Source organism: Heterocephalus glaber, unplaced genomic scaffold, assembly GCF_053883595.1.
Source record: "Heterocephalus glaber isolate CG9 unplaced genomic scaffold, H.glaber_assembly_v1.0 deba00001564, whole genome shotgun sequence".
NCBI lineage: Eukaryota > Metazoa > Chordata > Mammalia > Rodentia > Bathyergidae > Heterocephalus > Heterocephalus glaber.
Window position 1 is genome coordinate 18814407 of NW_028258351.1, and position 121896 is coordinate 18936302.

General features: G+C 47.6%; 9 protein-coding genes and 1 pseudogene across 38 annotated transcripts; 3 read left to right on the top strand and 7 right to left on the bottom strand.

The window, feature by feature from the left end:
• Positions 1-36191: 36191 nt before the first annotated feature.
• On the top strand, positions 36192-36902 carry LOC101725722 (rho-related GTP-binding protein RhoQ pseudogene; annotated as a pseudogene).
• A 74-nt stretch (positions 36903-36976) lies between these two features.
• Positions 36977-43773, bottom strand: LOC101707146 (asialoglycoprotein receptor 1). Of its 2 annotated transcripts, none has more exons than XM_004857362.4 (10): positions 43554-43773; positions 43250-43326; positions 42017-42133; positions 41779-41874; positions 41630-41701; positions 41353-41439; positions 41116-41267; positions 40933-41039; positions 40579-40783; positions 36977-37300 (listed from the first exon to the last, which is right to left on the bottom strand). In XM_004857362.4, exons 2-9 carry the CDS (start codon positions 43317-43319, stop codon positions 40609-40611), a joined length of 876 nt encoding a protein of 291 aa, XP_004857419.1. In that variant the 5' UTR covers positions 43320-43326; positions 43554-43773; the 3' UTR covers positions 36977-37300; positions 40579-40608. The 2 variants fall into 2 exon arrangements, with proteins under 2 accessions (XP_004857419.1, XP_004857420.1); XM_004857363.4 differs by having other exon boundaries at positions 43250-43361; positions 43554-43732.
• A 7486-nt stretch (positions 43774-51259) lies between these two features.
• On the bottom strand, positions 51260-77126 carry Dlg4 (discs large MAGUK scaffold protein 4). Of its 18 annotated transcripts, none has more exons than XM_087191715.1 (20): positions 77105-77126; positions 67969-68034; positions 64551-64604; positions 64352-64402; positions 64035-64159; positions 63776-63945; positions 63551-63687; positions 63261-63405; positions 57789-58084; positions 57505-57607; positions 57109-57223; positions 55393-55569; positions 55085-55121; positions 54973-55000; positions 54792-54839; positions 54609-54710; positions 54072-54244; positions 53040-53149; positions 52431-52522; positions 51260-52200 (listed from the first exon to the last, which is right to left on the bottom strand). In XM_087191715.1, the coding sequence occupies exons 4-20, from the start codon at positions 64379-64381 to the stop codon at positions 52094-52096; spliced, it is 1995 nt and encodes a 664-aa protein (XP_087047841.1). In that variant the 5' UTR covers positions 64382-64402; positions 64551-64604; positions 67969-68034; positions 77105-77126; the 3' UTR covers positions 51260-52093. The 18 variants fall into 18 exon arrangements, with proteins under 18 accessions (XP_087047841.1, XP_087047840.1, XP_087047845.1 ...); XM_087191714.1 differs by having other exon boundaries at positions 64352-64410; positions 64550-64604; XM_087191719.1 differs by lacking the exon at positions 77105-77126 and adding an exon at positions 75729-75940 and having other exon boundaries at positions 67870-68034.
• Positions 77127-78401: 1275 nt separating this feature from the next.
• Positions 78402-83805, top strand: Acadvl (acyl-CoA dehydrogenase very long chain). Of its 3 annotated transcripts, none has more exons than XM_013076822.3 (20): positions 78402-78587; positions 78662-78737; positions 79016-79081; positions 79165-79237; positions 79324-79388; positions 79482-79616; positions 80052-80196; positions 80441-80570; positions 80667-80792; positions 81150-81348; positions 81602-81706; positions 82162-82248; positions 82337-82399; positions 82486-82587; positions 82665-82762; positions 82867-82939; positions 83022-83094; positions 83173-83245; positions 83341-83416; positions 83491-83805. In XM_013076822.3, exons 1-20 carry the CDS (start codon positions 78526-78528, stop codon positions 83629-83631), a joined length of 1968 nt encoding a protein of 655 aa, XP_012932276.2. In that variant the 5' UTR covers positions 78402-78525; the 3' UTR covers positions 83632-83805. The 3 variants fall into 3 exon arrangements, with proteins under 3 accessions (XP_012932276.2, XP_087047855.1, XP_021094156.2); XM_087191729.1 differs by having other exon boundaries at positions 82162-82215; XM_021238497.2 differs by lacking the exon at positions 80667-80792.
• Positions 83806-83874: 69 nt separating this feature from the next.
• Dvl2 (dishevelled segment polarity protein 2) lies at positions 83875-91857 on the bottom strand. The gene is made up of 15 exons (XM_013076917.3): positions 91407-91857; positions 89048-89117; positions 88604-88749; positions 88379-88476; positions 88109-88244; positions 87900-87990; positions 87710-87779; positions 87467-87606; positions 87308-87384; positions 86528-86595; positions 86229-86357; positions 86003-86134; positions 85695-85874; positions 85046-85264; positions 83875-84904 (listed from the first exon to the last, which is right to left on the bottom strand). The coding sequence occupies exons 1-15, from the start codon at positions 91598-91600 to the stop codon at positions 84456-84458; spliced, it is 2199 nt and encodes a 732-aa protein (XP_012932371.1). The 5' UTR covers positions 91601-91857; the 3' UTR covers positions 83875-84455.
• A 740-nt stretch (positions 91858-92597) lies between these two features.
• On the bottom strand, positions 92598-96753 carry Phf23 (PHD finger protein 23). Of its 6 annotated transcripts, none has more exons than XM_004857378.4 (5): positions 96535-96753; positions 94990-95021; positions 94781-94873; positions 93257-94097; positions 92598-93162 (listed from the first exon to the last, which is right to left on the bottom strand). In XM_004857378.4, exons 1-5 carry the CDS (start codon positions 96566-96568, stop codon positions 92948-92950), a joined length of 1215 nt encoding a protein of 404 aa, XP_004857435.1. In that variant the 5' UTR covers positions 96569-96753; the 3' UTR covers positions 92598-92947. The 6 variants fall into 6 exon arrangements, with proteins under 6 accessions (XP_004857435.1, XP_087047859.1, XP_087047857.1 ...); XM_087191733.1 differs by having other exon boundaries at positions 94781-94896; positions 96535-96737; XM_087191731.1 differs by lacking the exon at positions 96535-96753 and adding an exon at positions 95793-95891.
• An 848-nt stretch (positions 96754-97601) lies between these two features.
• Gabarap (GABA type A receptor-associated protein) lies at positions 97602-100468 on the bottom strand. Its single transcript, XM_004857380.4, has 4 exons — positions 99726-100468; positions 98976-99054; positions 98712-98830; positions 97602-98096 (listed from the first exon to the last, which is right to left on the bottom strand). The coding sequence occupies exons 1-4, from the start codon at positions 99813-99815 to the stop codon at positions 98031-98033; spliced, it is 354 nt and encodes a 117-aa protein (XP_004857437.1). The 5' UTR covers positions 99816-100468; the 3' UTR covers positions 97602-98030.
• Positions 100469-100988: 520 nt separating this feature from the next.
• Ctdnep1 (CTD nuclear envelope phosphatase 1) lies at positions 100989-107687 on the bottom strand. Its single transcript, XM_004857381.3, has 8 exons — positions 107150-107687; positions 104061-104127; positions 103848-103966; positions 103569-103640; positions 103045-103161; positions 102793-102904; positions 101930-102014; positions 100989-101628 (listed from the first exon to the last, which is right to left on the bottom strand). The coding sequence occupies exons 1-8, from the start codon at positions 107249-107251 to the stop codon at positions 101568-101570; spliced, it is 735 nt and encodes a 244-aa protein (XP_004857438.1). The 5' UTR covers positions 107252-107687; the 3' UTR covers positions 100989-101567.
• A 220-nt stretch (positions 107688-107907) lies between these two features.
• On the top strand, positions 107908-113437 carry Elp5 (elongator acetyltransferase complex subunit 5). 5 transcript variants are annotated; one of them, XM_021238478.2, is made up of 9 exons: positions 107908-108492; positions 108630-108690; positions 108779-108859; positions 109627-109847; positions 111214-111395; positions 112038-112133; positions 112265-112365; positions 112463-112541; positions 113094-113437. In XM_021238478.2, exons 1-8 carry the CDS (start codon positions 108447-108449, stop codon positions 112509-112511), a joined length of 837 nt encoding a protein of 278 aa, XP_021094137.1. In that variant the 5' UTR covers positions 107908-108446; the 3' UTR covers positions 112512-112541; positions 113094-113437. The 5 variants fall into 5 exon arrangements, 4 of the variants coding, with proteins under 4 accessions (XP_021094137.1, XP_004857439.1, XP_087047861.1 ...); XM_004857382.4 differs by lacking the exon at positions 112463-112541; XR_205764.4 differs by lacking the exon at positions 112463-112541 and having other exon boundaries at positions 108100-108492; positions 112265-112441.
• A 149-nt stretch (positions 113438-113586) lies between these two features.
• Positions 113587-115901, bottom strand: Cldn7 (claudin 7). Its single transcript, XM_004857383.4, has 4 exons — positions 115311-115901; positions 114415-114579; positions 114239-114323; positions 113587-114143 (listed from the first exon to the last, which is right to left on the bottom strand). The coding sequence occupies exons 1-4, from the start codon at positions 115531-115533 to the stop codon at positions 113981-113983; spliced, it is 636 nt and encodes a 211-aa protein (XP_004857440.1). The 5' UTR covers positions 115534-115901; the 3' UTR covers positions 113587-113980.
• Positions 115902-121896: the final 5995 nt, after the last annotated feature.

The window sequence follows — 121896 nt, forward strand, 5'->3', positions numbered from 1 at the left end:
AGTACAAAACCTGAAAGAAGAAAAACAACATGACACTTGCACAAAAATAGGCTATCAATGGATTAGAATAAAACAAATCCATACAACTACAGTCATCTGTTTCCTTTTTTTTTTTTTTTTTTTTTTTGGTACCAGGGATCGAACTCAGGTCCTTGCTCTTGCAAGATAGGCGACGGAACCACTGAGCTAAATCCCTGGCTCTAGCAGTCATCAGATTCTTGATGGAGCCACAGTTATACATTAGAGAAAAACCAACCTCTTTACCCAATGGTGCTAGGAAAACTGGATGTCCATACATAGAAGATTGAAGCTAGATTCTTATCATTCATCCTGTCCAAAAACCAGTTCAAATTGAATCAAAGACCTAGGTATAAGACCTGAAACTGAAACTGCTAGAAGAAAACATAGGAGAAACACTTGAAGTCATAGGCACAGGCAAAGATTGTCTGAATAAGACTCCAATAACACAGGAAACAATATTGAGAATCAACAATAGAACTACAGCAAATTAAAAAGTTCCTGCATAGCAAGGGGAAACAATCAATAGAGTGAAGATACAGCCTGAAGAATGGGAGAAAATCTTTGCCACCTACTCTTCTGACAGAATTAATATCTAAAATATATAAAGAGCTCAAAAACTTAACATGAAAAAATCAAATAACCCAAGCAATAAACAGGCTAATGAATTGAACAGACACTTCTCAAAAGAAGTACAAGTGATCAATAAGTATATGAAAAAAATGCTCAACATCACTAGCCATTACAGAAATGCAAATCAAAACTACATTGAATGGGGGATGGGGATTTAGCTCAGTGGTTCCACCGCCTGCCTCGCAAGCGCAAGGACCCGAGTTCAATCCCGATACAAAAGAAAAAAAAACTACATTGAGCATGCCGGGGATTTAGCTCAGTGGTGCAGTTGCCTGCCTCATAAGCACAAGGTTTCAAGTTCAATCCCTGGTACCAAAAAAAAAAAAAGAAAACCTACATTGAGGTTCTATCCGACCCCAGTCAAAACAGCTATCATCAAGAACACACACACAACGCTGTGAGGATGCAGAGAAAAGAAACCTTTCTACACTACCAGGAGGAATGTAAATCAGTGCAGCCCTTTTGGAAATCAGAATGGAGATTATTCAAAAACCTAAAAAATAGAACTACAATATGACCCAGCTATCCCACCCTGAAGGAATAAAAGTTATATACCTGAAGGAATTAACATCAGCTTACTATAAGGATACTGCATATCCATGCTTATTGTGGCACAATTCACAATAGTCAAGATATGGAGCCAGCCTAGGTCCCCATCAACAAATGAATAGTTAAAGAAAATGTAGTGTATATGTACACAATGGGATATTATTCCACCATAAAAGACAAAATCATGTTATTTGCAGGAAAAAGATGAAACTGGAGATCATTATGTTAAGCAAAAAAAGCTAGACTCAGAAAGACAAGTATCACGTGTTTTCCCTATATGTGGAAACTAAGAAAAAAGAGATGGCATTAAAGTAAAAGGGAGACTATTATTAGACAAGAGGAAGAAAATAAGAAGAGGGAGGAGGACTGTAAGAGAGGGTAATAAGGGTATGAATATGATCAAAATTTGTTATATGCATTATTACCACACTGAGACTCAATATTTTATAAAATCAATAGATATTAATAAAATATATTGAAATATATATGATTTAATAAATTGACTAAATTTAATAAGAACAAGTAACAGTGAAGCAGCCTTTCTATACACAAATACCACCACATTCACCAAAAACTCACCTTGACATTGGGGTCCACATACCAAAGGCTTGAGTCCAAAACAAGCTGTTCAAGAGACTGTAGCACCCATATCCAAAAAAAAAAAAATCTTCCACACCCTGATTCAACTCTTGCCAAGCAAATGGACCAGAAAGAACATCGTCAGCTCCACCAGTGCCAGCCTGAGAGGCCAAGATGATGAGACCGTGAGCGAGCATCCATCCCAGGCCACCTGTTTCCCCACTCTCCCCTCCTCACCACTCCACTGATGCCCTGGTTTCTTCTTCTTCATAGTACTTATTGCCATTTAATAGAGTATGCATTTTATATATTTAGGACATTATCTTTTCATGAATACTTGATGTGTTAGCTTTCCATCACTATGACAAAATACCTGGAAAAACAACCTAAAGGAAGAAAGGTTTATTTTTACTTAGTTTCAGAGGTTTTAGTCCTGATAGAGCTGACTCTGTTGGTTTCAGGCTTGAAGGCAGAAACATCATGGTAGAAGGGCATGGAGGAGATAAGCTGCTCACCTTATATCAGCCAGGAAGCAAAAAAAGCATGAAAAAGCCCAACAGGAAGGGACTGAGGTCAAGACATACACTTCAAAGGCACACCCCAGCAGCCCACTTATGCCAGTTGGGTCCCATCTCCTAATATAGTAGTCCATTTAGGCATGAGATTAGCATATTCATGATCCAATTTCCTTTCCAGGCTCTATTTCTGAAATATTATTGCTCTGTGTATCAAGCCCTCAATACATGTCCCTTTGGGGCACACTCATATTTAAACCACAGCACTTGAACCAGGCATCATGAGAGCAGGACTTTGGCCTCATTCAGTCCTAAATCCTCAGCACCTAGAACAGGACCTGCATATGGTCTGTCCCAATAAACACAGGCTGCATAAAGGAAAGAATGGCCTTTGTTTCCCATTGTCTGATTATGTGTCTCTCTCCCTATACAGACTGAATGATCCTTGAGCTCAGGGACTACCTTACTTACCATTCAATCTCCATGCCCAGTACCATGTTCCAAAAGAAAAAACAAGGGTCCAAACTATATAAAAGTGAATCCCTTTTAGAAAGAAGGTATGGCCTCCAGAGTCAAGCAAAGGTGAAATTCTAGATCTGCTGTTAGGTACCCTTGAACAAGTTACTCAAGATCTTTAAACTTAGCCATGTGCAGTGGCACACACCTGCAATCCCAGCACTTGGGAGACTGAGACAGGAGGACTCAAGTTTGAAGCAACCCTGAGCTACATAGCAAGTATGAGGCCACTCTGGGACAGATCTGTCTTGAAGAGAGAGAGAGAGAAAGAGAGAGAGATCTGAACTCCAGTTTCTGTAGCTGGGAATGAGTATGATAGTATTTGACTCCATTCTGTCATTGCAGGAATTAGACAGATTGAAAGTATCTAATGCTGAGCCTTTACACAAAGTCCTTCTCAAGGTAGATGCTCAGTAAAAATCAATTCCTTCATTTCTTGCCTCCTCCAGTTGCTGCAGAGAAAGCTCTACTTCCCTTATCCAGGTTCAGGTCTGGATTTACTTCCCTGCAGAGTGATAGGATACAGCCCAGAGGAAAGTCTAAGCCTGGGGGATGGGAGCAGAAGAATGAGTTCTCCGGTGGGGATTTGAAGACTCCAACAATTTGGGGAACCTCAAGGACAGGAAGTGAAAGGAGATGTGGGCTTAGAGGGGTCCCTAAATAACAAAAACAAGGAAGCCAGGAGCATCAATAGGAATCAACAAGGGAGGAGACTCACCCTGAGGACAAGAGTCAAGATGATTCTGTTTCCCTCTGCTGGACCCAGCCAGAACCAGCTGATCCCAGGACCAGCTCCAGGTCAGCACCTCCATGAGCCCTAACTCCATCCCTACTGTCTGCCTAATCTTAGGTCAGTTCCAGCAAAGTGAAGAACTGGGGCCCCTATGGGATCAGAGTGAAGAGTTGAGGACCCTACAGGATCAAATCATAAGAAGATTTCCCTGGTCTCTCTGCTGTCTTTTTATTTTTTTTATTTTTTTTTATTTTTTTTACTTCTGGTCTCTGTCTTCCTCCATATGCCTGTTTTAGTCTGTGCCTTGACTTCCCTCTCCTCCACTGGCTCCCTTCTGCTTCTCTCTGGCTCACTCTCCCATGTATCACGCAGCAGATTAATCATTAAGAATCAATTTAGGGAGAGATTCTTATTTTTAGTTTATTAGTACATGTGTGCAGTACATAATGATTACATTCCTTGTGGGAAGTTGGTGTGTGTACACAGCACATCTCAATTTCTTTTTTCATCCCCTTTCCCTCCCCTCTCTCGCCACTCCCCATCTTTTTGTTGCTGTTTTTGGGGGGTTTTTTCGGTACCAGGGATCGAACTTGGGACCTTGAGCTTTGAGGCAGGCTGTGGTACCACTGAGCTAAATCCCCGGCCCTCACTCCCCATCTTTTGATCCCTTTCCATTTTTTTTTGTACATGTTTGCAGTTAGGGGAGATTCTGAGTCCCTGGGAGAGTCTTCAGAAGGGAGACCAGAGATGTGAATCAAAATTATACAATATCCCAGCTGGTGGGGAACAAGGCTGCTCCCCGGCCACCAGATTCCATCCATTCAGAGGAAACTGACGCCCAAAAAGGAGAGGGTATGTCCAGGGTGCTAGAGCCGCTGGTCCCAGAGCTGTTCTAGGCAACAAATCTGGACCACATACTGAGAATGAGTGTGTGCTTTCATTTCCTAGGACTGCCGTAACAAAATACCCACAGGCAAGGTACATAAACAACAGAAATTAATTTTCTCACAGTTCTGCAGGCTGGAAATCTGAGATCAAGGTGTCAGAAAACTTGGATCTCCTGAGCTTCCTTCTTAGCATGGAGTTGGCCGGCTTCTCAGTGTGTCCTCACATGATCCTCCTTCTTTGTGTCTGTGTCCTCATCTCTCACCACGCCAGTCATACTGGATTAGGGCAACCCACCCCTGGTAACCTCATTGAACCTCAATTGCCTCTTTTTTTAGAACTCAGAGCCTGTGCGCTGAGCTACATCCCAGCCCTTTTTACTATTGCCCAGGCTGGGCTCAAATTTTTGATCCTCCTACATCAGCCTCTCAGAGCGTGCATCATCATGCCCAGCTTCTACTTGTCTCTTTAAAGACCCCATTTCCAAATACTAATGGTCCAAATTCTAATGGACCAGGGTTAGGACTTTGACCAATGATTTGTGCTGGACACGATTCAGCCTATAACAAAGTGGAGCAGACAACTCTTATCCAGGAGTGTGTGTTTATGTTCACATGTGCGTCATGTGTGCTGGGGAAGAACAGGTCCAAGGAGAGTTACTTTCCCCAAATCCAACTTATCCCAACACCAGGCCCAGAAGGATAGAACAAGAACTGCTCTTTCATTTGTGGCAATTGCTCTACTCAAAAACAGTTCTTTGATCATGGCCAACTAGAGGCAGAGGTGCACAGGAGAAGCTTGGAGGAGGTGCACCAGGAAGCACAGATATTCAGAAATGGGGGAATCAATGGGGGAATATGAAGAATCAATGTGAAGGGAAAACCCACGAGGTTAAGTCTAGTGAGGGGGTGGTTAGAAAGGGAAATGGGGCTCCCCTGGTCAGAAGCACCCCTTATGCACAATCTTGGGAGTGGAGCTAACATGCTGAGGGAAAGATCCAACATTACCGTGCAGTCAGACTCCTGGGATAGGTTCCTAACCTGTTCCTCCTCTCCCCTGGAAAAGGGACTGTTATGGTTTGGGTCTGGATGTCCCCCAAAGCCTCAGTAATCATAGGCTTGATCTAGAATGAGCTAGAATTGATTCATGATGCAATGCTAGGCTCAAGGGCAGTAGGATTAAGGGTGTGAGTGCTTCCTATCCTAAGTAGTTTGAATAAAATAAAAAGGGCAGGGAGACACCGGTAATTTTTCTCTTGTTACCTTTTCTGCCTTGTGCATGCCATGTTGTTTCTGCTCTGCCATACCTGTTTGTCATCCCTGACTTGGAGCCAGCTGATTATGGACTGAAACTTCTATGAACTGTAAGCCCCTTCCCCTCTAACTTTGGGTGTTGGGTATTGTGTCTCAGCAACAAGAGAAAAGTAACTGACACAGGGACCAAGTGAAGGAGATTTTTATTCACGATCAAGACTCCAGAGAAAATGAAAGCTAGAGAATCACCCAGAGAAAAGAGACTGAGGTAGTACCACTGGCCTTGGATAAGTAAGGAATGAGGGCACAGCACTGATTAGGAGCCCAGAGCCAGCCACTGAAGAGCTGTGTCTCAAAGTAATCACAGATTGCAACCCGGAAGACCCAGGGGGAAAAAGTAGTTTAAGCAGAGGCAGACCAGGTGCTTCCCCACTGTTCTCCCACACAGCGGGGGTCCTGTGTCCATGTGACATCCTCCCCACAGCCCACCATTTGGCAACCGCAAGAGAACCCACCCCTAGTCGAAGCTTGCTGAGCACTGCAAGCCCATGGCACCACAGAGTTCACAAGATGGAAAGTAACCGTTTGTGGGGTACAGAGAGGGAGATATGGGTGAAGAGCCAGAGACACAGCTTAGCCACAGAGCATGAAGAAGCAGGCTCCATAAAGCCTCAAGAAAGTGTGCATAGAGGCGCAGAGATTATGGAGGAGGGAGGGAGCAGGTGTTGAGAAACCCTTTCAGAAATCAGTGAAAGACTGTGTGCCCACTGGCTCAACCACACTGCACCTTTGCCTTTCTGATTCAATTCAAAGTGTCCAATCATAAGACAAAGGCGAAGACTTTTCGCTATACACACCCACAGGAGCAAAACTGAAAAAAGTAGAGTGTGGCCCACAGACAGGAAGCAGGTTCAGAGGTCCATGCAGACCCCTAAGCCCGTTCACTCACTGGCAAGCAAGAGACCAGATCAGGGGAGTGGGCCGGCTCAGTGAGTACAGGAGTGAGCCCTGTCCTGAGAGGAGGAGGAGGAAAGGCAACTTGTGGACACAGCAATGCTCTGTGGAAGAGCAGGAAGGAGACAGGCCCAGCAGTATGCCCAGACACCCACCCACCCACAGGTCAAAGCTTCTCCATTTCAAGAGCTAACTGGGTGGATTCAGGCTACAGTATAACTGGGACATTTTAATTTTTTGTTTTTGTAACTATATAGAGTTGGAGTGTGAAGTTCTTCTCTCTTTCTTATTCCTTTCTATCCTTTCTGTTCCTTTTTTCCTTTCTTATAATATCTACATATGTATGGCATCTGTACATGTGAAACGTGAAAAGGAAAATAAAAATTAACCAGTGTTTTCCTCTATATAGTACTTTTCATGGGCAAGTCAGGGTAACCTTCACCAAACTCGTGTATAGAGGATTCAAACTCAAGCTAACTACCAGTTTATTGACAAGTTCTGATGTTCTCACAGCTTTCCTCAATCTTACTCTTCCCCTCTGTGTCTCCTCTCCAACTCCCAAAAATATTCTCTCAAACCTCCACCAGCCCCCCACTCCAGTTATAAAAATAGTATCCAACAAGGTCACAAGGTCACACAAAAATCAATAGCTTTCCTCTACACAAACAACAGAGTCACTCAGAGAGAAATTGGGCAAACAATTCCTTTCACAATAGCATCCAAAAAACTGAAATACCTGGAATCAGCCTAACAAAAGAAATCAAAGACCTCTTCTCTGAAAATTATAGCACTTTGAAAAAAGATATTGAAGAGGATATCAGAAAATGGAAAGACATCCCTTGCTCCTGGGTAGGAAGGATCAACATAGTGAAAATGGCTATACTTTCAAAATTGCTATATAGAGTCAATGCAATCCCAATTGAAATCCCAGCAGCATACTTCATAGACCTTGAGAAAACAATCCAAAAATTCATTTGGAACAAGAAGAGACCCAGAATAGCAAAAGCAATTCTAGGTAACAGAGACATGGCAGGGGGTATTACAACCCCCAACTTGAAACTATACTACAAAGCTACTGTGATAAAAACAGCATGGTACTGGCAAAGAAACAAACCTGAAGACCAGTGGAAGAGATTAGAAGATGCAGAAACAACTCCAGACACACTCAGCCACCTCATCTTTGACAAAGGAGCCAAACACCCTCACTGGAGGAAAGATAGTCTCTTTAATAAATGGTGCTGGAGAAATTGGGAAAATTCAACCTGCCAAAGACTAAAACTAGACCCATATCTCTCACCATGCACTAATCTAAAATCAAAATGGATTAAAGATCTAAATATAAAAACAGAAACACTGAACCAGCTAGAACAGAGGTTAGGTAGAACTCTTCAAGACATTGGAGTAAGAAAAGACTTTATGAACAAAACCTCAGTTGCCCGTGAACTAGCACAATCAAGTGGGATCTCTTTTTACTAAAAAGCTTCTGCACAGCAGGAGAAACCACCAGCAGTGTGAAGAGACAACCCACAATGTGGGAAAAAATTTTCACCAGCGGTCCCTCAGACAAAGGTCTACTATCTCGAATCTATAAAGAACTTTAATATATCAGACCTCCCAAATTTAAAGACCCAATCCAAAAATGGGCATCTGAAATAAACAGACATTTCTCACACAAAGAAGTAGACATGGCAAATAAACATATGAAAAAATTTTCAGCATCACTGGCCATTCAAGAGATGCAAATGAAAACAACTCTGAGATTCCACCTCACACCTGAAAGAATGGCTGCTATCATGAAATCAACCAATAACAAATGCTGGCAGGGCTGTGGGGAAAGAGGAACCCTGCTCCACTGCTGGTGGGAGTGTAGACTGGTGCAAGCACTATGGAAATCAGTATGGAGATACCTCAAAGAACTAGGACTGGAAATCCCATTTGACCCCGCTATTCCACTTCTGGGGATCTTCCTCAAAGAATTAAAAGAATCATACCACAGTGATATATGTGCGCCCATGTTCATAGCAGCACAGTTTGTAATAGCTAAAACTTGGAAACAGCCCAACTACCCATCAACTGGAGACTGGATCAAGAAAATGTGGGTTTTTTTATAAAATGGAGTACTACTCAGCCATAAAAAATGAGAAATTAGAGGCATTTATTGCTAAATGGATGCACATTGAGGCAATACTCTTAAGTGAAATAAACAGGACACACGTGTAAATACCGAATAGTTTCTCTAGTGTGAGAAGCTGAAAGTGTAAATAAGGACTAAAAGGTATAATAGATAATGTGAAATAGGAAGAAAAGGGGCAAAGGGGAGGGGGAAGTGGAGGGGGTAGGGAAAAGGAAAGACCGGAATGGAATTAATATGAGAAAATGAAAAAATGGAAACAAAGTCTTTGTAAATAGGGAGGGAGGGAGGGGTTGAAGGGAGGGCAGGGGAAGGGGGAAAAATAAGAACCAAGAGAGTATGTAAAGGTGCATATCTCCAATGATGAATGTCATTATGTTGTACACCTAAAATATACCAATAAAAGGATATACAAAAAATAATAATAAAAAATTAAAAAAATAAAAATAGTATCCACTAAGTTCAATCTCTTTTTCCATCTTTCATTTTTTCTTAAAACAGATTCTTACTATGCAGCCAAGCTGTCCTTGAACTCACTTTATAGTCCTGGCTGGCCCCGAGTGGCAATCCTCCAGCCTCAGCCTCCCAAGTGCTGAGATTAGAGGTGTGTGCTACCACACCCAGCTCCCTTTTATTCTTTCTGATAAATTCTCTTCTTCTTTTTTCCTTCCCTTATCTTACACATCCCAGTTAGTAGTAATATATCACAGTCCTTTTGGATAATTTTTAAAAGAATAAAATTGTCAAAACAAGTTTTAAAGTATATGATTGATATATGGGTGACTCTTTAAACGCTGATTTAACTGGTAATGTTCTCTCCTTGCAATATAGCCACTAGATCTGATCTAATGCTAAGTAGGTTGAAGAGCCAAAACCAAGTCGCATCATTGAGAAACATACTAACTAGTAAAATCTCCATACTAGTGACAGAGTTTTTCTACTCTAATTGGTCCTCAGCACTCAGCACAAAAAGAATAAATAAAAAGAAACATAAGAGAACCAAGATAATAAGATCGCTTCAAAAATTCTTAACTCCCCAATGGGAGTTGATCCCATGGGCACTGATGGAAAGGAATTCAAAAAACCAAAGAGCTGAAATGTACAAGGGATAAAAGAAGAAACGAACAAATATCAAAAGGATGCTCAGAGAGCTCAAAGATTATGTATTTAAACAGTTAAAAGACTTAACTGATAATGATCAGCAAATTTAAAGAGGACATGAACAAAAAGTTGGGTGAACTAAGCAAGATAAGAATAATTTCAAGATGGGCATGGTGGCACACACCTATAATCCCAGTACTTGGGAGCCTGAGGCAGGTGGATCACCTATAGTTGAGGCCAGCCTGGAATGCAAAGGGCAGCCTGAACTACATAGTGAGACCCTGTCTCAAAAAAAAAAAAAAAAACCAAAACCCTCAGCTGCAGCTTGTAATCAAGAGACACACTTCATAAAAAGAAAAACATAGGTTGAAAGTCAAAGGATGGAAAAGAATACTCCATGCAACAAAAGCCTGAAAGCAAGCAGGAATAGCTATCCTATTTTCAGACAAACTAGACTTCAAGCTAAAACTGATCAGAAGGAACAGAAGAGATCGCTACTTAAAGGGAACAATTCACAGTAAGAAATAACAACTATAAACATATATGCGCCAAAAGCCAGCATACTGAATTTCATAAAACAAATACTATTAGACATAAAAGATCAGATAAACATCAACACAGTCAGGAATGCTATAAACTTGAGCAGAATCTTCATCATCCAAGGCACGCGTCTCCTTTTTCTTTTCAGGCCCTCAGTTCCCTGGTACTAGTTCCCATGGTTCTTTAGACAGACACATTTCTGCAATTAAACCTCTCAGCAATCTACATGCTTTTTGCTAGCTGAACCACAGGACTCAAAGAAGGGGGAGTGGTTTTATACATTGAGATGTAATTCAGAGGTCACCAGAGGTTCACTGTTCTGCAAATCTAAAGAAAGGTTACTTAGGGCCTGGATTTAGCTCAGTGATTCGAGCTCCTGCAACTGCCTCCCAAGTGCAAGTTCTCCAGTTTGATCCCGGGTACCAAAAAAAAAGAAAGATTACTTAGCAGTTTTACATCTTAATCATTTAGATGTGGCTTTTCTTTAGAGTTTAGAATGCTGGGTAACCTTGTCTAGGAAGGGGAAGTAATCTTGCAGGGCAAAAGGCAGGGACATAAAACTCCCAAAGAAGAGGGAGGATTATGTCTGCACTGAACATGCAGACTTTTTTTCTTGTTGTTTCCTAAACAATATAGTATAGCCACTATTTACACAGCATTTACACTGTATTATGTATCATTAGAAATGATTTAAAGTACATGGGAGGGGGCCGGGGATCTAGCTCAGTGGTTCTACCCCTGGCAAGCAAAAGGTCCCCAGTTCATCCTAGGTACCAATAAATAAATAAATAAAGTATATGGGAGAATTACATGGGTTCTATGCAAATACTATCCCATTTCACATAAGGAACCTGACTTATGCAGATTTTGGTATTCACAGAGGTGTCCTAGAATCAGTCCTCCAAGGACATTAATGACAACTGCACAACACTGTAGATTTAACTGAGAGGGAAATGTGAGGGAGGAGTGGGTCTGAAAAGAGGGTGGAATCAGGAACTAAGAAGAGCTCCTTTTGGGACAGGTGAGTTTGAGATACCTGTTAGAGCCCAGGTGAGATGCCAAGTAAGAAATTGAACATACAATCAGGGCATGGGTCTTTGCAAGAGCCTCACTGTCCTGAAGAGATATCCCTGCTCCTGGCCTGCTAGGCCCTGCTAGGTCCTGACCACTGGCAATGCCAGCTTAGGTCTCCATTTCCTTCCCAAATCACTGGCCCCTGCAGCTGTTGTCTCTGAGTAACAGCTCTGAGCCATTGTCTCTTGGGTTAAAAGCACCAAGAGAGGCACAGTGAGGGCAGAAAGTGCCCATTAAAACCACCAAAACACCAGAAGGTTCCTATTTGTCTCAACAGCCTGTGTGAACTGAGCTTTCCTGTGAGTAGTGACGTCCCCGCCTGACCTCTGCTGTAAGACCGCTGTCTTTACCAAAAGCTCTGAGGAGCTGACTATAGTGAAGCACACCCAGGGATCCCAGCAGTGCCTCCAGAATGTAAGACGAAACGCCTTACCAAATGCTCCAAGGAGCTGGAGTGGAGCACACCCAGGGATCCCAGCGGTGCCTCCAGAATGTAAGACCAAAGGCCTTACCAAATGCTCCAAGGAGCTGACTGCAGCGAAGATCACCCGGGAAGGAACACACCAGACAAGTTGGAAAGTAAAACAGACCTTAGTCTGGGCAGATGGCACTCCCAAAGCAAAGTAGCTTAGAGAGGCGTAGTCCAGAGTCCGAGGCTCTTTTTATAGGGGCTTGCAGGGGAGTTAACAGGCGAAATTTACAGAAGAAGGAACAAAGGTTTAGTGGTCTTACATTTGTATGTTAATTAGCCTGACATGTACTGTTAGTCAGCAGATGCTTTGTAGATTGGTCTATAGATAGTGGTGTCCGGAACAAAGGGTTGGATAATTATGACTGATAGGGATCTTATCTAGTGTCCCAGAACTAAGAAGCATCTTTATCTATTTACTCACATTCAATCACAGGTGGGGCTAGGGGAGTTTTATGATTACAGAGTTATGCAGTTTTACACTGCTGGAGGGCAAGCAGGTTTCTGACTTCTGTGCCTTTGCTTCCTTCTCTGTAGAGCAGTGTTTTGTTGTTCCTTCAAAGCCCCTTGCTTATCTCAGGCCTCTTTCAATCTTCCGAGCTCTGCATTATCCTAAACCTACATTTATGGTCTTGCTGGTTGAGACCTGGGCAACCTAGTGAGACCGTGTATCAAAATAAAAATTTTTAAAAGGGCTTGGGATATAATTCAGTGGTAATGCACTTGCCTAGCTGGCACAAGGTCCTAGGTTCAATCCCCAGTACCAAAAAAAGAAACATTGAGGCCTTAAGTCATGAAAGTTTCACCCTCCTGGGAAGGATTCATGGCCTTATAAAAGAGGCTCAAGGGCCGGGGATTTAGCTAAATGGCACGCCGCCTGCCTGCCTTGCAAGTGCAAGGCAGTGAATTTGATCCCCTGTACCAAAAAAGAGAGGCCCAAGGACGATTTCTCACCCCTTCTATCATGTAAGGACACAGAAGATGCCACCTCCCAGGCATGGTGGTGCAGGCCTGTAATCCCAGCACCCTTGGAAGCTGAAGCAGGAGGGTTGAAATTATGAGTCCAGCTTGGCCAATTCAGTGACCTAAGGAGACCCTCCCTCAAATTTTTTTAAAAAGAGTGAGGTTGTAGCTCAATGCAAATGCAAAGGCCCTAGTTTCAATCCTCAGTACTACAAAAAGAAGAAAAAGGGGAAGGAAAAGGAGGAGAAAGAAGAAAAAAGAGGAGGAGGAGAGAGAGAAGAAGGAAGTTATCTATGAAGAACAGCAGCAGATATCAAATCTGGTAGTATTTCATCTTCATCTTGGACTTTCCAGCCTACAGAACTATAAGAAATGAATTTCTACAGTTTGTACATTACCCAATCTCAGGTATCTTACCATAGCAGCACAAATGGACCTGACTCCAGAGGCAAGGTCCTTGCTAACATGCACTCATGCACTGATTTGCCTCAGCCTGAGACGAACAAGATACGAAAGGTACAAACTCCTTGCACCTGCCTTCAAACTCTGTATGTGGCCATCGCCAGCCTCCACCTGCTTGTCTCTTCTACATACCCTGAGTCCCAGCTGCAAGAAACCACTAGGAACCACACTAGAATGTGGCAAGCTATTTGTTTCTTCATTCCTTTGAATGAACTTTCCCTTCCCCATCCAGTGGTTCATCTGGTGACTTCTAGTTCATCTTCTGGGATACAAGTGTGAGTCACCTCCTCTGGGAAGCCTCCCCGACTCACAAGCAGCGCTTACCAGGCCACCTCTGCACCACCTCCATGCTAGGCATGGCCTGCTGCCGTTGCTTTGGGCACTGTCTGCCTCCCGAGATGTACCATGACACCCTCCAAGAGCAAGCTGTGACTTTTTCATCTTTCTGTCCCTAACAGCCTGCAAGGGAACCTGCTCATGGCTTGCTCAGATTCCCCTCCTCTTTGCTTTTAAAGTAAGGATACTGGAAGGCTGGTGTTTTGGTACAAACATTGGAAAAGTCTCAGGAAACGGCTCATCAAAAGTATGGAACAAAATAATTTAAAGAGCAAAATAAAAGATGATAGGACTCTATGGAGATGGGAAAGGGATCAGGGAATTGGGGAGACAGGAGGAAAAGGAAAGTAAGAGGGATCAAAATGCAGTGTGTATACATATGAATTCCCCACTCTGAATGAAGTTATGTATTATATATTGCAAACATACACTAATAAAAAAACTATTTGCACTTGTAACTCACTGGTCCTGTTAAGGCTAAGTAGAGTCACCGGGGAGAAAAAGGAGGCAGAATTTCAAGCAAAGGCCCCCAAGAGCTCTCTTGAGCCACATCTCCACAGCTCTTCCCTTGCTCTTGGCACCTGTCAAGAGTGTTCTGATTATTGAAGAATCCCATATAGGATCTTTGAGAGCACAGGCCACGGAGGAGGACTCATGACAGTCTTGCCCAGTGCTGTTTCCCACAGCTTAGAAGAGCACCTAATATATAGTAGACTTTCAAGAAATGTTAGTTGGTTTAATGACTTTTGCTTGAAGAAATAATTCTTTTTTTAAAAAAAAATTGTTTTGGTTTTTTTGAGACTGGTTCTCATTAACTAGTTCAGGCTGGCCTTCGTGGTGATCCTCCTCCCTCAGCCTCCCAAGTGCTGAGATTACAGGCATGCACCCCCACACCTGGCTTTAAAATTATTGCAGTTGGAAAAATGTGGATAAGGATATAAAGAAACCAGAACTCTCACACACTGCTGACGGGAATGTAAAATAGTAAATTCACTTTGGGAGCCTGTTTGGCAGCATCTACTAAATTTAGATTTCTATATTTCAGCCCTAGATGTTTACCCAACAGAAACTTATCCATGTTTTCACCAAAATACATGTATAAGCATCTCCATAACAGCACTCTTCATTATAATAGCCCCAAATGGGACACTAACTCAAATGCCCATCAACAATATCGGATAAACACTTTGGGGTACATGTGCCCAATGGAATGCTACACAGCAATGACAATGAATCATCTACAGCCATCTGTAACCATACAGACAAGTCCACAATGATGAATGAAAGAAATCAGCTCAAAAGTATATATGACACAGTTCTGTTTACTTAATAGCACAAAGAGGCAAAACTGACCTGTTCTCCAGAAGTCAGAGAGGGGAGTAATAACTAGAAGGAGACACAGTGGCGACCTGGGGCCCTGAGGGCTTTGTTTCATGATTGGTTTCTGACTGTATGTTTGTACTGTGACATTGACTTGTGCATGCGTCTGTGTATATATGGTATGGTCATGCGCCACTTAACAATAGAGATATATCTTGGTAAATGTATCATTAGACAATTTAATCACTGTGCAAATGTCATGGTGAACTAATACTCTAAGACAGCTACAAAGTCACTAGGCAATATAATGAGAGATGGCTATCTTACATGCAGTCTGTTGTTGACTGAAACATCATTACGAGTTATGGATTGTAACTGTACATTTTTAAAAACTTTTTAAATGGTGGTTCTTCAAAAAAAATTTTCTAGCTGGGGATTTAGCTCAATGGCACCGCGCCTGCCTAGCAAGTGCAAGGTCCCCAGTTTGATCCCCAGTACCAATTTATAAAAAAAAAACATTTTCTAACTATAGTAAGATCCACTAATTCCACCTTTAAGTATATACCCAAAAGGATTGAAACTATGGACTCAAAGAGATATTTGTATACCATTATTTATGACAGTGATTATTACTATTCACATGTGTTATATATTATAGCCAAAGGCAGAACCCACCAGGTGCCCACCAACAGCTAAAGAAACAAAATGTTATATATATATATACACAATGGGATATTACTCAGTTTTTGTTTTATTCTGTTTTGGATTTGACTCTTTGAGACAGGATCTAAACCTGTAGTTCAGGCTGGTCTTGAACTCACTAGGTAGCCAGAGCTAACCAGAGAATTCACAGTGATCCTTCTCAACCACCTGAGTGCTAGGATTACAGCTGTGCACAACCACACCCAGCTTGCTCAGTTTTTAAAAAGAAATTCTAACACATGCTATAATGTGGATGAACCTGAAGCTATTACGCTAAATGAAATAAGCCAGTTACAAAAGAACAAATTTTGTGATTCCATTTTTACGAGTTACCTACAGTAGTCACTCACAGAGACCAAGTAGAATGATGATTACTTGGGGTTCAGAGAGAGTAAATTGGAAAGTTATCATTTAATAGAATGCTACACAGAGTTTTAATTTTGTAAAGTGGAAAGTTCTGTGGATTGTTGCACAATATGAACTTAATACCACTGAACTATATTTGAAAAGAGTTAAGATGGTAAATGTTATGTATATTTATCTTAATTTTTAATTTTAAAAAATGTAATCATTGCAATGGGTATTAAACATCACTTCAAGTTTAGAACCTCCCACTAGTCTTTTTCCTCTCACGTGCCAACATTCAGGATGGCAGCGCCACCGTGTGGTCCCAGCTGCAGGCACCAGACTGTCCAGGACCCAAGCTTTTTTTCAGGCGTACAGTAATACGCCTCTCTCTAAACACCTGAGGGGAAATACTAAGCAGTGAAGAGATTGTTCTTAGAACTAAAATGTTTCAGTAATTGAACTCCTGAAAACAACTAGGAAACTTTTTTCTCTGATCATTTTTCTTTTCTTAACTTTTTTTTTTTTTTAGCTCCAGTCATACAGCCTTACTGGTTACTCTTAGAGTTGATAAAGAATTGCAAAGACCCTGAAGTTGTCAAGGCAGCTTAGCGTAAGAAAAGTGGCGACTTCTCCCTGTTTTTGTCCCAGAGCTATTGAATTGGAGTTCGGAAACCAGGACAATTGCGTTTCCGAGCCCCAGGTATGGAAGAGCTCAGTGACAAAAGGCCTCTTAGGTTTGACTTTGCAGCTTTTCCCCGCCAACAGACCTCTGTCCGCGGTCCCTTCTCCCTCCGAGTGAGATGGGGGTTGTGGGGAGGCCGGAAACAAGGCCATCGACCCGATACAGCAGCTCCGCTCTCACCCAGAAGGGCAGCCCCGCCCCATCAGCCGTTCTCAGCAACCCCAGCTGCCGAGGTCGCTGTCGCCAGTGATGGTTTCTCTCAGCGTTACCACCACACGGCTGTCCTGGCACCCTGAGCGTTGAACAAACTGCCTCTACAGAGCCTCGAAACTGTTTCCTTTAAGCTCTGTTGAAAACATCAGGATTTTAGAGCCCCACTTTGCAAGTGTTTGACACAGAGATTCACGCTGGCCTGAGAGCAGCGTGATAGCCACAGGCTGAGGACTTTCGCACCAGGCCAGCGAGTAGGAAGGGGAGCACACGGATGATGGCTCCTCTGCCCCTTCCCAGAGTGTGTTCCTCCGAGGGAGTTCAGGGAGGAGGTGTCCTACTCGCCTCCTCCCGCTGTAAGCATGGTGAAGTTTGGGGCTCCATCTGCCTTGGCCTTCCACAGGAGCCCTTCATATAAACCTCTGCCTATAAAACCTGTGCCCTCTCTGGACTCAGGATCTTACCCGAGGACTCTATTCCTGGGCCCTGAGTAATCCTGAATCTGTCTGAATGTAATCCACCCTCTGGTCCCCCCTCCACCAACCCATCTCTCTGGGGACTCTCAGCCACCTGACCTGCCTGTGACCCATGCTGGCAATAGCTTTTATTTGCATGAACTTTTGATGATAAAACATGGTGCCCAGTAACAGACAATTGAATTTGTTTTATGTACCCAAGCTGACATGTAAGTTGCTAACCACTTTCCTGTCCAGGGGAAGTCAGCCAGTGACCTAGCAAGAGGTCACTGTTCTGCTAGAAGTGGGAGCATCTCCCCTTAGCTGTTTGAGTCAAAGCCGGCACTGCCTGAGCTGAGGAGAGAGCTCTGTGGCAGTATGTGTCCAGGGACTTGGGAGAAACTGCCCTGCCCTGCCCTGCAGGTCTTGGTGTGCAGAGCTAGCTGTTTCGAGGAGGAAGCACTTTTCACAGGGGCCAAAGAACTTTGTAACAAAGGAATTCAGACCCCAGCTCCTTTCTTTTGGAGGTTTACTGTCATTAGAACTTCCCTAGTGGACAGAGATGATTCTAGATAAGGTCTACTGACAGGAAAGGGTGCCCCAGTGCCCAAGGAGGAAACAGAACTAGTAACTCTCATCTTAGCTCAGCTACTGTAACAAAAATACCACAAATGGAGTGGCTTAAACAACAAACATTTATTTCTCACAGTTCTGGAGCTGGGAAATCCAAAATCACTGTGCTTGCAGAGCAGTGTTTGGTGAGGGCTCACCTCCTTGTTTACAGACAGCCACCTTGCTGAGAACAAGAGAATGGATTTGTTTGCTCCTGTTAACTCCTTTTCTTACCAGGGCACTATATCAGTTAGCTTTCCCATTTTTTAAGCCACAATACCTGTTGCCCACAATTTAAAGGAGAAGAGGTTTATTCTGGCCCACAGTTTCAGAGGGTTAAGTCCATGGCTGGCTAGCTCTGAGGTAGAAATGACATAGCAGAAGGGCCTGGTGAAGGAAAGCTGCTCAATCCAAAGCAGCCAAGAAACAGAGAGAGAGAGCAAAAAGAACCAAAAAGAGAGAAAGGGGATAGAACAAGAACACATCCTTCAGGTCATGCCCCCAGTAACATATCTCCCCCAGCCAGGCCCAACGTCCTCACAGCACATTTAGCCATAGCTCATCAATGGATTAATCCACAGGTGAATTTATCATCCTCATGATCCAGTTGCCTTCTGAGAGCTCCATCTCTGAACATATGAATCTTTGGGGGAACATTTCAGATCTAAACCATAACAATGAGTCTCCATAATTCCCCAGGAATTAGAACAAGGGACTTTCCATTAATCTGAATTTATGAGCATTTGAACAGTAACTTGAATATAAAAAGAGAAATGACCTCAGTTGTACCCAAGCTGGTAAAGGCAGTAACATGAGTAACAGTAAACATATCCTGTTTTCCCTCCTCGGTCATGTGGTGAGAGAACTGATTGTCAGATTAGAGCAGAAAAGAAGAACCAGCTTTCCAATCTGGTCTCTACCCTGCTGTAGCTAAACAACCTTGGTGAAGTCCATCTCTTTAAGACTCAGTTTTGCAAATGAAGGGAGGGGAGTAGAAGGGGACATAAAAAGAATTAAGACATGTTAGGTACATGTACCAACTCCCTGTGGTGAATATAATCATTTTATTATGTTCTACAAATACGTACTAATAAAAATAAAATGTTTTTAAAGATTTAGTTCCTTCACCTATAAAATCATAATAATCACCCCTACCTGCTAAGTTTACTGTAAGGATTAAAATAGAGTGCATACAAAATATCAGACACCTAACCCGCCTTCAGCAAATGAGTTTCCTCCTTCCTTCAAAACAAGCACTATTGTGTTTCGGAGTCTCAGTAGGATCCAACATATAATTTAGATATAGTGAATCCTCAAGCAAGGGTTCATCCATTTGATCTCTGATTTTAAAATGCCCACAGAATGGAACCACATACCCCACCACACTTAGAACCCACAGGTTGTTGAGGTGACAGAATAGGTATTTTCTTGGCCACACCACTGTATCCTCCCCCCTGGACAGGTCCTGTCACTTCGGGAATTATATTTTTCCTCTATCTGTGAGCACTTGCCTAGCATGTAGGAATGAGGTAGAATAGAAGACATAAAGATAAATAGAAAGAAACACAGAAACTTGATTTTTTAAATCTCCCTTATCACCTTAAAACTTTGAGAGTTAGGCGTGCACATGTATAATTCCAGCACTCAGGAGGCTGAGGTAGGAGGATCACTGTGAGTTCAAGGTCAACCTGGGATACGTAATGGGTTCAAGGCCAGCCTGAGCTAAAAGGTGAGACCCTGTCTCAGGAAATAAACAACAACAAAAAACCTGTGAGGCAGATTCCTGCTCAGCTCCCCACCTAGGCATGCTAATCACTCAGAGAGTGTTTGTATTATAAAATTTATTAGCCCTAAATTTACCTAGTCTATCTCATTTGCCTTCGAGACTGAGGACACCATGGTAAGAGTAATTTTCAGGAAATCTCAATAGTCAGCTTTCACAGCACCCAGTCTGGACCCGCTGAGGCAATGCCTAGAAAGTCTTCAAACCCACAATCACTTCAGATTCCTGGAGAGCAGAGCCTCACAGGCCATGCTATTATGAGATCATCCCCCCACACCCCACCCAAACAAAGGCAGGAGGCAAATTATCCCTCCAGAGCTGAATTATTTCCTCCAGAGCTGGGGAAACCAGAACTGAGATAATGATCTGCTGGCTCAGGCTCACCTCAGCTAACCCTTGAAAGCTGGCCTTGTGCTCCTGTGAGCAGACAGCCTGAGCCCCAAGTGGATGTGCGCCCCATCCCGCTCTTTTAGCTGGGGTTTGCCTTATTCTTCCTTCCTTTCTACCTCTGACTACTAAACCTTTCTATGCCTCACACTGAAGAGTTCTGATATTCTTTTTCTCTGCAGTGAGTCAAAAACCTACTCGGCTACTCAAATTGAAGTTCTTATCTCCTCTTCGGGGAATCTCCTCAGACTCTACCCAGTGACAGGAGACTGGGTTCAATCCACAGAACCACTGAAAAATGATTAATTAATAAAAAATAAACACACACACACACACACACACACATATATATATATATATATAATCTTGGTTTATTTGCAGAAATGACTTTTCCCTTAAATTCACAGCTAATATATATATATACCAATAATTTCTGCCTTGGAAACCATGGTAGATTTGTGGATTTATTTTTGTTTTTAATAAACTTTATATGTTAGAGCAGTTTTGAGTTCACAGCAAAATTGAGCAGAAGGCACTATATACTCCTCACTCCCCTGCACGCACACAACTTCCCCATTAATTTGTCTCTTTTTCTGGTTGGTTGGTTTGGTTTGGTTTCGGTGTTTTGAGACAGGATCTCACTGTATAGTTCAGGCTGGCCTTGAACTCACTATGTTGCCCAGTCTGGCCTCCAACGCAATCCTCCTACCTCAGCCTCCTGAATGCTAGGATTACAAGGATGAGCCACCCTGCCCAGCTTGTCTGTCTTTAATGCCTATCTGTGTAGATTATGCCTCTGGTCTCTGGCATAGGATTTATGTTTTAAGTGTTCATATCAGATGTATATATAGAGATAGATAGATGATAGATAGATAGATAGATAGATAAAAATGGACTTCTCAACTCCAGAAAGGGTTGATAAGAAAGTTAATTTGTTTCAAAAAATGAACAGAAGTTTTTATTTCACCTGTGAGAATATATCTATCTGCTTTTTTAGGTCATCAAATGTTTGTAATAAAATACAATTAGTCACTGTATCTAAATGATGTGTTTGTATAAGGATTTAGTGTCTCCTTTGAATAACAAACTATATTTTTCAACTGAGAAATGATCTCTTGTTGAGGCACATTGAAATATCTTTATTATGTTTCTAAATAGCTTTCAAGAAAAAGAACTCCAGTTGTCAGACCAAAAAGTGCTATTGTAGAGAAGCCTGGTGGGCTGGGAAGCTTGTAGCTCAGTGTGAAGGCCCTGGGTCCAATACCCAGTACCAAAAAAAACAAAGTGCTATTGTAAACTGGGCATGGTGGCATGTGCTTGTAATCCCAGCACTCTGGGAGGCTGAGGCAGGAGATCACAAGTTCAAGCCCAGCCTGCGCAACTAAATGACTTATTAAGACTTTGTCTTAAAATTTTAAAATAAAGAAAGAAAGAAGGTCTAGGTTTGTAGCTCAGTGGGAAGGCTCTAGATTCCAAACCCAGTGCTTTTTTTTTCAAGTGTTATGGTAGATTGCATTTTAAAGAACCTATTTTGGATTTTAGATGTCTAAGCTGTTCTTCCTCCACAAAATAATGGGGGACAGAATGGTCATCCTTAACAATAAAGCTTTGCACCCCAGGGAAGAGAGAGAGAGAGTTATAAGAGAGAAAGGCTACAACGTCCAAATCAAAGTAAAGCTGCCTGTTTATCTTTTGCTCCTTCCATCCCAGGAATTCCTCTACAGAAAAACAAACCACTAAAAATACAACTAAAGCTTGTTGGATGGGGAAAGTGCTCCTTTGCCTTCTGATGATGGAATGCAGATTACTATGGCAATGGGAGCTTAAATTGGAGGAATTTATCCTGAAGAAAGAAGGAATTTCCTCCACTGAGTAGCCTGGAAACTACAGAGAAAAATAAATGGGGTGAGTTTAAGTTACTTAAAAGAAGCCTGGGGGGCCTGGGGATTTGGCTCAGTGGCACTGCGAAAGCGCAAGGTCCTGAATTTGATCCCTGGTATGAGGCGGTGTGGGGGGGAATGACACAGGGCTCCAAGTGGGCACAGATTGTGAAAGCAGTGAGAGCACATTAGCCTGCCTTCTGTGCCAACTCTAAAATCTTGCAAATGAGAAATTTCATTGGTCAAATAGGGTTTGAAAAATGAGAATTCAGGGGCCAGGGATTTAGCTCAGTAATTCCACTGCCTGCCTCAAAAGTGCAAGGGCCTGAGTCAATCCCTAGTACCAAAAAAAAAAAAAAATGAGAATTCATTAGTAAAAATCTTACTGGATATATTCCTCCCTTATAGAATTTTATTATGTAATAATCGTAACTTGTATGGAGAAAATTTTCTACTGGTGGATTTGGTTATTTTGTGATGGTACAGATTTTTTTTTGGTACCAGGGATTGAACTCAGGTACTTGCACTTTCGAAGCAGGCAGTGGAACCACTGAGCTAAATCCCTGGCCCCAGATTTTTTAAATGTAAAGTTTATGAGCATAGATTATAGATTCTGATGGACAGCATAAAAATTTGCATCCTGGGCAAGCAAAACCTGCCATTTGGGGACTGCTTCCACATTTGTACATGATACAGGCAGGCCTCTGTGAATATATTGTTTTTCCTGTGATTTTTTTTTTACTCTCAGTAACCACTCCTCCCCCCAAAAAGTGATTACTCTCCCACTGCTTGTTATAACACTGGTATTTCACCTCTTAGGCCCTTGAGTAAGGCAGTACCCTGCGGCCCAGGGGGGCCAATCCTAACTTCTCTAGTCACAAATGTTCACAGCAGCCCAGGGGAACCCTAAATTCACAATGTCCTCTCTCTCTTGCTGAGAGACACACACCTGGTCATTGCTCACTTGCCCAGGCTTCTCTGGGTATCCACAGTCTACCTCTCCCATGGAGGTCTGCCCTAGGTTGCTCTGCTCCCTTAGCCACCTTGAGAGTCTCTAGTGTAACCCACAGCCAAAGCAGCTAACTGGCTAGTTAGTTGAAAGTACATTTGCCCACTGTGAGCCATCAGAATTAAGAGCCAGGCTTCTGTGCCATCGAGAAATGTGTGCCCGTTTCCTAGAAAGTCTGCATTCATTCAGTCAGCAAACTAGCAGACAGCGGCTCCAGTGATTTGCTTGGTTGGTTCTCTGAAATCTGGCCTTCTTGGTGGTTTTTGCTGATGGAGATTCCCCGGTATAATCCAGAAGCCAGGCATGGTGGTGTGGTTCTATAGTCCCAGTTACTCAGGAAGCTAAAGCAGGAGGATCACTTGAACCCAGAAATTCAAGACCAGGCTGACCAATATACCAAGACTCAGCCTCAAAAAGGACATGCAAGGAAAAGGGAATGCAAGAGGAATTCAAAGGCTGGACCTCAGGGGTGCAGGTGTGAAAGAAGAGCCATTACCCACCTAGTAGCAAGTTAGCAGCTTAAGGGCACTGGACATGATGAAGGGGAGATGTATTCATTGTTCAGCACACAGATCTTCCTTCCTGGCCTCCAATGCCTGCCAGCTCCACCCTCCATGGACTTGCAGAAAGCCTTATTCCCTGATGTAGCATATACAACAGACTCCCAGGCAAGCAACTCATTTCACAGCAAAAGAAGTGTGCCACTGAGCTCAAGCATAAATTCACTGATCTTGCCATGAACCCTCACCCAGATGCACCTTGTTTGATCTGGTGTTGATTGCCCCAGTCAGCACCACAGCTGTGCCAGATGGGAGATAGAACTGCTATCCTATGTTATGCTCTCTATACTTTGAGCAGTTGTGCTCATAGACAGAAGTCACAGAATGTCCCTTCCTATACTATTTAATAACTCACCTGTGTTTGGCTTCAGTTCTACCAACTTTAGAGGTCATACATAATCCCTAAGGACAAAAGCCTTCCATGGAAAAACATAATTGGTTCCACTTAGCGACCAGCTCACCAAAACAGCTGTGTCCAGCCAAGGAAGCTTTGAGGAAAGTTTTGGGTTCCTAAACCTTGTAGATCTTGCTACAAAGCAGACAGGATCAGGCAGAAATCTGGGCCCTTGGCTAGAAGTCCGTTGTAGCCACCCACTGTCAAGGAGGTGTCCTAAGAGAGTGCACTAATTTTGTATTCCAAGAAGTCAGAGAGTTGTCTTCAACCTCTGTAGAAGGTAGATATTTTTTTCTTCTTTCATTGGCTAATCATACTGGGCACATCTAAACTGACTGGCAGCGAGGAAGAAAGGATATGAAGAAAGCCACAGAAAATCCCACAGAGCACCAGACTCCTGCTGAGGTCAAAAGCCAGACTGAGGGCTGGAGGTGTTGCTCAGCGGTACAGTGCTTGTCTAGCATGCATGAGGTCCTGGGTTCCACCTCCAGCATACACACACACACACACACACACACACACGGAGGAGTTGGTATCATTTGTTAAGGATTTCCCAGTGATCAGAGGACATTTTGGAAGTTTTCTGCTCCCCATGACACCCTAAGGAGGACAAGTTCACTTCCGTGTGTCTAGTTTTTCCTTTCTCTTCCATTTTTCTTCAGAGCTTATCAGTTATTTGTTGTTGTTGTTGTTTTGTTTTGTTTTTGTTTTTGAGACAGGGTTTCACTGTGTAGTTCAGGCTGGCTTTGAGCTCACTATGTAGTCTAGCCTGGCCTCAAACTCGAAGTGATCTTCCTCCCTTAGCCTCCTGAGTGCTGGGATTACAGGTGTGCACTGCTTCCTTGTTGTTGTTGTTCTTGTTGTTGCTGTTGTTATTGTTGTTGTTTTCCAACATGCAGACTCTACTCTCCATCACAGGTGTTGAGACTTTCTTCCTCCTCTTTTCCCTGTCTTCCGCCCTGAGATGGCAAATATGAAGGGCTTTCTAGAGACATCTGTTGTGTGAGTTAACCAACTGGCCCTAACATGAGCTTGCTGATGATGGAAGAGCCAGTAGATATCCATCCTGCAACCTCCTCTTAGCTCACCTGGAGATCAGCAAGAACTAACTGTGTAAGTTACAAGAACTCTGCGTAAGTTACTTCTCTGAATGCACTGTAAGATGACTCACAGTGGAGGGTGAGTGATCCTGGACACCTGAACCAAACCACTGATTTGGAAAAGAAATACCAAGTGCATTGATACCTTATTATTATATGCACAGAAAAGAACTAAGTCCATTTGGCTTTAAGTATGAAATATTTTAGTATCTTGGTATCTGATTTCTTCTTTAGTTTGTGTTACTTTATAGAAAGAGAGCTATTTATACCTGTTATTATTATCCTGTCCAAATGGCAGATAAGGACTGTAATTGAAAATGTGAATATAGAATGCTGTACCCTAAAGATATGTGTTGTGCTAAAGTTATTGCATTTGGTGGAAGAGGTATTTAGGGAAAGCAGCTGATCAAAATACATCATTGAATGGTCAGACTTAGCAAATCAGTTAGGGGGAGTAGGATATTATCCATGGGATGTTTTCTACCCTTTAGGGTATGCATTTAGTGGCTGTTTCAAAGGGTTTAATTATGGTAAAGCCACTGACTTTAGGTGAGGAAGGAGGAGTTCTCAGTTTCTTATTTCATAGAAAAGGTCCACTGCTTCTTCATTATCCATCTAGTGTGAAATATAACCTTTGAACCAGAGTTTTTGAAAAAGTTTTTTTTCCAAGCATTCAGAATTCAGAGAGATAGCATGTCAGAAATAAATCATTATCATTATCAAATGTAAAAATAAAAATGATTAGATCAGTTGATTGGATCAGAGGCCAACTGTCCCACCACTAGTTACTCCATCTTACTCCTCTAGCATGAAACTCCTCCTCAGTTATCTGCCAAACTCCTACAGATACTTGGGGGTAACAAATATCCCTTCTATGATTTGCTCATCTGAACCTCGAACCCCTCAATCATCACCTCCAAGGATCCGTGAACTCTCACCTTCCTTTCCATCGATCACAGCAGCATTCACAACATGACCCTTGATTCATCAATACAGTGTTAGTTGACCCAGACAGAAAGAATCAGTATTTAGGGGGAAGAACAGAGATAGAAAGGAGAAAGAATATGTAAGCTGTAGGGAATGGGGAAGGGGACATTACCAGGACTGCTGCTGTGGGTCCTGGCCTGTGAACCACCACAGCACAAGGCATATTCAAGAACAGACAGAAACCAGCCTTAGAGTGGAGAAGTTGAATCTTGGGTCCTGGTCAGTGCTGCTGATGGGAGCAAAGACAAAGACCCCTGAGCACATCCAGTATTTATTGAATACAATCGTGGGAAGGGATAGGGAGCCGGGTATGCTTAGAAGGCATCTAGTAAAACACTGCCAAACACCTGTCATGATGGCGCCAGGCAGGCTGTTAGGGAGGAAGCACTGTTTATCTTGCTTGGATAGAACAAACACGTACTGGGACCAGGTGCAATTAGCAAGCAACACATCAGGTCAGTGAGAAGTCATAATTCAGGGGAAAGGGTTTTAATTGGGGTCACGTTGACCTCAGCTGCACGTAACTCAGCAGAGCCCTGCCACTTCACAGACCATGGCCTAGGTCTCCATGGCAGCCATTGAGGGAGGAGCTATACTTGCCCAGTCCGCCAGCTGACACACCCATTTGAGACATGTAGGGCTTCAGTCTCCTGGTATAAAACAACATAGCTGACTTATAGAAAGCAAGAAGCAGGTGCCACTCATAGCCTGCTAGTACTGGGCAGGGATGTCTGCTACAATAAGATATAAAGCTTATAGGGTGAAATATGAAGATTAGAGAGGCAAATCCATGACAAGATAAAAGAACAAAGCCAATGCTGTGAGGGAAATTGAGCTCCTAGACAAAGAGAATTTTCTATGTCCCTATTCACTATCTTTCTGATAAACTCCTTTGCTTACAATAGCTGCTTTAGCTGGGGATTTAGCTCAGCGGTTCCACTGCCTGCCTCACAAGTGCAAGGTCCTGAGTCCAAGCCCCAGTACCAAAAAAAAACACCAAAAACAACCAAGGAAAAAAAACAACAGCTCCTTTAGATTCCTGTTATAACCAAAACACCCCTAACAATTTCCCTGGATCCATCTCTGGAGTCTACTCCATGTCATTAACTCATCTTCCCATTCCTGTGATAGTGCCAAGTATGCTTTGATTAGGTAGCTTTATAATGTATTTTAATACCTGATAAGATGAGTCTCCTAATTATTGTTCTCTTTAAATTTTTCTGCTGGCTATTCTCACATGTTTATTCTTCCAGATAAATTTAAATTTATTTTGTCAAATTCCAAGAAAAAAAAAAACATCGCACAAGAATTTTGATTTGAATGACCTTGAACTTGTAGATTAATCTAGAGGAAATTGACTTCATCACAATATTGAGACTCCCTAGCTAAGAATCAGATGGCTATATCCAAGCATCTTTATGACTTTCAGTAGCGTTTTATGACTGTTCACACAAACATTTTGCACATCCTTTATGTTTATAATTTGGTATTTTAACTTGAGTTGCTCTTGGTCACCCTCATTGCAGTTATTAAAGTTTTGGTAAAGGGATCCTAGTAGATTCCTCTGGTGCCCCACATCACATGACCTTGACCACTGATTTCAGCCACAACAGGGGTGGACAGTCCCATGCCAGCTCAAACAGCTCCTTGTGCTACCAACATCCCGCTGCAAGTTTGAGCCGAATGTTCTGCCCCAGGGCTTTCTGTAGCACAAATAGGAGCTGGAACTGTGGAGCAGAGGCAGGTAAATTCCCCATCACCCTTCACTTAAGTCAACTATTTTGTATGCTTAGCAAATGCAGGTGAGCCCAGTTGCCCGATGTAGGAGGCAGCCTTGATAACGCCTCCCTATGGGACGTTCCTCTTTCCCATCTCCATCTTCTCCTTCACTCCTGCTTTCTGGGGTCAGCTCCCAAGAAAACCACTCCCAAACATTCTCTTAGGCTCTACTTTGGAAGACACTCACACTCAGACAGGCTTCCTATGGGATTTTGACTCATGAGACAACTGAGTCTTAGCGAATCACTTGCACCAGTTGGTTTCCCTACTGCGAAGAAACGTCACACCCACTTGCATCTAACTCTCAAGCAGAGCTGGGTAGCCTGGACTAGAGTTGGGAACCTATGCCCTGTGTTGCTTCAGGAAGGAGAGAGTCCCTCAGATGATAGGTAGGAATGGCTAAATTGGCCTTCCAGTGAGCCAGGGGTGAGGGACCAAAAATCCCTGATGAATATGGCTTCTTCCCCTCTGACACTCCTTCCCAGCATGCTGATCATGTCCACATATGCACACCTCCATATGTCCTGCTGTAATCCTGATAGCCCTGCATTCTTCAGCCAGCTTGAAGTCCCTTCACAGCCAAGTAGCTCTCCCTGGTCTGCCTCACCCCAAATCCAGGCCACAGCCCTGGGCTTTATTCTCCAAAGCACAACTGACTTCAGACAGTAGAGAGGGGAGGAACCAGGGCATCAGGCAAGGGTTTTCACAAGACAGGAAGAGCCCATGGAGGGGAGTGGGTGAGTATACAAGAGAAAAGCAACAGCCATCAGCGTGGGTTAAGGATGCAGATGCTCCCTGATGTATGATGGTTCCACTTATGATTTTTATACTTTATGATGGTGCAAAAGCAATTTTGATTTGGACCTTTTCCCAGACTAGCGTTGTGCTTTATGATCAACCCTCTCTCACAATGCTGGACAGCAGCAGTGAACAGCAGCCCCCTGTCAACCACTTGAGCTGAAAGGGAAAGAGCCAATACTCTCCAGTGTACCATGTGGCCAAGCTGTGATGCTCCGCAGGCTAAGTGTGTTACAAATGCATTTTCAATACACCAAGCCTTTGACTTACAGTGGGTTTATCAAGATGTAGTGATCCTACAGTAAACAAGGAGCATATGTTTATTGCAATTGTGGGATACCTTTTTGGGAGGAGTGGCTCGTTAGGCGGCTCATAAAGTATAAATTACTTTGAAGCTTGTATCTTGTGTTTAATTTCTTAAAGATCTTTAAAATGACCCCTTAACAATGACTACAAAGTTGCATCATACACTCGAGGCTCACTGTTCTGGGAGAGAGGGCCCAGTGGACACCATCCCTAGCACATGCCAAGCCCGCTACTTCAGGGAGTCAAGAAGAAGGATATGGTCCCTGGGCCACTTGTGAACATGATAAGGGATCCCCTTAAATAGATATGACACATGTTAGCTACAATTTCCTTTCCCCATTTCTTTGTAGGATTGAGTTTTTTCCTTGTTCTTTTGTAGGAGTTTTTTTTAACTTCTGGATATTAATTACTTGTTATAAATGTTGCAAATATTTCATCCAAGTCTATTGCTTATTTCTAATTTTAGTTGTCAGATCTGTCTATCTTTTCTGTAGAGGCAAAATACTATTTTCCCACATGGCATTTGTAAAATATTTATCATCTTCTGCATTTTGGTTTTCATATCGTTAGACTCTGCAGTTTCTGGTTCAGCTCTAGTAAATAAAACATGTCCAAAATTTAAGAGAATGCTATAATAAGCATCTTCAGCTGTCTCCCACTGCTGTAGTCACCTACACGTGACCATTTCTGTTTTATTCTCACCCCTCCTGTCTCCTCCCACCAAATCTGCTGGATTATTTCAGATCAAACCCCAGACATGTCATTCACCTGTAAATATTTCTGCATATTCTAGCTTCCCTATTGTTGATAGGATGTTCTGTTCTTGTCTTTGTTCTTTCATTCTGTCTTTTCTTCTTGTCTTCAACAGTTCCCTAGAGTTTGCATGATCCTCCTGTGTCCTCTGGCCTCACTTCTAACCTTTCCCTATCCTTCTACCTATCTATCCTCCCTCCTCAACTTCTTCTAGGTCCCCATCCCAAAGGGTAAAGTTGCTATATTGAAGAGTTTATTCACTACAAACATATTTTAAGCTGGTCCTCGATTTTGATTTAATTTACACAGTTAAAGGTGACAGATTAATAAATACCACAAATTGTCATTTTCTAAGATGTACTTTATACTATTGTTATTGCTGATTGTGTCACTTGGGCTAAGGTGTTGTGATTGATCTAATCAGTTATCCTTCTGGTATAATGAAAATGAGATTGCCCCAGAGACATTAGAGACTCAAAACCTTAAGGCCAGCTATATCTGGAAGACACCTCTGAGAAGCAATCGTTCCATAAGGGTTCTAAATACAAGCAACAAAGATACTTACAATAAGCAATATTGAAGTATCAACCCAGGAATTAAACCAAGGACAGTACCAAAAACAAAAATGAGAAGACATTTAAGCAAGGCACAAACCCAAACTTCCACCCCACCAGAGGCAAATTCTGGGGGAAATGAGATGGAAAAGTGTGATAATCAACTACCTGGATGCCCTGAACTGATAGCACAGGAAGTAACAAAACAGATGAACGAGGCTATAGAAAAATTCAAAACAGAAATAATTTCCTAGATAACTACAGAGATGGTAAGCAGAATGAAAGATGTGATTAGAGACTCTAGAACAGAAACAGATACACAAAAAAAGATGAGTTCAGGACCATGATGGAAGGCCCTGAATGCCCAGCATATGAAAGAAATGGAAATCATGAACACCCAACATAGGAAAAAAATGGAATCTATGAAAGAGATTCAAACAGATATCCAGGACATTAAAAACCCTATTGAAAGTATACACAGCAGACTGAGACATTCTGAAGACAGAATATCAGATATAGAAGACAGGATGCTGTCAGTGACCATGAAAAGAGAGATCTCTTAAAACTAGTAAGGGGGGGCAGGGATTTAGCTCAGTGGTTTCGCCGCCTGCTACGCAAGCGCAAAGACCCAAGTTTGATCACCAGTACCAAAAACAAAACAAAACAAAACAAAAAACTAGTAAGGGACCATGAGAAATCAATCCAACAGCTCCTAGATGACACAAAGAAGAGTAATATAAGACTGATAGGAGTCCACAAAAAAGCAGGAGAAAATACAAATGACATTTAAAAAATTGTTCACAGAATTAATGACAGCAAACTTCCCAAATAGAGCAAAAGAATTTGACATACAGGTGAGTGAGATATATAGGACTCCAACTAGCCATAATCAAAAAAATCTACACCTAGATATATAATAATCAAGATCCCAGAAACCCAACAGAAGAACAAAATACTACAAGCAGTTAGAAAAAAGAAACAAATCACATGCAAAGGAAAGGCCATCAGAATCACAGCAGACTTTTCAACACAAACCCTCAAATCAAGGAGAGCCTGGGGTGAGGTATTTCAAGCCCTAAAAGAAAACAACCTCCAACCTAGACCGATGTATCCTGCAAAACTATCTTTCAAAATTGATGGGGAAATAAGATACTTCCATGACAAAAAAAATACTTCTGAATATATCTCTAGGATACAGGATTTTTTCTTTTTCACTTAACTGCCACACTATGGTATGATTGTGCCAAAAGTAATTGACTAGAATGCTTTATCCAGTTAGTATTTGAATTTACCTGATATTCCCATGATTCTTTGCAATTGGTTTATTTAAATCAGGATCTAAAGTCCAAGCATTGCACATACAATAGTTGCTATGCCTCTCAAGACTCTCTTAACCTATAACAATTCCTCCTCCCTCTTTTTTCTTTCCATTTTTTAAAGAAACCAGAAAATGACTATGTAAAATCTTCTGCCTCCTGGAACTGACTGAATACATGGCCATGTGAATATTTCTCTCCGCTGCATGTCCCATAAACTGGGAATTGTTGCTGGAGACCTAGTAAGATTCAAGTTAAAGATCCTCTGACAAAATCATTGCATGGGCAAGGATGTGTCATCCCTATGCATCACAATAGCAGGTACCCATGTCCATAGATTTTTAAAACTAACCTCCTCCTTTCTAATATTTGTAATTTTATTTCTTTCTTTGGATCAACCTCCAAAACTAGGTGAGGTAGCAACACTCTCCTTATCTTGACCCTGTCTGTAATAGAAACATTTCTCATCTCATTGTTTTTTGTTTTTTTGGTTTTTGGGGGCGTTTTTTGGTGCTAGAGATCAAACTCAGGACCTAGTGCTTGCAAGGCAGGTGGCAGAACCACTGAGCTAAATCCCCAGCCTTCATCTCACTGCTTTAATGCTGGGTCATAACCCATCAGGGACACTTCTTACATTACACTCTCAGTAAGCAAGAGGTGGCCTCCAAAAGTAAGATTGCATGGGTTATAGCATATATTCATTCTTTTGACTATTTTTTCTTCTATTTATTTATTTACTTTTTTTTTAGTGCTGGGGAACTAAACTCAGGGCTTTGTACATGCTAGGCAAGTATTCTACCACTAAGCTACAGTTCCACTCTTTTTTTTTTTTTTTCCTGAGACAGGGTCTGGCTAAGTTGCCCAGGCTGGGCTCAAATTTGCAATCATAAACCAGGCATAGTGGCACACATCTGTAATCTCAGCACTTGGGAAGCTGAGGCAGGAGGATTGCCACAAATTTGAGGCCAGCTTGGGCTCCATAATGAGTTCAAGTCCACCCTGAACTACATAGAAAGACCCTATCTCAAAACAAACAAGTGGCACTGACGATTTAGCTCAGTGGTGCCACCACCTCCCTTGGAAGCGCAAGGTCCCGAGTTTGATCCCCGGTACCAAAAACAAAACAAGCAAACAACAACAAAAACCTTTGCAATCCTCTTGCCTCAGCCTCCAAAGTGGTTGGGATCACAGGCATCCACCATAACACCCAGCTTCACATAGGTATTCTTAATTCTACTAAAAACCTTGTACTATCGCTGCTCCAGCATACACATCCATTAGCACTGCATCAGTTTCTCATTCCCCCATATACTTTCCAGCACTTGATTTCCTCTCTGATTTTTGTCAGTTAGATAGATGTAAAGAGATGGCTCACTGGGGCGGGGATTTAGCTCAGTTGTTCTGCCGCCTGCCTCACAAGCGCAAGGACCCGAGTTCGATCTCCGGTACCGAAAAAAAAAGAGAGAGAGAGAGAGAGATGGCTCACTGGTGTTCTAAGTTGTATTTCTCTAGGTGCTGGTAATTTTAACCACGTCTTCATATGCACAGTAGGCCCACAGGTTCCCATTCTGTGAACCGCATTGTGCTAGTCCTCTAACAAGTCTTCTATTTCATCTCTGTGCTCCTTCAGTCCTAGATTTCTTCCATTTGGCCCTCCAGACCCACTGTACACTTTCCATGCTGCTCTGTGGCCTGGGAGGCTAAGCTATATATCCTGGCATCAAACTGCTCCCTCGCCATCTGACATCTGGCTCTCACAGGAAATGGAGGAAGAGGGACATGAGGCTATTTACTTTACCAACTCCCTCTGTACAGCCTTGCTGTGAGCTAGCTGCCTCCTGCAACCAAAAGTCACAGCTCTTGTTCAGAGTCCCTCCTGGGACCTGTGGGTTCTTGCATCATTACTTATGGTTTCCCAACCCTGTTTGCACCTTTGCAAATAGTCCCTTTATTAAAACATCCTCCAGTTACACAAATTGGGAGCCTAACTGATACAGTCAGTGAACTGAAATTCCTCAATTTAACACAATTTCACTAAATTGTTTTGGCTTTTTAGCATAGGCTTTGGAGGCCTTATTGAAGAAGTCTTTGTATTCCTGGGAGTACAGGTTTTCCTTCTTCCTCCACCCCCTTTTTTTTCCTATTAGTTGTGTAGCTTTACCTTTTATGTGTAGATCTTTAATCTGTCCAGGATCCAATTTTGTCTATGATGTTAGAAATGGATGTAGTTTTAATTTCCTTCTTAGACAGAGGCAGTTTTCCTAATAATGTCTTTCCTCATTAATTTGAAATTGTCCCTTTATAACAAGTTCCCATTTATCACAAGTCTATCCTTGAGTTACTTATTCCATAACAATAGTCTATTTTCTGTTCATTGTCTCATTGCAATAGTTTTTATTACTATGGCTGTATGATATATTTTAATGTCTAATAAGGCTAGTTTCCCCTTCCTCTGATTTTTGCTCCTTTTTTCTCCAAATTATATATATATATATTTTTTTTTTCTACCAGGGATCAAACTCAGGACCTTGCACTTGCAGGGCAGGTGGCAGAACCACTGAGCTAAATCCCCAGCCCGTGCCATATATATTTTTGAAGAGGATGCAGAGTTCCCAGAATTTGGCCTCAAATGATGCATGTCTCCAGTCCATTGCAGTTGACAGTGGTCTGGGGAGCAGTTCTGACCCAAGGGATGTAAGCTGAAATGGTGATGCAACCAGCACACATGTACTTGGAGACAGAGACTGTACCATTCCCCTTTTTCCTCTCTTCTCAACGTGTCAGGACTGGAGTGGGCCAGATCTCTTGGAACACGTGATGACAGCCACAGGCTGAGGAGGTGGAGCAACAAGATAGAAGCAGCCAAAGTTCTGAAAGGTTTTATCATCAGTAGGAGTTGAGCTTTTGCCCAGAGCTATTTCTACATTGTGTAATTTTGCCTTTTGTAGTCCCTTAATCTGTTCTTCTGTATGCCTCAAATCTACCCGATTAATAGATTTTTCTGATATTCAACCATCTTTGAATTCTTGTCCCACATGCTACTTGAACATATTATCTCTTTTAACACACTAATTTGATTAGCTAATTTTTGATATACAAAGTTTACATTTCTGTTCATTATAGTGAAAATTCCCCATTTGATATGTGTTGAAAACTGCTTTGTGATCCAGAATTTGCAACATGTTTTGAAAACGTCTCTCTGAGTCAGGGATGTAGCTCAGTGGAGCCATGCCTCTGTGTACAGAATAAGTATTCTGTAGCTGATGAATCCAGTGGACTAACATATGTCCATTAGGCCGTAACAGTTCAATCTGGGGTCCAAAGCATACATATCCTTTTTTATCATTTTTATCTGTTTGATCTATATAAATTACTGACAAAGATGTTTTATAATCTTTTACTATAAACGTATATTTGTCTGATTTTTTCTCATCATTCAAAATTTTTGCCTTATACATAATGATTATGTTATTTAATATATACATATTTGTTACTGGTATATTTCCTTGTGGAATGAACCTTTTATTATTGAAAAGTAATCCTCTTTATCTTTAATAACACTTTTTGTTATCAAGTGTACTTTACATGATAATTTATTTTGCTTAGAATTTGACCCATTAATGTTTTTCATACTTTTGCTTTCAACCTGTTTCAAATGTCTCTTGGGTACATAGTAATTGGATTTTATGTGTTATTCTCTCTGGAATTTTTTGTCTTTTAACAAGATAACTTAGTTTTTTGCATTTAATATAATTAGCAATCGGGGGAAGGATGTTACTAGGGATTGAAGATACATCCCCAGCCATTTTTTATTTTTTTATTTTGGAGACAGAGTCTCACTGTAGTTCAGGCTGGACTGGAACTCACTGTGTAGCCCAGGCTGGCCTCAAACTCATAGTGATCCTCCTGCCCCAGCCTGGCAAGTGCTGGAATTACAAGCATGGGCCACTATGCCCGGCATTTTTTTTTTTTTTCCTCTTAATTTTGAGACAGGGTCTTGCCAAGTTGCTAAATGGCCCAGGCTGGGCTTGAACTTGTAATTCTGTCTCAGCCTCCCAGAATGCTGGGATTACAGGACTATGCCACCACACCTGGTTTATTAACAATACATGTGTGTTTAAATCTCTAACTAATAAATTATTTTGTTTTTTCTCATGCACCTATACTGCTTTTTCCTCTCCATTCCTAGTTTCCTCAGATTAATATTTTTCTTCTTTTTCCTGCTTATAACTTTAGAAGTTATACTGATACTAAAGAATTTACCTAAAATTTACGACAGTGAAAATAAAAATACTATGTTTACTTTGCTGGTTTAAATCTGTCTGTATGTAACATTTCAGATTTCTAAAGCAGTGTTGTCTGAGATGTGATTCAGTAGTGGAGCATTTGTCTGACATACCCAAGGCCATGGGTTTGATCTCCACCACCACAAATTAAAATGTGTGTGGCTTTTCTCCTTTATATTTATTTTATTAGGCACGCTGGGGCTGAGCCTGGACGCTGCAGGGGCGCGGGGACCATGCCCGGAGGCCGGCCAGCCGCTGCATGGCTCACGGGCCGGGCGCGCTGATGCTCAAGTGCATGGTGGTGGGCGACGGGGCGGTGGGCAAGGCGTGCCTGCAGGACGTGGCCAAAGACGCCTTCCCTGAGGAGTACGGGCCCACCATCTTCGATCACTAGGCCGTCAGCGTCACTGTGGGGAGCAAACAGTACCTCCTGGGACTCTGTGACATGGCGGGACAGACTACAATCGTCTGAGGCCTTTATCCTATCCAATGACTGATGTCTTCCTCATATGCTTCTCCGTGGTCAATCCAGCCTCTTTTCAAAATGCGAAAGAAGAGTGGGTACCGGAACTTAAGGAACACGCACCAAATGTACCATTTTATTAATAGGAATTCAGATTGATCTCCGAGATGACCCCAAAACTTTAGCAAGACTGAATGACATGAAAGAAAAACCTGTAAGTGTGGAACAAGGACAGAAACTAGCAAAAGAGATAGGAGCATGCTGTTCAGCTTTAACCCAGAAGGGATTGAAGACTGTTTTTGATGAGGCTATCATAGCCATTTTAACTCCAAAGAAACATAGAGTTAAAAAAAGGATAGAATCAAGATATATAAATTGTTGTTTGATTATGTGAAAAACAACTTCAGTGGCCAAGAAAACTGTCAATTTCTCTCAGAAAGCATATGAAATGCTACAGCGATACCCAGACCTCTTATAATGAAGCAGTTTCAAACTTGAAAGAAAACAAAAACCTGTCCTCAGAATTCTATAAAGTTCATTAAGAATGTTCCTTAAAGGTCTAAGAAGCAGCAAACAGAATCTAAAGCCACAGCCTATTATAAATACTTTATTTCAACTAGAAGGTACAATCTCTCAGGGCTTTCATAGTTTAAAAAGCTACAATCACATCATGTTGAAACTACATTAAAAAAAAACAGTGCTGTAAATGGAACTGCTTGGCTTTGACCATATACATTTCTACACAGCTCTTACAGAATCTGCACAAAGAAATATCTTCTCCCCTTGCTCCAGTTAATTGTTCTTGTATGTAAGTTGTTTCTATTCCAGTATATCCAGAGTGGTGAAATAACAAGGCCAGTCATGTAGCCAAAGGTTGCTCCAAGCATATAGGAGATGGGCCATACCTTAAGAGAGAATGTTTGAGATCAAAAGCAAACAAACGTTTATTATTACCTGAGCACAAGTTAAATGTAAACTAAATATTTCCATATTAAAGCTTAATATGCTTTCTTAAAGAATGCCAAAAGTGTAATAAGGTCATAACTTCATTTATCAACAGTAAAAATGTACACATTGTAGTTAATGTGCATTAAACTGTAACAAGGCTTCTGACAATTGTAGATTTAGTTTGATGCTCCCCAAATTGCATGAGATACATGCTAAATTACAAATTAAAATTTTGGGTCAGACTTTGCCATAATCATGGACTCTATTTAGCTGTCTGAATTAGCTGGTAATTTTTTTAAAATTCCCACAATGGCTGTGTACATCAAATGAAATGAGAACTGTGTATGCTGACCAAAACACAAGAGAATATTGATTTATGTTAAAGAGGCAAGACCTAGAATCTAAGCATGTCACATGGAATTTAAAACAGAGCAGCTGCTTCTGTAATAAAACTGTTGTCACCTTTCAGATACAGATATTGCAACTATAGCAGAAGTTATAGAACCACAATTTATGTACACACTCAGAATCTAAGTTAAACAGAATGCTACTGGCTTCCAAATATCTATTCTCTCCAGTTGTGTTACATTTCACAATATTCCATTAAGCCAGAAGTAGATAATGTTGATTTAATTAATCCTGGGACAGTATGTATTTGTCCCAAGGTGAAAGGCTCTGCTTAAAAAGAAAAAAAAGTGGAAACAAATTTTTCATGTTCATCTGTAAAGCTTATGTGGCACTGGAGCCATTTCTAATCATCATTTGAGGGAACAGGCCTTAGAACTGTGTTAGAGGTGAACATTCTTAATGACTGGTCCTGTTACCTAATTTACCTTCTTTGTTTGGTCTGCTGTGGATCTGCCATGTTCCAGATGCCATACAACAGATAGCAGTGCTAGACAAAGTGTGAGCCCCCTAATGCAGTTTAGAGATGCATAATCTAATCCACAATTTCCCCTAGCCTTCCTTACATTTAACTTGCTGTTGCCTAAATTATGATTTGTTTTTGGTAGGCTTCTGTTAATTTTTATGACTTGTACTTACAGCTATGTGTATTGCACAGATTGGGTAATGGAACACTAAACATTTATACTTGAAAATGACAGCCTTAAATGCTTATATCAGTCACCAAAAAAAATATATATATATTTATTTTATTGACCTTTTTCAAAAAACAGGTTTTTCTTCTATTGATCATATTTACATTTTTGTTTTCAAGTTCATTAACTTTCACTTATGTTTTTATAAATTCCTTTCTTCTATTCCAGAGATTTATTTTGTTATTCTTTTTCAAGCTCTTGAATTGAAACATGGGTTATTCCAATTCAGCCATCCTAAATTTTTTTTTTTTTTTTTTGGTACCAGGGATTGAACTCAGGACCTTGTGCTTTCCAGGCAGGCAGTGGCACCACTGAGCTAAATCCCAGCCCAATCCTAAATTTTTAATAAATATGCTCTAGTCACATATACATCCTCCTGAGAACTGCTTCAGGGCACTCACGGGGGCAGAATGTAGTGCCTACATTGTTCATTTCCAAATTGCTTCACTTTGTTCATTTTGATTTTCTCTTAAATCCAAAATTCTTTAGAAATACGGTGAGGAAATTATATGTTGATAATCTTTTTTAGGATTTTTGAAGGGAGTATTAAGGATTGAACACAGGGCCTTACTAGATAAGGGCTCTACCACTGAGCTACATCCCCACCCCTTTTTATTTTTGTTTTGAGACAAAATCTTGCTAAGTTGCCCAGGCTGGCCTCAAACTTGTAATCTTCCTCCCTCATCCTCCTGAGTGGCTAGGATCACAGGCATGTACCACCATCACACCTGGCTAGATGTGTAGGGCATGATCAAAATATACAGTGAAAGTTCAAATTTTAAAAATTTATTACAGTAAAAGACATGTTACTAGAAATCCCCTACAAAATACTCCTGCTCACTTCAAGAATACTTATGCCAAGGCCGGGGATTTAGCTCAGTGGTGCCACCACCTGCCTCGCAAGCACAAGGTCCCAAATTCAATCCCCAGTACCAAAAAAAAAAAAAGAATTCTTATCCCATCATCCTTGCTACTTTCTGAAGCAGTTCTGGAAGTTCTCTTTCATGTCCTTACAAGGTATGATCAAAAATACAATGAATGCTGCTGCCAAGTGCCATCCAATAGAAAGGCAGACTTGTAAAAACTTCATGGAGTATCCTCATCCACCTTACTCACTGGATCTGATGCCATGCAACTTCTGGCAAAAAAAGTAACCATTTTTAATCAATTCAGGACATGAAGGTAGCCATGATAGTGCAACAAAACACACAAAAGAGGACTTCCAGAACTGCTTCCAAAAGTGCCAAGAATGAGGGATAAGTATGTTTGAAGTGAGGGGGAATATCTTGAGAGGATTAATAGCAATATATCTCTTACTGCAATAAAGTTTTTTTATTTTTTTTATTTTTTATTTTTGGTACCAGGGATCAAACTCAGGACCTTGCGCTTGCGAGGCAGGCGGCAGAACCACTGAGCTAAATCCCCGGCCCAATAAAGTTTTTTAATTTAAGTATTCACCCTATTTTTCAATTACACCACACATTTCAATAATTCCATGACTGTCTGGTAGTCCTAACTGGTTTGTCCTAATTCCTTGCTTATTGATTCTATTAATGTTGGTGCTTCTCTTCCATGGTTCTCGATTGTAGGTTTTGAACTTATGGTATTTGTCCCTTCTGTCCAAAGAGCTTCTGTTTGCTGTGATGAATACAACAGATACCCCTAAGTTTCATTCAAAGTTTTTGAAGCTCTCAACAAATTGGGGTGGTTCAGTTCTGGGAAGGTATTGCTGCAAACACATGGTCTCCAGTAATGATCCTGTTTCCCAGCTGAGATTCAGAGAACAGAATAACATGGCCAAGTTCACAAAACTGTAAATAACAAAGCTAGGTCCTAACCAGGCCATCCAAACCCAAATTCAGTTCTCAAGATGCTGTTGGCCATGCCCAGTTCCTAATGCCCAGTAAGCAGACAACACAAAGAATGCTAAAATATATTTCTCTTTCTTTTACTTTAAAAAAAAAAGTTGCTGCACACTGTACAAAGTGTCATGGGTTTCACTCTCTCCACCCCTCCAAACCTCACCCATCATACACTTCTCAGATCCATCCTTCTCCCCCCCCACACTTAAAATCCTAGATTAAAATCTCAAAGCATGTGGAGATGCCCAGATAGGAGGATTCCCAATACCATACCTCGGCAGTTCAGGGTATTGAGAAAATAAATTAGGAGGAAGGACGTCGAGTGCTGGTCTTGTTCAGCTCTGTTTCACAGACCCAGTGGTAGGGCCTCTGGCACACGTCATCATTCCAGCGACCATCAGGGGTGAAGTGGGCACAGTCCTCACCTCCTCCCAGCCCATGCCCATACCAGTCATCCGGCTGCAGTGGTCTCCAGTTCCTGCAGATAGGAGACAGCCATGTACCCCAAGAGGTTGGGCCCTCAGCCGAGTCCCCAGAAGCCCCTCCAGCCGTGGGCCATAGGCTGGGAAGGGGGACAGTCCCAGACATGAGTCACAGAGCTGCAGGCAGGTCGATGCACACACTCACTTGAAGCCTGTCTCATAGTCAGTCCCATCCACCCATTTCCAGAGTCCGTCTTGGTCAGTTAGGCCCATCCAGGTCTGCACAGGGCCCATGTGGTGCTGGACAAACCTCTGGAGAGAGAAAAGGGGGCTGCTGACCTTACCTTTGGGCCAGCCAGTCGTCCAGAAGAGCCTGCTAGGGCCTCACCTGCTCGTCCCAGGAGGTGACCACCACCAGGTGAGCATCCTCCAGCTGGCAGTACTTGTCGGCTTCAGGCCAGGGCTTCCCCGATTTAGAGAACCAGTAGCAGCTGCCTTGGAACTCCACCCAGTTAACAGGGCAGCAGATCCTTTCTGAGCCTTAAGGGGGCAGGGAGGGAGAAGGGGCTGAGAAGCTGTCTTGGGGGTATGCGGGCACTGAAATAGAATTGGGCACTCCCCTCACCATTGCCGTGGAGGACAGCCATTTGACAGCTCAAGCTTCGAAGGCTAGACACAAACTGCTTCACATGGAACAGCAAGTTGGAGTGATCTGCGGAGGCAGAGGCCAGAGGGGGAACAGGAGGAAGAGGGCATTGAGGTCAGTATGGACACAGGGGCCGGCGCCTGTCACTTTATTGAGACGACCAATCACAGATTCCCCTGTCAAGATGCCTTGATTTGGTCTGAGAGACCCTCTCCAAACCAAACACACACACTGACACTTATAATCCCTCGCTGACCTTCACTCAGGTCCTGCTGCTGTTTCTCCAGCTGGGACTCCAGCAACTTCATCTTCCTTGCCACACTGCCTCCTAGGGGAAAGAACTGCTCAGTGTCCCGACATTCCTACCACCCCACAGGCCCCCACCCGGTGCCCAGCCCCCCTCACCTTGGGTGCTCAGGGCCTTGACCTCGGCCTCAGTGCTCCCTGTGAAGTTACGGAAGGCTTCTCTCAGGGCCTGCAGCTCCCCCTGCATCTGGGAGTCTGCGAAGGAGAGGGTGTGAGTAGGACAAAATGAGGAGGCTGTGTGGGCCACATGGCACCCCTCGCTCCCCTCACCGCAGTCCGCCACTTACATCTCCCCACCCAGGTACTGATCCCTTCCCTGCCTTCCCTGGATACCCACTTTGGGATCCGATCACACAGATAACCACCAGCAGCAGGATGCTGAGGCCCACGGAGAGCAGGAGGAGGCGGGGTCCGGAGCAGAGACGCTGGCAGAGAGACTGGGGCGGAGGTGGCCCTGCAAGAGAGTCAGATCTCAGGGACACAGGCAAGACTAGCGCAGCCGGGGTCCTAGGAGGGGAGCAGGTTAAGCCTCCTCTAGTAGACGAGGAGGAGCCCTGTGTGCGTAGATTAGGAAATCTCAGCAGTGGGTCAGAGACAAGTGGAAGCGGAGAAGAAGAGATAGATGCAAGGGGCCCAAAGCTTTGACTTTCCCTAGCACTACCCAGACCCCGAGTCTTTGCTGACACCTACTGGCATAACTATGTAATTGCAGCTTATGAACCTCTTCTGAGCCACCTCCTGTGGAGTAACTAGCCACTTTATTGGGGAAAGGGTTTCTTCCTCTCTAAGTGAATCCCACCTGTCTTTGGCTGAGTGCAGGGAGAGAAAATGTGGTCCCTCCACCACATGCTTTGTCCCAGCCAAAGCATGCCCACTACCTCCCCCAAGAGCATCATCTTAAACAAATCTCTCCTCTGAGAACAAGGAGGGGGATGCAGGGAATTTGGATGCGGGAGTTTGAGTTCTCCTCAGAGCAGAGACCCTCAGCCTCCTTGCAGGCCTCCTCAACCTACTACCTTGTATGGTGCTCATCCCAGCACCATACACACATATACACCACACATACCACACACACACACACACACACACACACACACACACACACACTCGCATATCATATACCACATACAAAAAAGCACGCACACACACCACAGACTCACAACACATACACCACACACAGCCACACAACATTCACAACACACAGCCAAGGTAGAGGAGCCTAACTTCAGAAGAAACTGACAATACACCCATCTCTCAGCCTCCAGTTGAGGGCATTCCCTCCCTGGGATCCTGAGAAGGAAGTGGTATGCAAGGAAGCAGGGCCCTGTCACCAACAAAGGGACTCCAACTCCAAACCCTGAACCTTCCCTAGAAGGGGTAATTCAGCCACTGTTTTCTGTGTGGATGAGGCAGAGCCAGGGGTCATGGAGACAAGCCGAGGCCAGGGCTGGGAGTGCAGCTCTGTAGTAGAGCACTTGCCTAGCTTACCTGAGGCCCTGGGTTTAATCCCTAGAGACACTCAGGAGCTGACATGGAAAGGGCAAAAGCCACCAAAGGAAGCATCCCTCACCTCTTCGGAGCTGGTGGTGGTCCTTCTCCTCATTGTCCAGGTGCTGGAGATCTTGATATTCCTTCGTCATGATAAGGCTGGTGCAGGAGCCGGAGTGAGTTAAAGGCTGGGGCTGAGTGGAACTGGGGACTAGGGTCTGATCCCCTTTTACATCCAACTGATGACCCCTTTCTTTTTTCCTCTATCCCTTCCCATGCCTGACACCCAGAATATCCATCCTCTGCTATTTCCCACCACACACACACACACACACACACACACACACACACGGCCCCCTCCACCCCCTCCCTCAGCTCCCCCATACCTTTGTCCCTGTTTCACTTGTTGAATGTCTCAAAATCTGATTCCCAGGTCCCTCAATGCTGTGCAGATCCCAGGCTAAGGAGGGGCTGGAAGCCTGGAGAAGTGGGGTGGGTTGACAGTCCTGGACAATGGAAGGGACGGGCAGGGTCCATATGAGGGCCCTGAGGCCTGTGTGTCTGGATGTCTGAGCACACCAAACCTGGCATCTCCAGCACCTGGGACTTTGGACAGTAAACAGAGGTGGAAATGGATTTGGAACTTGGGGGATGGATGGGGGTGGGAGCGGGGGATGGGTTACCTCTGCTCTTCTTCCCAGGGAGGGGGAGTCTCCTGGTCTGTACCCACACACACCTCAGTCACCTAACTTTTCATTGCATGATTTGAGAGGGGGTGGCCAGGCCCAGCAGGGTGCAGTTTGCCATTTCCCTCTTCCCCTCCCCCTTCCACTTCCTGCCTCTCAATTTCCCAGAATTGTTGGTGTCACCAAATATTCCTGACTAGGATCAGAGAGATGGACAAGTTCCTGCTCTTACCCAACCTGGGCCTGTGACCCTGGCATCCAGACGGCAGGCCGAAGCTTCCTATAGGCTCAGCCCCAGGGTCTCCAGCCCCGGCCTGACTTATTCTCCTGGGAAGTCTGAAGACCTCCAAGCAGCATGGGAGTGGTGTGGGAGCTGGTGAGGAGCCTGAGTTGGCAGTGATGGCAACAAACCACTACTGACTCCTATCTTTACCCCAGGGCTTTTCATTCATTCACTTCTCTTACTAGCCCCAGAGCACAACCCATTTTGCAGGTGAGAAAGCTGAAGCCCTGGAAAAGCAAGAGCTTGCCAGAGTCATGCTGCAAGGAAGAAGCAGAGGGAGGACTGACATGTGTGTTCCCCCAGAGCCACAGTGAGAATTGAGGTCCCATCCTAACCACGAACTGGGACCCTGGAGGTGCTAAAATATGATCCCTTGCAGCCCCTGAAGGCAGAGAGGGTTGTCTGAATTCAAATGATCTTGGAAATTGGACAATATTAAAGATGCTAACAAGTCTTATTTTAGACTCCACATATGAAGTCATGCAAATGCTACTTTACAGATATTTCAAGGAGAAAACCAGATTTGAATTGTGAAAGTTCTGGATTATGTGAGATATTCAGGGATACATTGCTTGCATAAAATGTGACAGCTCTGTGTGTGCCCTTGTTTGTGTCCTCAAAACCCTTGTGTCATTTGCATGCACTGGGCTCCTGGCCAGTAATTTTGGTGACAATTGGGCTGTTAATTTAACACAATCTTTTTTATTCAGGAAAATGACCCAACACTGGTTTAGTCAAAATAGTGCTTACCCTCATGGTGGCAGTGGCTCACAGGGAGCACAAGGGGTCCCTGGCGGGGAGGGAACATCCAGCTTCTTGATCTGGATGCTGGTTACACAGCAGTACTCAGCTTGTAAAACTGCAGAAAGCCATTTATAGGCTGCATTTTTCTGTTTGCTTGTTGCACTGGAATGTTTTACAATCTTGTTTCATCCTTATGACCATGTTCCTCAAACTCATTGATTAGGGAGTAGTGCTCAGTGTATGTGTGTGTGTGTGTGTGTGTGTGTGTGTGTGTGTGTGCATGCATGTATTTACATCACTCTTCTTTAGATTTCTGTCTAGTAGGGCTGGAGATTTAGCTCAGTGGCACCATGCCTGCCTTGCAAGCACAAGGTCCTGAGTTCGATCCCCAGTACCAAAAAAAAAAAAAAATTTGTAGATTTCTGTCTAGAAAGAGGTTTTCTAATGTGATTAATAAATTTGTACAGTTGCACATGTGTTTTAGTTATTATTGCTACAAAATAATTACCCCAAATCTTAGCAACTTAAAACAATGAACTTGATCATCTCACTTCGTTTTAGTTTTTTGTTTGCTTTGGTGCTGGAGATGGAACCCAGGATCTTGCACGCCCTCAGCTCATCTCACTTTCTTAGGGTGTGACTTAGCCAATTGATTCTGGCTCAAGGTCTGTCACCAAGATGTCAGTCTGTACCACATTCATTCGAAGATTTGACTGAGGCTAGATCAACTCACAAAGTGACATGCTCACGACAGGCAAGTGAGTGCCAGCTGTTGGCAGGCAGGCTCAGTTCCTCCCTAATGTGGGCCTCTCTGGCTGCTGATTCCTCCCAGAGCAAGTGACCCAAGAGTACAACTCCTTTCATGCTCTAGCCTCAGAAGAAACTGTCCAACATGTCCATACCATCCTACTGGCCTCATGGGTCAGCCTTACTCATCGTGGGAGAGAACTCCACAAGGGTGTGAGTCCCAGGAAGTAAGAGCCCATTGGAGGGCCATCTTAAAGGACTGGTGAATATGCAATGGGGAACACACTCAAAATCATTTTACTGATGGGGCACATGATCGAGAAATCTAAGCACTGTGACTATAAACTATAGAGCTGTGAAGAGCTGTGGGCAGGACAGTAGTGAGGTCAGACCTCTGAGATGAACAATTCCTGGCCTTTGTGTGGGAGATGCATCAGAGATACGGGGCCCAGAGGCAGGGAGATCAGTTAGAAGGCTGTCATTGGTCCTAGTGAGAAACTATGAGGTTTGAGCCAGATAGCGAGAGCCACATGGACAGAAGGAATAGAGGACTGGGTGGCTGCTAAGTGTGCGGTGGGGTGAGGGTAGGGAGTAGCAATGCATCTTCTGGACCAGAGTCCAGAAGGCTCTAGAGTCCACAGAGATTTCTGGTTGCAGACCCAGAAGGCAGAGTCATGGGCATGGCCAGGTATGGCAAAGTGCTCTGTAATAAGCCCCACTCACGGACAGGGATGAGTGGAAAGAAAGCAGCCCAGGACAGAATCCCTGCCGGTGGGAGAAGCAGAAGAGTGAGGACCAAGACTGCCTGCTGGGGAGTAGGGGTGACCTTCAGGGCACCTCAGAGACCCCATAGGCCATGATAAAGTCTGCCAGGCACAGAAATAGTCATGGGCTTCCTGTTGGGGGAGTCAGGAAGAGGGAAATATTTTTCATGTTAAGGAAGCCTGAGCAGCTGGTGAGCAGAGAAGGGGCTGATAGAAAAGAGCATGTAATACTGAGAAGGGGAGTGGGGGTGCCCAGGTTGGAGCTCCCAGAGGGAAGTGAAGGGAGAAAACACCTGAAGCCTGTTCTGGGTTCACCTGGCCCTCACCTGGAAAGTGGGTTTAATGCCCATCCCAGAGAGTCAAGGATAAATGAGATGAGGAAAAAGCCACTAGCACAGCACCTCCACAGACTAAGTGTTCAGCATACGCTGGCTACTTTTATTTTATTATTCTCAATAGCAGCACAGCCAAAAGTGGAGTTGGATTTCTGGGGCCTCTTGAATGTGCAAGAAAGGGAATTCGGGAGCAGAATGGCAGAGGCTTTGTCTCGATGCACCCTAGAGAGTGGTTAGCTATTTCAGTAGGACAAAACTGAGGCCCCAAGAGGCACCTCAAGAGTCTCTGAGTTCAAACAGCTCCCTCCCTTCCACAGAGAAGGGGATCTGAACTCCCTGTGCCCTCAGAGCACTCCCAGCCTGAGGTTTGGGATGGACCAACTTTGATCTTGCCCTGGCCCAGAGGGTGGGGACTGCCTGGTGCCTCATTCCTGCGCTGACTGCACAGAGTCTGGCATCAGCAGCTCTCAAGAAGAGGTGGCTCGGCACTGAATTTCCAAAGAGCACGGCCTGTGCTAGGGGAGGCCACCAGGGCTAGGGTGGGAGAGGTTGAGAGAAAGTACTCAGGCCGGAAGGGTTCAGCACCAGGGGCAGAGGCAAGGGAAGGGGGAAGGCAGGGGCTGGAAGGAAGAAACGGTCCTCTGCATGCAAGGCTGCAGTCTGGACTGACACCCTCCCCACAGTGGCAGCGCTGTCCCTTCTCTGCAGTTGGGACTTCTTCGATTATGGGACTGGGGTTCTGAGCCCCCTGTGTCTACCAGGGTCTTTCTCCATCCTGCCTCTCCCCTCCCCAGCTCCACTCTATATCCCAGGCACACGCCAACTTTCCAGTCTAGGAGCCCAGGATTCTCTCTATGCCTCTTTCCTACTTTTAAAGGGGGACAATTTAAGAAAATTTCAAAACTCACAAATGTTCCTGGGTTTTATTTCTCAGGTTTACCCAATAACTGAAACTAGACCAAGAAGCTAATAATCATCATCATCATTTTCCATCACATCAAGCACTGTGCTAAGTAAGCACAGTTACTGTCCGCCTTATTCCTCTCAAGAAGCCAAGCTGGGCCGGGCATGGTGGCACACACCTGTAATCCCAGTACTCAGGAGGCTGAGGAAGGAGGATTGCCACAAATTCAAGGCCAGCCTGGGCTACACAGTGAGTGTAAGGCCAGCCTGAACTATATAGCCTGTCTCAAAAAAAAATCACAAATTTGAGCCCAGCCTAGGGAACAAAGATAGGAAGATCCTGGTCAAGGATTTAGCTCAGTGGTTCCAGTGGCTGCTTTGAAAGGTCATAAGTTCAATCCCCAGTACCAAAAAAAAAAAGAGAGAGATAGGAAGATCCTGTCTCAAAATGAAAAAGGGCTGAGGATGTAGTTCAGTGGTAGGAAGATCCTGTCTCAAAATGAAAAAGGGCTGAGGATGTAGTTCAGTGGTAGAGCACTTGCCTATCATTGCCCTGGGTTCAATCTGCAGAACTGCAAATCATAATCCAGTGAGGTAGGCAGTTACAATTCCCATTTTACAGCTAGGGAAATAAACTGAGAGGGTAAGCTCCTTGCCCAAAGTGACAGTAACACCACCATCATCTCCTCAATAACTTTAAACTTAGCAACAACCTCCCCGGCTCTCCACTGCTCCTGCTGTATACTCTACCCACACCCAGAGCCACCTTGCTGAAATAGAAGCCCTGCCACTCCTTCACACAGGCCCCCAAAAGCTTTTGTGGCACTTGCAGTAAAGTCCTGTGTTAAACTGTGCTCACCTCTCTGACCCATCGATATCTCTCTACTCTGCTCCACCCCAAGGTCCTCCTTTTGTCCTCCGTCTTTCTAAACTCAGCCCTGCCTCACTGTCCCTCTCCCTGGCACTCTCCCTCCACTCCAGTCTTTGTCATTATTCAAGGCTCAGCCCAAATGTTACCCCTATAGGCTTCCCCAGCCACCCTAATTAGCAAGCCCCATGGTCACTTTATTTGCTTAGCAGAGCTGTTTCAAGTCATCCACATTCCCTTATTTCCTACTATCCTTCATCCCCCCGGATGGGCCTGAAGTTCCCTGAGGACACAGACATTGCCTTCTCACCATTTAGAAAACTGGATAGCACCACGGAAGAGCCAAAGAAGTACTCACTGAAAGACAGAAAGGGAGTGGGGAGGAGAGGAGCCAGGATTCAAACCCAAGTCAGTCTGGCAGCTCAGGACACTTGTCACTAAAGTACCCTGCCTCCTCAAGGGACCGGAGAAGACTTCTGTACACTCAGAAGAGTACATCCCAAACTGCTATTGTGATGTCCTGATTAGTATGTGGAAGGAAATGGAGGAGTGTTTTTTCAACCATATAAGTATACATTTTCAGGTACATATATTACTTTTATAACTTAAAAATAATGCATAGAAACCCAAGCTACTCGGAGGCTGAGGCAAGAGGAACCTCATATTTGAGGCAGACAACTTAGCAAAACCCTGTCTCAAGATATAAAATAAGGAGCTGGTGATTTAGCTCAGTGGTTCCACTGCCTGCCCCGCAAGCAAAAGGACCTGAGTTCAATCCCTGGTCCCCCCCCCAAAAAAAGATATAAAATAAATAAAACAGGTGGGGTTGTAGCTCAGTGGTAGAATGCCCCTAGGTTTAATCCCCAGTACTCCAAAAATAAAATAATAAAATGCAAAATTAGGTGATTCTACCCCTTCTAAGTAAGCACCCTTAACTCCTAAGATCTAGACCCATTATCCGCACATAACTTTCCCAACTCCCAGTTGTCTCCCTGTAGCCCATGGTAGAGAACATCACCAGTCTCATGGTGCCTGCTCCTCTGCAAATGCACACTCAAAGGAGTATTTAAAAGCTCTCCTCTAGGGTCTGGGGATTTAGCTCAGTGGTTCCACTGCCTGCCTCAAAAGGACAAGGTCCCAATGTTCCATCCCCAGTGCCAAAAAAAAAAAAAAAGCTCTCCTCCAAAGCAGTGCTTCTCCACCCAGCAACACACAAGAATCACCAGGGTCTTGAAATGCAGACCTCCTGAATCCCACCCACCTCCCAGGACTCTGAAGGTTGGGCCTTGCAGGACAGTGTGCTACTAAAGAACATTCTCCAGGGCCCCCCACGGAGCCCCTAAGAATCAGAGGGACAAGAGAGTGATGGTACAGCTGCTGCCAGCAATGGCTTATCTGTTACTGCTCAGACCTTCACAGTGGGAGCTTGTCAAGCACATGAACAGTGGCAGAAGTAAAACTGAGAACCACTTTTCTATATAAGAGCAACCTGACAAGTTTCAGTTAGGACTTAGAACCAGGAAAATCTAACTCCTTAAAAGAACTAAAATTATTTCTTTATAATAAATGAACTAGCTAACAGACCATTTTCCTTTTTGCTCTGGCTACCAGGAAGCCCTGAGATCATACTTATCCTCACAACTAGTGTACCTATTTCTACTTTTTATCTTCAGAATAAAGTTTCTATTTTCCTGCCCTCATTATTGACACAGCTACCTCAAATCTTTCCTATAGAGATGGGGCATAAAGAAATCCAGTGAACAAGTGTTCATACAGCATTCCTCATCAGCAAACTTCTGTAAAGTTAATGTGGGGTGCAGCCCTATCCACAACTTCATGCACACAAAAGAAAGTTTCGCCTCTACAGAAGGTCCCCAACTCATAATGGTGTAACCTCCAATTTTTCAACTTCATGATTATGCAAAGGAAACATTCAGTGGAAACTGTACTTCAAATTTTGTATCTTATCTTTTTACAGGCTACCAACATGCTGTACGATACTCTCCGTACTTGGAAGCAATAGTGAACTGCAGCTCCCCACCAGGCACATGAGGTATTTAATACAGCCGTGTTCAACGAGTTTGCTCAGCCATGTGCTAATGAAAGTGTTCTGAGCATCTGCAAAATAGGTCAGGCTAAGCTATGATGGTTGGTTGGTCAGGTATACTCCATGCATTTTGGGTTGTGATTTTTGTTACCACAGATTGAACTCAGGACCTTGCGCTTGCAAGGCAGGTGCGGTGCCACTGAGCCAAATCCCCAGCCCCTCCATGTTGTGTTTTTGTGGTTTTTTTTGGTACCGGGGATCGAACTCAGGACCTGGTGCTTTCGAGGCAGGCAGCGGAACCACTGAGCTATATCCCTGGCCCTCTCCATGTATTTTTGACAGGACATTTTCAACTTATGATGTCTTCATTAGGATGTGAGCCCACTGTACCCCAAGGAGCTTTTTTATTTTCCTTTTCAGACCAATGTGCTGCCAACAGGACTGAGGCAGCCCAAGAGAGCCACTGGGGCTGGACTGAGTTCGCAGGGCCCAGTGGAAGCCGGCCCTCCCTTTCTTGGGTCTACTGGTGACTTTGGACAGAGTCTCAGCCCTTCCCAAGCTCATTCTTCACCACTTCCTTGTGTTGCCAGCTCCCGGCAAGGACCCTTCTTCACACCACCCCCTCCTCTCTGGGATGGGGTGAAGAAGGATCTGAACTTACCAGACCCACTCATCCCTGGACCCCCACCCAGGTCCCAAATAACCAGGCCACACATTGTTTCAAGTATCTGTCTCTTCCTTTCACTCTCTCAAAGAAAAATAAATAAATGAATTGCAGAAGGTGGCAGCATTTCCAGTCTTCCCCTGGCTCCCAGACACCAACCCCTGACCCAAGCTTGCCCTCCCACCCTCCCTCCCATATTCCCCACTCCCTAGACCCATCCCTCCCCTTTCCCCCCCCAAAAAAAAATTCCCAGGAAAAAATAAAAGCCACAGTTAGACCTTCCACTCATGCAAACCGGCAAAGAAAAAAGGTGGGGGCGTTTGGAAGGCAAGGGACCCACAGTGGAGTTCCCTTACTTCTCCCCCCAAAAACCACCTTTAAGAAGAAAAAAAATGAAAAAAAAATAAATGAGAAATCAAGGGATGTGGGGAGTTATGATGGGGGCAGGGGCGACCCCAGACCCTGCCTCAGGAGAGCGCGGAGGCCTGTGGCCCTGCATCCCTATAGCGGGTGCTCCTTGAGAGGGGCCCTGACTTCTGGAATGTGTGTGGGAAAAGATGGGGGAGGGCAGGCGGCCCCCAGTGGGTCTGTGTGTGCATTGGGAGCAGCAGGAACAGGGTCCTAAGGAGCGAGGGCTCCGAACCAGGAGCCTGGCTCCCCGCCCTACCCAGACCCCAGGTTCCTGGGGCTCAGAAGCCCAGTTCTGGGGTACGGGGATACATGCAGAGGAGTGTCCCCCCTCCAATGGGCTAGATCCAGTTAGAAAGGAAATAAATAAGAAGGGGTGGGAAGGAGGCTGGGGCTCGAAGGACGTAGGCGATTCAGTCCAGACCGAGGGCCTGGGCGTCGGAGGCAGGGCGAGTCCAGGCCACGCCAGGGCAGGAGTCAGAGTCTCTCTCGGGCAGGGACCCAGATGTAGGGCCCTGAGAGGTCCTCAATGACACGCTTCACCTTGTGGTAGATCTCTTCAAAGCTGTCGCCCTCCACGATGGCTGGGAGTGGGTGGAACAAGGAGTGAGGCCATGGCCTGAGGATGCCTGGCCAAGGGGAGTGGGGTACCAGTGCAGAGGCGGGGCCCCTTTTTCTAATTCACCCAGCTATGATCCACGGGGCTTCACCCACCCTCAGGGGCATCTCTTCCTAAACAGGGGCAGCTTTGTCAAATCTGAGCAAAAACACACTGTGTGTGGCCCCTGTGGTGACAGCCTCAGTGAACATTCACCTGAGAAGCACTCCGTGAACTCCTGCTCCAGCTTAGTGGCTCTGTCGAAGGCTTTGCGGGCTTGCTCCTCTGTGATCCGCTTATTAATCTCTCTGTGAAGAGAGAGAAAGATGCAGACCTGAGTGTGGGCCCTGCCCTGTCTTTTACCTCCTCCATCCAGGGATGTTAGGTTGCAACTGGTATTTTCTAATTTGGAGCTCATAGAAAAAATACAATTCCTGATATCCTCTGGGGCATGGGTGAGTGTCTGCCCACAACCCACCCAGCCTGGTGTGGGTGCTCCTAGGACCTCTCCAAAGCTCAGCCTTCCAGCCTTCAGTGCCACAGAAGGCATTCAGACTCCAGGCATTCAGGCCTGGCTTGCTGGGCCTGGCATGGCCTCAGGGCCTGCTGGAAGTACAGCCCTGCCTACTCTAAGGCAGGAGAGGAGGGGAAAGGCCTTTGGGCCTCCCTGCAACCTCTGGGTTCCAGCTCCCCATGCAGATTCCCCTTGAGGGCTGCTGGAGTTGCTGTCCAGGGTTCTGAGGGGAGAGTTCAATGGACAGAACTTGAGAGGTCCAGAACTGCAGATGTGGGGAGCAGAGGGGAGGCCCCCGGAACCATACTCACAGCACATTCTCCAGGGATCGGGGGCGGATGAAGATGGCGATAGGGTGCAGGTGGGCCGCCTGCAGCCGCCGCACGGCATTGGCTGAGACATCGAGGATGCAGTGCTTCCCCTGGGGGCAGGCAGGGTAGGCGGAGGGGGACCAGCAGGTGGTGGGAAAGGACAGACAGAGGTGCCAAGAAGGGACAAAGGATATGAAAAGGTGGGAACAGAGATTGGCCAAAGGGGAGACGACATGGATGCCAACAGATATGTGGGCAGAGTCATGGCAGGAAAGGGACGTGATCAGAAAGAGTGAAAAGACAGAGAGAAAAAGGAGAGGGAAGATGGAAAGCCAAGCACAGGGGGCAAGGAAGGGATGGAATGGAGGACATGATGAAAAACAGGCAGGGAGGTTACCCATGGGACAAAGGCAGAGCAGGGGCAGCAGAGAGTGGGTTGGGGGTGCAGAAGTGAAGATGGACAGGTAGAGAAAGCAAGCAAAGGAAAGAAAGGAAGTAGGATAGAGGGAGGAGGGAGGTGAGGACAGACAGAGGACAGACAGATGGAAGGATCAAAGAGAGACAGATGGGAAGGAGAGGAGGCAGATGGAGAAAGGAGCAGCAGAGGGAGGGTGACCAGGGTGGGGAGCAGCAGGGAAAAGGAGTTCGCAGAGGAGCAAGAAAGGCGAGTAAGGACCCCAGGAAAGGGAGGGGGCAGAGGAAAATAAGAAAGAAAGGAGGGACCAAGTTGGGTGAGGCCAAGCCATCAGAGAAGGCCACAGGAAATGAGGAGAAATGGGGCATGGAGGAGGGAAGTGGGGAGAGAAAGGGACAGATGGCAGTGGGGAGCATGAGGTCAGCAAGCGAGGGAAGCAGGGCACAAGAGAGCAGGCAGCCAGACAGAGTTGCCCAAGAGGATAAGGAGGTGGAGGAGCGAAGTGGAGACCCAGCAGGGAAAGAGACAGAGAGAAAGAGAGTTAGAGAGAGCTGGAGGGAGGCAATGGGGTGGGGAGAGGGCAAGAGGAAGAGGACAGGGTGCCCACCAGGTCCTACCTGCTCTGCCACCTCTCGCACGGACTGGACACTGGTCCCGTAGAGATGGCTGTTGTACTGGCCAGCCTCGATGAACTTGTGCGCCTGAATGTCCTTCTCCATTTTCTCCCGGGAGGACACAAAGTGGTAATCCCGACCATCTATCTCATATTCCCGCTTGGGCCGTGTCGTATCTGCCAGGAAGTCACCCACCCCCCCAAAGATCTAACCACCATCCCTCTATCTTAAAACCTGCCTACTTCAGCCAAACCCCCAGAGTGCCTAGCTGGTCTTCATAGACAGAGGCCACTAGGGAGCCAAGACTGAGGAAGGACAGACCCACCTCCCTTTGCACCCTCCGGGCCCTCCCAGGTTCTGGCCTGGGCTTGGCTACTGTGGAACATGAGAGTAACTGAGAAGCACCCCTCTTCTGAGGAACCCTGTGCCCCTGCACTCCAATGCCTACAGGCAGTTCTGCCTGGGGCCCTCACAAGTGGGATTCCTTGGGGCCCCCACCCCACTCCCATCTCCACCTCCATCCAAGGACCCAGCACTCACGGGGAACACAGGATCCAAACTTGTCAGGGAACTCAGAGAGAAGATCGTCATTGGCGCGGTCCTTGGTGGGCCCAAGGATGATGATGGGGCGAGCATAGTGCACTGAGGAGAGAAAGCTGGGCTTAAGCATGAACAGACCAGGGGAGCAGGAAGGCCAGGGCCATGGCAGGGACCAGAGCTCACCTTCCATCTGTGTCACTGTCTCATAGCTCAGAACTGAGTCTTCTCGACCTGATAAAAAACAGGGTTATCTTCAAGAATCTCCAAGACAGGGGACCTGGAGTCCCTGCCTCGCCTTCCTGAAGATGTCAAGGACAACTCAGTGCTCCTCTCCCCCCAGGGTTTCCCAACTGACCCTACCTACCCTGTGATCCAGAGCTGGAGCCCCAGTCCTAGGAAGAAAAAGCAGCCATGGTTAAGGGTTTAGCTCAGTGAGACTCCCACTCTGCCACCCAGCTCACCCTTCCTCCACCTACCTTGGCCTTTAACCTTGACCACTCCCGCCGCTCAACCCTGCAGGATACATGGAGGGGTGGAAGGTAGGGAAATGTCCAATAAGAAGCTTAACAACCCCACCCTCCAGCCCAGCTGAGAACCTCCCCAGTGGTACTGGGCCCCATGCACCACCATGAGGAGCTGTCGCCCTCACAGGTTCATAGGCGCCATAGTCCTCAGGAGGCCCAGCAGACAGGCCCCCAAGAGTCCCCTGCTGGCTGCACACCCTGGGAGGCCTTGAGAACTTCAGTGCCTTTAGCAGGAAGGATGCAAGCCCCAGGAGCCTCACCGCCGTTTGCTGGGGATGAAGCCAATGTCATCAGTCTCACTGTCAGAGTGGACCCGCCGCGCCTGCCACCACTCCTCATCACTAGCATCAATTACATGCAGCACGTCCCCAAAGCGGAAGCTCAGGGCCTGACTCAGGAAGCCGCAGTCCTTGGTCTTGTCATAATCAAACAGGGCCCTAGAGGACAAGGGTCTACAGTCAGGGCCTGGCTGAGGACTCCAGCAAGGATCCACCAGCCACCCTGAGAGCCAGCCTGGAGGTTCGGGGCAAGAGGTTTGCCACAATCTGTGGGGTATTGATGGTACACTCACAGGAAACCAAAAACTGCAAGGCCCAAAAGCTCTGCTATTACTCATCATTGCCACAATAATGCATGGTGTGTGTGGTGTGTAGAAAGCAAGAACTCCAGAAAGCAGTTTGCAATATGCATGCACCTAAGTTACCATGAATCTGCTCAAAATCATAAGAAAAAAGAAAAGAAAAAGGTCACTTGTTGGCAAACTTTGGTAACCCTTATTAGTATCTAATGCCTATCAATCAGTAACAACCCTCAGGGTCAGGACAGGAGAAGGACAGATTCTCTAACAGAGGGAAGATTCAGAGTAAGGAAATGGGACTGGGAAAAAGGGAAGAGACTCTAGGATCACATGATATCATCTGTGAGTCAGAAGCGAACAACCTTGGGGACTTTTTTGGACCCCCAGAGAGGGAGGACAGAGCAAAGCCTCAGGTGTAAGGCAGGTGCCTGGGTGGAACCAGGAAAAAGATAGCAATCTCAGTCTGGGATATGCTGAGTAGTCCATCCCTGTGAGATAACCCAGGAGAGACAGCGAGAAGCCAGATGACCAGAACTGCAGGTCTGGGCTTCCAAGAAGAGGCCAGGCCAAGGCTGACAGCTCTCAGAGACATCTGCAGAATAGAGTGACAGACAAGGCCAGGAAGGCGGACAGGATCAGAGAGACTGAGAAGAGGAAATACATCAGAAACCTAAATCGCAGTGACCACACTGGGGCTGGGGGCCAGAACGAGGAATCAATGAGAAGGGGAGCCTTAAAAAGGGAGCAAATGCTGCTGAAGAGACAGGAGAAAGGAGACAGGCCCAAGAGAGCTGTGGTCCATGTCCTCCTGACTGCCCACTGGGATGCCAAGGCTGGAACAATATTCAAAATATCCAAAGCTGGGTACATGATGTCCCTCCTAGCCACTCAGAGGTCAGGGTAAGAGGAGTACTTGAGTCCAGGAGTTTGAAGCTAGCCTGGGTAACACAGCAAGATCCTATTTAAGAAACAAACAAAAAAAGGAAATTGTTCTTTTTTTTTTTTTGGTACTGGTGATCAAACTTGGGACCTTGCACTTGCAAGGCAAGTGGCGGAACCACTGAGCTAAATCCCCCCAAAAAAGGAAATTCTATAGGCCCTGTATGGACCTTTTAGGTGCCCCATTGTGAAGTAATCTGGGAGTCCTTGAGGGAGTGCCAAGGTGACCAGGGCTAGGAGGTAACAGGGAGATGGAGCAGAGCTATCTTCCATTCCAAATGGAGTATTTCAGAGAGTTCACCTGTGTAGCTGAGCCTGTGAACACCAGCTAAGCACTGGGTCTGGGTGGGGGAGTGAGAATCATGCAGGATTTAGGAAGAGCTGGCAGAGGAACAGGGGGCAGGCATGGGAAAGAGGACTCTAATGGGGGCTAAGGGGCCCAGCCGAGGAAGCCTCTGACCTGATGTAGAAACCCCTTTTGGGGTTGCTCCGCAGGGAGGCAGTCCCTGAGCCCAGGCTGCTGTTCATGAGCTGTTCCCGAAGGTCATGGATCTTCGCCTCAAATCGGCTATACTCTAAAGAAGAAGGACAAGGTTTCTGAACTCTGCCTCATTCTACTGCCATCCCCTCCACCCTACTAAAGCCATAAGGTGAGAAGATGGAATTCTGAGTATCATCTTTTTTCTTTTCTTTTCAGTATCAGGGATTGAACCAAGGGATGAACTACAACCTCTTTTTTTCCTTTTTTGAGACAGGGTCTTGCTAAGTTACCCAGGCTGGGCTCACAGGACTGTACCACTAGCCCAGCCTCTGAGGACCATCTTAGGCACAAGACAGGGCACCTCAGGCCTGGTACCTTCTGGTTTATACTGAGCAATGATCGTGACCGTCTGACCCGCATTCTTCAGGGCAATGGCAGCCTGCTCATGGCTGGCATTGCGGAGGTCAACACCATTGACCTAGAGAAGGAAGAAGAAGCTGAGTAGCCAGAGACAGGAAGGCAGCATTTCCTGGGTCCAAGTGGAAGAGAGAGTAGTCCAGCAGGAGCACCAGGCTTCAGCCACCCAGCCCCTCCCCAAGAGCTCCAGGCTCTGCCTTGGGGGACAGGGGCAGTGCAGCCGAGGGTAGGCCCTCCCTCACCGACAAGATCTGGTCCCCTTTCCGCAGCTCCCCACTGAGGTCCGCGGGGCCCCCAGCCAGAATGAAGGAGATGAAGATGCCTTCACCATCCTCGCCACCCACGATGTTGAAGCCCAGGCCTGTGGAGCCCCGGTGGATCACAATTCGCCTCGGTTCTCGGGGAATGTCTTCCTCCCCCAGCAGATCCTTGGCCACTGGGGAGTATCGCCGAGGGGAAGTGGGGGTCATGGCTGTGGGGTAATCAGTGCCAAGGTAGCTGCTGTGACTGATCTCGTTGTCCAGGTGCTGGGAATATGCTGAGGGAAGATACAGGAGGAAGGATGAAACAGAAATGCAAGGACAAGAGCACCCACCAGCCCACCCTCTCCAGAAGGAACCAAGAGAGCCAGACTTGGGAGAAAAGGAAGTTATCCACCCTTGGCAGGGTGACAAAGGGAACCTCAGATCAGCAATGTGAGGGCCAGGAATTTATAAATGACATCAAAAAATGGTTCTCCCAAAGGATAAAGAATCTGAAGATTATATGACCTCAGTATGCCAGGGATGGTGAAGTCAAAGAGGAATATTAAGAATATGCTTTTGGGATTTTCTTGTCTCTCTCAAATCTCTTAACCCACAAAGTTTTTTTCTCCTGGCCATTCATTTGTTGAAAAACTAGGTCATTTGTCTAAAAGATTTATCCACGCTCTGTGAGGAAAATTCTAACAAGAAATTTCTGCTTCTATCCCTGTAGTCCTGTTTAACCTGTGCCTCTACCCATGTTTTTCCTATAAATTGGAGATTTGTTCTAGAGGCTCAATTAGATTCAAATTCAATGTGCAAGTATACTTCAAGACTGCACTTTGTACTTCCTACTGAGTCACCACATATTGAATATCTGGTTTTCTGCTATTATCATCAGCCTGGTCCATCCTTTATAAAATGTTATGTAATGGAATACCAACCAGTAAGTCAATATTTCCTAAATGTTTAAACACTAAGATAATTTCAAATAAAATGAAAACTACACATTGGTTTTAGTGCATGCAGGAGGACCAAAAAAATAATAATAAATCACTGTTTTTTAAAAAATCTCTTTAAAAGGGGGCAGGGGATTTAGCTCAGTGGTTCTGCCACTTGCCTCGCAAGCACAAGGACCTGAGTGCGATCACCGGTACCAAAAAAAAAAATCTCTTTAGTCAGGCATGGTGGCACATAGCTGTAATCCCAGTACCCTGGGAGGCTGAGGAAGGAGGATCATAAATTCAAGCCCGGCCTAGGAAACTAAGCAACATAGCAATATCCTGCCTCAAAATAAAAAACTAAAAACAAAAATTAAAAAAGGACTAGCAATGTAGCTCAGTGTGAAAGCCTTGTGTTCAATCTCCAGTACCACAAAAAAAATAAAATAATGACGTGTTCATTCAGTCTTTCACTTAAGTTTCTGTAGCCACTGCCTGGTTCTAATATTCACCAAAGACTGAGATATGATGATATTCTCTCTCACTTTTTTTCTTTTCAGGGGAGAATGAGAACATTTATTAGTAGGAGTTCTTTTACAAAGAACTGTCCTGGGTCAACTCTTTGGTATCCCAAGGTACAATTTGTACAGGAAAGAGAAGGTGGATGCTTGACTCTCTCCCTTTATTTATCTGTTTTCATAACAAATGAAAACTAGCATCCTCCAAAGGTACCAAATTTTTTGTCTTGTTTTTTCATTTTGTTGTTTTGCAATACTGGGGCTTGAACCCAGGAAATTAGATATCCTAGGCAAGTGTTCCACTACTGAGATACACTCCTAGCCCGAAATTTATTTGATCATTGTTTTAGTTTTTGAGACAAAATCTCACTATGTAGCCCAGGCTGGGCTCAAATTGGCAATTTTTCTGCTTCAGCCTCCCAAATGCTGTTATTACAGGAGTACACCCCTGCATCTGGCCTCCAATTATTTTTTAAGTATTATTATCACTTCATCAATTTTCACCTATTGAATGAGTTGTTGTTGTTGTTGTTGTTGTTGTTTGGGTTTTTTGAGACAGGGTCTTGCTATGTAGCTTAGGCTGGCCTTGAACTCACTACATAGTTCAGGCTAGTCTTGAACTCGTGCCAATTCTCCTGCCTCAGCCTCCCAAAGCTGGAGTGCTGAGATTATAGGCATGCACCGCCATACCCAGCTATTGAATGAGTCTTAATTGAATTTCAGGAGCCTCTTCAATGTGGCTCCTGTATCTTTGACTTGCCCCTAGTAGCCATGGATACCTTCCTTGTGTCTGGCATGAAAGACATCAAAAGTTATCTTACACATTGCTTGCCCAAGATTTGCAAGCAGCCCTTTTTCCAAGAAGCCCAGGTTCCTTTTGGTTTGTTATGGTATTTATAAATAATACTATGTGATTTTAATATGGTTTTGGTTTCAACTTTGCATTGCTGGGGATCAAACCTAGGGGTGCTTTACCACTGAGCTATAGAGAATTTTATTTTTTATTTTCAGACAGGGTCTCACTAAATTACCCATGCTGGCCTCCTGCCTCAGCCTCCCAAGTTGCTGGGATGACAGGTGTGCACTACCACGCTCAGCTTTGAACATGGTTTTAAGTATGACTTTATATTTAGTAGGGGCAGTCATATCTTATTTTTTTCCAAAATGTCTTAGCTATTCTCCCACACATATTTTTCCAATTGAACTTTAGAATCAACCTGCTAAGTTCCTAGAGGAAAACAATATTAAAATTCTCATCAGTAATGCATAAAATGCATAAACTAATTTAGAGGTTTGAGATTTTTCACTTATTAAGGTTTTCCATCTAGAAACAGTTTTGTCTTTCAGTACCATTTCATCATTTTTTTCATATAACTCTCACATTTCTTGTCGTTTATATTTTTATTAGGTGACAATAGTATTCCTCCCCACCCTATCCTTCCCCATTCAAGTCCTAACAATCAAAACTGTTATGACAAAACTGCTGCAGCAAAATTACCCTGGTTGAGAATTACTGCTTTAAAGCAAGATATATCATGTACAGGTACAAATTCCCTATAATGAATGTTATCATTATGTATATCTAAGATGTACCAATAACTGTTTGTTTCAAAAAAAAAAAAAAAAAACAAGAGCTGGGCATGGTGGAGCACACCTGTACTCCCAGCACTCAGGAGCCTGAGCCAGGAGGATCCTGAGAGTTCAAGGCCAGCCTGGGCTACCTTGTGAGTTTAACTCTAGCCTGAACTACATGAGACCCTATCTCAAAAAAAAAAAAAAAAAATGAGAGAGAGACAGAATTACTGCTTTAGAGCAAGCCAAAACAAGAATAAATAAATCTTACATTTGAAAAGACAGAAAGTATGGGCCGGGGATTTAGCTCAGTGGTTCTGGCGCCTGCCTCGCAAGCAGAAGGACCTGAGTTCGATCCCTGGTACCCCCCCCAAAAAAAAAAAAAAGAAAAAGAAAAGACAGAAAGTAAATTACCCTTATTTGTAAATTATACTATGGACAATCCAGATTAAAATCTAAGTGAATTAAGTGGCCAGGTATAGTTGCCTCAGACTCTGGGACACTAAGGCAGGAGGACTGCAAGTTTGAAGCCCAACCTGGGCAATATAGAGATTTAGCAAGACCTTCTCTCAAAAAAAGTGAATTAAATAAGAACCTCAGAAATAAAATGAGAGGTTAAGAATGTAGCTTTGGGGCCAGGGATATAGCTCAGTTGCACTTCGCCTGCCTGACAATCACAAGGTCATGAGTTCAATCCCCAGTTACAAAAAAAAGTAGCTGTGTAAGAGAAATAAGAATTCATATCAACAATATAAGGGAATAAAAAATAAATAAAAAGAAAATAAATGGGTAAAAAGATACCTATTTTATTTGTTTTTTTGGTACCGGGGATCAAACTCGGGTCCTTGCGTTTGCAAGGCAGGCGGCAGAACCACTAAGCTAAATCCCCAGCCCAAAAGATAGCTATTTTAAAATATTCTACAAGGGGCTAAGAGTAGAGCACTTGCTTAACATGTGAGGCCCTAGGTTCTAGCCCTAGGTCTAAAAAAATTTTTCTATAAAATTCTTGGAGCCAGGCATCATAGCACACACCCGTAAACCCAGCACTTGAGAGACTGAGGCAGAAGGGGTACCGTGAGTTCAAGGCCAGCCTGAACTACATAGCAAGACCCTGTCTAAAAAACAAAATAAAATCTTGGAAATTCCAAGAACAACAAAGATTTATCACATCCAAAAATATCAGTAATACCAACATTGAGAAACTCTGCTGTAAAACAATGAACGATAGGAGTAGTGATAAGAAGCATCCTTGCCTAAGTCCTAAACTAATGGATATACTGCTAGGATTTTATCATTATGAAAGGTTCATTGTTAGATGCTGATAACTACTCTTTATCATGTTAAGGAAAACTCTACTCCTAGTTTATTAAAAATTTCATCTAATAATAGATGTTGAATTTAATCAACTGACTTTCCCATATCTACTTGAGATGATCTTATAGTTTTTCTCACTTAACTTTTTTTTTTTGGTACCGGGGATCGAACTCAGATCCTTGCACTTGCAGGGCAGGCAGCAGAACCACTGAGCTAAATCCCAGGCCCCTCACTTAACTTTTTAGTATAATGAATCACATTAAGAGATTTCCATCTGAGTACACAGTGGAGTATGCTTATAATCCCAGCACTTTGGAAGGCTGATTCAGGAGGATCACAAATTCAAATCCAGCTTGGGCAACTTAGAGACTTATCAAGACCCTGTCTCAAAAATTTAAAAAGGGCTGGGGATGCAGCTCAGTGCAAAGGCCCTGGGGTTCAATCCTCAGTACCACTAAATATTTAAATAAATAAATAGGCTGAAGACATAGCTCAATGATACAGCCTGCCTGGGTTCAATCCCTAGTTCTGGAAAAGAAAAAGAGAGAGACAGAAAGATTTCCTAATATTGAATCATCTTTAGTTTTCTGAAACAAATCTTAGTTTGTCAATGTTATTCTCTTAATATGCTCCTATTTGTGTTCCTACTATGGAACTAAACCATTTATATCTCTATTTAGAACTAATCATGGTCTCTAGTTTCCTTCTTTTATGTTATCTTTGTGACCACTTGAACATTTGTATATATGCTGCTGAAGTGAGCACCTATTTGAACATTTGAATTGGCCTCATAAAATGAGATGAAAGGCCTTGTTTCCTACACTCTGAAAACACATAAAAACCATCTATTCCTTGAAGATTTGATCAAATTAGCATAAAACCTAGTGAGCCTTGGTGCCCTGAGGGCCTGAGGGAGAGAGGGGTATCACTGGCAATCTTTTCTAGTGCTACTATGGTGACTGATTTTCCATCTCTTTTCCAACCACTGGAAGGATCAGAAGTGTAACAATGTCATGAGGGTAAAGTACAGAGGAATGGCCACAGGAGCTGCCATGGGACTGCACATCATGGGGATGGAATGGTGGGGATGGGATAATGGGGAGTGTTGGGGTTTGGAGGGCTCTCACAGGTTGTGATGTCAGGGGGAGCATAGCTGTCACTCAGGTAGGCATTGCTGGGCTTGGCCACCTTTAGGTAGACAACATCATACGTGTTCTTCAGGGCTGCCACAGCGTCCTCATGCATGACGTCCTCCAGCCCCACGCTGTTGACCTGGGGTCAAAGGAAGCAAAGCTCAGACAAAGTAAGAAATACCCAGAAGGCAGATGCACTAGGGTAAGGTGGTAGAAATCCTGGTCCTGCCAGGGCCTGTGGGTGAGACCCAGGTTTGGGGCAGAAAAGTGCTGGAGGTCCTCACCGCCAGGATCTTGTCTCCAATCTGCAACCTCCCATCCTTGTGGGCAGCACCCCCTTCAATGATCTTCGTTACATAGATGCTATTATCTCCAGGGATATGCTGGTTTCCTACACCCCCTGCGATGCTGAAGCCAAGACCTGAATGCAGGAAAGTACAAAGGTATGGCCAGCTGCCTAGGAAGGAGCAAGACAGTTGGGACGGAGTCAGAACAAAATGGGTTACTACCTTTAGGCCCCTTGATGAGCTTGATCTCCATGACCTTCTCAGCCGGGGGCTTCCGGCGCATGACATAGAGGCGCACGATGGAGCCTGCCTCTTTGAGGGCCTCCACCGCAGCTGAATGGGTCACCTCCCGTACATCCACTTCATTTACAAAAAGGATGCTGTCGTTGACCCTGGGAGCAGCAAGCTGGGTCTAAGCCAAGAGCTTCCGGCTGCCCTTCCTTTAAAGGAACTAGCTTCCTATCCCATCTCCTTTTCCCACCTGAGGCGGCCATCCTGGGCTGCAGCCCCACCAGGAATGATCTTGGTGATGAAAATGGATGGGTCGTCACCAATGTGCGGGTTGTCAGTGCCACCTGCGATGCTGAAGCCCAGACCTGAGTTACCCTGAGAAGAAGGAGGGCAAGAGGATTAGCTTCCCTCACTGCCCAGTTCTGGAAAAGCTAGTGGGGAGGGGAATGGCTTGGAGTGTGGCAGCCGGAACACAAATGGACATGGGTAAGGGACTAGCCACCTAGAAAACAGGCACAGAGAGACACAGACAAGGAGCCAAAGGGACGGATGGAGAAGCTGGCTCACCCTTTCCAATGTGATTTCCTCGTATTCCATCTCCCCCTCAGTCCCATTCACCTGTAACTCCAGCACGGGACAGAAACACAGCAACAGTGAGACAGACATTCCAACCTGAGAATCTGTCCCTCTCTTCCCATGCAGGCACCCAGGCCCTCCCTTCCTCCCTCTTCTGCAATGGTCCAACCTCAAAATCTAAACAACTCACATATCCTGGGGCTTCTAGGGTGTCTGTGTTGACAATCACAGGAGGAGAATTGGCCTGCAAGGGAAGACAAGAGACGAAAAGCTGCCTGAGCCCTGGCTCCAAAGGGAGCCCATAACCAAGGGTGGGTCCCACCAGCCTAGCTCCCTTTTCAAATGCTTAACCAAACCTACTCCATCACCCTTATGGCTCCTCTAGGACCCAGCCTCAGTTCACATAACACACACACATATGCACAGATCCACAAGTGCACCGGATCCAACTCTACCCAGCCCAGGGCCCCTGCATGTAGAAGGAGGTATCTGAGAAGCAAGAAGGGAGAGACAGCCAGACGGAGAGGGGAGCAGCAGATGGTAAAGAGGGGAGAGGCTGGGGAGAAAAGGGAGCCTCTCACCGGATGTAACACTACAGGGTGTTACATGCCTTCTGTGCTACACACATATAACCAGGGCTCATGTCCACTAGGTCTTCCTCTCCCCCTTCCTGCCCTCCCTCTCTGTCACTATCCCCCCATATTTACCCACATAGCTTTATAATCCTACCCGATTTGTCCCTCACCTCATTTTTGCCCTGAAACCTGTGCCCAGCAATCCGGGATTTCCCCAACTGAAGGCGCCTCCCTCCATCTCTCTCACCCACCAATCTACCCCTTCCTCCAGGGACTCTGTTACCTAGCAACGGTATCTATGACCAACCAAGACCAGGGAGACCCACCTCCTGCAGGCCCTGTAGTCAAGACAACAGGCGGGGGCGTGGCCTAGGATCAGCTGGACTCCCAAGCGGAAGGGCTCTCCTAGCCCCACCCATCCGGCCCTGTGCCCCACTACCCCTGAACCTGGCCCACAGGAGGCCAGGCCGAAGAGGTTCGTGGGCGCAGCGCATCCTGAATAACCTGTCTTCCACACACCCCGGCGCCCCTCACCCTACAAAATGTACAGAACGTCAAAAGGGGGAAGTGGTGAAAGACATCCGGGTCTTAGCCTCCTCATCCACTCTTCCCCCACCCCCAGCTCATTTAGGAAAGGGTTAAAGTGAGGCGTGCCCAGGTCTGTGACGTCAGTGGTCTTGACGCAGCCCAGTATCGACTCCCAGGCAGGGCCAGTTTTAGGCTGGTCCAAGGGGCTTCCCCAATTGCCAAGGCAACAGAAGCCAGGTCTCCATGGCAATTGGGGTGGCCGCCAAGAACCTCCTTCCGGGGTCCCCAACCTATTTCCTTCTCAAATATTTATTTGAGCAGACCAAGAGCGAGGATTCCCCCTCTCCTTCAGCTATCCCCCTCCAAAAGGGTCTCTCTCCTACTCCTATTTCTCAATCCTAGAAGCTACCGGCCACTTTTCAGGCTCTATAATAGATTTCATATACATAATTCTAATAACACTACCCCGGACCCTCCACATCACAGCAAACACTGTTGTCTAGCTAACAGCCACTGACGGCCAAAATCTCATCCAGATGTTCAACCTACATGGCATACCCTATCCTCAATCACCATCTGGATTCTAGAACTTCGCCCCCTACCCAATCCTTCATCAGTACATGCCTCATTTTCGCCACCCCACCCATACCCTCCATCTAGATCCCAATTCTCATCCTCAGTATTTCCATACTCCAACCCCAGCCTCCATTTTTCATCAGTTTCCTGTCCCTATCCCACTCTCGAACCCCATCCCTTAGCAATCTCTTATTGTAACCCTCCTTCCTAATTTGATTCCCCAGAGAGACCCTCATCTTCCTCCCTTACCCTATCTTCAAACCTTTAAGATTCTATCCCCCAATCAGTCCTTCACTTCTCAACCCACTAACCATCTCCTCTGAAAACTGGGGCTTCTCTTGTTTCCCAGCCTTGTCCTGAGAGGTCTCACAATCACCAATGGCCTCCAGCATTCTCCTCCCTCTCCCATCTGCTTCCTGAGCTCTGTTCCATGCATTCCCTAGCTCCAACTCCCTTGCTTGTACTAACTGGCACCCCTCAAGCCTCCCTTCTCTGTCCTCCTCCTCCCCAGGGCCTTAACAGCCCTATCTTGCAAAGACATCTAGAATCTTCCTTCATTCACTGCAGCCACAGAGTTGCAAACAAATACATACTCTAAACTGTTCCCATTTCCAGGGCCTTTTCCTTCCTCTGAACCACCAGCTCGATCCACTGCCCAGACCCACAGCCTCATCCTTGTCTGTCCCCTGTCCCAGGAGCCTGACCTTTCCTATCGTCCTCCAACTCTTCCCCTTCCACGTCTAGTCCCAGGGCCTGCTGTGATCCCCTCCCTTGGTTCAGTAACCTCCCTGTTTCTTGTTGAAATGCCAACAACTTCCCCCTTCTTGGGGCATCCCATACTGCTGAACTCAGTGGCCCCCTTCAATTTCACTGTTTGACTGGTACTCTCCATTCCTATTCTTCCTGTGTCCCCAGAAGAGGAGGCTGAGGGGGAAGATGGAAAGTGGACTGGGCCAGAGAAGGGAAAGCACACTGTAAGCACAAGAAGGGGAGGGGGAAACAGGTGGTGGTGAATAATAATAGGGAGGGAAAGGGAGAACAGAAAGAAGATATGGGTAGAGGTGAGCCCGAGAGGAAGAGAGAAACTGGAAAAGGGGAGCTGGCTGACCTACAGAGAGGACTGATCAGGCCGCAGAGGCCTGAGCTGGGGATCAGCAAGAGCGGGAAGGAGATGCGTGGGAGGAAGAGAGACACAGCATCAAGAACCAGCCAGCCAGCCAGCAGGGAGGGAAAGACTCGGAGGGGGAGGAAGCACAGGAGGAGAGCAAAGGCTGGGGCAGAGGAAGAGGCAGAAGGGCCCCACAATGTGAAGTCTCAGGCCAGACAGATGGAAAGGGCTGGAGACTAAGGGGCAGAGAGAGCAGGGCCCAGAGGCAGAGGTGGGGGAGGAGGCAGGGAAGGGACAGGAGCAAGTGAGGGCAGCAGGCACTTAGAACAGAGCTCTGGACACAGAAAACGAAAGAGGAGGTTGGGGTGTGAAGGAATGAAGAAGGCTGTGGCATGGGGGGCTTCCAGGGGGAGGCACACGTCTCACAGGCACACAGCACGTTGCGCTCTAGACTCTCTCTCTCTCTCTCTCTCTCTCTCTCTGCTTTAGGCTACACATCCACTCCCACTTGCCTGACCTGTTTCTCCTTTGTAGGACTAAAGTGTTTCCAACACTTCCCACTCCCAAAACGCCCCCTCCCCCAGACCCCAGGAGCCCAAGCCCCAGATGCCCCTCCCAGCCTTCCCCCCATAGCTCTTGCCCTACCGGCCCTTAGGAGTTGCTGCAGCTCCGAGGCTCCGAGGGAGGGCCGCACTGGGGAGGGGGCCGCCAGGGTCTCCTACCTTGAGGGGGGAGAGGTGGGCGTGGCCCACGACCCCGTGGACGGCCTCGAGGTGGGACAAGTTCCTCTCCGCCACGTGCACCAGCTCGGGGGCGTTTACCTGGTTGGGGAGGTGGGCCGGGCTGTGCTCCAGAGGGGGCGTGTCTTCATCTTGGTAGCGGTATTTCTGGGTATGGGGACCAAGGTATCACTAGGCCGGCCCAGTGCCTCAGGCTCCAGTCGCCCGTGCCTCTTCCCCCAGCCAGTGCTGTGCAGAAGGCCCTGGGCCCTGACCAGCTCCTCCCCATCCCTCTCCTCCAGCCCATTGGCTCCCCTCTCTCCACCCTCCCAACAGCCCCCTCTCCTGCCAGGGCCTCAGCATCTCTCTTCTCCCCCCAGGCCCCATCCCCATCCCCCAACTCTCACTCTGCACAACCCTGGACCCTGGCCTTGTACCACACCTCCCTTCCTTTGGCATCTATGTCTTCACCCCTTTCCCAAGTGTTCACCTTCCTCTCCCTCTATCCTTCAAGAGCTCTAGCCCCTGACCCTTCTCCACAACCCATTCTTCACATCCCAACCCTAGCTTCCCTGCTTCTCTAAGACTCCCTTTTCTGTACTCCACTTGCTGCTCCTACTCTGCATCCCACCTTCATTGCCTCAGTCTCCCCATTGCAGCCTCTACCCCATGAACTACTGGCTTTCCAGCACCTTGCATGCCTGAGGGAGGGATTAAAGTCAGACCCTTCAACTGGGAGGTACTTAGCATCAGCACCCGCAGGCAAGGCAAGGCTAAGCTTGTCCCACTATTCCTTCACTGGCCTGGGTAATTCTCAAGTAGTCAGCAAAAGGGACCCAGAACTAGCCCTAACCCTGCATTAGCCAGAAGCTCAGCTAGCTAATCTGGATATACTAGAAAGGGGTGGATGAGATGAGGGAGGCAGAGGGGAACAGAGGAAGAAGGGTTGAGGAGAGGGCAGGAACTGGTACCAGGCCCACTGACTGGGGAAGAGGGTAATATCAGAGCCTCAGAGTGAATTTCTGGTCTCCTGCTAGCCTTTTGGGGTAAAGGCCTGATATGTCCAAATTCTCTGTCCAATTAAGCAGTTGCCATCTCAAGGGCCTCCTGTGCTAGCTTAATAAGGACACCAGTAAATAAGATTAACTGTGGGCCAGAGAGAGAAAGGGCAGGTGGTGACAGCATTCAATGGCAGCAACTCTGCATGGCTCCTTCCACATCTCTGCCCTCCTGTGCCCTTCTCCTTGGAAGTTGTCTCCCATGGAAGCAAAAGAGTCCAGACTCTAGGCTCAGGGAAGGATGAAGAGATTACCAGACACAGGGCTCCTTCAGGGACTGTAGAAGTCAGAATACACCACTGGTGCACTGGTAAAGAGGCACAATTTCTCTCCCAAAAGTTTCTGAGAAGTTGAGAGTACCTCAACATTTGGAGGGCAAGAGTTGCAAGATAAAACAGAAGGAAGGCTATCAAGAGAAATGCCTGATACTACAGTATGATTCTGAAAATTCTGAAGAGGAAGAACCAAAGCTGAGAATGTAATCCAACTTTGTGGTTAACTAAGGGCAACTGAGAGAATGGAGGAGGGAAATGGTCCTGTCAACATAAACACAGGCACACAGACAACTAGAATTAAGCACCCTGACATGTTTAAAGAGACTTTAAAAAAAGAAAATATGAGTTTATCAAGTATGGGTCACAGACTTACAGAGAGAATCCTGAACTGCAGCTGTCAATACCAAGGCCACAAAAAGTGGAGAGGTAGGAAAGTGAAATGAATACAGTCAAAATACCCCTCCTCAAAGGCTGAACCACCTTGAACAACAATTATATAAACTGAAAAGGTTGTTCATTTCACACCCTGAGAGGGTAGTCTTCAGTCTGGACAGTGCAGGAGCTGAGGAACAAAGCCCCAGAATGGAGGGATCCAAAAGGAAGGGGAAGAAGCAGCTCTCTCCTCTCACTTCTCAAAGCCCCCAGTTCCCTGCAAGATAGGGACAGGGCCAAAACTTGCAGCTCCAAGTTTTGGAGTCTGAGGAAATAGTTTGAGTCCAATGTTTCTCCATCTTCACCCCCACCTACAGAGAAAATTCCTGAATGTGATGAAGAAATGGTCAGGGTACACCAAAAGAATGGGAGCATGAACGGGAACATTTCGTTTATTCTATAGAGGAAATGAAAGTAAAGGTAAAACTTTCATCACAGTGAGACCCCATCTTTCCCTGCCCCACCCCATGCGCCAGGTGGTGGGGGGTGTCTGGCACTGAGAAGAGATTTTTTTTTTTTTTTTTTTGAGACAAGGTCTCGCTTTTGTGTTCAGGCTGGCCCTGAACTCACTTTGTAGCCCAGGCTGGCCTCCAACTCGTGGCGATCCTCCTGCCTCTGCCTCCCGAGTGCTGGGATTACAGGCGTCCACCACCAGGCCCGGCAAGAGAAAAGATTTTTTGACATTGCGAGACAACATGAGTGAAATGGGGAACACAGAATGAAGAACTAAAGTTCCCAAGATGTGGCTAAAGGAAGTCAGGCCTATGTTCAGTCTCTGGAAATTTTTGATGTACATGGGGGGAGGGGGTCCTGGAGGAAGAAGGTGGGGGACAGCAATTCTGAAACTTCATACTGGAGGTAGGGATGTGAGCATCGCTCAGTCCTGGCTTACAGAGCAACTAAAGCAGAACAGGAAGAAGGATCCCCCTCCTTTAACCCACTGGGCCTCAGGGCTCTGACGGTGACAACTAGGATGCTATTGGGACAGGTCTGCACACCCCTGACATAGTAGGGCCTGAAACAAGTAAAAGGCCTGGAGGGACACAGACTGGTCGCCAGTTGTTCCTTCCCCCTTCCCCCTCCCCACCAAAGCCCCAGTTGCACAGAAGAACCTGGACCGAGGCTTTCACCCCAAATAGAGGTGTGTGAGTTAAAGTAGATGATAATCAGGGCGACCCACTGCGCCTGTTTTGGAGAAGTTGCAACCCAGAGACCCCACACCAACCAGAGGGAAGAGCGACAGCACTTGAAGCTTGCACCCTGAGATTTGAAGGGTCCCAGAAAAGGGGAGCGGGGCCGGATCCCGTACCGCGGCACGTACCACGCAGAGACACATGGAGGCGAATCTGTTCCGAGCCGACATGGAGAAAGGGAGGGGGACTTAGGGGAGGGGGTGGGTGGGATAGCAAGGGTCCTGGGTTGGGGGAGGGGGAGGGGCAGAGGGGCGGGGGCTGCGGCGGCCGCGGCAAGAGGAGGCTGCGACGGGGGGGGGGGGGGGGGGGAGGCGCCTGCGCAGTACGGGAGAGCGTCACGAAGGAAGAGAGGGGTGAGGGGAGACCCTCTTGGCCAACTTCCCTGGTTACAGCTGTTTTACTGTGGGCTTCACCTTCCACAGTAGACTCCTACTCCGACCCCTCTACGAATACAGAGACTCCGAAAATTTAGAAATTTTACAAATTTATCTCTCTAGTTCTTAGGCATCCCTTATCCCACCTAATCCCAAACTCCCACCAAATCACCAGGCCCCTAACCATTCCAAAACCTCACTGGATATCTAATCATTACTGTACTCCCAGGGTACAGGGAAGGAACTGGCATTTCTCCTTCACTTTCAAGAACCCCTAAGGGATCTCAAATATCTCTCCCACCAGGCCCCAGCCCAAGACTGTGAACTTGAGATACCAAGACATCTCCTACTCTAACTGGAACCATTCTTCCCTGCAGTCCAGTCCCACATGATAACCAGACAATGTTTCTTTTAGAGTTTAAAGGACCACAGATCCTAGTTGTACCCTCAAACTAATATATCCCTTAAACCATCCCTTTCTAAATCATATCTATCCCCCAGTCCACTAGTAGAGACCTTGAAATTAGTGCAAATATTACTTTTGCGCTAATATAAAAATCCAAATAAGGAATCTTCAAATTTATTTGGAGGCCCCTGTCCAAATTACTGAATCTAATAATACTCTGGACTTTCTAATATGTCAGTCCCTAACACCACACCAGAACCAATCCAATTTCAGGGAATATTAAATCTACCTTAAAGCAGACCCTCCAAATTCAATTGCAATCTTTTTTATTTATTCTTAACCCCTTATATTAAGAAATGCTTGGGGCCGGGGATTTAGCTCAGTGGTTCCACCGCCTGCCTCGCAAGTTCAAGGACCCGAGTTCGATCCCCGGTACAAAAAAACAAAAAAAGAAAAAAGAAATGCTTCCTATCCTTTGCTTTATCCCTCAAATTAAGAAATTACTCCCTTTTCTGGCTGCCTTCACCACATCTCAACATCCCCTCCATGATTCTGAATTCCAATTTTGTCGAGAGATTGTTCTCAACTATATCTTCCTATACCCAAGCCTCAAAAAATATTCACCAAAGTAAGATCTGAGTTGAAATTTTCAGTGACCCACAAATCTTCAAGAACACCCCAAATGGACTGCCTCAAGTCTCTTTGCAGGCTTCCATTTTTCCCGAAACAACTGAACCTGAAAGCCTCTCTTTCAAATATTTTTCCACTGAATGCCCAACTTTCTAGCTCTTAAAACCAGAGTCTCCTCAAATCAGCTGTCTTCCTTCTATAAAATGCCCAGCCATGTCAGATAGGACAATTTCCGTAAAATCACGCCCATGCGTTGAGCAGCATCTGTTAGATGCGCCCCCAAGATGACCCCCAGTGGCCTAGTTTCATATCCAGATAGAAGGAGCTGGTGCGGAAGGGGCTGGACTCCAAATTCCTTTCAGAAATAGAAAATGCACAGGACTTGCTTCTCCACCAGTGGGAGCTACAGCCCATTAAGACCCTGCCCCATCCCCCATTTCCTTTTTCCCTCCATTTTCCGTTTCCCTGTTGCCTGGCAACGCAGCAATCAAGGACTTTGCTGTCGCCTAGCAACCGTCTCCCTGGAACATAGAGCAGAAGTAGGAGGGGTGCTCTGATGAAATCTGAGCAGGAAAATTAAGACATCAGAGCTCCCAACCCCCGGATTCTCCTTTCCAAAGACCACCGCGCCCCTCAGTTACGTGGACAATGCCCCCTGAAACCAGGTCTCCTTTCGGCACAAGCTACCGCGCCACGCCCCTCCGAGGTCAGTGCCGCCCTTATTTCGTCAGGTAACTCAGCCCCTCCCCTTTCCGAGGGTTGTTGCCCGCCTCCTCCGATAGAGTAAGCCAGACCCTGCCCACCTGCTACCAGGAGACCACGCCTCCGTCCACTTCCCGCCCATTCGCTCCCCCAGCCTCGCCCACATTGTCCTTCCGCCACGCCCCTGTCGGCCAATGAATGAGGCTGCTGGCCACACTGCCCCGCCCCCAGCATCTTAGCTTTGCCCAATAAGGACCACCCAGAGGCTTTAACCGCTTCGCCTCCGAGACCCGGCCAAATACCTCTGGTCTTTTCCCCACATCACCCCCACCCCCACTTGTTCTGCTCCGCCCTCCACCACCCTCGCCCGGCCCTCAAGTCCGCCACGCAACTTCAGTCGTCGCCGGTTACTATGGCAACGGCGGCAGCAGCGAGGGAAGAAGGGGGAGGGACGGGGGCGGAGTGGGAGAAAGAGATGCTCAGAGACAGAGACGCTGGCAGAGATATAGGTACCAACTAAGACTGAATGATAGCTAGATGTAAAGCAGAGTTTACACAAGGTGCAGGGCCTACCACATAATAGGCATTCAATAAATGTTCCTTAAATTACTCCGGCAGGAATCTGTAAATACAGGCTATGAAAAGATGGAAGGTCGTCAGACAGCACCTAGGAGCTCAATGACCACGAAGCCTTAGCATTCCCCTACCCCACCCACCCAGCATTTGGTGGGGGACAGAATCCATGTGCCCCCTGCTGGTTCCTCCTGGGCAACCCTCCGCTGCCCTGGATAGCAATGAACCACAACTCCCAACAGACTTGAGAGTACCAATACTCTTATCGCTTAGGCTTTTTGTGCCTTAGGGCCTTATGGGAGTTGAAGTCCTTCCCATCCCGAGGCAGACAAGTTTTCTGGCCAAGGAATGTGGCAAGCCTGGATCTCCACGCCTCAGTAAAACCCCAAATGCATGATTCTCCGTGCACGTCTTGCTTCAGAGATGCTCAGCCCTAGGCTCCATGGAAGAAGCAGGAGTTGGGGAAGGGTATGAATAAGACCCCCACCCCATCTAGAAGAGCTGCAGTGTCGGCAACCCCCTCACCCTTGCTCACATTAATGTGTTCACGTGTTGGAGCAGAACCTACACATTCCAATGGACATTCTACCTACACCTGCACACAGGGCACCACAGCCAAGGAGCCAATGCCAAGGAGCAGGCCTAAGACCAGGAGACAGAAGGAATACACAGGATCTCACAAACACTGAAAGGAAACCAGGCCAAAGAAACCAAGGCACAAAAATCTAGTGAAATTACGGGGACAGGAGGAAGAAACAACCCACAGAATGGGGCATAAGCAAGTAGCCCTGGTGGAGAGGGGTTGAGGGCTCAGGACCTAAGGGTCCTGAGCCCTCAAATGCTTCCAGTCATGCTCACACGTGCGCGATGCATGTGTACACACATGTGTGAGTTTGTGGCAGGGAGCATGTGTGTCCTCAGCTCCCTGGAATGAGAAGCTGCAGTTCCCACTAAATATAACCCCCTCCCCAGCCTGTGACTCACCAGGACCCCGCCTCCCCCCGGCCCCCACTTCCTGTCCCACCCCCCACCCCCCAGCTGCCTGCCACCCGCCCAAGCCTCCCTCCACACACCATGCATCCAGCTTTCCAGTCCCAGAGTCTGGAAGCAAAGACCTAGGAATCTGCATCCCACCAGGAGCTTGCTTGCACTCCCCATCCAAAATCTCCTTTCCAGGGGACAACCACACAACAACCTCCTGGGACTCCAGGCTGCTGCCAGCCACCACCTTTTCACCCCAGTAGCCTCTTTACCCTGTAACCAGGGTCATAAGTCCTCAGGGACTCTTATATCCAGGTGTCCTTCCCCACCTAGATCCCAAACATCAGGGGCAATAGTCTCATACATCTCTTCTCAACGCTTCTTGAGCAGAGCGGGCTGCAATGTGGGAGATAAGGATATTAGGCACATGCCTGGGCCATCCTCAAATTTTGCACCACCCACTGCATCCCCCTCCTCAAATTTCCTCTCTCCCTAAACCTATCAGCATCCTCAGGAGCTGGCAATCTCAGCTGTTGCAATCTTCTAACTCCCATAGGAGTACCCCAAATTCTAATCACACCTGGTCCCTTACCTCAGGTGATTCTGTATCAGGCCCCAGCCCTCTTACAACTCCCAACTCTCTCCATTCTATATCTGAACCCCAAACTAACAGTTCCCTCAAATCAAGAGGACATCCCCAAATGTATCCACAAGATGCTTGTTCTATACCCTGAAGGCCCACCTCTTCCTTCCCAGCTGACACCCCCAAACCTATTAGGCATTGGCAACCAATAACCTTTACCCTCATGCCAGGAGCCCCCCAAAATTGAACAAAGCACCTGAAAGCCTGCTTTCTCCCCAGGTTCCTCTTCAGAACCCCCACACGCACATAGCCCACCTTCCCACATACACAAGCAAGACTCCCATGTGAGCCTGTCTTCTCCTGAAATAAGATGCCCTCAGACATTGCCAGTGAACCCCAAAGCCCACCAAGCCCCACACCATAAAATACCCCAAATTTTCCATTTCTCTGCAAATGCAAAAGGATTGCTCCAGGAGGCACCTGTGGCCAAATCCAGCATTTTCTCAAATATGAACCCCTGAACTAAATTATGACCCCCAAATACATTTACTTCTGATACTCTCACTCCAGGGTCTCTAGCCCCAGATAAAGCCTGCCTATCCCCTCCCCTCAAATTCATACTCTCCTTTCAGTTTATAGTCCCCATCATGCTTACCTTGGTTGTCACTATACAGAGACAGTCCATGTTGGGGGGCCTGGCCGCGGCGGCGGGTAAGGGGCTCTGACTTCATTGGAGTTTTGTTCCTCCCCTCGGTGGGTTCTCACCCCTCCCCCCTCCGCACCCCACTTTTGCAGGGGGGGCCAGGATGGGGGGAGGGGTGAGAGGGGAAGGAGGAGGTTGGAGAAGGAAAGGGTAGGGGAGCGTGGGAGGGAGGGGAAGGGGGCCCTAAAAGGGGCTCCCCAGTGGAGGGGAGGGGGCTTGGGGAGCACACCCCGATTCTCAGGAGGGGCGGGGGCACCGGGGGCTGACAGCCCCTGAGTTCGGGGGCTGGGGCATGAGCTGAGGTGGGGGAGGGGAGCTGGATTTTGGGGAGCCCCGGGGTAGGGGAGGGTCTTGCCAAACGGCCAGGGGCTGGAGGCCGTGGCTGGGGAGTGGGGGGGGGGTTGGAGACGGCAGCGGCCGAGGGAGCCGTGGAGCCGAGGGAAGGGGAGAGAGGAGGAGAGAGGAAGCAGGGGGAGGGAGGGAGGGAGCTAGGAGCCAGAATGGGGGGGGTGCCTTGGCGGAGTTAACTCCTTTGGTGCTGGCAGGAACCCGGATAATGGGAAAGGAGATAGGAGAAACAGAGAGGCCCTGAGGCAAACATGGAGACGTGGCCAGCCTCCAGTAATGATAGCAAAAACTCTCAGGATGGATTTCATTTCTTAGAGGAGGAAGCACCCATATTTGACCTGGGAGCCAGAGCATAGTTGCTAAAATACTGATGGGGGGGCACAGTAGGGGGTACAGTATGAGGGAGGGGCTGGCAGGAGGGGATCCCTGGGGACCCTTTCTCTCTGGGGTTTCACAAGAGAAAGCCTGAAAAGTAATTATGTCATGGATCCTAATGTCTGAAATTGGGGCAGGCAAAGAAAAGGGGAAAGACTGCAAAAAGTGCATTCCCAGTACCCTCAGCCACTAGGCCACTAACTCAGGAATTTGTCACCAGGGCCCCCAAGTCTCAGTTTAATATTTGCAAGATTTTGCAGCTCCCTTAGGAAGCCAGGCACCCACCTCTGCTTCCTTACCTGACTCTCTGAGATGGAAACCGCGTAGTAGTCCAGGATGTCTGTCACAGGAGCAGAACTGAGTTACTCTACCCCAGCCCAGTTCCCTCAGGTCACCCTTGCCACCTTCTCTGCTATTTGTCTAATAAGGGAGGAAGTCTTCTAGCCAAGCTGGTTGATGAGGCTGGAGCACACCTTAGAAAAATCCTGCATGGTTCCTTCTTAGAACAAATACTCTCCCAACCAGCCTACATGAAGTTCAATACTTGTCCTGCAGACCCAGGCCAGCCCCTTTAACTGTGGACTCTCAGAAAACGGGTTACTTACCAAGCATGCCCTGGAATAGGTCACTGTGCAGCACCGTGAGGAGGGTTGGGGGGTGCCCACCACAATAGTGGGGAGGCCAGGAGCCAGAGGGCTGACCTGGGAGCTGGCAAAATGCAAGTGAGGGAGGACTGAGACCAGGAAGAGACTAACACAATCAATCATCTTTGAGTCCTTTCACCCCAAACTTCATGGAAAGATTCAGAGAGAAAGATCCCCAAGTCCTTGCCTGCCACTACACTGCCAGGCCTTCCCTCCACAAAGACCCTTGTTTTTCACCTCTTGGGCTCTGAGACGTCTCTCTCTTGTCTCACTTTAATCTCCCTAATCCGCCAGGATTGGAGTTGAGCTGCCTTCTCTCCACTCAATTCTAGCCCTAGCCGTTAGGTAAAGTACACAATGTCTGAACAGACAGGCTGTCCCATTCTTCCCTAGGTCGCCAAGCACAAGAGCCAGCCACCACCTTGCTCCACACACCTTTGACCCCCTCCTCAAAGGCAGGCATAATATAGCTACACTCTCCTGAGGAGTTGGAAAGAAGGTCTCCACCACAGAGGGCCCAGCTGCTCATAGAAAGGAAGCTGAGCCCACTTCTCTTTCCTCCCAGGGCTAACCTCGATGAGAATTGCAGAAAGAAGGTTATGTATTTCTTGGGACACCTTGACCTAGAGCTAGAGAAGCAGGGAGGATGAACATAAAGAATTCCTACAATTCTCAGGCCTGGGAAGAGTTCATCTACCCCAAGGTCTAGCCTGGGAACAGGGTCTCTGAAAGAAACAAGAAGGCAGAGATAATTAGGAAGCTCTCAGAGGCACTAAGGGAGAGGTAATGAAGCCAGAGGTTCACTCCTAACTGCTCACTTTTGAGAGTTAGTGACATCTAGGTCTCAGGAGAATTTGCTCTTCAGGGACACATTCCAGCTTGAGTCTGCCACCTAACCATTCTCCTTCCTTTTGTGTTGGCAGAGACAGATTTCATGAAGAACCTCAAAGAATCATCTTTCCATGCCTCTGACTCTGGCTTCTACCTTAGACTTTTGTCTTTCCACTTCTTCCTTCTAACTTCACTTAGGAAGTCCTCCCTCCAGTCCATCTCTTCTGGCTGCAGTCACCTAGGCTCCTCCCTCCTCCTTCCATTCTAGTCCATCACCCTTTCAGAGGACTAGATCTGCGTCAGACGGGCGGAATGAAGGAGTTTGGGGGAGACAAGGAACGCATGGAAATCACACTGGGTCAGCCACACTGCAGGGGCCGGTGGCGGCCCGTAACTACAGCTCCCAGCATGCCGTGGCGCCCGAAAGCTCCGCCCACCGCCGCGCGGTGCATTATGGAGGATGAGTCAGGGTCGGGGCACCGAGCCTCGGTTAGGCTGGAGGGAGAGCTAGGACATCATCGCAAGGCGACGGCTGCTGGAGCGGCTTGGAGATGCAGACGGCTTGGATGACTCCGAGCGTGGGGCGGCAGCTGTTGAGATTAGGGAGCCGAAGGTCTGTACATGACAGGAAGGAACAGGACAGCGGGCCTGGAGACCGAGTCAGAACTGAATCCCTCCTCCCCACAGGTCTCAGCCCAGTGCTGTCTTCGGGCAGCCCCGGCCTGGCCTTGCCCTGCGACCCTGTGCCAGTGGGACCACCCAGGTAAGTAACTTGGACCTTGTGAGGGGGTTCTGGGGTTCCGCCTAGGCCCCACCACACTGCCGCCGGCAGGTGTCTCCCTTTTTATCCCAGTCACCTCCTGACAGCTCTGGCACCGAAAGTAGGGGAAAGGGTAAGCCAGGGTGCCCTAGAATGAAACTACGGGAAAGGCACTGGGTCCATCCAACAACCCCCATAGCCAGCTCTTCCCCTGAGCTTTCTTCTGCACACTGGAATCTCTTTTCCCTGCCTAGCTAACCACCCCTTTATTCTTTACCCAGGCAGTTCCGGACAAATCGGATTCTCTCTCTTCTGATGCTTCAACCGGGGCAAAACCGGCCAACGCGGTAGTGGCCCTGAGGTCGGGTCGATGTATACTAGGGTAGACCCACCCCTGCCAACTGTCTGAAAGTCTTTTCTCTCTGCCCAGGAATCTAAGTCCTTTGCTGTGGGGATGTTCAAAGGCCAGCTCACCACTGATCAGGTGTTCCCATACCCATCCGGTAAGGAAAGGGATAGTCAGCACTGGCTGGGAACAGGGCTCCCGCGAGCCTCACCTTACTGGCCTGTCTTCCCCTAATTCCATCAGTGCTCAATGAGGAGCAGACACAGTTTCTCAAAGAGCTGGTGGGGCCTGTGGCCCGTTTCTTTGAGGTGAGGACTGACACATTCAGGCCCTGATGGGATGGGTAGAGATGTTTAGGAGCTTGAAAGAAACCTGGATCTAAGGTCCTCTGCCTTCCCCAGGAGGTAAACGATCCTGCCAAAAACGACACTCTGGAGTGTGTGGAAGAGACCACTTTGCAAGGCCTTAAGGAGCTTGGAGCTTTTGGTCTACAAGTGCCCAGTGAGTTGGGCGGTGTGGGCCTCTGCAACACCCAGGTGAGGGTAATCTCTTTATTACTTATCAGTATCCCATCTCTAGCTTGGCTCTTCAGCTCCTTCCTCACCCCTAGCTAGGGTTGTGGTCTCTTCCAAGCACCTGCGTTGGGGACCTTGGGAATGTTAGCTTTCCCAGCTGTGTACATAACCCTCCCCTCCAACAAAACACAGTCTGTATACAGCCTCCTGGGACAATGGACCTCAGTTTCCCAAGTACCTGGGAACTGCTTGATGATAGGGTAGTAGGGTCTCCTATCATAACCCAAGACAGACACCAGCATCTTCTGCTGTGCCCTTTTCATGGTCCTGCTTCCCCTCTTCACATTCACTGTGGAGATGGCCCAGGTCAGGCCCTGCCCTCTTGCCCATACTTTCCTGCTCAGTGCAGGTCCCCATGCAGCCAGCTGCAGCTCTAGATACCTGCTTCCTCTCCAGTACGCTCGCTTGGCAGAGATCGTGGGCATGCATGACCTTGGCGTGAGCGTTACCCTGGGGGCTCACCAGAGCATCGGTTTCAAAGGCATCCTGCTCTTTGGCACAAAGGCCCAGAAAGAAAAATACCTCCCCAAAGTGGCATCTGGTAAGGCAATCCTAAGAGACTGGGTGCGGGTGTCCTGATGTTGGCAGATTAGGCCAGTTGGCATTTAGATCACCATATAACTGGGTACATCACTTGGGGGAACTTTTGGGGAGGCATCACAGTGTGCTGGTTGGGAAATTCAAAGAAAATGGATGCTCTCAAAGGTTATTAAGGAAGAACTGCCTGGGGGATGGGACCTTGATGTGCATGAGGACTCCCAGTAAAGGAGCTCTCTCCCCAACAGGGGAAGCTTTGGCCGCTTTCTGTCTAACAGAGCCCTCAAGTGGCTCAGATGCAGCCTCCATCCGATGCTCTGCTATGCGCAGCCCCTGCGGAAAATATTATACCCTTAATGGAAGCAAGATTTGGATCAGGCAATGTTCCATTTCTCCTCTCTTCTCCCCCCTCAGCCCAATTCCAAGCCCCACTGAGCCCTCCAGACTCTTTAACGCCTCCTCATTCTTCCACAGTAATGGGGGCCTGGCAGACATTTTCACAGTCTTTGCCAAGACACCAGTTACAGATGCAGCCACGGGGGTTGTGAAGGAGAAGATCACAGCTTTTGTGGTGGAGAGGAGCTTTGGAGGTGTTACCCAGTGAGTGGATTTAGGGAGGAAGTAGAACCAAGGAGAGGGCCAACACTGAGTTCCAGAGCAAGTGGCAGTTACAGATCACCTTGGGGGCATATGCAAAAGCCAAAGCAAGTGGGCAGCATATTCCCTGTGGGATATATGTTTGGAAGTGGCCCAAAGTTTAGGCTCTAGCAACAAAACCCAACATAGGGCAACAGGACCTAGCTAGGCCTCTGTAGCCCACATGGTATGCAGACAGTGTTCCCTGTATTCACTTACAGTGTGGAAGTTGCAGCTTCTCCCTGTAAAAGGAATGGAGAGGCCATTTTTGTCAGTGGCAACCTGTTCATACCTTGGCTTTCTTGCCCTGCCCTGTCACAGTGGGCCCCCTGAGAAGAAGATGGGCATCAAGGCCTCCAACACAGCTGAGGTGTACTTTGATGGAGTACAGGTGCCGTCGGAGAATGTGCTGGGCGAGGTGGGGGGTGGCTTCAAGGTTGCTGTGCACATCCTCAACAATGGAAGGTTTGGCATGGCTGCAACCCTTGCAGGCACCATGAAAACCATCATTGCTAAAGCAGTAAGTACCCCACCTGAATCCCTAGCTAGTCTGAATATGTCACAGTGCCCACCTTTCCATGTATCCCTGTTCCCTTGCAGGTGTTCCCTACACCAGAGATCCTTCCCCTGCCAGCAGCTCCAAACTTGCTTAGGTCTCCATCCAGCATGGAGTGAATTCTTGGTTGTGGCTTAAGCCCATCTCTCCGGCCAAGCCCCGCCCCTCCCCTGGGCCAACTGCAAAACCATAGTGGGACACATGTGCCTTTTTCCAGGTAGATCATGCTACTAATCGTACCCAGTTTGGAGATAAAATTCACAACTTTGGGCTGATCCAGGAAAAGCTGGCCCGGATGGCTATGCTGCAGTATGTGACTGAGGTGAGGGCCTACTCCACCCCTCTCCTTTGATTCCCATGGTTTTCTTTCTAGTCGAGTCAGACTACAACCCCCAGCAGCACCTGGGGCAGTGGGTCTCCAGCTTTACACCAATGCCCTAGGGGATGCGGAGAGGCATAGTCACCTCAGCTTCTGAAGGGGCAGAGCAATGCTGATCTGCTAAAGTGCTTCTCAGAGATACCAGAAGTTAATTCCACCCCTACCCTTACCCTTTACCCACACCCTTTCAAGAATTCCAGTACCTGGAAGCCCCTGTGATTCAGGAGATCAGATATTTAGATGTGCCTGACCTGTCCATAGAGTTAGAGGGTAAATGCAAAGGCCCTGGGGAGAAGGGAGACTAAGTCAGACTTCATCTTGGAGATTTGGGTATTGAGGCTGAGTCTGATGCAGCTCTTTTCAATATTCCTTCCCTTGTCCCAACTATGCCACCTCAGTCAATGGCTTACATGTTGAGTGCCAACATGGACCGAGGATACACAGACTTCCAGGTAGAGGCTGCCATCAGCAAAATCTTTGGCTCGGTGAGGACCCAGGCATGATGGGAGGGAGAGTCCAGTTTGGGAACTCACCTCCAAAACCAATTTCATCTAGTTCTCTCTCTCTCTCTAGGAAGCAGCCTGGAAGGTGACAGATGAGTGCATCCAAATCATGGGGGGCATGGGCTTCATGAAGGTACAGGTTGGTCCTCTGTAAGGGATGGCCAGGCAGAGTGGGTAGGTACCTCTCAGCAGAGGCTGATGTGTCTTCCTCTGTGCTAGGAGCCTGGGGTAGAGCGTGTGCTTCGAGATATTCGAATTTTCCGGATCTTTGAGGGGACAAATGACATTCTCCGGCTGTTTGTGGCTCTGCAGGGCTGTATGGTAAGAGGGAGAATTGGGGAAAGGGCGTGGGGAGGACAGTGAGTCCTGATTATTGGACCCTCCTCCCTCTCCCACAGGGCAAAGGAAAGGACCTCTCTGCTCTTGGCAATGCCCTAAAGAATCCTCTTGGGAATGCTGGCCTCCTGCTAGGAGAGGCAGGCAAGCAGCTGAGGCGGTAAGCTAGGGTGTGCTGGGAGGCTAGGAAAGGGCAGAATAGGGGCTAGGAGAAGGCAGGACAGCATGCAGCAACTGACCAGTCATTGTCCCCCTTCCTTGCAGGCAGGTAGGGCTGAGCAGTGGCCTGAGTCTCAGTGCAGTCGTCCACCCAGAGTTGAGTCGGAGCGGTGAACTGGTGAGCAGTAGGGCAGAGCCTGCAGGGGAAGGGCTGATGGGGATGGCCCCTCTGAGCCCTATGACCTTCTCTTTCTCTTCAGGCAGTGAAGGCTCTGGAGCAGTTTGCCACTGTGGTAGAGGCCAAGCTGATAAAGCACAAGAAAGGAATTGTCAGTGAGTGCCCTCTACCCCATGTCCCCCTTGCTGTCCCCTCCCTCAGACTAACGCCACCCTACCCTATTTACCTGATAGATGAACAGTTTCTGCTGCAGCGTCTGGCAGATGGAGCCATTGACCTCTACAGCATGGTGGTGGTTCTTTCCAGGTGAGGAGGCAGGGTTGGTTGGAGCCTGAGCCACAGAGGAGCTGGGCCAGGCTCATAGTCCAGGGTTATCTTCTCCTCCTGCTTCCTCATACCAGGGCCTCAAGATCCCTGAGTGAGGGCCACCCTGCAGCCCAGCATGAGAAAATGCTCTGTGACAGCTGGTGTATTGAGGTGAGCCTTGGGGCTACTCAGTGTAGGTAGGTGGCTCAAGGCACAAGCCTGACCCCCTTCTTCCTTCTCTCTAGGCTGCAGCCCGGATCCGAGAGACCATGGCTGCTTTGCAGTCTGACCCTCACCAACAGGAGCTCTTCCGTAACTTCAAAAGCATCTCCAAGGCCTTGGTGGAACGAGGTGGCATAGTCACCAGCAACCCCCTTGGCTTCTAAATACTTCCGACCAGGACCTGGCCAGGTTATGTGCCTTCTCTCAACCCAAAGCCCAGGCCTCCTTCCTGGGGACACTGGTTCACCCTGAAGGGAGGTTCTGTGATCCCAGTACTATGCCTGCTCTCAGGAGCACTTACTGCCTTACAAGTAATAAAGTTTCTTATAAGTCAGAAACTTTGCTACTGTATCTCAGTTCTTTCCATCTGCTGACTGCCTCCCTCCCAAAGAAAGGAGCCAAAGGTGTGGGAAGTTTGCCTCTATTGTTTTATTTGGTGTTTTATACAAATGACTAAAATAAATAGGATAACAAAGGCAGCTACACAGCCCTCAAAAACCAGATAACCAACTTCCTTGGACTGCTGTCTAGGGTGCCCGGCCCCCTTCCTCCTCCCAGGGTACCACTGACCATCCCCCACCCTGCACAGGGCAGACCTGACTAGGCAACTGGAGAAGGGATCACATTCTGGGGTTAGAAGGGGCCAGGAAACATGGATTCTTCGTATAAAAGAGGAAATATCTATTAAAAAATAGCCCCCAAAACATAAGAAAGTCTATTTTATCCCCCAAAAAGGCTTACACAGAAACATAAAGCTAAAAGTAACCAAAAGTTCCTCATTCACCCCTAAGGGAAGGAGGAGGACCAGGCACTGCTGGCGAGAGTCACAGTGGCAATATCTTATGGTAGGCAGCAATTGCCAGGCCACTCCTTGGCAATGCAAGGAGCAATGAGGATGACTGGCAAGATACTTAGTCGCAGAACAGGAGCACCAAGCTGATACAGGACAGGCCAAGGGTGCAGAGTTAACATGGCCCTCCACGGGGCTCTACATAACATCCACAAAGAATTCACTGGGGTTGCCCATAGCCATGTGGAAGCTTTGGCGACTGGCTGTCAATTCTGGGGGCACAGAGCCCAGGTCTCTCACTGGAGGGGCTCCTGGGGGTTGCACCGCTGGAGGCACAGGAGGTGGAGGTGGGGGCATCATGACCACCATCATGGGGTTATAGGGGAGAGCCATGCCAGGGGGAGGTCCATAGGGATGGAGCCCTGGGTGAGCTCGGAGATTAGGAGCACCCCCCGTTGAGCCCCTGGATGGGGGAGGGCCCCCATCACCACTCCCACCAGGATCCCCACCCCGCCGGAGGCTGCCTCCCCGGCTGGAGGGCTCAGACTCACTGCCACTGCCAGACTTGGACTCAGGGGCCCGTTCCTCAGGCCTCCCCGTGCGCCCGGCACCCCCATCGCTTCTTGTTGACCCACTGCTACGGCTCCCTGTAGGGGTAGATGGGATGGGCAATTGAGCCTTAGTATGGGATCCTCTGGCTTCCCCAGCCTCTGCTCCAGCCTCTCCTCCCTGGTTTGCCTCCACCGTGCCCGAAACCCTGCCTGTACTGGTATCTGGGGGCAACTTACCCTCACTGTGCTGGCTGCTGGCACTGCCTCCACCATAGGTATACGATGAAAGCTCATGGTAGGGTGGGGGCTGGGGACTATATGGGTGTGGGGATGGATACTGGTAAGAGAAGGTGGGCAGCAGGGGCCATGGGGTGGCCCCAGGCAGAGGAGCCAAAGTGTCTTGGTCTGAAGCCCCACTGGAGCCATCGTTGTCATTCAGAGATAGGGTGACAAGGTCTGGAAGACAATAAGTCACGGCTTTTCAGAGTCTAAGACCCCCAAGATATTGAATGGAAAGGATCTAGGAACCATTTCCCCAGAGCCACCCATGACAGTCAAATGGGGTTACAAAGGCTTCTGACAGAAAACTATGCTACTAGGGCAGGGACACAGGCAGGGCCACCATTAACCCATAGGCTTCCATGGGACTCAGGAAGGGGTGCTCCTTTCCCCACCAGGCTCAGCTTTGCTCCTGGTGCATAGCTTGTTCAGCAGAACTTGGACAGACCTTACTCCACCCTTGGTAAGTACAGCATATACTCCTTTGTACAGGACACAGACTACTCAACCATCCACAGTAGCCATGGCTGCAGTTTCTGGGCAAGGGATGGAGTTGGAGAGGCAGAATAAGGCAAGCTGAGCTGCTTTCCCATAGCTGGGGACTTACAATTCTCACAGCCGCCACTGAGATCCCCGAAGACGTAATAGCACTGCTCAGAGAACGTGATCTTGTTCACAGTGTGTCTGATGAGCCCTGCCTTCAGCAGCCCGCTGGCATATTTTCGGGCCTCCCTTCGCTCAGGAAAGCCCTCCACATGATGATAAAGCCAGTCGACCACATCCGAGCCTGAGATTACCCACAGAAGAAGGCCTCAAGTTTTCCTCCCAACTCCCACCTTCACCCTTGCTTGTGCCATTCCCAGTTTTGGTATCCTCCCTCCCTTTCCATTCCACCTGCCCATGAGCCAGTAGTACCCAGAAAGGCATTTGGAATGGTGATCTTGAGCCACATGCGGTCCCGGACTTCCAACCCAGACTCTGGAGCTGCCATGGCCTTGGTCACAGATGCCATGTCCATATGGATGGAGAGTCCCCGGCCCTCACAGCCTAACAGGAAACAATGGAGAATTGGAGGTAAGGCCCACTCCCACAGGGTAGGAAGTCAGACCACAACTGACCGGCCTTTGGGCTGGGGGCTCACCATCAGGCAGAGAGGATCCAGATGTAATGGTGCTCATGGATGAGGAGCCTGGATAAGCTGGGAAGGTGCCAGTCAGTGCAGCAGAGTGTGATACCCAGGCAGCAGGGTCAATTGGCTGGATGGGCTCATCTGGGTGAGAAAAAGCCACCAAAATGATCGGTTCTCTCAGATGAACACTCTTATTCCACTTCTCCCTTAACCCTCTCCAGTCCAACCCATCCCCCAAAGCCTGGAGGCCCAGCCCCACCTCCCACCTCCCTTGTTCTCTTGGCTTCAGCCCTTGCCTGAGCAACACTCACTTCGGGGGAGAGTGAAGTAGGCCTGGGGAGACGGATCCCAACACTTGGCTACAGTCAGCACAATGGGACTGTGGGGAAGAGAAGGAGAGTCAGGGGGAGGGGAAGAGGCCTCAGAAGGGTCAAGACCCAGAACTGAATGGATTATAAGAAAGAAAGAGAGAAGACGCACACACAACTGGGTCTGAGAAAGTGAGGTTGAAGGGCTCCACAATGTGAATGACTCAACATGGGTAACTTAAAAATGTACTGCTTTAAAAAAAAAATACTGAGTGCAACAAGGGAGTATAAGCTATACAATTCAATTCACAGGATGCACAAACAGGTAACACTGAACTGTGTTGTTTCAGGGCTCATGCATGGATGGAAAAAATATCAAATGAAATGAGCATTTTGTTTTGTTTTGCTTTGTAACATGGTCTTACTCTGTAGTCCACAATGGCCTGGAATTTGCCATCCTTCTGCCCAGCCGCCTCTGTGTTGTGATTACAGTTGTGCACTACCACACTCAGTGCAAAGACTTTCTTGACCAAAGAAATCAAGTGGGTGATTACCTCTGGGGGAGGAAGTTAGGAGTGTAAAGGGACACTCAGGGGGCAGGCTATCCAGGCTATGGGCAATTTTCTGTTTCATGATCCAGGTGGTGGTAACAAAGGTAGCCCCCTTACAATTACTCACTACATTATACATTTTTGTTTCACGTACTTTAAGTGCTACATCTCACAACTTTTTAAGATTTCAAAACAAGAGGCCCATGGACCTGAGAACAGCTCAGAGGCTCACCCTGGCTTGTGTACAATATCCCTCAGCACCCGCACAGCATCGTCGTTGCTCATATTCTCAAAATTCATGTCATTCACCTGCAGTGTGAGAAGGGATTCAGAGGAAGTGGGAGAGGCACGGACCCTGTCCAAGGCAGCTCTGCAACCCACTGCAGCACACCTGCAAAAGCATGTCCCCTGGTTCAATCCGCCCATCAGCTGCAACAGCGCCCCCCTTCATGATGGAGCCAATGTAGATGCCTCCATCACCACGTTCATTGCTTTGGCCCACAATGGAGATGCCCAAGAAGTTGTATTTCTCTGTGGAGGGAGTCAGTGTGAGGAGGAACAGTACCAGTTATTACATACACCCCAGAATTCTGAAGACCAGGTCCTCCCTTTCCCTAGCCAGACCCCTTCATACCCATGTTGAGGGTGACTGTAATGATGTTGAGAGACATTGTGGAATCTGTGACACTGCTGAAGGACGAGGTCTGTGGTGGGAAAAGGGAGAGGAGCTGAACTGCCCTTCTGTATTCCAGGGATAAGCCCTGGCCCCTGTGTCCTCAGACCACCTAAACCAAGGCCCACTGGTCCCATGAGAACCCCATTACCCTCTCCATGCGAGGTGGCCGCTGTTTCCTCCGTCGCCGGTGGCGCTTGAGGAGACGGGAGGCACTGCTCTGCTCTGTGGAGCTGCTAAACCTGACAGGGATTGGAAGCAAAGCACTTATAGGCTGAAGTGGTCACAGGGCCAAGGGAAATAAGGAAAGAAGAAAAGGAGGAGGCCCAAAGCCTTGGGAAGAGATATGTGGAGCTATACCTGCTCATGGTGTCATCCTCATCTGAGTCCCCCAAGCTGGTACTCTCCAGCTCACTGGTCATGAGGGTAGAGGAGCTCTCATACCCAGCCAGGTGGCGCTCCAGCCTTGAGGGGCCACTAGGCCTGTGGCCCCCAGCTACATATAAACAAGAACCTCAGGAGCCAGGCCTCCTGCCCTTCCACCCACTGAGGCTGGAGCCTGTACCCCCTTCCCAGCTCCCAGTCTACTAGGCTCTAGGGCCTGCCCTCCCCCCTCACCACCATGCTCACTGCTGTCTCTTCTTCGAGGCCGCTCCTGCCTCAGAGACACGACTGACTCAGTTTCTGTTTCAGGCTCCAGATTTTCATGGCTACTGGACACATTTGGGCTAGATGGGCAGAGATGGTTTCCATCCCACGTCAGTAGAACAGGGCTCCAACCTTGGCCTCTCCTCCCAAAGGGTTTAGATTCCCTCTTACCTCCTTCCCCTAGATTCAAGAATACAGAGAACTTACTGGAAGGATGGAGGCCTTGAGTCCCCAATGCCACTGGTCCTTTCTGGTGGTAAAGCGGGTAATGGTGGAGGTGGTGGCACCAATTCTGTCCGAGTCTCATGGGCCAGGGGAGCCATCTCAGTTTGGGAGTTATCTGATGAAACCAGCTAGGAGAGTACAAAATGAGAAAATGTGGCTATACTGGGAAATGAGGTATGAGAGAAGGGACTAAGGGAAAACATCAGAAAGGGAAGAGGGTCTCAGAGACCCTGGAGAAAAGCCAAAAAAAAGCGGTAGCCAGTCTGGGAGGCTCTGGAAGAAAAAGGCAAAGGGGGTCCCAATGACTGGCTCTCCAAGTAGGGAGGGAAGCAGAGAGCCAGGGCTGCCAATGACTGGGCAAGGGGAGAGCTACAGAAATAGGCTGGGGCTTAGAAAAACTTGATAATGAGTCTTAGGGCCCCTTACCCAGGATACCACCCTTCCATTGAAGCAGGGAAGGCGCGCATTGTCATCTGAAATCTCTTCCTTCACCACTCTGCAGAGAGATGTTAAGAGGTCAAAGAGACTAGACTAGCCAGCCCCACCCACATCTCCATTCAAAGCTTCTCCCAGTTCCCATCCAGTCCATGGACACTGACTCTTTCTAGCCCTGTCCAAGTCCTCTGTCTGCTCTTACATTGAAACTACTCATTTTCATAACCAAGAAATTTCTGGACTCAATTCCTCCCTTTCCTTATTTCACCTCCTCTCCCCACCTCATCCTCAGGGGCACAATGCTGCTCCAAAGACTTCCTTGACTCTGATTCAAATCTCTCAATCCAATTTCAAAGGCCATCCCTGGTGGTTATCCACCTACCTAAAATATCTAACTCCAGAACCTTGCATGCAGCCTCCCCAACTCTATCCATGTGCTTTACACACCTGCCCAAAAAAAGGCTCACTCCTCATATAAATCTTTACTCTTCCACTTCCCTTTAGTTTTCTCTAATTCACATCTGGAGAACTGTCCAAATGTGTGGTCTAGGGAAGCTAGTATAAACCTGTACTGAGCAATCTGCTCAGCCTACAGGTCCAAAGACCACCCTTGGGGTCATCTCTCCCACAAGTTCCTTGCAGTGGACTGGACTTGCCACTTTCCAACCACTACTTCAAATCATTAACACCTATTCTATTGAACACCATGTCCTGGACCATCCCTGCCATTCAGTAACCGTCAATAAATATTTGTTGACTAAATAAATATATGAACCATGATGCTCATTCACAAACACAAGACACACACTCCTCTTTAAATTAGGACATTTTTGTTTTTTGAAATAGAGTCTCACTATGTGGTTGAAGCTGGCTTTGAACTCATTATGTAACCCAGGCTAGCCTCAAACTCAAAGCAATCCTCCCGCCTCAGCCGCTCAAGTGCTGGGATTACAGGCATGCACCAGAATACCCAGCAAAATTAGGACACCTTTAGCCTAATATGGCCTGGGGGTGCTGATTTATGACAACTCAGTCCATTTGCTATCAATGTGACAAAACAACCCAGTCACTACCAACCTGCCCAGCATAATGTGCTATTCTTCCCAACAAAACTCAATCTCAGCATAGTTTAGTCAACTCCAGGTAATTCTGTATCACTATAACCTAGTCTATGAACTCGTCAGTCTCAATACTAACAATGAAAATTGGCACTCATCAAGAATTTACCATGTCATACACCTGAATTATTTCACACTATGATTATCTTCATTTCACAGAGAAGAAAAATCAAGAAACAAAAGTTAAATAAATTGCTCCAGACTACACTGCTGACAAACAGAAGAACTTGATTTAAACACCAAGACTATCACTCTCCCAATGTTGAACAGTCTTTTTACTTGGAGTCCAGTTTGTTCATTTCTCCTAGTGGAGGTGACATGGTTGTGGGGGTGAAGAATCTACCTCAGGCAAGGAATCCCTTCCTCATCCAGGTGGTAAACCATCTTAGTCTCCCAACAGAACCATACCTACCCCACACCTGCCAACCCAGGCTTTCCCAATCTAATTCAGCCTACCTTCAAAAACTCTTAGATTGAGTACCCAGAGGGCTCAGTCCCAAAGGCTACAAACACAAAAGGGCTTACTCTGCATTATTTACAGTCCCAGTGTAGCCCATAATGTCCCAAATTACCCCAAGAGCCCAATCTATTCTAGTATAGCCTAGTGCCCCCTCAAGCAACTACCTGCCCCCGATATAGACTACAATATCCCAATACAGTTGTCTGTGATAGTAAGCATAGGCTCCAACAGCCTTATTTGCCCCTGTACTGAATGACCCAATAAAACTATGTCAGGATCCAAGAGAAACAATGTCCAACCCAGTAGAGTGCAGAATGGTCCAAGTTTCTACTCCCAGGAAGCCAGCCCAGAACATCTCAATAATATAGATTAGAATGTCCCACGACAAACCTGTCCACCCTAGCATAAGCCCAGAATATACCAAATTGCTCTAGTATGGTCCAAATTACACCAGGATATTACAGAATATCCCCAATCTATATGGTACAGGACTGCTCAGAACATATCAGTCTACCTCAGTACAGTACAGATATCCCCAAACAAACCAGCATTCCTTCATCTATTCCAGTGTAACCTAATATTCTCTAGCCTGATTTAGTATAGCCCAGCCTGTCCCCAAGCATAATTTTATCTATCTTAGGGTGCCCCAGCATAAAACAATCTATTCCACTATAGACCAGAAAAATCTCTGAATACATTTATGCCTTTCAATACTACCCAATCCAATCTAGCACAGTCCCCGTCCTTCTCATAGTATAGGCCTCGAGCTCACCCGAAATCCTGATCCATAGATTTGAAAAAGTACTTAGCGCCCGCGGGCCGCTGCAGAACGCTCTTGAAATCGCCGAGGGTGATGCGCTCGGCTGGGACAGGGATCTTCACCAGGTAAGGTGTCTCTTCCTCGTCCAGATGGTAAATCACCTTCGTCTCCCCGACATTACCGCCCCCCGTGCCGCTGCCCGCCATGGTCTCGCCCGCGCGCTCCCGGGCTCGCCGCCCACCCAACCGGGCTAAACTCCCCCGCCGCGCCTGCGCAGACCCGAAAACCGACGCGCAAGCGCGGACAAGACCGGCCTAGTTTGGGAGATGGGCAGAAAGGGGCGTGGGGCACGAGAGTGGCAGCGTGGACCCGCAGGTCGTGGGGTGCGACCCAAAGCCACGGACGACTGTGTCGCGCGCACCCGCTACCGCTCTCCAGATACCCGCCCACCTCTCCCCACACCACGTGATGTGGGCCCACCCACCCCACGGCGTCCATAGTGCTTGTCACGTGAATGTTCTGGTCACGTGACCCCTCCCTTTTTCCAGCGCGGCTGCCACGTGACCACTGCCTTAAACTACAGCACCGCCCCGCCCCCCCCCCCCCCGCCGCCGCCGCCGCCGCCGCCGCCGCCGCCGCCAGCACCCTGGCTAAAGTGACCTCAAGGTCCGACTCTGCTGTAACTCTTGGGGCGCGCAGCCAGAGGCAGCTCTGATCAGCAGAAGAGTCCTTGTGCAGGGAGTCAGTGGGGATTATAGTACTTGGTGGGGTCCAGTCCTGGACTAGGTGTGAAGAGGGGCAAAGCCAATTAGTTAGGGCCCTAGGGGTGGCTACTCCAAGTGTGCTGGGGTGGGTAAACCCCCAAACCAGGTAATCTCCAGATTAGACCTGGAAAGGCAGTTTTCAGCCCCAGCTCCAGCCAGTATTCTGCCAGCTTTTCAAAAGCCACCCTTCCAAGCAGGAGTTAGTAAGGGCTATAAACACAAAGAGCCCACTCTGTTTTATTTACAACACGCAGGCTGTCTGTACAAACAGGTGGCCAGTGTTACCGAACAGAAGAGGTGAGTGAAAATCGTCACCTTTCTGCCTTCCTCACTTGGCCAGGCTCTGGTCCTCCACTTTTGAGCTGCCATGCTCAAAAGGGTAAGTCCGAAATTAAAAATACAACCAGTATGTAAGAAAATAAATGGGGAGTGAAATAGGTCAGGGAAAGGAGTGCTATATTTACACTAGTTTTATACACAACCGTCCGATCCCAATTCGAACCCTGGTCCACAAAGTGAGGGGTGGCAGGTCCAAGGGAGAGAGATTATGTGTCTACTGAACCAGACAGCCTCCCACCCCCAACCGCAATAGGTCCAATTTCAAGTCCACCTGGTGAGGAAGGAAAGGTTAGGAACGCAGACACTCATTTCCAAACAAGTCTCCCTTGGGAATTCCTGCCTTGAAGTGGGGACAATATCCACACTCCAGGGGATAGGCTGAGGACACTGAGGCTCTGTTCCCAAGTCATGTTGTCATTCGGGAGTTCCAGCCTATAGATGATGATGATATCAGGGCTCTCCAGATTTGGGAAGCCCCCCTAACCTCCGGGACTCTGGCCGCAGTTCCTTGCATTTCTGGCAATAAAAGAAGTCAGGGACATTGGTCTTCTTAATCTTAGCACAGGAGAGGTGGATCCACGTCCCACACAGGCTGCACTCAATCATGGGGCGCCCTGCAAAGGGCTTTCGGCAGTAACACGTGATCAGATCCCATGAGTCATCACCTGGGGAAAAGAAGGTTGGTTTGGTGTTCTGCCTGAGCTCTGGGATCTTCAACATACCCCACAAACCCATACTCCGATGCCCGAAACCTCTCACCTGATTCTACCATGATGTCTTCATCCATGACCCGCATCTCCCCTTCACTGGAGCTGGCATCTCCGTCTTGGCTCGTTTCAGTGCTACCCACCTCTTTGCCTTCACTGTCTGTGGGAGGGGCTCCTTCAGGGTGTACTACAGCAGGGGGCCTAGGGGCTTCAGGGGGCGTTGGGAGCACAGGGGCTGGGGCTTCACCACCAACTACTGCTGCCATCTCCTCCTCCTCTTCTTCCTCTTCCTCCTCCTCCTCCTCCTCTTCAGAGTCTGTATCACTGGGGGGTGCCCGAGGAGGCCCAGGAGGTGGGAGTCTATCCCCCCGGTCTGCTTTTTTCAACTTCCGTTTCTTGCTCTTCTTGATACGAGACCTCTTTTCCCCATCCCCAGGAGCTGGCCGAGGCCTTCGAAGAACCCCAAAGCCAGCCCCACCTACTGGTCCCAACTTTCGGTTCTTTCGGTCCTTCTTTCGAGGAGGCTGGGAGAGGTCCCCTTGGGAAAGGGGCACAGGGGTGAGAGCAGCAGGGGGCCGAGAGGTATGTGTTAGGGATGTGGGGGATAGTGGAGTTGCCACTTTGGGCCCATCCAGATCAAAGAGAGAGTCCTTGAGCTTCATCTTCTCAAGCAGGGTGGCACTGTCAGGGGCCTGCAGACGAGAGAAAGTGGACCTTGGGGGTCCTGGATGGGTGGGACCTGCTTGAGCTGCCCTTCTTTTGGATGACTTTGCTTTCTTAACAAAGGTCTGGATGGTACGAAGATCTGAAGGGGCTGAGTCCCAGCCATCACTGTCTGCTGCACTCTCACCTCTCAATGGAGAGCTAGAGCCAGAGGCTGGCCAGTCACTTTCCTTAAAAAGAGGGAGACCACAGTGAGCAGGAACCTAGTATCACCTTAGCCCTCCACAAACCTGCCCTGAACAACAGGGATTAGAATAAGCCCAAATATTTCACCCTAACAACGAAATCTCATTGTACTCAAGATTTTTCACTCCAATTGCTACCAGTTCTCCTCATGGCAACCTTATTGCTGCCGGAAAGTTCTAGGCATCCCAATTCTCCCTGCCCTGGCTTTAGAACACTACCCCCTCCCCAGTCCAATGCTGTTATTTTTTTTCTCCGAAACTGGGAATCAAACTCAGGACCTTGTGCTTACCAGGCAGGCACAGCTCCGCTGAGCTACATCCCCGGCCCCGAAGCTCTATTTCTTTAGCCTTGTTCCTTTACAGCCTCAATTGTTACCATTTCCAGTTCCCTAAGGTATACCTATAAACACTTTTTATTAAAGGAACAAAAAAGATTCCAAATTCTTGGCCAATGCTTCAAAATCTCCTCTATCACTTCTACTCAAGTCAGCATCTACTGCCCTGCCCGCCCGCCCCCCCCCCCGCACGGCTTCTATTCTCTCACCCTACTCCAGCTTTCCCATCACAACTCTTAAGAGCTTCCAATTTCCCTAACACAAATCACTTTAGGTACTGCTTCTCCAAAGTAATACAATCCTGCCTCAAATTAGTTGTTCTCTTATTCCTACCTCTTTGCTAGGGGGGATGTAGCCAGCATAAGCCAAGACAAAACTGCAGAATTTGTTGAAATCCTCAATTGTTCTCCGGCGTTTCTCTGGTGGCTAGAAAGGAAGCATGGATCCCACTGAAGCCAGACACAAATTTAAGAGGGCGTCTAAGCAGGAGGGGAGCATTGTCAGGTAGTGTTACTAGCCTACGCAGGCAAGGGACGTCTTACCTGAGTCTCTGGCTTAAGAGTCGGAGGTGGATCTGTGGAAGCAATAAAAGCTTAGTCAAGGGACTAGGAAACAAGATGTGTAAAATCCTACCTCTGAACCGTGGAGGTCCCAAATAAACCCCTTCTCTTCCAAGTCTCGGCCTGGCCAGCAGGCCCCCAGCTAGCCTGGACCCGCCCCTGCTCCCCCTTCCACCCCGAGGGGCGGAGCCTGGGCGCGGCGCCCTCTTGGGCCTCGCTATAGCGCTCCCCTTCCCCCAACCAGAGGCCGAGCGCCCCGCCCCCCCTCACGGCTTCTCCAGTCTACTCGGATCTCTCAGCGCCCCACCCGCCATACCGCTCCCGGGGCCGAGCTCGAGCCACCGCCCGCCCCCGTCCTTCACACGCGCCCAGAACCCCGAGTCCCTACCCAGCCGCACTCCACCGCCCCGGGCCATCGGAGATCGCACACGCAGCCCGCCGGCCCCCAGGGTCCAGGATGACCACGCTGAGCCGCTCCCCGCCCTCCGGCCCCTTCTACTCGAGCACGAGGCCGGACGCGCCCCTCACCCCCATCACAAACACACGGGCACATACACTCAAAGCTAGCTACTTCGCGTCCGGGACAGACCTGAGAGCTCGAACCCGGACGCGGCCCCACCTGCCCCCCCACCGCACCGCGCTCCCCACAATTTCGCCGTCCCTCCGCCCCCATCCGGGGCTTTGGCCCCTCCCCGTCTAGAGCTCTCGGGCTCCCCGCCGGGCCCCCGGGCCCTGTTCCGAGCTCTCCCTGCCCCCGGCCGCCGCCCCCCCGCCCCCGTATTCACCAAGTCGCCGGGCTACGGACCCAACTCTAGCCCCCTCCCCTCAACCGGCTACTCTACGGCAGTCCCCGCTGCCTTCACCCTCCGCAACTCCCTGGCTCTAACCCTTGTCGACCCCCCCCCGCGCGCGCGCGCGCAAGTAGCCGGTCTTAACCCCCCCACCCCGCCCCACTGCCCCCTACAACTACCCAGCTCGCTTTGCTTCCCGGCTTTCTCGCCCCACAACTATACCCGAGTACAGGTTTCTCCACCACAGACAATACCAGACCCCCTCTTCTCCCCACAACTACCTGCCCACTCTTCCTAACAATCACCAGGCTATCTCTGGCGGCAACTACTAGGAGCGCCGGCACCACCGTCACAAACTCCCCCACCTCGGGCAACTACTGGGCCCCTCACTCCTCTGCTGCGTTCTCCCTCCTCAACTCTCCTGCACCCAGATTCCCCCAACCGCCCAGCTCCTGGGCCCCAACCAATGCGAGGCCCTTTTGGCCCCTAACCCCCGAAGCTCAGAGTTTCCAGCTCCTACCCCCTGCCCCCCACACACAGTGCCTGATCTCCAACTATCTCGACCCAGTCTCCCACTCCTTTCTCTAACGTCTCTCAACTAGTCGCTCTCCCACCTCCAGGACCAGGCCCCCGACCCTTCCCCGCACTCTGCCGCTGAGCTCGGGGCTCGACCTCCAAGTTTGCCAATTGATTCATCGCCCGCCTTCCGTCTGCCCTGAGCCGGTCGAGAGCTCACCTTCGGGACTGGGTTCCGCCATGGCTTCCAGCATCGCCCCCTCCCCTCCTCCCGGTCCGGCGCCCCCCTCCCCTAAACCAAAGATCCCGGTGCTGCCTCTGGTGTTCGGTACTCCTATTGCCTCGCTGCACAGCAGTGTCTGCTTCGACCAGGTTAAGACTTCAGTCCGCTAGCCGCTGCCGCCACCACCCTTTACCACCGCCTCCCGCACTCCCGGACCGGGCCCCCTCCCCCCGCGCCGCCGGCCGCCTGTTCCCTCCTCCTCCCTCCTCTCTCCTCTTCTTCCCCCTCCCCGGCGCCGACGCGCAGTGCACCAAGGGGTTTGTAGTTCCTCCGTGGGCAGCGGAAAGGGGAACGCGTGATTCTCCGGAACCTCAATTCCCAGCAAGCCACAGGATGGCGCAGGCGCAATAAGCCGCTCCCTGCCTCCCGGGAGTGGCGGGGATATCGGGAGAAAGGGGGTAAGTGGAAGAGCGCGTACAGGTTCCTGGGAAATGTAGGCTGGGCGGGACCAAGGAAGAAGGGATTAGAACTCTGGGCCACCGTAAGGCCTCATTCTGCACCTTCTTTCTTCCCGGGGGAACGCCCCACTTCCGGCCAGGCGGAGAAATGATTACTGGGAGATGAAGTTCCCTTGATGATAATGGCTCCCTCCTCCCAGTCTTCCACCCTGGGTTTCCACTTCACTGGCTCGCACATGCAGGGACAAAGTCTGCAAGTGACATGCAACTGAAGAGTTCTTTTACCGCCTCCTACACATGAACATCTCTTCCTTAATCCAGAATGACAAACTAGGTTATCTAAAAAGACTTCCAAACTTTCTCCACAGGAACTCACAGTAAAAAAAACTAGTTTTTACAACAGAACCCAATACACATATATATAAAGCTAGTATTTCACTCACAATATAAATGCACTTTGTTATGCAGAGAGGGAACTGTCTATCAACAAATAAATAAAATATATCTCTATTCCTCCAACCTACACCGGCTCTTTCTCTTTCCACACCACTGAAGCCCAGGATACCTTTGAAACTAAAAAAAAGAGGGAGACAACACAAGGCAAAATTCAGTTCAATTGGTGGTTTCCTCTTTATTGATATGATTCCTACTCCCTCCCCCACAATTTCAATCCCTCTCATTACCCCCAAAAAAGAAGGTTGTGAAAGGGATTGTTGGGGTTCTCAACTCCCTGGACAGTTAGAAAGGGAAGAGAAACCAAAACAATCACTGGGTGTGACAGAGATTGACAATCAAGAAGTATAAAGCACAGTGGGAAAGGATGGTAAAGAAAGGGGAAGAAAGGAGAGGTACAAAAGGCCATGTCCACTATTACCCCTCCTGCTAAGAGGGGCTGGATAGAAAGCCTTAATCTTTTAAGAAGTGCAGGTCCTGAAGAAGGGAGGTGATGTTTGAGCTTGAAGGAAGTGAAGATCAGGGAAGGGGTGCCACCTCTCTCTTCGTAGAATGGAACCCCCCATCTCAGGGGTAGCAGCTTCACAGACCGTAGACACTTTCATCACTGTAGGCAATGTAGAGAAAGAAGTCTTCTTCATGGTGTTCCTAAGATGAAAACAAAAATCCTGTTCACACAACACCCCTCAGTAACTTGAACCACACTCACCATCTAGACACATTCTTCAAGAACCAATTTTTTTTTTTGGTACCGGGAATCAAACTCAGGTCCTTGCACTTGCGCAGCAGGCAGTGAAACCACTGAGCTAAATCCCTGGCCCCAAGAACCATTCTTTTTGTTTGTTTTTTGGTACCGGGGATCGAACTCGGGTCCTTGCACTTGCACAGCAAGGAACTATTCTTTTTAAAGTCTACCTCCCAACCCCAACCCATCCCACCACCAAAGTGCCCCACTGACCAGACCCTAGCAGTCAAACAGTATTATCCCTGCAGCAGTCCTGAGCGGAAAGATCTCAAACTGCTCTCTGACACCTTGGAACGGGAAGAGGAACCTGGATATAATCTCCATCAAAACAGTTTCTCCAGCTTACTGGTTTGGTCTCTCCCTTCTCTCTACTTTGACTGCTCTGTCCAAATACCAATCCAGGACAATCATGAAATTTTACGGCAAGCATGCCAGTTGGTCGAAGAACTGGTGACCTAGTACTTTCTTCCTATCAAGCTCTCCCAAGATTCCTCTCCACTACTTCCTAGGCACCACACCTGGTATAGCTGACCCATTGTGGCACTGGTGGGTGGAATGACATTGTTGACAAAGAAAAACAAGGCGTCCTCAGCTCGGAGATGAATCCGCTTCCGGATTAAGAAGTAGAACTGACCAACTGCCAAAGATATAAGATGCAAGAAAGTCACAGAGATCATAAACGCCTTCAGAAGATCTGCTGGTAGGTGGAGCCCCCGCCCCGCCCCCCAGCACTAAAGGCACTCCCACAGGAAGCAAATTTGGCTCTTGGGTCAGGTTCCCACCTGTGAGATCAGAAGGCACCAGGTACTTCTTTTTGTCCAGGTCCCCTATCCGAGCTTTGGGAGCCTTTTCTACTATCACCTGATAAAAGAGGAAATAAAAATTAGTTGACATGGGCTGGGGATTTAGCTCAGTGGCACCGTGCCAGCCTCGTAAGCACAAGGTCCTGAGTTCAATCCTCGGTACCAAAAAAAAAAAAAAAAAAAAAATTAGTTGACATAAGGAATACAGCCCATAGCTCTACTTGTCAAGAACTCAAGGTATTATATTCCCAGTACTTACACCTACTCCAGACTCACTTCTTTGTCTCTGTACACGAGGTGTAGCAGTAATTCCAGAGATACTGACCCCACTTGGCTTATCTAAATATCCAGGATCAATCCCTGAATGGCGAGTCATGATAAATAACTACCTTAACCAGAGAAGCCTGATGACTCCTCTGGGCCGACTACAGAGTCAGTGTTGAAAATCTAGCTAGCTAGGAAAATGACCATGTCTGTGACGCTCAGCCTGTCAAAATTTAAGGTCTCCACTCAGGATTGCCAAAGCTTCTCTCTCTCCCATCCACATCCACTCTCCCCCAGCTCTACTGCTACTCCATTCCTTTCAACCCCTAGTCCTAGGGATAGCAGTTTCAGGGTCACTCCCAGCCCCACCACAGATGGTAGCCTGACTCCCGCGCGTAGGTCCCAGATCCAAACCCAGACTGCGGCGTCAGCGTCCCTTGCCGCGGCCTTAGCTACTGTCCTCACCGGAACCCGGTCCGGATATTTTTTTCGGATCTTCTCGCCCTCAGAGCGGCGCTTCTCGAACGGATGCTCCTCTTTGTACACGAACTTCATCCTCCCGGGAACCGGGTTGGACCGAGCTAACCTGAGGAAACCCGGGAGGGGGGGCCGGGACAGGGGGCGGCGGTGATAGCAGCGACGAACGGGCGGACTCAGCGGAGCGATCCACGAATTTGCGCCACTTCCCTATTCACCAACCCCACCCCCGACCTTCCCGACCTTCCCCTCCTGCTAAGATACGCCAGTAGCCCGGCAGCTAACGCCGCTATCGTAGCACCACCCACTGTCCGCCCCCCACCTCACGTCATTAGCGTAATCGCTTTGGAATCAACTTGCGGGCTGCGCAGGCGACGTAGCAAAGGAGGTTGGCTTTTGTTATCGGTGATAACTGAAAATAACTGAAAACCATTTCTCGATCTGTCCCTCCCCACGAAGGTAGAGATGAAATGGGTTAGATGATAATCATGAGATCTGGTTCTCCAGAATTTCTTTGCGAAAACAGAAAAGGTGAAACAATTACAGGCTATTCACGAAACGTGTTGCTACGCAGAAGGCGGCCGTTGACACCAAAACAAAGTAGTACCCAAGTGGCAAAGATGGACTCAAAGTATGAAAGAAAACATGTTTGGACAGACGTATAGAACGCCTAGGGTCTAGGAATAAACGGACCAATAGGAACTGGCGATAAGGTCCCATCGGAAGGGACTAGGCCATCGCGGAGGAATACTTTCAGGATTTGTAGCTGAGAAATCATGTGATATGAAAGGGCGGAGCGTCACGTGGCGGGCGTGAGGAAGTAGAGCCGGCTTGGGGAGGCGGGGCTGCGGCGGGAGCAGAGAGAGGATCGCCCGCCCCGCCCCCGACCTGGAGGCCGGGATGTTAGCCGCCTGGGGGCAGAGCTAGTGCAGACAGTCCACGTCAGTCCTCAGAAAACCCAGCCTTTCTCTAGCCATAGGCCTTTTGTGGCGTCCAGGTTTCTCCTTTCATTCTGCATCCTACTGCTGATGCTGTCCTTATACTCCTCTCTAGAGCACTCATCCTGTCACCCAGGACTTGTCCCATTAAGGCGCCTGGTGTTACCTGTTCACTTCTCCGTGTCCCTGCTCACCACCACCTTTCCTCCTACCCCCAACAGCAGTATTTCCCTTTGCCTCGGGGAAAGGGTGGATTGTGAACAAAGTCCCCTCCCTTCATTTCCCAATACCCCAGAGAAGGACCTAGGGCAGCTTTGGTTTCAAAGTTATAATGCATGATTTAAAAGAGAGGAAAGGAAAAAGAGCTGGTTACAGGCCTGAGGGAATCTAAGAAGAGAAAAACACAGGGAAAGTAAGGGAAGGAGAAGTTTGGGGAAGATCCAGTGGCCCAAAATCCCAATCTCCCACCCACAGCCCAGCCCTTGGAGCAGGAGTGAAGAATTTAGATCAATTTTGTACAAGAGTTTTTAAAAAATCAAATCACAACAAAGCTGAGTTGGCTTCTCTTTGAGCCTCCTGGATCACTGTATGTGTGTCTCACTCCAGCCAGTCCTGCCTCTCCACCAGACACTCTTTCGGCTGTCCATGGCCTCCGCCTTCCCAGTCTGGGGTTTCCATGGAGTGTGAACACGAAGTTAGTGAGGCTGCTTCACAGTCTGGCCCATGTGTCCATCCAGACTCCAAGTGGAGTGTAGGGCTCCCAGGGCAGAGAGGATTGGGAGAGGCAGACCCTGCCCAGGCAGTCCTCACATTGGACAGGGCATCAGCCGGCATCCCAAGGGCTCACCCTCTCTTCCCCCCCACCCCAACTCAGGTGGAGGGGGAGCAGCTGTCACCACAGCCTATGTTGGTGAAGGTTTCGGCTCAGCACGGAACGAACATCAGCGGTGAACCTGGGATGACAATAATGTGCATTGGTGGAGTACCTTATAGTTGACTTGTTCACAGCACTAGGACACAGCAGGCCTCACTGGAGATATGGAGCAGCATTTATCACCACTTTCACATGATGGAGATAGGTTCGGTGTGACCAAAACCCAATGGCTAAAAGTGATGAGCTTTGGAGAACAACCTGGTCCAAACTCTTATGTTCTCAAGGGAAGAGAGGTTGATAAACAGGACAAACATTTTTATTCTCTTGGGATCCCCCCACAACAACCTTTCCTCAGAAATCCAAGAGCCTGATTCCCTTACCTGAGGGCGTCCAGCATTGGGAGCAGGTTGAGAAGGGCTGTGTCACTGGGGTCACTGAACCAGGATTTGATGGGGATGGCATTGTCTAAGGTAGGTGAAAATACACGTGAGAAACAAGATTCAGGAGCACCTTGGGTTTCCACATATTTCTTTACTTAAAAATCTTTTCCTTCCAAGCTAGGCACAGTGGTGCATGCCCATAATCCCAGCACTCAGGAAGCTGAGGCAGGAGGACTGCTCTGAATTTAAGGCCAGCCAACCTGGGCTACATAGTGAGTTTAAGGCTAGCAGGAACTACACTGCAAGACCCTATCTCAAGACACCAAAAACAACACCTTTTCCATCTCCAACAGCCTAAATAAACAACTTCCTCATTTATCCTCACAAGAAAAATTTTTTTTTAATTTTTTTGGTAGCAGGGTTCAAACTCGGGACCTTGAGTTTGCAAGGCAGGTGGTGGAACCACTGAGTTAAATCCCTGGCCCTAAAATTAAATATTAATCACCAGATCTCATACTAGTGTGAAGCTTCTAGTCAAACTTACTGTTGTGCCTCACTTGAAACATATTTAATATCAGATGTCTGATTTATGAAATGGACAGATAGGGGAATGTCTCATTTGAAACAGAGAAATAACTTGCACTTGGACCTACACTACACCACCTCTCAAGAACCAAGGCCCTCGTCTCCTGTGTCCTACTTCCCTGCATTCAAAATATGTCCTCAAGAATCGGGGGATGGAGTTCAGAAGTGGAACACTTGCCTAGCATGCACGAAGTCCTCGGTTCCATCCCAATCACCACCAAAAAACCCCTCCACAGACCATATCCTGGTCCTGCCACACTCACCACCTTTCCCCATACCTGGGTGGCTCCTGTATGCCCCTGGGGAGTTATCCAGAATCACAATGCTGGAGAGGTCACTGTGGACCACAGAGAGGTCCTTGATGTAGCTGCCCAACTCCAAAGTGCAGTGCTGGAAGGCAGGGGATTATGCAGTACGCCTCCTCCATGCCTCCTCACACCCCCTCTCCAGGGCAGTTACCTCAAACCCAAATCCCTCCCTGGTGGCCTGCCTCCCAAGCTTCACTCTAGACCTGGATTCTAGTCCCTTACCTGCCTGTAGTATCTTCTCTTGAGAATGCTTCTGCTATTATCCAGTTTATCTGCTACTGCAGAGCCGTAAATCTCCATGCTTGCTGTAAACACCACCAGCTCATACCACTGGCTCACCTGAAACAGATTAGGGGCAAAAGAGGTGTCCTATGAAATGATCATTCATTTAGCTCAGACTTCTCTTTCAGCCTAGTCTTTCTGGCCTTCTGGCAACATCAAATGTCTCTGGGTACACAAAATTCTGCACCCCCTTCCAAACCTCTAAACTCAAGGGTCTAAGGAATCCTACACCCTTACAGTATAAAAATGGAAACACAAAAAACCAAATGCCTGTAGAAAAAGAATTACATCAGTACCACAAATGAACCCTGCCTACTCAAAGTCATTCCCTGTCTTCCTACAGCCTCTCCCTCTCCAAAACTACCACCACCCATTTCTCCTCACCCCTTCTTCTAAATCCCCTAAATTCCCAGAGCTCTGTTCCCAGTCCTTCACAGAGCTTCCTTTAGCATTTACACACTCACCACTTCTAAGAAGAAATCCACATGGGGCCTCTTATGTACAAAAAACCGAACAGGATGTTTGTCTATCACCACCTGCAGAGGAACAGGAAAAGACTGGGGAAAGTCTTGGGCACCAGGACACAGGCCTAGAGAACACTAACCCCCAGGGGCCACTGCTCTCTTTCAAGCTGACACTGGTGCCAGAGCTTGAGAACCAGATGCTCTTAGACTGGGAAAAGGAGCTTGAAACTAGACACAGTAACAGATGGAGCCATTTCATCACTCCCCACCCCAACACACCTTAAGGATGAAGTCAGGAGGCGTTCCAGGCCGCACAGTGGGCCTCAGGACCCCATCATGATGGGAGTGAATAAGTGTCTCATCCAGATCCAGTACCAGGATCTTCCTTTTCACCTGAGCTGAACCACAATGGAAAGGGATAATGAACTGACCTCCAGACAAAGCTGAAATCCTACCTCAACATCAAGGAGTCTTCCCAGGCAGCATACTCACCTAGCCGATTCCGGGACACAGGAGATAAAGGGAGGATATCATATCGAACAGTTTGGTACTGAATTACCTAAAGATAGCAAGAAAAAAGATTAGAACTCTTTGATGAGGAAATATTCCCCAGTAACAGTAGCAGGTAGCAAATATCCTGGGCACTACATGATTTAAGATTATTTCATATAATCTCTAAAATAATCATAATAGAGCTGGAGGAAAATTCAGTAATAGAGCACTTGCCTAGCATATATGAAGTCTTGGGTTCAATCTCCAGCATCACCAAAACAAAAAATAATCCTAGTAATAATAAATAATAATATCACCCCATTTTAAAGATAAACCAAAGCTTGGTAGAGTTAAATACCTTGCCCTGAGTCCGCATAACTACCTTTATTTTATTTGTTCATTTCCCCAATTAGAATGAAAACTTCATGAGAGCATGAATGTTGTCTCAATCATGGATGTTTTCCCAGTGCCTATGACATTATAGCAAGGGTGGTCAGTTAATATTAGTAGAATCAATGAAGTGGTAGAGCCTGGATTATTCCCATGCAGACCGATGCTAGAACCTGCCCTCTTAACCAAGACATTATCTTGCTTGCTGAATAAAGAAACGTGTGGGTCCTCACCTTCACCCCAAGGATATTTTTTTTTGGTACCAGGGATTGAACTTGGGACCTTGTGCTTTCGAGGCAGGCGCCGAAACCACTGAGCTAAATTCCCTGGCCCCCACCCCAAGGATTCTTTATGGCAATTCCCAAATCTTTTAGGAACCAAAAGCCTCACACCCTTAGTGGACAGGAAATAGGAATCAGAGGAGATCCTTGGATCACTAAGGGGTAATAGAGGATGAGGGAATCCAGAGGTTGTCAAGTCATTTAAGTTCTTCTGGCTGAGGGCCACGAGGCTTATTTTAACCAGCCACCTGTCCACTTGTGTCTCTCTTAGCCAAGTCACAAGTTGCAGAGAACCTCACCCCTCTAAACAGCCTCCTTATCCTGGTACCCAGGGCAAGGCAGAGAACACTGGAAAGCCCCACCTGCTAGGGTGACAGACAGGGTATAGAAAAAGCCAAAGTGAAGTAGGGCTATGAGAGGTGAAGAAGGGACAAGGACATCACCACCTCAGCCTTCTAGCTCTGCTTCTGCAAGCCTTCTCTAAAGGCTATTTCCTAACACTCAGATCTCCCCACACAAAGCCTAGCTCCTCTTCTCTTTTATTCTAAGGTACAACCACTCTTCAGTCTGTGCCTAGGCCCTAAACCACATCAGACCCAGGCTCCCCCTTTGCAAACCAAAAAGCTTCTCCCCCTTATCCCAAGGCATCTTGCCCTTCTTTTCTCTCTGGGCCATTATAGGGGATGCAATGAGGACTGAAACAGCTCGGGTGTCCTGCCCTGCTATCTCGGGTTGCATATGCTGGGCATGTAGGGAATGCTCCAAGCATCTGCCAGAAAAGGAGTGGGGGAGAAAACCACATTGGAAGGGAAGGGAGGACAAAAGGCTGTGGGGTCAGTGCTGTCAAAGGACAGCAATTTTGGAAGTAACCAACCTTCCAGTAGATGGACTGGAGCACTACTCTACACCCAGAAAACTGATGTACTAGGGGAGAATGGGGGATTCTCAGAGCAAGGTCAGACAGAGAAGACAGCAGTCAACACAAAGTAAGGCCCAGGAACTGGCCCCACACTCATCTCTGCCTCTATGACCCGCCATTCCTGGCTCCTAGCTCTCCTATCTCAGGAAAAGAGTCCTGCCCACAACCACCACCACCCAGAACAACCCTTACCCTAATCCAGGAAGTAAAAGGAACAGTCTGGTAGAAAAGAGAATGAACCCAAAGCCAGGCCATTCCCCAAAACCAATTAAGTCAACCCCTACTACCACCTAGCTCTTTACGGGAATTCTCTTGACCTATATTGTCCATACTTGGTTTTATTCTTTCAGATTATACTGAAATATTCTGAAGAGTACAGATCTCTATATCCCAGCTCACTCAATTTTTCCTATATTCTTTCAGAGGATCCACCCCAATGGTGATTTGAAAAAAGGGTACATTCATTAAATTACTGTATATTAGCAGAAAGAGCTTGATCTTGGATAAAAGCTCCAGGAAGGAAACCTAGAGGTGCTTAGGTACACCCAAAAGTCTCCAGTCTCCACTCTCCACGGGTATCCTTTCACAATGCTAGATCCCCTGGAGAAACTAGCGCCTCTTCAGATTGCAAAGCTCTGCAACTGACTGGCCCCATCTTCTAACAGGAATGCCTAATTTTTTTTTAAAATTATTTTTGGGTACCGGGGATCGAACTGAGGACCTTGGACTTGTGTGGCAGGTGCCAGAACCACTGAGCTAAATCCCCAGCCCCAGGAATGCCTAAATTTTAACACGCTCCCTGCCACAACTAAAGATGCCCATCATGAAAGCATTTTAGGGCCAGGGGTTTAGCTCAGTGGTTTCGCTGCCTGCTGCGAAAGCGCAAGGACCCGAGTTTGATCCCCGGTACCAAAAATACAAAAATCAAAACAAATAAAAGCATTTCAGTTCTAGGATCTCAAAAGATCCATACATCCACACTCACACTACGAAGTAAGTTTCCAGGACCTTTTTTGAGGAGTTCTATTGGTGAGGCTTTCCCAAGTTCCCATCTATGTTTATTACATATGCCCTCCTACCCACCCCCACCCTTGGCACAGAAGCCTGTGTCTCCAAGACTAAGCACATCCAGAGGTTCCAATAGTAGGGTTTTTCACGAACCCACATCAACAGCTCCGGCCGCCAGCAAACAGGTGTTCCCCGCCTCTTGGTTTCTTTAGCAACAACTCCAGCTTTCTTAAAGAATGCCCCACCCACCATATTGGCCTCCAAGAGTTGCCGAATTCTGTCTCATCTAGACCCACTTACCCCCTCCCCAATCTTATTTCTATTATAAGGGTGTTCCTCCTCCCCACGCCCCGCTCACGGTATCCTAATTCTCTAGCAGAAAAAGACCCCGCCAGGACTCCTTTCCTAGGCCCGAAGGCCGAATACTTTCCGAAACCCATGAGCTCCGCGAACAGAGGTCCCCACCACCGCCAGCGCCCACCCATGCTCACCGTGCGGATCTGCCTCCGCAAAAGGTAAATGAAGAAGCTCCACAGCTTGGCGGCGAAGGCCACGAACGTACGCAGCCCCAGCAAACACTGTGTCCGCATCATCCCGATGACCCCGGCACCGCCGGCCCCGGGGCCCCCGCGGCCCAGCTCCGCCAGCCCCTTGGGGGCAGCCCCCCGCCTCCAGGAGGGGGAATGGGGACCCCGAGCGGCAGGAGAGGCTGCAGAGAAGGGCACGGAGCGGGCGGCTCAGAAAGCCACCCCTGGCGAGGGGAAAGCCCAGCAGAACGGGGAGCTGGGGGACAGGCGTGGGCAGCCCGCGGGGGCCGACATGGGCGGGGAGTGGCACCGATGGTTTCGCCAAGGTTGCAGGCCGAGACAGGTGGGGATAGGACAGGGTCCTCCGAGATTGGAGGGAAGGGGATGGAGAATTGGGGGAGGGGGTAGTGGGGGAGGGGGAGGGAGATGGGAGGGGGAGGGGAAGGGGAAGCGGAGAGTGGCCCGCTGCGCAGGCGCGCTAGGGGGCTACCCGCGGGAAAGGGGTGGGCGGGGGCAGCGGCGTGCTGACGGCCGCGGCGGCAGAGAACAGGCTGGCTGAGTGAAGGAGGGGGAGGGGGAACCGAAGGGCGCGGAGCTCTGGGCCAGAGTGGCCTCCCCCTCCCCGAGGTCAGAGGTCCTTTAGCCGCTGGGGACTGGGGCTGCAGCCTCTGCCGCTGGATTGCCTACTCTGACAGGCGCCATTTTACCGCCCAGAGGTCTCCTCTTCTCTTCCCCCTCCTCTTCCCCTCTGACACTACTTCCGCTGGTGACGTATATTTGCTCCACCGGGACTACGGTTCCTTCTGCTGGGTTTTAAGGGGGTAGGAAATAAGGGAAGCCGAGAGCGCCCGAACAAGGCTGCAGTATCGCGCACGCGCGGAAGACAACTGTGGGGCGGAGCCTGGGCCGAAGCTAGAAACGGTGTGGGCGGGGCAAGGTGACGTTAGTTGACCCAAGGTTCTGACCGCGTTGCGGAGGACGGGGGGCTCGTGGGACGCCCCGCGCTTTCAGACAGCAGTCCCAACGGCTCTTTCGGCCCGTCCGGGTGAAACGTGGGCTGTTGTTGCGAGCTCCAAGAATCTGGAGGTGTTCTTCCGCGAGACCCCCTCCGGAAATACTGAACAGAAAAGCACCTTGCATTCCAGACTTTGCCGGCGCTTAACAGGGAGGAATCCTGAATCCCCTGCTCCGTTCACTGGAGTGGGCGGGGTCGTGACGCCATCAGAGGGCGTCCTGAGTGGGCGGGGAACTGCAGTCAAAGATGCTGGAGTCTCTGTTGGCCCTTGGCGGATTGGTTCTGCTTCGGGGTAAGGGACACGGCCACAGAGTTCTGAGCCTAGTCCAGGGACCGGAAGTAGGCAAGAAAGGCCGCGGGTCACAGGCTCGGGGTAGAAGCTGTGACCCGTTCGTGAAGGCGGGAACTTCAGGCCTCTTCTTTCCCCAGATTCCGTAGAATGGGAGGGGCGCGACCTGTTGAAGGCGCTCATCAAAAAATCTGCACTTTGGTGAGTTATCTGGCTGAGGCTCCCATTCTGCTCTGGGAAGGGAGCCTGTGTGCTACTCTTCGACTTTTCCCCCTTATCTCTGTCTAAGTGGGGAGCAGGTTCACGTTCTGGGTTGTGAAGTCAGCGAGGAAGAGTTTCGAGAAGGTTTTGACTCCAGTATCAACAGCCGGTGAGTACAAATGGGGAGATCCTTCTTTAGATGCAGGCCCTGTGTTGCAACTGACCTTGTAGTATGTAGTGGCAGCCATTTACTCATTGAAGGAATAGATGTGGATTTTTTTTTTCTTGAGACAGAGTCTCACTATGTAATTCAGGCTGGCTTTGGACTCACTATGTAGCCCAGGCTGGCCTCAAACTCGCGGCGATCTTCCTGCCACAGGCTCTCAAATATTGGGATTACAGGCGTGCACCACTGCTTCTGACCTGTAGATATGGATCTTTTAAAGGTGGTGAAAGTATGAGAAATGATGAAGAGTAGTGACAGTTTGGGCGATACAAAGCAGATATCCTAGAATTTAAGAGCGTAATAGTGATAAAAGGCAGACAGTGCAGTTTAGTACAAAAAGTCATACTAGAGGATAAGAATAAATATACTCTGCCTTTTGAATTGTCTAGAATGTAGTGGTGCTTAAATCAGTCATGGATTCTAGATTTGGATCAACACTGACTGCAAGCTACTGAGGGACTTGTCCCAGAGACAGAAAAAATGATAAGTAATACCTGTTAATGGGAGGTGGAAGAGCTTCCTGAGGTACCTGAGGTCATGCAGATCAAGAGGTTAAAGGCCAGGGATTTAGCTCAGTGGTTCCGCTGCCTGCCTCAAAAGTGCAAGGACCCAAATTTTATCCCTGGTACCAAGAAAAAAAAAAAAATTAAAGGGTTAAGTCTGAGATTGGGAGAAAGTGTAATATTATGTCTCTTATTTTCTCTTTGCAGAGTGGTTTACCATGACTTCTTCAGAGACCCTTTCAATTGGTCAAAAACTGGGGAGGCTTTTCCTGGGGGACCCCTGGGAGCCTTGAGAGCCATGTGCAGGACGACAGATCCCAGGCCTAGCACCATTGCTCTTGACTCACTCAGCTGGCTGTTGCTTCATTTTCCCTGTACCACAGTCTGCCAGACCCTCCATACTCTGCGCAATCAAGGTTCCTGCTGTGGTGAGACCCTTGCTTTCCCTCATATATCTCTTCCTGCCAAAGAATGGCTCCTTTTTCCTTTCTACCTTAAAAAGAAACATCAAGGATCTTTAATCCAACCTTATTCAAACTCTTCAACCTTTTTTTTGGTGCCAGAGATCAAACTCAGGACCTTGCACTTGCCAGGCAGGCATGGCACCACTGAGCTACATCCCTGGCCCAATATATTTGGTCTTTTTTGGTGTGTACCAGGGATCAAACTCAGGACTTTGTACTTGCAGGGCAGGTGCAGTGCCACTGAGCTAAATCCCCAGCCCTCCTCAACCTTTTTTATTCATTTCTTTGATCCATTTAACAAATACTAATAGGTACAGTGTGTTAGGTACATTCTAGGTAACAGGAAAATAAAAACCAACTTTGTGGTTGTGTTCTTGCCTTCCAGGAGTTCAAAGTCTCATAAAGGACGCAGGCAAGTGAACAGGTAGTTACAAGGTAGTCTGATAAGAACTGTGATGATATAGGGACATGTACAAGGTACCTTAAGGAAGGAAGAGCAACAAGTCAGCCAGGCTTATCCAGACAGGGGCATTGGGATTAGCCCTGAAGTGCACTGCAGGTTTGGAGTTAGACATGTCAAGCTTTGTATGAAAGTACCTGATCTCAGGGTGCTTCAGTTTCCCCTGCAAAAAAGTGGTGAGGGGAGAGGTACAACATTGGAATGAACCATTTGAAATTGTCATATTGCTTGGTCTAACAGTGCTGATCTTTGCCTGAGTGTGGTGGCACAAGCCTGTAACTCAGGAGGCTGAGACAAGAGGATCCCCACAAGTTCAAGGCCAGACTCATTTCAAGTCTACCCTGAATTACAGAGCAAGACCATGTCTCAAAAAGCCGATAAAATAAACTAAAAAGAGAAAAGGACTGGGAGTGTAGTTCTGTGCAAAGGCCCTGGGTTCAGTCCTTAGTACCACCAAAAACAAAAAGCCTCACCTTTGTAAGTATTAAAGTGCTGTGTTGAAGTGTTTGGTCCAGTGCCTGATACTGTTAACGCTCCCAGAAATGGGGGTAAGAAAGGAGGCACTGAGATCTTGCAATGTTTTCAAAACTGGAAGTAGTTGAGTAAGAGATGAGACTGGAAAGTTAATGGAGTTAAGTACTGAAAGTATTTGTGCCATCCTGAAGGCCGTGAGGAGCAGATTTATCTTAGAGTAAGAAAGTATTAAAGTGTAGGTAAGAGGCTCAGAGCAGGGCAATGAAATCAGCCAAACATTGTGGCAGAGTTAGGATGGAATGCAGGTCACCCCATCCTTCACTATTTTCTCCTAGCCCTCCACTCTGTAGTTTTCCTGCTGTCTTTTGTGTACTTCATTTTCTTGTTCTTCTCCAGGTGACAGCTCCCTAGTACAGCAGGTGAACGTGCTGGGCCTGCTTCATGAAGAGCTCCATGGCCCAGGTCCCCTTGGAGCACTGAGCAGTCTTGCTCAGACCGAAGTGACCCTGGGTGGCACAATGATCCAGGCCTCAGCCCATATCCTCTACCGGAAGCCCCGACATCAGCCAACTCATCAGGTTAGGAAAAGCAATAAGGAAGATAGAGATTAGGGTCAGAGAAAGTAGTGGCATGATGGGAAGAACAATTTTTTAAAAAGCCTACATAATTTCATACTTGCCTGTGGCTTTCTGGTTTTTATTTTTATGATGCCTTGATTGAACACAGGGCCTTATCCATGGTGTGCATATTCCCTTACCACTGAATTATGTCCCCTACCCCTCTAGCCGCTTTCCCTGTGTTTTCTGATACTTACCTCATTTGATCATCACAGCTACCCTGTGAGGTAGTCATTTTATCATCCTTATTTTGCAGACTGGTAAACAAGTCCAGGGAAGTTTAAATCACCCAAAGATAAAGCGTAAGTGACAAGTGGCATAGCCAGAATTTGCTCAGGATTTCTTGATTAAAAGTTTGTGAACTTAACAATGAAAGATACTGTGTCTTGCAGAAAGTTGAAAAAAGGTTTTTTAAAATGAGGTAGTTATTAAGGCAAGAAGGAACAAGTCCACAGGGAAAGACTTAAAAGAGGTATTAGAAATTGAGGGCAGAGGTTGCAAGCAGCCAGTTTAGATGATTGGAAACTGAGGACTCAAGATTCTGTATTCTCTGGTTGGTTCAGTAAGATGAGAAAATACTTTTAACTCTTGTCTTCTCCCCAGACTCAGTGGTTTTCCATCCGTCCTGACTTCAGCCTGGATCTCCAAGAGGGGCCACCCCTGCAGTCCCAGCCCCACCCAGATCCTCACACATTCCCAGTAATTAACAGTGCCAAGACCAGAACAAGGGAACTTGGGGTCTGACAAAAGGAGAATAAAAACTACAGACGTTGGGCGTGGGGTCAGATTCCATGAATGGGTCCAAGAAGCAGCATCCTTTGTACCTACAGGTGGATCCCACAACTCATTTGACCTTTAATCTTCGCCTGTCCAAGAAAGAAAGAGAAACCAGAGATAACCTGACTCTGCCCTTCCAGTTCAGCTCTGAAAAGTAAGGTTGGGGCTTAGGAGCCTGACTCCATTGAATAGAGCCCAGCATCTGGGCCAGAGAGGTGGAGTGATGACAGGTTTGTTGTTTTTTTTTTCAGTAGCGGGAATCAAACTCAGGTCCTTGAGCTTTCAAGACAGGCGGTGTAACCACTGAGCCAAATCCCCGGCCGATGACAGGTTATTGATTAACCTCTCAGACAGTATAGGGGCTGAAGTCCACCTCCAGAGACAAACCCAGGGAGTGGTTCCTTACCTTCCCATACCTCTCACCATGGCAGAGGGCCTTCCTGTCTTCTCTCTTCACTAGAGCCATGGAATCCAGCTCCCTATTTGTTCCCAGAGTAATTTGCGCCTGGGCTGAGCCAGACCAGAACCTGGGGAGGTGTCCTTTCTCCAGGAAGCAGTAGTAGGACAGGAAACTACATGGGTGTGGCAAAGGCTGCCACTCTTTGCTCAGTGTGTGGGTAGGTGAAGCAAGATGGCAGCAGAATCTTTGCCCTCAAGCTGCTAAGAACTTGAAAGAGTGTTGTTAGGGCAGTATAAGAGCACCTGCGCCTAGGTGGGTGGTGCTTTAACCCTGACAAATAATGGGAGTCAGAGAGGGACTTCCAGGAAGTAGACACAGAGGCTTAGGAGTTTGGCTCAGTGACAGTCACAGTCACCTTGGAAGAAGGTATCTAGACCTGACCTGTTACCCACCCTCACCAGCACCAATTCTTCCCTCCTCAGACAACAGGCTCTGCTTCGCTCTGAGCCAAACCAGGCTTCCAGCCACATCTTGTATGAGCCAGATGCTTATGATGACCTGGACCCAGAAGATCCAGATGATGACTTGGATGTTTGACAGTCAAATTTAACCAGACTGTAGAGGGTGGGGATAGGAGGCCCAGAACTTCCCTTCAGTTTGCATTGGCCTTACTCTGTCCCTGCCCTGCCTTTGCTCCTTTGTCTATGGAGGCTCTGCCTGCAAGTCAGGGAGCAGCAGCTGATCAAGGCAGAAAGTTGGAGGGCATAGGATAAGGCAAGAGAATAGGAACCCTCTTAATAAAGTGTTTTATTATTAATAAAACAAACTTTTCATAACTAAAGAACTGGGGGGATGGGGAGCATCTGAGTCAAGAGTCCAGAGTTGAGGTATTGGGCTTAACTAACAATGAAATGGGTTGGGACAGCCTGGCACATTACTGGTGCTCTAAAAGTGGAAGTTTTTTATTTTGCTTTGGGGGGGGGGGGATACTGGGGATTGAACTCAGGACCTTGCACTTACGAGACAGGCAGTGGAACCACTGAGCTAAATCCCTGGCCCTTTATTTTGCTTTTTAAGTGAAGTAAATGCTCTTTAGGTGTCATGTCCCCTGTTAGGATTTGGGCAGGAAGAAAGCAGAGGTTGAGAAGAAAAAGCCTATTTTCCAAAACATTTTTTATTACTGTACAAAAAGCACACCCTCCCTTTTGCCACCCCCCCTTCCCCCTCAACTATACATGGTGTGCAGGGATGGACTGAGTAGGAGCCCTTTGTCCCACACCCTGCCCACAGGCGGAGCCCTCTACTCCAGGTTCTAGAGGGCATCTAGGCACACCCACAGCCTGTCAGGCTGGAGCCTGGGAACCCCAGCTCACACATACTCCTTGGCAGAGGCGGACTTGGGGTAGGTCTGGGGAGCACGGTAGGAAGCTTTGCTCTCACGTATAGGACAGGAGCAGGAGAGCAGCCCGCCTCCCAGCAATGCCAGGGCAGTCCCTGCCCAGCCAATAAAGAGAGCAGATCCAAACTCGTACCTGTGGAGAGAAGGGATCAGGATTCCAAACATTGGCCTGCTTTTACCATCCTCCCAAGCCCAGGACCCCAGATCACCTTTGGCTCCCAGACTTACTTAGCATTCACAGGAGTATAAGGGTTATAAAAGTCTGTGACAATCTGATGAGTACACCAGGCACATGCTATCAAGGAGGCAAGACCTGATGAGAGAATGAGGATTCCAATACTGTGAGCACCAAAACTTTACCCACCCTCCTGGATGGGCAACAAGAGAGCCCTGGTGTAACTCACCTGCCACGATGAAAACGATGCCTCCAGACATGGCTATACGGGCCTTCTTCAATTTGTCATCTCCCCCACAGCGGGTGCACTTCATACCCACGGTGGCCGCAAACATGGCCAGGAAGCCCAGGACCAAGGACAACACCATTAGGGCTCGAGTGGCTTGTGTTGTCGCTGCGAAGGAGAAAGGTGGCCGTCGTTGATGGATGTTCAGGTGGCTCCAGCCTTCCCCTAGGGCCCGGGGCCCCTTCGGTGTCCAAGGTCTGCCTGAGCCCAGGTTCCCGCCCCCTGGCGACTAGGCGGCCTTCCTGCTCCAGCCCCGCCCTCTCAACCTGCCTGGGGCGCCAGGGTTTCGATGAAACTGCTCTGGATAGGGGGAAGGGTGAAATGGGGTAGCAAAAAAAGTGCAGGTGGCTGCCATGGCGTCGGCCACCCCTCACCCATCGTCACATCGCGGCGAATGGCCCAGCCTGGCCCGCTATCCAGGACACAGGGTTTGTGGCTTCGGCTAATCGACAGATAAGATTAGAGGCCGCAGGCGGCGGCCCACTTCTGACAACCTACATGGCACCGCTGCCCTCAGCTCGGCCTGCGCCCGGTGCCCCTTTTGTAGAAAAGGGCGGGAGGAGGCCGAGGGTGCGGAATGCCCTCGGCGGTGGGAAAAGGGACGACCCTGGTGGGAGGAAGCGCGACCAGGACCGAAGGGGGGGGGGCTGGGTGCCGGCCCACGTGCTGCCGCCAGAACCCGCGGAGCTCCGGCCCAGGCCCACTGCCCTCCGGATCGGACCACTTCTACTTCCTCCTGCTCCCTGGCAACCCTGGGCGCCCGGCCGTGGGGCCTCCGCCACACCCCAGCCCGCCACTTGGACCCTGGACGCGTTCGCCCCGTCGATCCAGTGCCTTACCCGGCAGGGCGAGCACCGACTCGTACTTTTTGCAGTTCATCAACCCGGTGCTCTGCGTGACGCACTCCATCCATAGCCCCTTGTACATGGCCTGGGCCGTGATGATGTTGTCGCCCGCGTACGAGCTCACCTGCCACTGCGGGATGGCAGTGCTCACCACCAGGGCCACCCAACCCAGCATCGCCAGGGAAAAGCCCAGCAGCTGCAGGCCCGAATTGGCCATTTCCGCCCTCGGAAAAGACTGGACGCGGAGCAGGCGACCCGACCGCAAAACAAAGTGTGGGCGGCAGCCACACAAAAGACAACGAAGGTGAAGTTTTACGTCCTCCAAAGAGACAACAAAGTTTTTTGCTGAGTGATTGTGAATCTTCTTGTCACTTGAAGTAAACACAAATCGACCCCTCCGGTGAAGCGACGGTTTCAAAGCAGACAGACAGGCTGCGCCCGAACTACTGGTTTCAGACAAAAGCCGTCCCCGAAGGCCAGGCAGTTCGCTACCCCGTCTGGGCTCAGTCCTCAGAGGTGACCTGGCCAGTTAGCAAGAGACTGCGGGGGGCGAGGGAAGATGCTGGGCGGTGAGCCGCCAGGTGCGGTAGACAGGTGCGGCGCACCTGCGTATATACGCAGGGAGTCGGGGGCGCGCCCCAGGGACAAGGGAACGCGGGAGGGAGGGCGGGACCGGAGAGGCAGCCGAGGGTGACCTTACGTCACTGAAGGGACACTCACCTGAACCGGAAGTCCTGGCCCCCACCCCTCCGTGTCCAGGTGAAGAGGAAGAAACCTGAGCACCGGGTCACGCCCCTTTCACTTGCCGGGCTTTAACAGCGGCTGGACCGGAGGCTATGGCCTCTGGGCAGTCTCTAGCTCCCAGTCAGCCCTTGGTGACTGGTCTTCCCTTTGACACCAGGTTACCCTTTCCCTCCTTCCCCTTAGGTTCGCCTGGGATACTGCGGAGCCACAGCTGGGGGACGCTCCGGGAAAGACTCGGTGCCACACCCCACACCCCGCCAGTTTCCGCCCGAGTGCTCTTCGTCGAGCCCTACTTTCGCCTCCACCCTGTGGTGTTCTCCTTTTTCTTCTCCTACCTAGCTGATCCCACCTTGAAGGGCCTTGGCCCATTCCCGGGGAATCTCCTCTGCCTGCTTGGAGTCGCAGAGACATCTCCCCAGCATTCTTCACCTTCACAGCCCCTGCCCTCTGGGGAGGTGCTCCATCAGGCTTCTGGTCATTGCTCCCCAACGACCCCAACTTCCTGCTACCCCCGTTCCAACCCCTAATATAACTTAATGGCTGGGCCTCTCACTGGCCCCTTCAACATCAAGGCTCCTTCTAGTAAAGGAAAAAACCTCTGAGGAAAGAGCCAGCAGAAGGTGGGGAGTACCTCCTCCCCAGCCACACACTTGTTCCTTTCCCTCCTCTGAGCTTGGGCCAGCCTCTGTTTGTACTCTTCCATTCCCCTACTGCTCTGTCCTCAATAACCTGTGGCTCTCCAAGGTGGCCCTCAAGTAGCTCAGTGGTGCCGCCACCTTCCTGGAAAGCGGAAGGTCCTGAGTTCAATTCCCCCCATATCAAAATACATACATAGATACATACAAACATACTTACATACATAAAAATAAAAAAGGAAAACTCAGGGGCACTCTGTGCTTCTGTGAGTAAATGCTATACCATGGCTTACCAAACTCTGCCTCAGCTACACTGGCCTCTGTGTTCCTGAAACATACAACGTATGGTCTGTCTCACGGTAGCACCTCTACACACTCTGTTCTCTTAACCTGAATGCTCTTCTCTCACCACCCCATCCACTTCCCTCTACCCAGCTAACCAACTCCTCCTTAGGTATCAATTTAAGGTTCACTATCAGGAAGCCTGGCCTGACTGCCCCACCCCAGAATGAGTCAGATCATCACTCAATGTTCCCATAGCTCTGTACTTTTCTTTTTTCTGGTTTGTTTGTTTGTTTTTTTGTACCAGGGATAGAACTCGAGTCCTTGTGCTTGCAGGGGCAGGCGGTGGAACCACTGAGCTAAATCCCAGGCCTGTTTTTGTTGTTGTTGTTGTTTTGTACCGGGGATCTAACTGGGGTCCTTGCACTTGCGTGGCAGGCATCAAACCACTGAGCTAAATCCCCGGCTTGTTTGCTGTTTTTGAGACAGGGTCTTGTGAAATCCATAAATTGCCCAGGTTGGGCTTGAACTTGTAATTCTCCTGCATCAGTCTCCCAGACTGCTAGGATAGCAGGTCGACACCACCACACTCAGCTTGTGTCTGGATTTTTATCACCAGTGAATATTTGATGAATGAACTGTAAATAAATAATATTTTGATCCACTGTTCCACAGATATTTCTGAATATCTATTATGTGCCAAACCCTATACAGTTCTTGACCGTAACAACACACTAGTGAACAAAATAGATAAAAGACACTGTGCTTGGGTAACTTATTTTCTAGAAGGAGGAAGAAAGCAATAAAGATATAAAATGGTAAAAGCAATGAAACAGTACTGTGATGAAATCTGAGTCCAATCTCAAATAAAGTCAGAGCTACTTTCTGGGGGAAGTGACTTTTGCATGAGCCAATCACAGCAAATGCAAAGGTCCTGTGTCAATCGCCCCTTTGAGAATTGTGGTGATTGATTTTTTTTCCAGTATCAGCACTCGAACTCAGGACATTGTGTTTGCCAGGAAGGTGCAGCACCACTGAGCTATACTCCCAGCCCTGTAGTGGTTGATATAAAGCAAAATTTCTTGCTTTTTTAAAAAATAAATTTTATTTTATGTTATCCCATTCCCCCCTCAAGCCCCCTCCCCTCCCTATGTACAAAAGCTTTGTTTCCATTTTTTCCTTCTATTTTCACTTTTTTTGGTCCCTTCCTTTCTCCCTCCCTCCTCCCTTGTTCCCTTTCCCATTTGAACACTTTCTTCCCATTTCCCAACATCCATTATACATTTCAGTCCTTATTTCCACTTTCTGTTTAAAAGCAAAATTTCTTAACACTGGTGCTATTGACATATGGGGCATATTGACATATTGATAATTCTTGGTTAGCCTGTAAATTACAGGATATTTAGCAGCATCCCTGACATCTATCAATTAGATATGATTAGAATGTATCCAGCCCCCCACCACGTGACAATCAGATAGGTCTCCAGACATTGCCTAATGTTTTGGGGAGGGAAGGAACAAAACTCTTCCCAGGTAGGAATTACTGATTTAATATACTGGTGAGAGGCTGGGGATTTAGCTCAGTGGCACGCCTGCCTCACAAGTGCAAGGTCCTGAGTTCGATGGGGGGGGGGAATTTATCAAAATGATACTGGTGAGCATCATTGTAGATTCGTCCCCGCCACTCCCCACCCCCAGTAGCCTTGCACCATTGGGTGCAAGAACCCAAGTGGCTGGATGGCAGGAATGTCCCAATGTTGAGGTTTTGCTAAAATAGAGGGGGAGCGATTATATTTGATTCTGATGTGAATTGGATCAGAAGGGTAGTCAACACAAAAAAGAAATGGTGAATAGTGAAAACTGATAGTCAGTGATTCAGAGGTCCTCATGGGACAAAAGAAGTAAGAATACATGCATAAATGAAGTGAAAATCCAGGAGGAGATCATGGGAGGTTATTTTTGGAAATAACAAAGGCTAGGGAGGGGTCTTCGGATGGGCTGAGGACCTTGGAGGTAAAACTAGGGAGCTGAGAGGGTTCAATTACATAGGTTGCCCTGAGGGATTTTGTTTCATTTTGTTTTTTGGAGATGGAGTCTTGCTATATTTTCCAGGCTGGACTAAAACTCCTGGCCTAAGGCAATACTAGTTCAGCTTCCCAAGTAGCTGGAACTACATGTATGTACAACCATGCCTAGCTACTCTGAGGAATTTTGAAGTAAAAAATGATGATAGAGGGCCGGGAATTTAGCTCAGTGGTTCCGCTGTCTGCCTCGCAAGCACAAGGTCCCAAGTTTGATCCCCGTACCAAAAAAAGAAAAATGATGATAGAAAAGTAGATATAAAAAGGAAATAATCTAGGGCCGTGGATTTAGCTCAGTGGTTTCGCCGCCTGCTGCGCAAGCGCAAGGACCAGAGTTTGATCCCTGGTACCAAAAAAAAAAGGAAATAATCCAGATGCTGCTAAAGTTATCAGTGCATGTGGGTGAATGACCAGACTTGAAGACCCTAGCAAAAAGTAAAGATAGCAGGTAATACATACAAGATATGAGCTGCAAAGGAGCAGGAAAATTTGAAGGATGAAGGACAAATAATGGTTCAGATGCAGACTGGGGAGCAGTACTTCCAACTCCAAATGCTGAGGTAAGGTGAACAAGACCAACAGATAAGGCTTTATAAAGAGGGCTTCCAGAGAAGTGTGTTCTCCAGACAGACAGGTATCAGTACTGGCTCTTAAGGGGAAAGGCTGGGCATGGAGTCTAGAGGTCACAACGGAAGAGTCTAAAACACTGAGTCTGGCTGGAAGGTAAACTCAGATTAGGGGAAATGTACCCAGTATGTGGACGATCACTTTTTAGTTCACCTGAAATGAGAACCCAGTCAACTTGTTTGTTTCTATTAAAAATGTTCTAAGTTCTGAAAAACTGAGTCATAAATGAACTTTGGAAAATCGTAGGATTAATGTTTTAGTATTTGCAGTATTATTTTAAAACTATGGGAGCTGAGCTTTTAACTTAGTGGTAGAACATGTGCTTAGTACACACAAAGCCCTGGATTCAATCCCCCAAAACAAACAAAAACAAAACAACAACAACAAAAAACAAGAATTGCAGAAACTAATTGATAGAGTCCAATACTGCCATGCTTTATGTATGTAGTAATAAATTTTGTATGTTCTTTCCTCTATTTTTTATTAATACATATTTGCAGCACAAAATGCTTGCATTTATCCTGGGAGGTTTGTACTGTACATAACACATCTTAGTTCTTTTTTGTCCTCTTCTCCTCTCATCCCTCCCTCCAGCTCTTGTTCCCCTTCTCATTTGCAAAAGCTCTGATTCCATTTTTTTGCTTCCATTCTTTCTTTCTTTTTTTTTTGTCTCCCAGCACCAGGGATCAAACTCAGGACCTTGCCCTTGGCAAGTAAGTGCGGCGCCACTGAGCACCATTCCTGGCCCTTCTTCAATTCTTTTTTTAAAATCCCTTTTCTCTTCCCTCCCTCTCCTCTCCCTCCATGCCTTGTTTCCCTTCCCACTTGAAAAAGTTCACCCTATTCCTATTATCTATCTTTTATTTTGCTCTTTATTTATATTTTGAGTTTCTCATATAATAGAAACCATTCGATATTTAAACTTGAGGTTTTTTTTTTCACTTAATATTTTATTTCACTTAATATTATGGACTTGAAATGCATCCATTTTCCTACAAATGTCTCAAGTTTATCTTTCTTTATAGTAGAGTAATATTCCATTTTCTTTATCCATTCCTTTGTTGATGGGCATATAGGCTGTTTCCAAGATTTAGCCATTGTAAGTTCTGCAGCTAGCAACATGAGTATGGATGTATTACTGTAATATGATGAATTTAACTCTTTTGGGAAGATACCTAGAAGAGGAATAGATAACTAAAAGAGGAATAGCTGGGTCAAATGGAATTTCTATTTTTAGGGGGGAGGTTTGTTTGGTTGGTTGGTTGGGGTTTTTTGGTACCAGGGATGGAACTCAGGACCTTCCACTTTCGAGGCAGGCAGTGGCATCACTGAGCTAAATCCCTGGCCCTATTTTTAGTTTTTTGAGGAATCTCCATAGCAGTTTTACTAGTTTACATTCTCACCAACAACATAGAAGTGTTCTTCTTTTTTTCCCCCAGCCTCACCAGCAGTGATGATTATTTGTTTTTGTTTTAATTTCTTGATGATGGCCATTCTTTCTGGAGTAAGATGGAATCTCAGTGTTATTTTAATTTGCATTTCTCTAATGGCAGCAATGTTGAATATTTTTTCATGTATTTATTGGCCAACTGTGTTTCTTCTAAGAAGCGTCTATTCATTTCAATGATTGGCCATTTTTTGATTGGGCCTTTTATTTTGGGAGGATTTTTTTTTAAAGCAAAACATTTATTGGTACATTTTAGGCATACATAATGATAACACTCATCATAGAGAATTTGCACCTATACATGATAACTCCTGCCTTTTTCCCCCCATTTTCCCTTCCCTCAAGCCCCCTCCCTCCTTATGTACAAAAGCTTTGTTTCCATTTTTTCCTTCTATTTTCACTTTCCTTGTCCCTTCCTCCCTCCCTCCTCCCTTGTTCTCCTTTCCATTTGAACACTTTCTTCTCTTTTCCCAATATTTATTACATATTTTAGTCCTTATTTCCACTTTCGATTTCTCTCACCAGAGAAACAATTTAGTATTTAAACATGTGTGTCTGATTTATTTCACTTAAGAGTAAGGTTTCAAGGTCCTCCATTTAGCTATAAATGTCTGAAGCACATCCTTCTTTATGGAGAGTAGTACTTCACTGAATTTTTTATAACCCACATCTTCTTTGTCGGTTGATGTACATTTGCGCTGTTTCCAAGATTTAGCTATTACAAACTGTGCCACTATAAACATGGATGTGCATGTATCACTGTG

Excerpts from the sequence above, each read along its gene's own strand:
- Acadvl (XM_013076822.3), top strand. The coding sequence starts at position 78,526 with ATGCAGACGGCTTGGATGACTCCGAGCGTGGGGCGGCAGCTGTTGAGA. Across the intron at positions 79,238-79,323 it reads GGTGTTCCCATACCCATCCG|TGCTCAATGAGGAGCAGACA; the intron begins GTAAGGAAAGGG and ends TAATTCCATCAG. Across the intron at positions 81,707-82,161 it reads TGCTGCAGTATGTGACTGAG|TCAATGGCTTACATGTTGAG; the intron begins GTGAGGGCCTAC and ends ATGCCACCTCAG.
- Dvl2 (XM_013076917.3), bottom strand. The coding sequence starts at position 91,600 with ATGGCGGGCAGCGGCACGGGGGGCGGTAATGTCGGGGAGACGAAGGTG. Across the intron at positions 88,477-88,603 it reads TCAAGGCCTCCATCCTTCCA|CCCAAATGTGTCCAGTAGCC; the intron begins GTAAGTTCTCTG and ends CTGCCCATCTAG. Across the intron at positions 87,780-87,899 it reads GGCCACCTCGCATGGAGAGG|ACCTCGTCCTTCAGCAGTGT; the intron begins GTAATGGGGTTC and ends TTCCCACCACAG.
- Dlg4 (XM_087191716.1), bottom strand. The coding sequence starts at position 70,994 with ATGTCGGCTCGGAACAGATTCGCCTCCATGTGTCTCTGCGTGGTACGT. Across the intron at positions 57,608-57,788 it reads AAGGGGACCAGATCTTGTCG|GTCAATGGTGTTGACCTCCG; the intron begins GTGAGGGAGGGC and ends TTCCTTCTCTAG. Across the intron at positions 53,150-54,071 it reads TGCGAGAGGTGGCAGAGCAG|GGGAAGCACTGCATCCTCGA; the intron begins GTAGGACCTGGT and ends GCCTGCCCCCAG.
- Cldn7 (XM_004857383.4), bottom strand. The coding sequence starts at position 115,533 with ATGGCCAATTCGGGCCTGCAGCTGCTGGGCTTTTCCCTGGCGATGCTG. Across the intron at positions 114,324-114,414 it reads CATCGTTTTCATCGTGGCAG|GTCTTGCCTCCTTGATAGCA; the intron begins GTGAGTTACACC and ends TTCTCTCATCAG. Across the intron at positions 114,144-114,238 it reads TATACTCCTGTGAATGCTAA|GTACGAGTTTGGATCTGCTC; the intron begins GTAAGTCTGGGA and ends TTCTCTCCACAG.
- Ctdnep1 (XM_004857381.3), bottom strand. The coding sequence starts at position 107,251 with ATGATGCGGACACAGTGTTTGCTGGGGCTGCGTACGTTCGTGGCCTTC. Across the intron at positions 103,162-103,568 it reads TGGATTTCTTCTTAGAAGTG|GTGAGCCAGTGGTATGAGCT; the intron begins GTGAGTGTGTAA and ends AATCTGTTTCAG. Across the intron at positions 102,905-103,044 it reads AGAGAAGATACTACAGGCAG|CACTGCACTTTGGAGTTGGG; the intron begins GTAAGGGACTAG and ends CCTGCCTTCCAG.
- LOC101707146 (XM_004857362.4), bottom strand. The coding sequence starts at position 43,319 with ATGACGAAGGAATATCAAGATCTCCAGCACCTGGACAATGAGGAGAAG. Across the intron at positions 41,702-41,778 it reads CAAGGCCCTGAGCACCCAAG|GAGGCAGTGTGGCAAGGAAG; the intron begins GTGAGGGGGGCT and ends TCTTTCCCCTAG. Across the intron at positions 40,784-40,932 it reads GACTATGAGACAGGCTTCAA|GAACTGGAGACCACTGCAGC; the intron begins GTGAGTGTGTGC and ends TCCTATCTGCAG.
- Phf23 (XM_004857378.4), bottom strand. The coding sequence starts at position 96,568 with ATGCTGGAAGCCATGGCGGAACCCAGTCCCGAAG. Across the intron at positions 95,022-96,534 it reads GGCGGAACCCAGTCCCGAAG|ATCCACCTCCGACTCTTAAG; the intron begins GTGAGCTCTCGA and ends TTGCTTCCACAG. Across the intron at positions 94,874-94,989 it reads CTCTTAAGCCAGAGACTCAG|CCACCAGAGAAACGCCGGAG; the intron begins GTAAGACGTCCC and ends CTTCCTTTCTAG.
- Elp5 (XM_004857382.4), top strand. The coding sequence starts at position 108,447 with ATGCTGGAGTCTCTGTTGGCCCTTGGCGGATTGGTTCTGCTTCGGG. Across the intron at positions 108,691-108,778 it reads ATCAAAAAATCTGCACTTTG|TGGGGAGCAGGTTCACGTTC; the intron begins GTGAGTTATCTG and ends TCTCTGTCTAAG. Across the intron at positions 112,134-112,264 it reads CAGATCCTCACACATTCCCA|GTGGATCCCACAACTCATTT; the intron begins GTAATTAACAGT and ends TTGTACCTACAG.
- Gabarap (XM_004857380.4), bottom strand. The coding sequence starts at position 99,815 with ATGAAGTTCGTGTACAAAGAGGAGCATCCGTTCGAGAAGCGCCGCTCT. Across the intron at positions 99,055-99,725 it reads AATATCCGGACCGGGTTCCG|GTGATAGTAGAAAAGGCTCC; the intron begins GTGAGGACAGTA and ends CTCTTTTATCAG. Across the intron at positions 98,097-98,711 it reads CAATGGGTCAGCTATACCAG|GAACACCATGAAGAAGACTT; the intron begins GTGTGGTGCCTA and ends TTTTCATCTTAG.